The sequence below is a fragment of the Trifolium pratense genome, linkage group LG7, assembly GCF_020283565.1.
Source record: "Trifolium pratense cultivar HEN17-A07 linkage group LG7, ARS_RC_1.1, whole genome shotgun sequence".
NCBI classification, from domain to species: domain Eukaryota; kingdom Viridiplantae; phylum Streptophyta; class Magnoliopsida; order Fabales; family Fabaceae; genus Trifolium; species Trifolium pratense.
The window spans coordinates 38874349-39018527 of record NC_060065.1 but is presented as its reverse complement, the minus strand read 5'-3'; the positions used below and the strand labels follow the sequence as shown (position 1 = coordinate 39018527).

General features: G+C 31.9%; 9 protein-coding genes and 6 long non-coding RNA genes across 24 annotated transcripts in view; 10 read left to right on the top strand and 5 right to left on the bottom strand.

Moving 5' to 3' along the window:
- LOC123893914 overlaps positions 1–9487 on the bottom strand; it is a 12502-nt gene extending 3015 nt beyond the window's left edge. For 2 of the 6 annotated variants that reach the window (XR_006803581.1, XR_006803582.1), the window contains exons 1-6: positions 9013–9479; positions 6677–6754; positions 6523–6582; positions 6111–6359; positions 5923–5999; positions 2206–2282 (exon numbers count right to left, since the gene is read on the bottom strand). Coding sequence is in view for 2 of the 6 variants with exons in the window: in XM_045943743.1 (XP_045799699.1) it covers positions 1924–1936; positions 2206–2282; positions 5923–5999; positions 6111–6359; positions 6523–6582; positions 6677–6754; positions 9013–9439 (981 nt within the window). In the remaining 4 variants the exon portion in view is untranslated. Of the gene's footprint in view, positions 1–1790; positions 1937–2205; positions 2283–5922; positions 6000–6110; positions 6360–6522; positions 6583–6676; positions 6755–9012 lie in introns of those variants that run through there. The other 4 variants (XM_045943743.1, XM_045943742.1, XR_006803583.1 and 1 more) reach the window with 4 other exon arrangements.
- A 5103-nt stretch (positions 9488–14590) lies between these two features.
- On the top strand, positions 14591–18926 carry LOC123893913 (phosphoglycerate kinase 3, cytosolic-like). The gene is made up of 6 exons (XM_045943741.1): positions 14591–15273; positions 16326–16403; positions 16543–16803; positions 17360–17677; positions 17785–17943; positions 18497–18926. The coding sequence occupies exons 1-6, from the start codon at positions 14860–14862 to the stop codon at positions 18704–18706; spliced, it is 1440 nt and encodes a 479-aa protein (XP_045799697.1). The 5' UTR covers positions 14591–14859; the 3' UTR covers positions 18707–18926.
- A 4108-nt stretch (positions 18927–23034) lies between these two features.
- On the top strand, positions 23035–27059 carry LOC123893912 (phosphoglycerate kinase, cytosolic). The gene is made up of 7 exons (XM_045943740.1): positions 23035–23290; positions 23381–23597; positions 24215–24292; positions 24397–24657; positions 24873–25190; positions 25562–25720; positions 26526–27059. Exons 2-7 carry the CDS (start codon positions 23403–23405, stop codon positions 26718–26720), a joined length of 1206 nt encoding a protein of 401 aa, XP_045799696.1. The 5' UTR covers positions 23035–23290; positions 23381–23402; the 3' UTR covers positions 26721–27059.
- Positions 27060–39082: 12023 nt separating this feature from the next.
- LOC123896395 (SKP1-like protein 1A) lies at positions 39083–39484 on the bottom strand. The gene has a single exon (XM_045946787.1). The coding sequence runs from the start codon at positions 39482–39484 to the stop codon at positions 39083–39085; it is 402 nt and encodes a 133-aa protein (XP_045802743.1).
- A 3392-nt stretch (positions 39485–42876) lies between these two features.
- On the bottom strand, positions 42877–50842 carry LOC123893911 (pentatricopeptide repeat-containing protein At4g32450, mitochondrial-like). Of its 2 annotated transcripts, XM_045943739.1 has the most exons (4): positions 50737–50842; positions 46840–47558; positions 45505–46797; positions 42877–43272 (listed from the first exon to the last, which is right to left on the bottom strand). In XM_045943739.1, the coding sequence occupies exons 2-3, from the start codon at positions 47539–47541 to the stop codon at positions 45520–45522; spliced, it is 1980 nt and encodes a 659-aa protein (XP_045799695.1). In that variant the 5' UTR covers positions 47542–47558; positions 50737–50842; the 3' UTR covers positions 42877–43272; positions 45505–45519. The 2 variants fall into 2 exon arrangements, with proteins under 2 accessions (XP_045799695.1, XP_045799694.1); XM_045943738.1 differs by having other exon boundaries at positions 45505–47558.
- An 11203-nt stretch (positions 50843–62045) lies between these two features.
- Positions 62046–62719, top strand: LOC123893910. The gene is made up of 2 exons (XR_006803580.1): positions 62046–62229; positions 62456–62719. It is a non-coding gene; the product is annotated as an uncharacterized LOC123893910 (long non-coding RNA).
- Positions 62720–80381: 17662 nt separating this feature from the next.
- LOC123893909 lies at positions 80382–80867 on the top strand. Its single transcript, XR_006803579.1, has 2 exons — positions 80382–80466; positions 80598–80867. It is a non-coding gene; the product is annotated as an uncharacterized LOC123893909 (long non-coding RNA).
- A 4168-nt stretch (positions 80868–85035) lies between these two features.
- Positions 85036–86594, bottom strand: LOC123893908. The gene is made up of 2 exons (XR_006803578.1): positions 85336–86594; positions 85036–85225 (listed from the first exon to the last, which is right to left on the bottom strand). It is a non-coding gene; the product is annotated as an uncharacterized LOC123893908 (long non-coding RNA).
- Positions 86595–86881: 287 nt separating this feature from the next.
- On the top strand, positions 86882–87546 carry LOC123893907. The gene is made up of 2 exons (XR_006803577.1): positions 86882–87035; positions 87137–87546. It is a non-coding gene; the product is annotated as an uncharacterized LOC123893907 (long non-coding RNA).
- Positions 87547–93443: 5897 nt separating this feature from the next.
- LOC123893906 lies at positions 93444–94032 on the top strand. The gene is made up of 2 exons (XR_006803576.1): positions 93444–93562; positions 93731–94032. It is a non-coding gene; the product is annotated as an uncharacterized LOC123893906 (long non-coding RNA).
- A 5347-nt stretch (positions 94033–99379) lies between these two features.
- Positions 99380–100021, top strand: LOC123893905. The gene is made up of 2 exons (XR_006803575.1): positions 99380–99538; positions 99660–100021. It is a non-coding gene; the product is annotated as an uncharacterized LOC123893905 (long non-coding RNA).
- A 2688-nt stretch (positions 100022–102709) lies between these two features.
- Positions 102710–109141, bottom strand: LOC123893904. The gene is given in 13 exon segments (XM_045943737.1): positions 102710–103329; positions 103512–103640; positions 103962–104075; positions 104710–104819; positions 105065–105118; positions 105329–105501; positions 106291–106517; positions 106644–106701; positions 106704–106759; positions 107219–107349; positions 107690–107740; positions 107846–108026; positions 108986–109141. Coding segments are annotated over 12 exon segments (1311 nt in total). The 5' UTR covers position 108026; positions 108986–109141; the 3' UTR covers positions 102710–103301.
- A 4317-nt stretch (positions 109142–113458) lies between these two features.
- Positions 113459–116597, top strand: LOC123893903 (signal transducer and activator of transcription C-like). Its single transcript, XM_045943736.1, has 2 exons — positions 113459–114547; positions 114708–116597. Exon 1 carries the CDS (start codon positions 113735–113737, stop codon positions 114488–114490), a length of 756 nt encoding a protein of 251 aa, XP_045799692.1. The 5' UTR covers positions 113459–113734; the 3' UTR covers positions 114491–114547; positions 114708–116597.
- Positions 116598–128073: 11476 nt separating this feature from the next.
- On the top strand, positions 128074–130769 carry LOC123893902. Of its 4 annotated transcripts, none has more exons than XM_045943732.1 (6): positions 128076–128776; positions 128856–128948; positions 129035–129136; positions 129419–129724; positions 129975–130024; positions 130468–130769. In XM_045943732.1, the coding sequence occupies exons 1-5, from the start codon at positions 128741–128743 to the stop codon at positions 129981–129983; spliced, it is 546 nt and encodes a 181-aa protein (XP_045799688.1). In that variant the 5' UTR covers positions 128076–128740; the 3' UTR covers positions 129984–130024; positions 130468–130769. The 4 variants fall into 4 exon arrangements, with proteins under 4 accessions (XP_045799689.1, XP_045799688.1, XP_045799691.1 ...); XM_045943735.1 differs by having other exon boundaries at positions 128596–128776; positions 130525–130769; XM_045943734.1 differs by having other exon boundaries at positions 128596–128776; positions 130480–130769.
- A 6995-nt stretch (positions 130770–137764) lies between these two features.
- LOC123893901 (glyceraldehyde-3-phosphate dehydrogenase GAPCP1, chloroplastic-like) lies at positions 137765–143869 on the top strand. Its single transcript, XM_045943731.1, has 14 exons — positions 137765–138035; positions 139133–139227; positions 139347–139414; positions 139503–139541; positions 140281–140381; positions 140966–141078; positions 141218–141317; positions 141406–141552; positions 142368–142428; positions 142541–142638; positions 142727–142869; positions 142974–143057; positions 143403–143492; positions 143590–143869. The coding sequence occupies exons 1-14, from the start codon at positions 137970–137972 to the stop codon at positions 143642–143644; spliced, it is 1260 nt and encodes a 419-aa protein (XP_045799687.1). The 5' UTR covers positions 137765–137969; the 3' UTR covers positions 143645–143869.
- Positions 143870–144179: the final 310 nt, after the last annotated feature.

The following is a 144179-nucleotide window of genomic DNA, read 5'->3' as shown; positions in this document are numbered from 1 at the left end:
TGCTACTCTTCTCTCTCCACTCAGCATTCTTATAACAGAATTTCCCTTACACAACTCATTTTCCCGTTTATCTCCTGATGTAGGAGGATTTCTTGTGTATATTATTATTTTAGTTAGATTTAGTTTTATTATATTTTAGGTAGATTTCTTATTTTTATTTAGTTAGGTTTGTTATTTTCTTTTACAATTGATTTGTTATTTTTATTTCTCACTCCTATTTAAACTAAATTATTGTAGCCTTGAAGACAAATTTTTGATTGAATAAAAATTCGGAGATTTTTCTCAAATTTGGTGGACTCCAAATTACTCTTTCGGTGGACTCCGAAACCCTATTTTGACAAGTTTGTGTTTGCGGCTTGTCTTTATCCATTAGGTTTAGCGTTTTGCTAACCTAGCGCTTCCGTTCTGCGTCAGTTGGTATCAGAGCAGGTTTCTCCTGTTCTTTTTCTAACGTGATCAGATGGGAGATCACCCGGTGACAAAAGCAGAGTTTTACGGTGCCATGACGGCTTTAACCGCGGCCATCACAGCTCTGACAACACAGGTGACAAAGTTATCCAACAACACCACCACTCAAAAAAACTCAATTCAATTCCTCCGCCACCGCCTCTCTCACCATGGCCGCCGCCAACGATCCAAACAACCAAACTCAGATGGCGTTAATTCTCGGCCAAGATTCCACTCACTTCGAATCCCTAATTACAAATCTCATGTCAACCTCCAACGACCATCGTTCCCAAGCCGAAAATCTCTTCAATTTATGCAAACAAACTTACCCTGATTCCTTGCTGGATATTGAAGATGATCCTGCTTGGCATGCTGCACTGACCGAGGATGAGGATGCTGGTGAGACTACTAACTATGGATTTGGACAGGAATGTTTGGACAGACTTTCAATTTCTTTGGGTGGGAACACGATTGTGCCGGTTGCGTCTGAGTTGTTGCCGACTTACTTGGTTTCCCCTGAATGGCAAAAGCACAATGCTGCGCTCGTTGCCATCGCACAAATTGCAGAGGGTTGTTCAAAAGTGATGACAAAGAATCTGGAGCATGTATTGTCAATGGTTTTGAATTCATTTTCTCACCCACACCCTAGGGTGCGATGGACAGCTATAAACGCAATTGGGCAGTTGTCCACAGATTTAGGGCCAAACTTGCAAGTTAAATATCACCACTTAGTGCTTTCGGCATTAGCTGGTGCCATGGATGATTTTGAAAATGCTCGAGTACAGGCTCATGCTGCTTCTGCAGTGCTAAACTTCACTGAGAATTGCACCCCAGATATTCTAATACCTCGTTTGGATGTGTTGACACGAGACAGGTCCTCTCACTTCATTCAATGGGATCCAGGAGGGTGGTCTCTTGTTTATTGGAGGAGTCAACCTGCAAAGGAAGCTCTTTATCAAGACGAGAACTCGGGGACGAGTTCTTTTGAGGTAGAGGAGACTGATGTAGGAGGATTTCTTGTGTATATTATTATTTTAGTTAGATTTAGTTTTATTATATTTTAGGTAGATTTCTTATTTTTATTTAGTTAGGTTTGTTATTTTCTTTTACAATTGATTTGTTATTTTTATTTCTCACTCCTATTTAAACTAAATTATTGTAGCCTTGAAGACAAATTTTTGATTGAATAAAAATTCGGAGATTTTTCTCAAATTTGGTGGACTCCAAATTACTCTTTCGGTGGACTCCGAAACCCTATTTTGACAAGTTTGTGTTTGCGGCTTGTCTTTATCCATTAGGTTTAGCGTTTTGCTAACCTAGCGCTTCCGTACTGCGTCATCTCCTCTTACTCTCAGCCATGCGGATATTCCCATTTTGTCCTTCTCTATTTCTCTAAACATAAGCTCCCCACACTACAGGCCTAGCCACTGCTGTGCTAACTGTCCTTTTGAGCCAGCCATCTCATCCCAGGTCCTATCAATTTGTTTTCCTATTTAATAGGATTTGTCATCTTGTGTTAGAATACAGTGTTTAGTCTTTTGCATTGTATCGAATTCTGAAACCCTATACCTTTAACAAGGCTAAAGAAAATATCAAACTTTGAGAGCAATGATGAAATGGAATGTTTGCGTTCCAAATTTTAAGGGAAAACAAACAGCACTAATGAAGTGTCAGGCACATTCAATCACACAACATGTAACTCTTAAATTAGTTCTTGATTCAAAATATATCTTCACTCATTACTATACTCATACTCACCTGTCAAAAGCTGAACCATCAAGTCGGCCTTCAGCAAGGTCGCTGGCAACTTTTTCATCCCAAAACTGAGTTCCTGCCTAAAAAACAAAGAATTACTGCAACTGAAATGACGTTAAATAATGGAAAAACTTTTCAAAAATTCGTATACATTTTCTGCATATAAAAAAACTAATGAACAGGAAATGAATCTATACTTGCTGGCTTGGAAGCATGTAATTATAAAAAAAAATAATAAAAAATCAGGCATTATCCATTATTGATGACATTGTTGCTTGATCACTGAATAATACTAACAGCACTAGTATTAATGAATGGAAAGAGAATTTCGGTCATATTCAGCAAATAAACAAGTCAATGCAGAGAAGGATTAGAATAAAAACGAGGAAAGAAACACACATAAAGAGAGGCTTTCTTCCCCTTATTTCTCTCCTAACTTTGGTTAAACCCCTAATTAGTTAGCCATCATTTAACTTACAGATGAAGTGTTCGACATAGAGTATGTCAGAAAATAAATTACATGGAAATCTTCAAATATTTGTACCATGAAAGAACATACAAACATCATTACCACCAATTATGCATGGTATAGCATTTAAAAAGAGAGCTAGCAGTCAAGCAGTAAACAGGCTTTTGTCAAAAGTAGTTTTTTTGCATCACCAAAAGTGTTTCATTAGGTGCACGGTGTGCCAAAAGTAGTTTTTGCATCACCAAAAGTAGTTTTCTCAAAATTCATTTAACTATTTAAGGTAGTTGAGATATTTGTGATTGATCTAATGAAGGATGAACAGAACAGTTGTACAAGGAAGAGAAAAAGAAGGGAAGAGACAAAGAGGAAAGTAGGGAGAGTAAGAAGAACAGAGATAACTAAATAATAATATGAAGTGTGTTGGAAAATACCCTCCATTTCAAATTACTTGTCGTTTTAGAAAGAAAAAAAAATTGTTTCAAATTACTTGTCGTTTGATAATTTAAGGATATATTTGTCTATTAATTTTTTATTTTTTTTGGTACATAATATATTAAATTTATTGGAAAGAGAAAGTGTGTGCAAAAAAAAATTATTGGTGAATTAAAACAATGGTATAATAGGAAGATACGGTGCAAAAATACACTTTCTTAAATTCTTGTTTTTTTTTCTAAAACGACAAGTAATTTGAAACGGAGGTTTAGTTTCCTAGTTTGTTATTTCTAGGAGATTCTTTTATTTCTCATTATAACTAGTTTCTCCTTAATTCAAGGAGAGAATTAATTGTACTCTTTCTATTTAAACCAGCCTTCGGCGGAGGAATAATACACAACAGTATTTTCTACATGGTATCAAGGGCTCCCGATTTTGGGGGTCTCGCTTCCGCAAAAACCTAGCTGCCGTCGTGTTTACATTCCGATCACGACAACGGTACTGTTCATTCCGTGATACTGTTCATGCGCAACTGTTCTCTGATCTTACCGTTCACACGTGCACTGTTCATTAAAATTACAGTTTACGCATGCTGTTCACCAAATTGCTGATCGCACACATTGTTCACCATCTGTGGTACTGTTCATTTAAAGGCAAAAAAAACAAAGTTTTTGCTGCTTCCGGTACTATTTGGCTGAGGTTAGACGACGATCATCCACCTTCAAATTCTATCATGAATTCGAATATTGTCATAGTTTGGGACATACTATTTTCCAATGTTGGAAATTACATGGTCTTCCACGACCTTCAAATCGGAAGAACAAAGGTGGAGGTGAGGGTCATGCATTTCAAGCTAGTAATTCTGGCAAAGGACAATCATCCTCTTCGGCTTTCTTTCACAACCGAACAACTAGACAGACAGTACAAAATTCTTGAATCTGACGCTCTTTCTTGCTCTATTGCCTCAAAAGGTAATTCTTCCCTTCTTAGTGTCAGTCCCAGTCGTGCTTGGATAGTAGATTCAGGTGCAAGTGATCATATGACAAGTGATTCTACTCCGTTTTCTTCGTATAGTCCATGTGCAGGTAATCATAAAATAAAAGTTGATATGGCTCTTTTTTTAGCCATTGGAGACAACACAATTGAACCTTTACCTGCAATGCCTGAAAAAGAGCCATCTGCGACTTTATTTTATGATTATCTGCACATGGACTATACGAAGAAAACAGCGTAGAATCACTGTCATGTGATCACTTGCACCTGAATCTACTATCCAAACACGACGAGGACTGACACTAAGAAGGGAAGAACTACCTTTTGGGGCAACAAAGCAAGAAAGATTGTCAGATTCAAGAATTTTGTACAGTTTGTCTAGTTGTTCCGTTGCGAAAGAAAGCTAAATTGAAGAGGATGATTGTCCATTGCCAGAATTACTAGCTTGAAATGCATGACCCTCACCTCCGCCTTTGTTCTTCCGATTTAAAGGTTGTGGAAGACCAAGTAATTTCAAACTGGAAAATAGTATGTCCCAAACGATATTTGCATTCACGACGGAATTTGAAGGTGGATGATCATCGTCGAGAATAAAAAAAGAGGAATGCTAGCATCACACTCTCAAACACACTCTTCTGACACACTCCAATGATATTAAACCATGTCACCCTTATTTTTTATTATGTTACCTGCTGACCAGTTCTAAAGGTTTAGTGCGCACACTCTCTCTCTCTGTTTTTTTTTTTTTTATAGAATTTATTTACCTCTTCATCTTCTCCAAGATTCTATGGTCTCAGCCGATCTGCCATAGGCTCCAACCGCAAGACTCCATTATCATTGTTGTGTGCTTTCTTGAAGCTTCTCTCTATGCTATCTGTTCTTTAAAAAAACTATATGTTCTTCTTTAAAACAAAATGAAGTTACCCCAAATTTCATTTTGTTTCCCCACCTCTCTGGTCAGTTCCATTCCATACGTGAAGATCCAAAAGAAAACTATCTTTTTTGTCTTGTAGTAACTTCTTCCTGAACAAATTTATAGGATCTTGCATATCATAACAAAAAAGAAGTTTTGTGAAATCAATTCTCTCACTGACTCACTTCCTTGGCGGAGTCTAGTGCTTTGTTCCTTCTCTTGTGCTGTGCGATGTTATCAATCATTCAAAATCTATGGTAGACTTGCTGGATTGGAGTTCTAATTTGTTGTGGGTGTCACCCAAGGTTATTATTTTGCATAAATCTTTAATTTTTATCGATGTTGTAAGTCGGTGGATAAAATTTTCTTTTGATCTGGGTTGTGAATGGAGGTGGGTGGATGGGTGAGTGTGAGGATGGGGGACATGGATGTTGGCCATGGTGGTTTCAAGGTTTGAGATTTGAAAGAGAAAGTTTTTTTTTTTTTTTTTGAAATTAAAGACAGAGAGAGAAAATTGATTGAAGGCTTGAAGGTGCGGAGAGCCGGTTGCCTGTTTTACTGATTGACAAGTAGTGTGACGTGGCACCATATATTGGGCGTGCGTTTGTTAGCGTGTGTAAAAGCGTTTGACGGTAGCATTCCTCATAAAAAAAATGTCATAATTAATAATCTCAGCCAAATAGTACTGGAAGCAACAAAAAAAAATTTGTTTTTTTTTTCCTTATGAACAGTACCACGCACAAAATCAGTTGGCGTGATCGGAATGTAAACACGACGGCGGCTAGGGTTTTGTCGTATGAAATGACAAAATGCATCAAAATTGTCCCGTCAAATGGATAAATTATACTAGGAACTAAGTAATCATCTGAACCAATAAGTTGCCATATCATAAACAAAAAGAGTAAAAATATACCTGTCCTTGGATACCCATTTGCATTGCAACTATTGGGTCTAAAATCACCCCCCGAATTGGGCAACCCATCAGGTAAGCTGAAATTTCATTAGGATGGTTCATGTAAGATGTTACGTGGGACAGCATATAATGAAGGGGTATCAAATATGATGTGACCTCTGAAGTTCTTAAGAAACAAATGAATATACCTATTAGGAGATGTCCTGCTTCATGAATGAGGATTCGACGCCTATATGGTGGCCAGTAACTTGATATTTGAGCTAAGCAGGTACCTCCCAGGAATATCGAATCTGCAAAGGCTAGACCTAATATCACTGCAAGGTTGGGCCTGAGGTCTATTCCTTGTGAAATAAGAAAGGAGACACCGCCCAAGAAAGCAACCAAAGCAGTGCTTGAACCATCTGAGAGACCCCATTTCTTTGGAGCAAGTTTAGTCACTGGACAAAAGAAGGAAAGAAAAGTAAAGTTGAAAAACTATTTTTTTGGTGGTATATAATTGTATAAAATGCTACTAATTCCAAGTGCAAGATGACTAAAAAAAGGGGACTTTTAGCAATTTATAGCTAGGGAGAAAGTATTGTCAGAAACTCAAGTATTCACCTTCCAAACCAGTTGAGGAGCTCAGGACATCCGGTGTTACATTCCTTGTACCCTCCAAAACTATACACAATGGGAAAATGCAAGTTATTGCAACAAAAAGCTGTACCAAGTTTACACCACAACAAATAATGACTATCGAAAATAGTTAACACACCAGAAAAAGGCCACATGAAAAACAGCCAACGCCAAAGGGAAAAGCCAGACCAGACCAGGCTAAACAAGCACCACCCTTCTGATAGTCATTAGGACACAACCATTCAAATTCTATTGTATGTCAAGAAATTTCCTAGTTAAATGTTTATTGTATGCGAATGTGACTAAAGGAAGGTCACACTAACTGGTTAGTCAGATACTATATATTACAACTTTCCTATTTAACTTGCCTTATATTAATTGATAGACTTGCTCTCTAGAACATGTCATATCTTCAACTAATGATGTTGTTTCCTATAAGGCCAGAATTTAAGTCAGATCATAAGCGTCAGCTGTAAGTCTAATGGCCTCTACCAACTCTCCAACCATCCTCGTATTTGAAGGCCATAAATTCTCCCTTTTGATATAACTAGGACGTCTAGGATGATAGTATTACTGAGTTAACTTTTGGGTTCAAATTCTTTCTTGCATATACTGATAATCAATCATGCTTTACTTGGTTATTTTCTATGAAAATTTGGTCTGGATTGTTCTCATATTTAGCAATTTTAGCATCAGATAAAAATACAATTTATTGTTGACATTCGTACTTTGGAAAGTGGTAATGTTTGTCAATACTTAGAATCATAAACAAACCATACCAATTAGCATTTATTGCATTTATTCTAAATGCGATTATAAGTAGAGGTGAGTATGGTTTGATTTAGACATACAACAAATTAGAGTGACAATCAAGTTATATTGCTTACCACCTCAAATCCAATATTAGATGAGAGGACTAAGCATATTCTGATAGAATGTCACATCGTTACGTTAGAGAGAATATTTGAACTAGAAACTAGTAGGTGTGAAAAAATTATTCTTTATTCATTCACTATCAGCTCAAGCCATGACTTTATATAGGCTTATGTACAACATACTTGTATCTAGCTCCTAACAGAAACATCGCAACTAGCTTTTGTTAGTGTAAAACTTCAACAGATCAATTAATAGATGCTTTCACCAAGTCTTTGAGGGTGTGCTCCTATAAGCTATATATTTAACAAGTTTGATACATACAGTGTTGTCAATGGCGCATCGTGGAAAATAGCGGTTTTTTCAAATGTTTAATTGAAAAAAATTATTCTAGATGGCAACCTCACAAAATTATTTACTATATTAAACTTTTAAGTGATTCTACTTTATCATCTAAAAACAATCAATTCTTCTAAACTCTCTTTTAGAATATCATTGTTAGTGCTTGTGGTGCCAACCTAGACGGGAATCGGGATCACTCTCACTATTGTGATGCCTCATGCCCTTGCACCCGTTGTGCTTATAAAAACGCGTTTACAATATCATTCCCAAGTAAAACACAACTTCTTGATACTGATTCTTTCAAAATCAATTTTCATAACATCAATTCTACCAAAATCTAAAACAAATTGAGCCTTCATCCTTTGAATGTAATCAGTTAGTTACTATGAAAAAAATGGCTAACATTTGAGAAGTTTAGAGACCTGGCTGAAATTTTTACTTTCTAAGGAACTCATCTCAGTCATCATTCTGTTACCAAATTTTTCACGACTTGGGGATTTACTCAAGTTTTAATATATGACAAAAATTGTGAAAAATCATGGGATGATAGGGCCATATATCTCATAAGAGAGAAAGAGGGCACATGAATACTCATCAGGTAAAATCTAATAAGAAATCATATTAAGGGCCCATTTGGATTGACTTATTTTTAAGCTTATGTAAAATAGTTTATGCAAGTAAATAAGCTTTTGCGTATTATTCGTAAGCTTGTCAAGGTAGTTTATAAAAAAACACCTTATGAAGATGCAATTTTCACAATTTTCGTTAGTGAGAACTTATAAATTAACATAAAAGCTTATTCATTTGCATATGTTAGTTTTCATAAGCTCAAAAATAACTCAATCCAAACGATCCCTAATTGATAAAAGATGATGAATTGAGTACATAACTAACTATTTATTTATGGAGCTCTCAAATAACCCAACTAATCGAGCAACTAACTCTAACTAACTAACTAACATTAACACCGGGGTTCGAATCCTGATGCACCACTTATTCACCTTAAATGGTGAAATGGGATACTTGATAAAAAAAAAAATTAACAGCTCTAGTGCTAGTACAGCAGAATTTTGATAAACCGCTATTGTTCCGTGATACACAATTAATTTAGTATAATATCATAACAGAATTTAAACAAACCACTATTTTCGGCGATTGACAGCACTAATGTCTATTCGAAACAACTCAAATGATAAAAAAAAAATCAACAAATTCTACTTTCTGCTATGAAGAGAAAAAGAAAAAAAATTCAAAACTCACCAATATTCCTGCATTTACCAAAATTTGGCAAGAAACCCCTATCCTTGAGAAACTTGTAAGCGTTTGCAACAAGTTTCATGTTATCAGCATTCATGCACGTGTCAAGAACTTCCCAATCCCTCTGCGGTCCGAACAGCTCCAACTCGCGGAACCGAGACCGAGTCAACTCAGCTACCGGAGAAGTAGTTCCCTCGCCGAACGGTTCCACCGTTACGCGTTGTTCGGTTTCAAGGGATTTCAGGAAACTGAGAGCTCCAGCGAGGTCCTTCCGTTTCACTGCTTCTTCGTAATCGCGCCATTCTTTTAAAGCACTGCGTGGTCGGAAAGGTTTCCGAGACGACGGAGGAGGGAAAGTGCGGGAAAATTGAGGGGAGGCGAGAAAATGAGGGGAAATTTGGAGGTTCGAGGGAGCGATGAATGCAGCCATCAAAAGACATCAAACAACTAAATGAAAAATAATAAACTAAAAATTATATTTCGGATTAAATAAATTTTATCTTTTTTTTTTTATAAAATCCTAAAGAGAATAAAGGCTTAAATGCAGTTTTGCCCCCCTATTTTGATTAAATCGGAATTTTACCCCCCCTGTTTTAAAACGCGGACTTTTAACCCCTGTTTTATAATTTTTTGGATTTTGCCCCCCTAAAATTCTGCTTTCGAGTCACAACTTCAAAGTTTCGCACACAACTCAATTTGGATCAATAATTCACCAAATGGATATCGAAATGACCGTAATCGAGTTATCTTTCCACAGAATCAAACCCCACTAAATTTGGAGTTACAAAGAGAGATTAATTACCGTTTTAGTGAAGGTATGTCCTCCAAATATTCAGCATAAAATCCGCTTTCGAGTCACAACTTCAAAACTTCGCACAGAATTCCGTTTTGATCCATAATTCATCAAACGGATATTGAAATGACCGTAGTCGAGTTATCTTTCCACATAATCAAACTCCACTAAATTTGGAGTTACAAAGAGAGATTAATTATCATTTTAGTGAAGGTCTGTCCAAATCAATTATTGTATGGAACTACTACTAGTATTTTTGTCATGTCTCTCACCTTGTAGCTCATTTTTCAATAGTATTTACATGTCCGGAAAGCTAACGAAATTACCCTTGTTGTCATTTAAATTTATTTAAATTTGGAGTTACGATGTGTTTGGTAGACGATGTTGAATTTGAAGGTCATAAGTAGATTTCTGCAAAATTAGTAATTGGACAGACTTTCACTAAAACAGTAATTAATCTCTCTTTGTAACTCCAAATTTAGTGGGGTTTGATTCTGTGGAAAGCTAACTCGATTATGGTCATTTCGGTATCCGTTTGGTGAATTATTGATCCAAATTGATTTGTGTGCGAAGCTTTGAAGTTGTGACTCAAAAGTAGATTTTTGCAGAATTTTGGGGGACATACCTTCACTAAAATGGTAATTAATCTCTCTTTGTAACTCCAAATTTAGTGGGGTTTGATTCTGTAGAAAGATAACTCGATTACGGTCATTTCGATATCCGTTTGGTGAATTATTGTGATAAATTGAGTTGTGTGCGAAGCTTTGAAGTTGTGACTCGAAAGCAGAATATTATGGGGGCAAAATCCAAAAAATTATAAAATAGGGGGGGTAAAAGTCCGCATTTTAAAATAGGGGGGGTAAAATTCCGATTTAATCAAAACAGGGGGGCAAAACTGCATTTAAGCCTAGAATAAATTAAAGAAGGTTGGCGAGCACCGAACTCGGATATTGATAATGGTGAATGAACCTGATCGCCAACGCGGAGACAGGTCCATACACCAACAACCCACAATATCGAAATAGCAAGCAATGAAGTCAATTATTATTACAATATAAGAAAGTCTTAGTACCCGGAAAAATAAAGTTTGTCCATGTTTGCTATGCTACCAAGTGTCCCAAATAAGGGCATTTGATGTCCAAAAATTAACTAACTGAACTAATAGCAAGTTTAACCGAACTGTATTTCACAATTCACTTTAACTAAGCCGACTACTTCATTTTGTGAGACAAAACACACTTTTTAGGGAGCCACAGTTTGAATACAACTAAGGTGGTTGGATATCAAAAGAAAATTTTATGTCAAATCACCGTTTTTCTCTCTTGAATACAAAAGTGACATATTTCCCTCTGTATTCATTTGTCCTCCAAACACAAAAAACACATTTCAAAGAACTCTGCAGAGGTACAAATTTTCTTTTCATTTTCTTAATTTTCATATTTCATCTTCTTTGATCTTCTTCATTTAACGCAAATCAACGCTTGCAATGATTTCTTTGATCTTCAGTCATGTTTTTTCAAATTTCATCTTCTTTGTTTAACTTGAATCAACGCTTGCAATGATTTCTTTGATCTTCAGTCATATTTTTTCAAACTTCATCTCCATTTAACTCGAATCAACGTTTGAAATGATTTCTTTTATATTGTTCTGAAAATATGATACAAGTTCGTAGTTTTGGTTTGTAGGGCGTATACAAGAATAAATATTTGATCAATCTCCATCAACGATACTATAGCACAATCAAACATAAGTTGTATAATATTAGGAAAAAAATTGCATATTTAATTCATAAGTTCAAAGATAACATTGGAGAATTCATATTCCCTATTCATAATACATCATAATTATTATTGATTCAATTATCATATTCTTCGACTCCAATAAAAGTCCAAGCAAGATCTTCACGGAGCTTAGTCTCTTCCTCGTGAAATCATTTTCAATCCCAAAGTACTTACGTACATAATCTACACTCTTATTCTCAATACGACCTGCAATGACCTGACATAAAAATTTGTAAAGCCTCTTTACGTTCAACTGGTATGTTGCAACGCCGAGGACCTTGACCTCATCGTCGCTCGGATCTTTTACATACTCCACTTCAAAACTCTTAGTGATCTCTCCAATGACGCACTTCTCGCACTACTCAATTATCTTAGAGAGCTCCTTGTTGAAGACAAAAAGAGAATGCAAGAGAGGCAAAAAGAGAAAAACAATGGAAGAGATGAACAAAAATTTGAGTTTAATGGCGAATAAGTGTTGCTTTTATAAATAGAGAGCGACACGACTAAACGGCTACACATTTTGGTATTGATCTTCCCATAAATGAATAATTAATTCAATTATATATATTTGGGTAAACCAAATGACTAATTACCCGATGAATTCTAAAATTAGGCAAATGCTAAATAGTACTCCGGGCACTCTTTAAGCCCTTAAATAATAAGTTTTTTATAGAATTTTTATAAGAATGCGTAAAGTTGAAATTGAAGTGTTTAAATTTTTGAATAAAAAATTTCTTTTAATGGAATGCTTAAAGAGTACCTCGAGGACACTCGTTAGCAAGACCCCTAAAAATATTATATTTTCAACACTCACTCTACTATCATTTGATGTAATAAACAACATGATTTACAACAAAACAGTTTTGAGCTAATCTCGGGATTGAAATTTAAGTTCTTCAAAAATATGGCATTAATTTGGATAAGAATGTTCTGCCTGCAGCTAGCATCAACTTTTTTGCATTGTGCTTTGGACACAAGGCGTCTCCGAGTTTTAGGAGGCTCTGTGCAAAATATAAAAGTGGCCCCTTAATAAAAAAAAATTAAAAAATTATCGATTTAAATTGCATATAATATAAAAAAAAACATTCTTGTAAACATATAAATTATCAATATTAAACCTTACATTAAATTAAATGAACAAGAAATACAAAATAATTATCTTTGAATATAACGTCAAAAAGGAACATCATAATCTAAGATTAAATTTTATGCAAAGATTAAAATGGACTAGAACTATATTTACGAGTATAGATAACTAATATATTGATACTCATGATATTTATGAACATTAACAATATATAACTATTATTTTAGGGCCTAAAAATTAATCTATTAATATACATCTGATATTTTATAGGTATAAATAATATTATAGGATCTCAAAATTTTGAGTTGAGACCCTCAAAATTTTGAGGCCCTATGCCGTCGCACACCTCGCACATGCATGCGAGCCTTATCTGTGGACAATATTTCTTTTCGATTTTTAGGAATCTCGGTGGGTGCTCATATGAGAAGAAAAGTTACATGGACTCCTATTATGGAATCTATGCGGTAAAGACTTGGTAGTTGGAAGGGTATCAATTTATTCATAGGCGGCCGAGTCACTCTAATCAATTGGGTACTTTCTAGCCTGCCTCTAAATTTTTTCTCTTTCTTTAAGGCACCGGTGTGCATTTTGAAAGAGCTTGTGAGTTTTTATGTGGGGGTGGGGATTAGATAGCAACAAGATATATTGAGTGGCATGAGATTTTATTTGTATTCCAAAAGATTGTGGTAGGGTTGGCATTAAAAATCTCTAATTTAGCACTGCTCAATAAATGAAAGTGGAGAGGGTTGGTTGAAGCTAATATTTCTTGGCAAAAAAAAATTGGCTTTTCGGCATGGCTCCTTGGCTGCCAACTTCTTGCATAATGGTGTCAATCTGAGTAGCTACAATACATCATTATGGTGGCACGATATTATGAAAGTAGAAGGACCGTCGAATTCTTGTTGGTTCAGCTTAGATATTATTAACTTGTTGGCAGATGGAAATATGATAGCATTTTGGAAGGAAAAGTGGCTTGACATAACACCCTTGATGGATTTTATTTCCATCTTTATATGTTAAAGCGGCAAACCAAGAAGCCTCAATCAAGAATATGGGCTGGTGAGATAACGATAGATGAAAATTGGAATGGATAACACCGTTGATGACTGATACCTTACTAGCCGAACCGGGATAGAGCATACCGATGAAAATGGATATCGGACCCTTCAGGCATGTTCTCAGTTAGTTCATTTTACTCTTACTTCCAAAACATGTTGTCACAAATGTTACTGGGATCCTTAAAAAAAGAAACAAATGTTATTGAGACAAATGTTATGATTGTTTTACAAAGGCTTTGGTCGAATGATGTACCATCCAAAGTTAGTGTTTCAGGTGGTGACCGTTATTAGCTAAATTGTCAACACGTGCATCATTGGCTAAAAGGGGTGTCATTACAAATCCGCACGAGTTATGTTTCGATTTTTGCTTTAGAGAGGTTGAAGATCTAAACCATGTGTTATTCAACTTCCAGTTTTCACAACAAGTGTGGAAGAAAATATTTCGTTGGATGCAGGTAGATGATATTATTTTTTAAGAAAGGTGGAGTCATTCCATTTTGTTTGGCTCTCTAGTGAAAAGTAATAAAGGACCAAAGGTTCGCCATTTAATTTGGCTAGCTACTTCGTGGTGTCTCTGGTGTCTCCGCAACAATATCGTGTTTAGAGAAGATATGCCGAATTTGTCTTCTATTATGGATCAAATTACTCTTTTTTCTTATTTATTATGTTTAGAAGCGGGAGTCATACTCCTTATACTTTTGTTGATAGATGTAATAATCTTTTAGCTTGCCTTCATAACATTTGATCGATCTTTAAATTGTAAGGGTTAAGTACCTTGAACGTTTTATAATTCAATTTTTACTTATCGAAAATTCACGATTTCATCTAATAATATTAGACGAGTAAACTATCCATATTCCATATAACAAAAAGGTAAAGAACATGAGATGGGTGTGGAATGGAACATATATGAGGAAAAAAAGCAAGGAAGATCTAGAACCTCACCTCAACGATAAGAGAAATCCAAAATCCCCAAACCACACCCAATCATTCTTCCTTTGTACTTCACGTCCACATCTTTCTTCTATTCCCCTACCTTCATTTCCACCTCATATCATAAAATAACCTCCAAAACTTAATTCACTTCTTCACTCTCTCACTCCAAAAAATCACACACACTCTCTCTCCACAATGGCTTCAGCTACAGCACCTACAACTCTCTCTCTCCTCCCCACCACAAAATCATCATCAGGCCAATCTGTGGCCCCATCCCCCTCCCGTGTCCAACTATCCTCATTCCTCGGCGCCCGTCCACTCCGCCGACTGGGGTTCGCTTCTGCTGACCCCTTGTTGGCAGTGCAGGTGGCGTCGAAGGTGAGGTCAGTGAGCGGGAGAGGAATGAGAGTGGTGTCCATGGCGAAGAAGAGTGTTGGAGATTTGAGTGCGGCAGAATTGAAAGGAAAGAAGGTTTTCGTGAGGGCTGATTTGAATGTTCCTCTTGATGATAATCAGAATATTACTGATGATACTAGAATTCGTGCTGCTATTCCAACTATCAAACATCTTATTCAAAATGGTGCTAAAGTCATCCTTTCTAGTCATTTGGTATATCTCATTTCTTTCATTAATCCCTATTTACATTTTAGTTATAGTGTATGTAACACTCATATTTTGGATCGAATGCGTGTATACATGTGGCTACATTCAATTATTCAATTACTTCAGTTTACTCAGATTATGATTGGTGTTAACCAAGTAATTGATCTCAACTGGTTAATGAGCTCCCTTAGAATGTACGAACGAATTGTTCGGGAGAATCTGAGTTTGATTTCTACTAGGACAATTCTTGGCCAGATTCTTGGCCAGATTTTATTTATCTCGCTGCCGAACTCTGATTACTGGGCTACTTCCTTGGGAATCAGATGGTTAATACTAAAAATAAATAAAATTATGATTGGTGTTTGTGTCAATGTTTCATAGATCACAATGTAATTTTTTTGTATGATGCATGTAGGAGTAACCTGATTTGGCCGTTGAGTTAGTAGTAAAGCAAGAAACTGAAGGATTGTTATTTTAACCATCCATGATTTTGTGCTTATAGTATCAAATGTTAATTTATTCATCAATTGTTGATGTTGCTTGCTTTGAAGGCGCTCAATCTGAGTAACTGACATATGTATCAAAATCTTTTACTTTTTTGTCTGTATATGTTAATGCCTTGATGAAATCAGAATGTTAGTGGAAATTGAAATGAAAAAGATATATATTTTGTGGCTGTTGAATTAAAAATGTTTTGAATTTGAGTAGGTGAATGAAAATTTGAAGAAAATCAGAATAGGTGTGTTTAATAGATCTTAACAAATCTCTCTCGAATTGAGAGATAGATGTTGAATAAGATTAAGAGAGTGGTAGAATTCAAATTCTTACTAATGAAGCATTTGGGGTTTAATTTGACCCGGAAGTAAGAAAGGAATGCACTTTAGAGGCTAAAGTTTGAAGTGATCATGACTGACAATTGAATAGTTATTGTAGATTTTAATAACTTCATAGTTTGTTAATACATGTAAATGCATTTTATTGCAATGTTAAGTGCTGAGTTTTCTATTAAGAGATTCAATGTTTCATCATCTAAAATCCATGCTTTGTTTTGCTTTCAGGGAAGGCCAAAGGGTGTCACTCCCAAATACAGCTTGGCACCTCTCGTTCCCCGGCTTTCCGAACTCATTGGAATCGAGGTATGTTTATAGGTTAATGATCGTTAATGATCGTTAATGAATGAATTGAAGTACAGAAGGTTAATAATATATGACTGTTTGATGTTTGGTGGATAATAACAATATCGTTGCCCTTTTCTTGCATCTGGATAATTGACAGGTTATTAAGGCTGAGGACAGTATTGGTCCAGAAGTAGAAAAGTTGGTCGCTTCCCTTCCAGATGGTGGAGTTCTACTTCTAGAAAATGTGAGGTTTTACAAGGAGGAAGAAAAGAACGATCCCGAACATGCAAAGAAGCTTGCCGCACTCGCAGATTTGTATGTGAATGATGCATTTGGAACTGCTCACAGGGCACATGCATCAACAGAAGGAGTCACTAAATACTTGAAGCCATCTGTTGCTGGTTTTCTTTTGCAAAAGGTTGGTTTTTCTCTCCTGACTTCTACTAAATAATTATCAATAGTTAATCTAAATTTTCTGCAAACCATCTAATTAAGGTTTTTGAACTTCATAACTTTTACTCTTTTTTACAGTTTGTCTTATAATAAGTTTGATTACTTGTCTTGTCATGAAGTAAAGTTTCATGTTAAATGTGAATCATTCTTCAGGGAAAATTCAGCGACCATTGAATTTCCATGTTTCATATGTTCATTTCCATTTCAACTAATAACCACACGATAATATAGATTCGATATTTTCCTCACAATTTTTGAAAACAGGGCATTTTCAGAATTTTTGAAATGCCAAAATATTGTTTCTTTCTATTGTCTTTGAAAATGCATTCATCCCAACTTCTCTCTACCACAATTGTTCACTACATCAACCTTCCATCTACTTTGTATCAATTTAAAATGAACATAGATTTTTGAAAATGCAAATTGAATTATTTTTCAGAAAGTAAATGGGGAAGTGTTAAATTTTTTAATTCAATGTATATCTAATAATAATATTTGACGTGTGTATTTTCACGTTGTAGGAACTTGACTACCTTGTCGGGGCAGTATCAACCCCAAAAAGGCCATTTGCTGCAATTGTGGGTGGTTCCAAGGTGTCATCTAAAATTGGAGTGATTGAATCACTTCTAGAAAAAGTTGACATCCTTCTTCTCGGTGGAGGAATGATCTTCACCTTTTACAAGGCACAAGGTCTTTCAGTTGGTTCATCCCTAGTGGAGGAAGATAAATTGGAGCTTGCTACAACACTAATTGCGAAAGCCAAGGCAAAGGGTGTGTCACTCTTGCTACCAAGTGATGTCGTGATTGCAGACAAATTCGCTCCTGATGCCAACAGCCAGGTTTATTTTCTATGCTACTTTTAGAGTTTAGATCAGCAACAAACATTACTCGTTCAGAATCGTAATCATTTGCTGCAACATTCTAAATTCTGCATTAACCCTTTCAGATCGTGCCAGCATCTGCCATCCCTGATGGTTGGATGGGATTGGACATTGGCCCAGATTCTATTAAAACATTCAACGACGCATTGGATACCACCAAAACCGTCATATGGAATGGACCAATGGGAGTGTTTGAGTTTGACAAGTTTGCTGTTGGAACAGAGGTATGCAATAACCCTCACATATGGAGTCTGGTTCATATTATATATATATAAACAATGTTTGCAGTCAAAATATCTCCACTCTATGATGATACATACTTCCATAAATATGCAGTAGGAGTTTTGTTGCACCGACACTTTAGATTAAAGGCGTGTCTGGTTTTTGACACTAACACGACACTAACACATGTAGAGTTACATTCAGTCACTTATATTTTCTTATTTCTTAATTCTTAAATTATTATCAATGTCTACGTGTCGGTATCTTGTGAAATGTTTGTGTCTGTGTCAGTGCTTCATAGTGTTGTAGTTAGTGTTCCTAATGTGACATGTATGTCTTGCAAATTGTATGTTTATTCATTCACATAACAAAAGTTTTGTCTTTGAATTGGGATGATTCAAATGTCATCTGCAGTTACTACAAGATATTCTATTTTTCTACTTTTGGCGACTCGCGACTGTTATTTTTTTTAAATAACAAATGTTAGCTGTTATTTTGTTAGTTTCTGCTTTCCACGTCTGTTCACATAATTTAAATGTCGGACCTTTCCTTCAGGCTATTGCAAAGAAGTTGGCTGACCTCAGTGGAAAGGGGGTGACAACTATTATTGGAGGAGGAGATTCTGTTGCGGCTGTGGAGAAAGTAGGAGTCGCCGATGTCATGAGCCACATATCCACTGGTGGTGGTGCAAGTTTGGAGCTATTGGAAGGCAAAGAGCTTCCAGGTGTCCTCGCTCTCGATGAAGCCGTACCAGTTGCCGTGTAAGACAGTTTTCAGCTTGTAATTTTTTCCAACCCTCGTGTTAAGTGTTCTCACAACCTTGTAAAAGAGCTTATGTTGTAGTACCCTTCCGAGTTTGTTAGTGTATATTTTATCATGCTTTAGTTTCTCTTCACACATAAATTGCTTGTAATTGTAAACCAACCTAGGCTGAGTGCCATAAATTCAAATAAATCTACTATAAAAAAATAAAAATTCAAACAAATCTTCCATTAGTTAGTCATTTATGTTTAAAACTGCATCAGAGGTTGTTTAACTTAATTCAAAGTTTCAAATAAGTCAATTATCATTTTCTTTCTATGTCAAGTTAGTCATTTATGTTTAAAACTGTCTACGATATTGGTCCAAGCTTCATTTTTAATATGTTTGTTACCAAAAGCCTTCACCATTCATGAGTAATTGAAGTAAATTACATTTATCAAAGTAAATTATCAGCTTGAAACTTTATACTCCTTTTTATTTTTATAAGAAACAATTTATTTTTTAAATTCATTAAATACTTGATGTATCTGGTTTATAATATGGATCAGATATATCAGTTATTCAATGAACCTAAAAAGTCAACTGTTTTTATCGGAAGTACTATTTAGCTAAAGGATTCTTGATTAACTTTGTCATTGCTTTATATATAATAAAGGTAGGATAACAAATGAATTCATGTGAATCTAGAATTAGAACTCTCTAGTCTCTACCACTTAGTTGTTGGTTGAGTATTAGTCTCATGTTGACAATTGACAAATCACATTATGTTAAGTTGAATGATTGGAAAATGGATCCCACGAGGGTCTAGAAAACTTAGCTGCATAATCTTTGGTCGGCAAAGCAAACTAAACTTACAGCCCTAAATTATGTTGTATCTGGTTTTCTCTCAATGATCCCAAGCCACAAAATCGATCAGCATCACTTCTTCTTTTTTCATAAGTCACTTTCATAATAGATATTTATCTACCCACATAAATGTGAAGACACTTTTTAGAGGTTCATGAGCAACCTAAGATGTAAATAATTAATCACATAGCTATCACGCACAATTTTAAGGTTTTTGCTGTGGAAAAAAAATCACAATTTTAAGGTTTTTGCTGTGGAAAAAAAATCACAATTTTAAGGTTTTTGCTGTGGAAGAATGACAAATACTATTTGAAAATTCACTCATACAAATGAGAGATTTTAAATTCAAACTCAAATAGCAGTAAAAGATGGTTCAACATAATAATCTTGATATTGCTATTGTTAGACCTTGCAAACTCGTTAGACCGAAATTTTATATTTGATTTTAATCAAGAGCATTGCTATTTACAGCGAATACATATATCACGAATTCATCACGACAATAGGCGCACCAATCAAAATGCACGTTTCTGCATAATATACGGAAGTTGCACAGCACAATACATAAAGGTTAAATATGGATGATTTCTTTTGTAAAAAAAAATAAATGGATGATTTCTTTAAAAAAAAAATATGGATGATTTATTAGTAAAAAAATGGATGATTTATATCGTCAAAAAAAAAAATATGGACGAATTAAATATAATTTTATTAAAAGTCAAAAGTGTTAGATAAAAGTAACGAAATGTTGATTTAACGATATAGACTAAGGGTCCATTTTGATTAGCTTAATTTTGAGCTTATGCAAACAATTTATGTAATTTTATCTATTATTATAAGTTTGTCAAACTAGTTTATGATAAAATAGTTTATAAAAATACAATTTTCACTAATGTGAATTTATAAAATAGCATAAAACCTAATTTATATTGCATAAGTTGTTTGCATAAGCTCAAAAATAAGTTAATCCAAACGGACCCTAAAATTATTCGAAACTAAAATTAAGTAGTAGAAAGTCATGTGAACTTAGCTCGGTTGATAGAACATTGCATTATATGTGCAGACAGCCGAAACGTCTCGTAAACTTAACTCAGTTTACAGGACACTAAGTTATATTTAAAGGGTCTCAATTAAGAGATAATTGCAAAAATCCAATTGATTCTTAATAAAAAAAATTAAGAGAAAATACTCAACCCATAAACTTGTCTTAATGTAGTATGCTTTGGCCCCATCTACCGCCCACTAAAGTGTAAGCACCGAATAAATATCACCTTAAATACGTGGTATCCTCTCCAAACCATTATACAAGCAAGATAAAATTACGAGTTTTAGTATATAGTTATCTCGCGCTAAAGCTCTTCGTGATTCTGTCGTGAAATGTTTTTCGCGATAACAAGCATTTTCCTTTAATCAATGTTAGTAAAATTTTATTTATTTTTATTTTTTATTTTTTTTTACAATAAGCTGGAGATCTAACTTAGGACCTACAGCTTACTACCCAAATTCCTCGCCACTAGACCAAACATAATGACTTATAAAAATATATACACGTAGTTTAAGAATACTTTTTATTTGTAGACAATAGGGCGCACATCACTCGACAAGTGGCGTGGAATCCACCAACGGCTCCGTGTTTGAAGTTGAACATAAATAGTAGCTCATTTGGAAATCCAGGCCGTATTGATTTTGGTGGTCTTATCCACAATTATATTGGCCTCAAAGGACTTCAATTAACTTAAAGCTTAGGCTACCATACAATTACCTTAAAATCTGATTCAAAAATCAGCTATTAATCTCAAAGATGACAATAATTTATCAAACAAAGTCTTTATCCACATGTCAGCTTTCTCTATTTAAAAAACCTTGCGTCAGGTGGCATGGTACATACTACATAGCACGAGCCATAACGAATTGGAAGAGGTCCCCCAACACAAAATACTAATAATGTCCATGCCAAGTTGCGTATAATTAAAGCAGTTAATCAAGGTAGTATCCGTACTCACATAAATTAATTAATTAATAATTATTACATTTAATAATTTCAAATTGAAAGAAGAATAAAATAAATGAAAGAGAAATATGCTGAATGGAATATCCCCTTGCAATTTCTCTTGTTTGTCAATTTCATTTTAGGAATTTTCTTTGTGAGAACACTGTTGAATGTTTTTACGCCTCTTTTCTTCATGAATGTTTATTTTTTAATTTTTTTATAAATAAAATAATAAATACTACTAAAATTTACACACAACTGTGAACTCATCATTCAAACTTGAATGAGAGTTTTCGACCTACAATTTATTAAAGGTATTTGTAAGTTGAACTATACTTTGTGGATTAAATGTTTTTCTTTTCTTTTAACTAAGTAATTGAATTTTCCGTAAGATGAATTAGTTCGATTCTTGGAGAAATTCACACAAACAAAGTGGAGTGATTGAGTTCGAACTTCAATCATGACATTCGACCTAACAATTTTGATATTTCTGTCTGTTAGTGATACATTCTAATTAAAATAATAAATTGGACACTAGTTACCATAATATAAATATAAAGTTTTTATGTCGTTTTACAATAAGTATCTTCCTAGAAAAACCTGTGAACTCATAGGTGAGTTATGCACTTCCAACAACTCCATAAACATAAGCAAAAGTGAAGAATTTTTAATTTTGAAAGAAAAATGAAGAAATTTATTACCATAGTAATTTTGTATGAATAAGATCATGTAATTATTTTTCAAAAAAAAAAACATGTAATTAATATATATGTTTTTTGGTTTACAATGTAGCTGGGAATCAAACCCAGAATATCCAGCATACTACCCAAACCCCTCACCTCTAAACTAAAGCTAGTGACTTTTATGTAATTAATATTGATTTACTGATATGATATCAATATTAGCATTAGCATCTAGGAATATTTAAACTCAAACAGATCCAAATTAATCTAAAAAAACCGAAAAACATACAAAACAAAATTTTATTAGATGTATTTGAATGTTATTTTGTGAAAACCGCTGAATTGGAATAAATTTTGGATGAATTTTTTGAAATTGATCCAAACCTAACCAAACTGCATTTGTATATTTAAATACTTATTTATGTTTTTAGTAGTATGATTTATTATATTAACCTATTATTTATTTGTTTTTAGTTTTATTTATCGTGTAGTCTGGTGGCTAGAAATTCACCTTTTAAGTTGAATAAGTGAGTTTTGTCAAAGAAAAACAAAGTTGAATAAGTGGTGTACTAGAGTCTGAACCTATTTTATATATTTCAAATATTTGTAATATTAATTTTTAATATATTTATATTTATTTTACATCAATCATATTATTTTATTGTATTTTTATAATATTAATGTTTAATAAACAGAATTAAAATTTGTAATTTAAATATATAAAAATTGACTCAAATTAAATCTCACTAAATATCAATTTTTTTTTTAATTTTTCATTTAAAACTGAAACAAACCACAAATATTTTATTTTTGAACCATATGGTCCATAGATTCTAGTTCCACTGCGCCCACCGTGTCACCCAAGAAAAAGCGTTTAATTCTCAAACAAGAAAAATCAAAACCAAAAATAAAACCAAAAATAAAACCCCATCTCACACGTGCGCTTCACACGAGTCTCATCCTTTCTCTATAAATCTTCCAGAACCTTCCTTCACACACTCCATATTCGAACATCGATCTCTTCCATTCCATCTCTCACACACATCGATCTCAATCATATCATCCATTGTAAGTTCCGCCACCAAAATCGCTCAATCTTCATCCTTTTCCCTTACCAAATTCTAATCCTTTTTCGTTTTTTGTTATTGATTGTTTCAGATTCGTGAAAAAGCATATCAAAATGGCGACAAAAAGAAGCGTTGGAACATTGAAAGAAGCTGATTTGAAGGGAAAAAGAGTTTTCGTTAGGGTTGATCTAAACGTTCCTTTGGATGATAACTTGAACATCACTGATGATACCAGAATCCGTGCTGCTATTCCTACTATCAAATACTTGACTGGTTATGGTGCCAAAGTTATCCTTTCAAGCCATCTGGTATAGCATCTTTCTCTCTATGTATCGATTTCGTGTGTTTTTAGTTTCTGGTTGTGTATTATTTTGATCTTTGAATTAATGAATTATTAGAGTCTAATTTTTTATTGCTTTTAAGTGTGACTGGTTTTGATCTGGTTGTGGTGAAAAGTTTTTTTGGTTTTAATTTTCTGTGATTTAATTCTGTATTTAAATGAGATCTGGTGGTATATTATATGCTTATAGGTTTGCCATTTTAGGTTTTTACTAATTTGATTTTTGAATGTATTGATGTACTTATGAATAGTTAAATAAACTTGGGTTAAATATGTTTTTAGTTTCAAATTTAGTTCCTATATGGTAACTTTTACCACCCATAATATTTGTAGTGTGTACAAATAGTCTTTATTTTCTATTTTTTATACAAAATATAGACACTTTTAATCTTGAAAATAGTCCCTATAAAATGCAAAATGGGACTGAAAGTGAATAGTTTTTGTTGAGGGACTAAACTTGAAAATTGTGATTTTATAGGACTAAAAGCATATTTAACTCAATAATAAATTATGAATGTCAGAGACGTGTGATATTAGTGAATATTGAGTGATGACAAGTTTTTTTCTTGAATCTGTTGTTTTCAGGGACGTCCAAAGGGTGTAACACCTAAATACAGTTTGAAGCCACTTGTGCCAAGGTTGTCTGAACTTCTTGGAACTGAGGTGTGTCTACTTACTAAGCTGTTATGTTTTATTTTGGGATTGCATCCAACCGTTCTTATTTGCTGGTCTGTGTTAATCTTGTTGATTTCTCTTGATTATTATAGGTTAAGATTGCTGGTGACTCTATTGGCGAGGAAGTTGAGAAGTTGGTTGCACAAACTCCAGAAGGTGGTGTTTTGCTTCTAGAGAATGTGAGGTTCTACAAGGAAGAAGAGAAGAATGATCCTGACTTTGCAAAGAAGTTGGCTTCCCTTGCTGATCTTTACGTGAATGATGCATTTGGCACTGCTCATAGGGCTCATGCTTCTACAGAAGGTGTTGCTAAATACTTGAAGCCCTCTGTTGCAGGATTCCTTATGCAGAAGGTATGTTGGGAGTAAATGCAATTCCAATGTATATTTGGCGGTGTTTTGCGATACAATATTTAGTACAAAATGTTGTCAAATGGCGGCTATTGCCCTGCTATAACAATGTTTTGTAGCAGAATTTGAACATACCGCCATTGCCTACGATGACAATACTGATATTTGGTAATTGATGTAGTTATTGATTGATCTGTTGTAATGTTCAATTGTTCCAGGAGCTTGATTATCTAGTTGGAGCCGTGGCAAACCCCAAGAAACCATTTGCTGCTATTGTTGGTGGTTCAAAGGTGTCTTCCAAGATTGGAGTTATTGAATCCTTGTTGGAGAAAGTTGACATTCTCTTGCTTGGTGGAGGGATGATTTTTACCTTCTACAAGGCTCAGGGTTATGCAGTTGGGTCCTCTCTTGTGGAGGAAGACAAGCTTGATCTTGCAACTTCACTTATTGAAAAAGCAAAGGCTAAAGGAGTTTCCCTTTTGCTTCCAACTGATGTTGTCATTGCAGACAAGTTTGCTGCTGACGCTAACGACAAGGTATTAAGTTTTTCATGAGAGTTGGGTTTTTTATTACAACAATTCCCTTCTCTTGTGAGGACTCTCTTGAAACAAATGTTGAAATGTGAATGGAGATTATACAATACTAGCATGTACAACCCTGTAAAAACAGAATTTAGGAATTCTATGGATAATTGGATGCTATTCATTGTTGTCAAATAGTGGTCCTACAGCGTAGCGGAATTTGAATAAACCACTATTTCTGTGATCCGCAGTTGACGACACTGATACTATGACAATTTTTCTAATAAGGAAATCTTACTTGCAATAACCATTTCCCTAGCTAATATGATCATATACTCATGAGTGTTTAGAATGTTAATATTAAAGCTTTATTTATTTGTGCTCAGATTGTTCCAGCATCAAGCATCCCTGATGGATGGATGGGATTGGATATTGGACCCGATTCCATCAAAACATTTAATGAAGCATTGGACAAGAGTCAGACCGTTATTTGGAATGGACCAATGGGTGTTTTTGAGTTTGATAAGTTTGCAGCAGGAACTGAGGTATGGATGATTTGGACTTTTTGAAAGTGCTCATAATAAATTATTCACCACCATGTTTTTTTTGAAAATTGCTTACTTAATTTTGGGAGACAATTTATCTGTTGTCAACTTGGATCCTTCATAATCATGATTGCTTGTACTTGATTTAAAATTGGGCATTGTCTTGCTGAACTGGGAAACTTATGAATTGGTCCTTTTGACCATTCTATATAAACCTGCAGAAATTGTTTTGATATATACAAGCCACAAACCGGTGAACCGTGTTTTTTTTTTTTTTTTTTTTAATTTATTTTTTTTTAATTTTTAAGTTGAACAATTGCACTCTTTGGTTTTCAAAATTTATAATCTAAACCCAGCCTTTCTCCTTATTTGTCCAATGTCGGATTAGTAGGGCCTTATAATGCTTTAAGAATTTGTGTTTTATATGCAATTAGAACTCCCATCTTTTGATATTTGACTTATTCAATGTGGGATTGGTATAAGATTTACCGATGTAGTATACTACTTTTGGTTTACTATTTATTTATGCGATAAATTAACTAATTTCAATATTTTGGTTGGTTTTACACTTCTTTTTACACATACAAACACCAACATACATACATATAGGGAGTGCTTTACGTAAGAACATTTGATTATTATGAGATATGATATGAGAACATAGGGAGTGACTCAGCCGAGACTTTGAAGTCAAAACTTTGAACTTTTTGTTTGCTTAGTTCAATGAGCATGCATGCACCGAAAGCTCATACAATTTGATTTGATGTAGTTTAGCTCTAGTGATCGATGATTGATTTCTGTGCAGGCCATAGCCAAGAAATTGGCAGAGATAAGTGGCAAGGGAGTAACAACCATCATCGGGGGAGGTGATTCTGTAGCTGCTGTGGAGAAGGCTGGACTAGCAGACAAGATGAGCCACATCTCTACCGGTGGAGGCGCCAGCTTAGAGCTTCTTGAGGGGAAGCCACTCCCTGGAGTCCTTGCTCTTGATGATGCATAAACGCTTGTATTTTGTGCTTTATAATGGTTGGGTTTCAACCAATGTTGGATTGATTGAGGTTGTTACAATAGAGCTGCCCTTGTAGAGGCTTAATCTAGGATAGATTCTAAATAAAAAGGTTTTTGCGGCATCCATGGTGCTTGATCAAATTGTTTCTGAACAATGTTCATTTTGTAAGGAGTTTGCTTATTTAGTTGGGTTCCTTTTGCTTTCTTGAGGGACATTTTTTCTTATTTTAGCTAGTGTGGTGTATGCTGTATTTTGATTTAATGTGATCCTAAAAGGTTAGCTGAAGAAAGAATGACCAAGATTTTTCAGCTCCAAAATTTTCATTTCTCATCACCTTCTGTTCTCACTATATCTGGTGCACCTTAGTCCTAATTGATGACTCGGTAAAATTTCGAACTATGAGATGAATTGTGTGTTTCTAAATAATTTTGCTAGGGATAAAACTGAGATAGAAATACCATATCATGGTGGAACTATTCTCATATAATATTATTACAAGTGAGCTAATCTCACAATTATGTACAGTGGGTGACTCAAACCATTCTCTCTTTAGTTTTTGCAACTTAAGGGGTATATATATCTTTCTCTTTTGTTTACAATACGCTAAACTGGGCAATTGAATAAGGAAGCTGCTGCATTCAGACCTGATCTCAAAAGTTTGAGAGAAAAACAAAGATAAATAGCATCGAGAGAGAGGGCATTGATGCCTTTCACTTTTGCTGTTTCTTGTACTGTGTTTTCTGATAGGGAAATTAGGAAAACACTATTGTCGAGAGAAGAATCAAGAAAAAAAATACATACATAGAGGAATTATGGGGTTGTCAGAAAATAGATTGAGAAGCATGGGCGGCCTTGAGCAAGTGCAAGGTGCGCTATTAGGGGCCGGACTTCCAAATAGGCAAATAGTTAGGATCGGCCGTGTTGAGAAGGTGATGTAAATATAGGGATTTTTGTGTTTTTATGCTGCATAACTTTCTGGTTTGTATACTCCTGCATAACTGCATATTCCACTGTGTTTTTGGTTGTTTTTCTGTTATGTTTTTGTGAATTTCTGCACTGCCATATTTTCTGGTTTTAGCGAAAATCTGGTTTATGCGTTTCAAGTTACTGCATAAACTGGGTTAATGTCTTAAATACTGTCTCTGGTTTAACAGTTTCTGCATCATTTTTGTGTTCCTGGCTGTTTGGTTGTTTCATATCTGTAGGGAAAATTTTAGAGGGTTTTGTAATTATTTTGTTATAACCAACAATACTTACTCAGTTCTTATCGATTACCAGGGAAAAATGTAGAGTCAGAAGTTTATAATAGCATTACATGTTGTACTAAATTCTGGATACTACTTCAACTGGATTCTTATCGGTTGGTATTTGGTAATATTCATTGAGATTGGATTTGGTAAATTTGTGGTTTCAATAATTTATCTAATAGAATTTTAGCATAGAACAAGTACTCAAAAGCATTCAAGTTCTGCTGACAATTATATAGTAATTTTTTTGTTGAATGTTGATTGTTTGGTTATATATTTAAGTAGTATAAGCAAATTTTGAAAATAAAGCAGTTAGACAGTGTACATATTTGATATTGTTATTCATGGGTTAGGATTAGGTGACTTAATGGTAGGAAAGTCGCCATGATAGAGATAGGAGCCTAGAAATGGTGTTAGTTGATCATATGCATAACTGATTTAAGTTTTAATGCTTATTCAGACATTAATACTTTTGGATACATGATACATTGATACATCTATACCTCAAGTAATAGTCAAAAAAAAGTTAAATATCATTTTGGTCCTATAAAATTTCAAAATTTTGCTTTTGGTGGCATGTTTTAGTCCCTAGAATTTTTTTTATGCACGTAGTTTTAGTTCTTATTATTTTTCAAAATTTTAAAAGTCGTTGATTATATTTAAGCTTATAATTTTTTGAATACTATTAAAAGTTCTTTTACAAAATTTAGCATTTTTTCAAAAGAGAAGAATTAAATATGAGTTTTTTAAATTTCAAAAAGATAAAGATAAAAGTAACAAAAATCTCGAATTATAAATAAAATTTCAAAAGTCCTTTTTTTAGGAACTTTTTAGAATGTTCTAAATATGTATGCAAAATAATCATTTAAAGATACATATTTGTTTAACAGCAGGAACTCAAACTACATGCATAATAATTTTGTAGGAATCAAAAATATATTTTTTTGAACAAGGGGATCAAAAATATATTTAACCCGTAAAATATCAAGATAGATCCGTCGAGAAAATATACCAAAATCCCATTTGATATTTTAATGATAACAAACTCAAAGAAGTCGTATTATGATTCTGATGTGTTATGCAATATTTTTATTAAAGTGGACATAAACTCGAATCAAAATAAAAAAAAAAGCCCTAAAGCATCCTCCAAATTATTTATTTATTTTTGAACAAGTCCTCCAAATTATTTAAATGTCCGTGATTATTAATTTATATTTATATTTTCATGTTTCATGTTGTTTTTAATTAATTTTGACTTGAGCACACATGCTTAACTAATTTTATATATGTGATTTGGTTACACTACAAGAAATTTGAAATATTAGAGGTTATTGGAATTTTATTGTCTTTATTATGTATTTGAAATTATAGTCGTATTGAATTATGTATTATTTAAATAAGAGTCATTTTATTTATTTATATTTTCATATCTCTTCGAGGTTTATTCAATATATCTTAGTATTAGAAATATCAACTATTAATTTCTAGAGCATTAATATAGAATGTTATTTCTAATACTAAATTACATTGACTAAAGTTTATAAGAGATATGAAAATCTCTTATATTCTAAGCTTTGGTCCAAAAAAAAGTTTTACCCTAATTTCATTTTCCATCTCTTTTTTCATGTGGTCCCCTCACCCCTTCTTCTAATTTCAACCATTTAAACTAAATAAATTCTGTCCATCCATTTTTAATTTATTACCTCCACCATTATTTAATTTTTACAACACATCATTATAAAACATATATAATAAAAATCTTTTATTATCTCTCTTTTTTTACAAAAATACTATCTCAAAAATATTTCTCTTATCTCTTATATTCTAAGTTTGGTCCAAAAAGCAATCTTTACCCTAATTTCATTTTCCCTCTAATTTTTCACGTGGTTCCCTCACCTCTTCTTCTAATCTCAACCATTTAAACTAAATAAATTTTGTCCATCTATTTTTAATTTATTACCTCTACCATTATTTGATTTTTACAACACATCATTATAAAACATATATAATAAAAATCTTTTATTATCTTTTTTTTTTACAACAAATACTATCTCAAAAATATATTTCTTCTCTTATATTATAAGCTTGTATACACAAGCAAACCCTAAACCTAATTTGTTTTCCCTCCACTTTTATATTGCAGTTTTTTATTAAAAAAATACAAATTTGTCTAGACTAGGATTCAAATACGCAACCCTTCATTACAATACAACACTTCAACCACTATGGCAAATAGACTAATTGTGATTAAAATTATGTTCACAAAGTGTTAAGTACCATCAATTTTCATAGGAAACATTTCATACGACAATTAAGCACCATCAATTTTCATTGCACAATTTAAACAATTAAAAACCGATAATTAGAAATATAGCAAATTATCAAATCTCTTATCTCTTATATTCTAAGCTTATTCCGATACGCTAACCCTAAACCTAATCCTTTTCCCCCTCATTTTCCCTCTCATTTTAACCCTAATTTAATTCAAATAAAATGTTAAAAAATACCTCAACAAGAATCAAACCCATGACCTTTAAGATTTACTTGGTGAATTTGCCACTAGGTTACATGAATCAATCTCATATAATTTGGTAATCCACATGTAATAAATATGAAATCAATGCTTAATTTTGTTTAAATAGAAATCAACCCCGTTTTTTTATACAACTCCAATTTTTTTTATGTAATACACATTCAATTTCTTTTTATACAATTTTTTTTTTGTTTAAATAGAATTCAATTACTTTCTTTCCTCTCATTTTTTCTCCCGGTTTTTACATTAATCAATTTTCCATTGAATTTTTTGCAATATTCAGTTCCAAATTAATTTAAATAAGATGCGTTATAGATTTGCATTTGAGTTATATCTCTTATATATTATAAGCTTGCTAACATAAGCTAACCCTAAACCTAATTTTTTTCCCTCTCATTTTTCCTATCTTTTTATTGTGGCTTTATATTTAAAAAAATAAAATTTTGTGAACAATAAAAATCGAATCTACATTAGCTTAACCAAGGTCCTGGGTTCGATATCTGGTTTGGGAATGCAGCCGTGTTAAAACTCTTAGGGAGAGTTTGTCACCCATTTGGGTCCCACAAGGCTCGAGGGATTAGTCTCTGCAATTGCACGCAGAGGATACCCAGTTTACAAAAAAAAATTGAATCTGCATTTGCTTACAATAAAGTCTTTCAACCACTAGGGTATGTGCTTCAATCGTGATAAAAGTTAGGAATTCTAATATGTTAACCCTGTTTTTCAATAAATTTGAACGGCAACATCCGTTATCTCTTATATTATAAGCTTGCTAACATAAGCTAACCGTAAACCAATTATAAAAAAAAATTGGGATATGACGAAATGTGTATATAATTTTTACTTGGACGATTACAAAAATATATTTATGCAATTTTTTTAATTTTTTTTTACAAAACATGTCTCATTTTTTTTTCTTCGTTGCCACTATTCTTTTATGCCAAAAAAATCATAATTCAATATAAGATCACAATGTGAACTTTTAATATTTAATCAAAATTTAAAATAAAGAGTAAAGACAATCTGTTAAACATATTAAGATATATCTTTCGTCGCCGGTGTTTTCACATGATCAGTTGTTTGTTGCAACTTCAAAAGTTACTTCTAGAGAATGATTAAAGATTCTGATTATCGACAAATACGGTGAAGATGTGAATACAATTTCTATTGTAGTTTGTAAGGAAATATTTTGTAATATATCATAATTTTCGTTGTATGAAAATTTATCCAAATTTATGATTAATGTTACTCCAATTTTTCATATACCATGCACGGGTCGGAAGTTCAGTATAAATAAACTAGATGTCCTTTATTCGAATAATATATAATGCACAACCACAAAATTTCAAATACACGAGAAAGATAGCAAAACTCCAATAACCCTAAGATTTAGTCTTAAACAAATCATATACTTAAGCCTATATACTCTAATTAGAATTAATTAAATAAAAACATGAAACATTACATGAAAATATAAATTAATAATTAAGGGCATTTAAGCTGGGTTTAAGCCCTCAAATAAAAATAACTCGGAGGGTGCATATATATCCTCCTAATGTTGATACAGTCATAAATAAATTGTTATCTGTCACGGGGTCCACCTCAAAACAACGACATCATGCAATTCACTGAGCTTCCTGTAACACCAACTTGCGTGAGCTCCATTCTCCGTTGATGCGATGAATAAGGCTCAACTTGAATTTTTCAAGAAGGCTGTGGAGGAGCTTAAGAAATTATTGCTCAACATATGATAAACTGTAGTTTAGGGAGATCCTACCTAAACCTTATAATTTTTTGTTGGAAATGTTCATCCTCTAACATGTTTCTCCATCATCAACCAAATCCTCAACAAGGTCAAATGTTTTCGATACAATTGTATCGAAATTGTATCGAAAACATTTGACCTTGTTGAGGATTTGGTTGATGATGGAGAAACATGTTAGAAGATGAATGGTTTCCAACAAAAAATGGTAAGGTTTGGGTAGGAACACCCTAAACTACAAGTCTATCGTATGTTGAGCAATGATTTCTCAATCTTTTGGGACTTAAACTTTTCCTTCCGTTCGACATGGCTGAAAAACAATAAGAGAAATGGGAGAACCAAAGGGTGTATGTCATTTTAGATTAAGAAATTACACATTGGAATGAGGTACAAAGGGGTAATTTTATAGTCGAAATTTGTGTGTAGATTCTCAGTCATACTGGGACGTGGCATATCGCTCGCGGTTCTCTTTTTTAGAATGTTGCACTTTTTTCTACATTAGAATATTTTCTGAATCGGGTGATTTTCTTAAAATCTTATTTTTCATAGTTTATATGGTATGTAATTCAACGTAAGAAAAATTAATGTATCCAGTCGATATTATAGATCAAATACATTAATTGTTGAATGATTCGAAAAAATAACTTTTGATTATAATAAGTATCAGATGAAGTAGTTATTTGTGTCACTAATTGATACTCCCTCTAGTCTTAAATATAAGTAAATTTCAAAACGTATTTAGTCTAAATTTGAGCCAAATACATCTTGACTTTTGCTTATATTTAAGACCCCGGGAGTACTAATTTTGATCTCTTCTTCAACTATTTAAAATATAAATTGAATATGGTTGTAACTTTTTAAAAATAGTATTATTATTATTATTATTATTATTATTATCATTTTTGTTAATTATAAAATATTATAATTTAAAAAGTAAAAACATACTTTTTTAAATAAATAAATTATTTAAAGTAACAATTATCTTTATTTTATTTATTTTAATAAAAAAGACATTTTTAATTTATTACATTACATAAAATATTATTATTATGAAATATATTAAATGAACACCTAAAATAAAATATATTTTTTGTTAATTATAAAATATTATAATTTAAAAATTAAAAACATACTTTTTTAAATAAATTAATTTGTTAAAGTAATTATATTTAATTTATTACATTACATGTATGAAAAATAGTTTATTTATTTTTGTAAATATTAAATATAATTTCCCACCTAATTTTTTTTATATATAAATATTTATGCTATATATTAATTTCCCGTTGAACATTAATATACCTAGCTTGCTTAGTCAAAAATTATACTACCTTTTTTATTTTAAGGAACAAAAAATTATACTACCTAGTTTCTACGTTGTCTAGTGCGGGTACAGTACCGATATCCGTATCGGGTACCGATACGGGGTTCGGCATTTTTAGAAAAACTAATGTATGTGTATGGACATAAATTAAGGTACGAGTATGTACCCGATACTCGTACGGGTATGTAACCGATACTGGTACTCTCCCTCAAATTGAGTATCCGTCCATCGTAGCCTAGCTTGTTAGTTTAAATCTTTCCACTTCAGAGCTAACTTGTTTTCAAAGGCAACAACCGTCAACGGTGTTGCACGTTTGGGCCAGATGATTCTACCCTATAAGTTGTGCTTGCAAAAGCTTCCACTCCTGCCATAGTCTTCTTCTGGAATGGTTATTGCAAGCCTATCCCCTTTAGCACAAGCCCGGGGTAGCTGCGACATAAGCTTGAATCCTCCTCTTGATTGTTTTTTATTTATTTATTTTATTTAAATAAGTGATATTCACATATTTATTAGGTTTTATTCGAGTTTCTCCTTGTGCGATTTTTTCATTTGATGTTGTTTTAATCCCGTCTTAATACAAAGGTTTTGTCTTGATTTCCTGTCTTAGTACGGTGTTTGTCCCGTCTTGGTACGGTGTTTGTTTTTTCAAATTTGCAGGTTTGTTTCGATCCAAATTCAATGCAGATTCAATGATTTTCGTATCATCAACGTTGCGGATCCGAATATATAATTATTCCAGACATTTAAATTTTGTCATATCAATTGTAGGCTTTGTCATAGACATTAGACCGTTTTATGCTATTAATTCGGATGTTGTGAGCCTGTTTGCAGATTCATCCTTATTAGTTTTTAACGAAATTGAATATGTAATGATTTCGATCGGTGTATTTCCTATGAATTTGAATGAATGAATATTGTTGTTTTTGAGTAAAAAAAAAAGTGGACAATAATTATAAATTTGTGAATTAGTTATAAAACGAGTCGTTTGAACTAAGTAATGAGTTACTTGGTTTACTTGTCTTCAAAAGATTCTTTAAATTTGTATTTGCATCTTATGTACTCTATCGATTATTGGAATGAACGAATATCTTTGCTTTTTAGCAACAAAAAAAAAAATTCTTTGAATTGCTCAGATACTTTCCTACACGACTACATATATGCTAATGTAAAATATATATATATTTTTTCCATTATCTCCATTTTTCGAACTTATTAGGTTAAAACTGTGAAACACTGACACTTATCGGTGTTCCGGTATCAGACACACATCAGTATTTTTTGAACTTATTAGGTCAAAACTGTGAAACACTGACACTTATCGGTGTTCCGGTATCAGACATACATCAGTATCCGACACCGACACAACATTGACTCATATAATTACATTGAAATGTATATATTTTTTTAAATTACTATCAGTGTCGGCATGTTTGTGTCGTATTCGACATCATTGTTAATTGATTAAATAGCAATAAACTGGAAATACAATAAAAGATATATTGACAAATACTTTTAATCTAGTTACAAGTGAGATGTAAACAAAATAGAAACTTTTGCTTCAGAGGTGGTGGTTTAGGTTTAGGTGATGGAAGCATAGATAGTGATGCAATCAAGCGAGCAACTGAAATTGCAAAGACGAAATTGATTTGCGCCTAGAGACAACGCGACAATAGAGGTGGGAATAGGTCAGACCGACCTACAGGGACCTATGGCCTAGTCTATAGGCTTAAGTTAGATGTGCCTATTTCTTTAAATATAGAAGGTCAAGATTTTTTTATAAGTCTATTTAGTTAAATAGGCCAGGCTGCAGGTAGGGTTGGGAACATGCCAGGCCTTGATAGGCTTGAGTCTGGCCTACGATTTTTCTTCAGGCCTGAGCCTGACCTACAACTTATCAAATGTTATTTATTTTGGCCTGACCTGAGCCTTTTTAAAGCCTGGCCTGACCTTGTAGTGTATATATTAGTCTGTGTTACATAAAAGTCTCTATATAGTCTTTTTAAATAAGCTAAACAGGCCTTAAAAGCCTATTTCACATTTAAATTTTTATAATTTCTTCAACATTAAGAAAAAACTGATAAAATGATTAGCACAATAATTAAAAGTTAATAAAATAACAAATATGATTAAATAATAATATATTTTTTCTTTGACAAAAAAAATATAAATAATAATAATTAAATATAAACAGGCCGGCCTATCAGGCTTCGTAGGCTTTTTTAGAAGCATGAGTCTGGCCTATTTATGTAAACATGCTTTTTTCAAAGCCTAAGCCTGACATTTTTAATAAACAGGACAGACCAGGCTTACACAGACCAAGCCGAAGGCGCCTGTAGGCCGCCTGACCTATTCCCAACCCTAGCTGCAGGCCATTAAAAAAGTTTTTTAGCCTACTAGGCCGACTTATTTAAGTTAAACGGTTAAAGTAAGCGGTTGTCATGTTTTCTTTCTTTGAGCATATAATTGATTTTTTTTAGCATAATTAATTTTTATTTATACTAGTAGGTGTGTACAAAAAATTGGACCCCCTAAAACAATGGCTTCAAGCCATGGCACCCATGGCCATAGCTCAGGGCAGGGCCTAATAAACATACATGTCTAATAGACAACAATCATGCTAGATTACCCATTTGGATTGACTTATTTTAGAGTTTATGTGAAACAACTTATGCAAATAAATATGCATTATTATAAGTTTTTTGTAACGACCCAAATTTATTATTCGCTATTTAAGTGTTTAGTTAATTGTCAAGGTGAATTTTAATTAAGTTAGTGGCAAATAGTTAGTTATTGAGAAACATTAGTTAATGAGCGAGTTATGAGGCGTTTGTGAGAGTTGTGAGCTTTGACTGGGCCATGTTATTGGGATTTGTCCCGTTGGGCCTAGGTCACAAAGTTTGGGAGAGATAGAAATACCTAAGTTAGAGAGAGAGAAATTCATTTCTCACAAAACATGAAGAAGGTAGAGAGAAGAGAGAGCTTGAAGAGATCTAGGGAAAGAGAGAAAGAGCTAGAGATCAAAGAGGAAAGCTCGAGAATCATTGATATAAGGTAAGAGAGTTAGATTACGCATTCTTGAGTGATTATGGAGAGGGAAGGATGTCGAATCCTCCATTCCCAAACTCTCTACACTCATTTTCTTAATACTATTTGATATTCTTATCAAATAGTATGAACGAATTTGTGGGGTTTAATGAGGGAATTTGTAGATGTTTGATCAAGAAATGCGTCTTTATGAGTTTTGAGTAAAATATGTAAATAGCATACTTTATGATATGCTTTGATGTGGATCTATGAATCAATTTGTCCTTTCATGTTTATATATGTGTTATATACGTGAAAACAACATCTTTTGGGATTTGGAACATGAAATATGGGATTTTTGGGTGATTTTATGTTCAAACCCATAGCAGAGAAACCCGTGACAAGGTGAGCTCGCTTAGCGAGCCTTGTAGTGAGAATTCATGTTCTTGGTTGCTTGCTAAGCGAGAGAGGTTTCGCTGCTTCTCGTCGTAGCGAGGAAGCCCCTGACTTCTGGTCACTGATTGGTCGCTAGCCGTTGTTGGGCGAGCATAGCAAACCAAAACCTTATTTGTTGATGTTTCTAAGTGCAATTATAGGTTTATAACGTTGATTAATTGTATTGTTGATGATTTGTTGATGATTGTTGATGATGTATGATAAATATAAATAACGAATATTAAAATTTTGTTTATCTTAATGATGACAGATGTTGGATAGCGTTCCGCATCATAAATGACGAGTGTAATGCTAATTGTGTGTGAATGAATTCATGAAAAACATACATGCATTCATGAGTTGATGTAGGATATTTGATATTCCAATAAAGAGGTATATTAGATTATATTTATCCGATAAAGAAGGATATTAGAGGTGAGATACTCTAATAAAGACGATGATACCACATGCATTAGATATGTCTAGGGTGACATAACATGAGTTGTGGCATTAGATGCATTAAGATTATGTGTACATTACGTGATAATTGGTATGTGACACATATTTGGATAATTGATGAATTCATGAAAAACATACATGCATTCATGAGTTAGATGTTTATTAACTCTATATGATACTTCTATGTGTTGATGCTTCATAATCTTATAAATTGAACTAAGATTGAGAATGTATGCTTGTGAGATATATATGCATGATAATGATTATGAATTGAAGCGTGATGAATTGTCTATTCTTGTTAGAATTGGTTGAGACTGATGATGTATATTTGTGAGTTAGAATATGCATGATGATATAATGAAGTGTTAAGTATATTTCTTACACTCAGGGTTGAGACTTATTGATTATGTTTTCTAACTCTTTGTTTTGTGTTATGTGTTGGACCTTTAGGGGTCCAGATTCACAGGATATGTGGTTATCAACGTCAAGTTGTCGGTGAAGCTCCGCTCTGATTGTGATACGGGGAAAATGGTTGTATTTAATATAGAGTCTTTCATGATTTATTTTATTTAATTTGGAAAATGTATCTTTACATTAGTATTATTTTTTGGAAGAATAATGTAATACCTTGAACCGTTACTCTTTGAGTTAAATTGTGATTTTCCGTTGCGTATTTTGAAAAAGATTTTCTAAAGGCAGATTTATTTAAATAATGGGTTTGAGTGTTACACTTTTCAAGGTTTTTTTATGAAAAAACAACTTATAAAGATACAATTTTTGTTAGTAAAAACTTATGAATTAACATAAAACTTTATTTATTTGCATAAGTTATTTTCATAAACCAAAAAATAAGCCAAATCCAAACAGGCCCCATAGTCGAACTCATAATTATTATCTTCGGACTTTTCTATAAAAAATTATTAATTTTTTAAGTTCATTGAATAAGTAATGTATTTAGTTTCTAATACATACCAGATACATCAAATATGAAATAAACCTAAAGAGTGAGTTGCTTCTTATAAAAAGGATCAGAGATAGTCATTGTTAGTACTCTTAGGTGCATGCGTCACAAAAAGTACTTTAAGGCCCTTAATTGTAATTTTGTCAGTAATTTTAGTCTCTGTCATTAATTTTTAATGTATCTGGTCCACCAATGACATCATAATTTTTTTATAATTTGAACTGTTCGATATTTTTGTCAAAATGTAACCATTGGATCTTGCATGTTTATTAGATCTAATGGTGAACCATCCATCATCCACTTCTTCTTCATCATCATCATAAACCTTCATCACATAAACCTAAAAAAAAACCAGATCTCAAAATTCAGAGTTTGCAAATCCAAATCCTTCATTATCATCTTAAAAGAAACTCAGATCCCTAAATCCAGAGTTTGTAAATACATATCTCATCATCATCATCAAAACAATAAATAACTGTTTATTTGATATGGCAAAATGAAACCCAGATTCAATAACTATTAAAGCAGAGATTAATATTTAATTTATTTGATATGATAGGACAATTTATTATTTTATTTGAGGATCCATACATTACATTATAAATAATTTAATCCTCATCATCATCACCCATGTCCTGAATTCTATCAGCCAGGACCTGAGTTAGGAAATTGAAAAGGCTGTTTATATCAAGGTAGTCTGCTGCGCGGATGAGGTGCTTCAAAGTAACATTACTCATTCCATTCACGAAATCAACTTCAAATTTCTCCTTAGCCTCCTTGGTCACTATAGCAGCTTCTTCTTGATACTTACAATATTCAATGATCATAGCAAGATGTTCGCCGAGGACATTCGGCAGAGGTATTGTCACAATGTCATCAAATCCATCGATCAAATTCATCAGCATTTGCATCTTCATTACAATGCTTGCTTCTACTTCAAAAATAAAGCCGTCACATGATTTTAGGGAGATCATCTTTGATGATGATGATGATGCTTTTTCTTTTGACATAGTTATCATAGGGAGAAGGAGTAACAAAACGAACGAGAGAAAGGGCATACTGTGATACAGAATCAATCAACTAACTTTGACTCAGCCCAAGAATAAGCGTTGCTTTTATAGACAACCAGACACGGAAAAAGGGTTGGATATATTGTTGCTAATAATTTTTTTTTTTAAAATTTTTTTTTTGGTATACTCCATCCGTCAAAAAATATAAACAAAAATGAGTCAAATTTTTTTGATGTATTTGGTTCAAAATTTAGTCCAAATACATTTATTTTTATTGACCAAATTTTGTTTATATTTTGGGACAGAGAGAGTAATTATTATTCCCCCCATTCCAAAATAAATGACATAATTTTGACTTAGTGTACTATTCATATAATCTACTTTGACCATATTTTTATACTAATATATACATGCAAATATTAGCATATGAGATGTTTGATTTGTCTCAATGAGTATTTTCAAAATATACAACTTTTATAATTTGTTTTTGGTCAAGTAGCCTAGTGGCTAGAAAATCTACCTTAAAGTTCAAGTTGAGTGTCCCGGGTTCGAACCCGGGCTCCTACACATATAGTGCGAGGTCCCTACCAACCGAGCTAAGCTCACAGGAATCAACTTTTATAATTTTTAATAATACATAACTAAATGTGCATTGGCAAACATAGATATGGTCAAACATGTAATTTATTTTGGGACGGAGGGAGTATTACTCTCTCTTCTGTCCCTAATTTTATTCCTTTTAGGCTTGAAAACAGAGGGAAAGAGGGTGAATGAATACCAAAAAAGAAAATTAAGTATTATCTCTGTTCTAAAATAAATGATCTACTTTGACCATATTTTTCTACTAATATATACTCTCCCCTCTAGTCCTTAATATAAGGAAAAATTAACTTTTTAGATACATTGAAAGATTAATGTATCTTTACAACAATATAGACTAAATACATCAACATTTTAATGAATCTAAAAAGAGATTTTTTATTTTTTTTATATTAAGGATCAGAGGGAGTATATGCCAATATTAGCAAATCAGATATTTTTTGATTTGTCTCGATAAATATTTTCAAAATATACAACTTTTATAATTTTTAATAATACATAACTAAAGATATTAACAATCAAAGATGTGCATTGGCAAACATAAATGTGGTCAAACAAATCATATATTTTGGGACAGAGGAAGTAATTAATAGTGAGGTGAAGAATACACACTACATTTATAGACAATAAGACACGACAAATGACCACAACTATCTTCGAGGTGAAAATGGTCACTTTTTAAATTAAAATATGGGAATGTGAGCAATTTTTCTTAATTAAAGTGACACTAATGACCACAACTATCTTCGAGGAAATTTTAACTCAGCAACTTGAGGCTACAAGGCTAAACTTTTACCTATGAGTTAGCACCTCAAGTGTAATTAATGGTCACTTTGGTTTTTCCTTTTCTTACTAAATAGCAGAGCTGAAGAAGAAAATAAGCACAATCACAATACAAGAATATAATGTGAAAACTCCAAAATTTGAGAAAAAATCACGACCGTTGGCTAAACTGACAAGCAGAAAATTATTACTATGTGATTTTTTTTACAACACATAGACTTCTCTCACTCTCAAACCATTACCCCAGTACAAACACCCTCTCACGAACCAAATATTTAAACTAAACCAGATATAAGTTTAAAGTTCTACCGACCGATACATCTAAAAACAAAGAATCTAGCTCTAATATATAACCAAAGGAGAATGTCTAAATAATATGACGTGGAGGAAGTCATAATATAGTCACAAGTAACACATTTATAGAGTGCATTTGATTCGTAAAATAGTAACCTACTGACTAGAACATAATTTTTATATTCGAAAATAATAAGGATATTTTTCATATTTTTTTATAGTTGTATTATGGACAAAAAATTGTCATGTCGTTTACTAAAGGACAAAATTTCTTATTTTTGTCATGTCCCTTACTACATATTTTGTCCAATCTCATAACCAGGATCTAAAACAAAATGCACTAATATGGTCCGTTGATTTACAAAATGCAAGTATCGGACAAAATAACACATGACAAAGTTTAGGGTATTGAACAAATTTTGTGTTGAACAATATTTGGTGAAAAAAATAATATTATTTTTGTATTTTAGACAAATTGTGTAGTTATCCCGTGATTCAATGTTGGTCAAGAATTTCAGTTTTTATCTAATCCCAGAAATAATTTTAAAATCAAATACAATACAGTTGAATTTGTTTTGTTCCATCCCTTATTTTTTAAGGGATAAAAACATACCCATAAACTTTGAGGGTTAAAATTAGTAAGAAGCAATAATAGAACACATTCAAAAGATAGTATGAATGAATGACTAATTACCCTTCAAGGTTAATATTACTTCTTCCTATAACACACTCCAATAAAAATTAGATACATCATCCACTTTTATAATTCATTTTACTTGCAACCGGTTAAACAAGTTTTTTTAATTTATCTTTTTCCAATAAAAAAAGGTGCTCTTTCATTAGCAGTTAGCACTGTGCACCATCTCTTTCACCCATCTCTTTCACAAGTTCATTTGGGTTCCATTTTTATTGCATGTTTTTCCAGATCTGTTTCTAAATTGAGTATCATTTTTGTTTTAATTCAGTATCATTTTTATTTCAATTTGGGTTCCATTTTTGTTGCATCTGTTTTCCAGACCTATACATAAAAGATCTCAAAATCATTTTTAAATTAGGATCGTGTGGTTTTCTATAACAATTGTTTTTAAATTAGGATCGTGCGATTTTCCAGATTTATGCATAAAAAATCTCAAAACTCAAAATCGTTTTCTATAACAATCCTATTTCAATTTTTGTTCTCAACATTTTGTATCAAAAGCAAACAATTGGTATATGGAACATGTTTGTATCAAAAAACAATTGCTGTCTGAAACTTCAAAAGACGGTCTCAACGAAGAAGATGAATGAATAGCCAAAATCCAAATATTAAGAAAATAAAAATAAAAAAATGGCTACACACTTACACTCTATAAAGATGAAACCGGTTGCAAGTAATAGGAATTAAAAAAGTGGATGATGTATCTTATTATTATTGGGGTGTGTCGAAGAAATGTGACCCTAATACTCATTTTTTTATATTATAAATATGACTTTATTCCCAACCATTATAATTATGACATTTCGTTTTTTGTTTTAATCCCATAAGTTTTTATTTGAATTTAATCTTTGTAAATTCAAAAATTGTTGCTTTTTAGTCCTGGCGCCATACTTGGCGCAGTAAACTGCTGTTTTGGACTAAAAACAACAATTTTTAAATTTGCAGTATACTGAATCCAAACAAAAACACTTATAGGGAATAAAACCATAAAACATTATAATTGTAGGTACTACGATCATATTTAATCTTTAAATCCATGTACTCTCTCAGCACCAACAAGAAGGATGTTGTTTTCCAAATGACAAGTCATTTAACACTGCTACCAACCATATATTTTAGCTCAATTTGTATAGCAGCTAGCACCTGGACACAATTATGACTATGAAACAAATAAATTAATTTGAGTTCTGTTAAATGAAGATATGCTGACACAGCCTGACAGTCATAACAGTTTTGTCTCCTTGATTTCACATTCCATTACTTGATGATTAATATTTCCACAATGCAGAAGACTTTGGTTAATCTCTTTATCTATATAGAGATTGATTTCAATAACCATGAGATGTATGTAGTGCAGGTTTGGAGGGTGATCACTAACAGCCACGTCATTCAATCCAGCACAAAGTCAGGATACCTGCATAACAAGATTTATTGTCACAGTAAAGAAAAACCTCAACGCCAAATCAGACAGTGAAAACAGCAATATAGTAGTCTACTTTAACGTCATGTTGCAAACAGAGAAGTAAATAAAGTAGTTTAGCCACAAATATTAGAAAAAAACTTTTGATGCTTAGTAGAATCCAGAAACTTTTGTTCTATAATGAATAGAGTCCAGATTTAGGGTGTAATACTTGCCATTTGTTCTATAATGAATTTACCTTGGCTTTTGCTTTACTGAGGGCTCGTTTGGCCTAACTTTTTTTAGAGCTTATGCAAACAGCTTATGCAATTTTTATATATTATTATAAGTTTATTAAGATAGTTTATGATAAAATAGCTTATAAAATTACAATTTTCACTAGTGTGAACTTATAAAATAGCATAAAACCTTTGCTAAGCTCTAAAAAAGGCCGGGCCAAACGAGCCCTAGTTTATCAAGTAGCTTAGATTCTACTTTAGGGTTAATTTTTATTTTGATTAGTTACTCTCTTGATTTGTTTTCCCATTTGGTTATAATTAATACTCCCTCTGGTCTTTATTATAAAAGTTTACTTATAGGTTCATAGAATGTTAGATGTATCTAGTCTAATATGGACTAGATTCATCAAACATTCTTTTTTTTTTGTACATAGATTCATCAAACATTCTATGAATCTAAAAAATAAACTTTTTCATATAATAAGGACAAGAGGGAGTAGTAGTTTATGAATAGAGGTCAAAATATCTTTATTTTCTTTCTCGTCCGTCATTTTTTATCTAAAAGCCTAAAATTTCAACATAGTCTCCTATCAGAGCCAACATCTAACCTATTCCATCAATGTTCCATTGATGAGTTCCCTGAAGCTTATAACTCGATTATAATCATGTCATTATATACTTATTTTCTTTTTGTCCACCGTGCACAAATTTCAGCCAGCTTTTTCAACTGTGTTTCATCTCCAGTTTTCATCTCCATCAATGATTAGTCTCCTCTAATCATTGCGCCGCCTACCATCACCGGAAGATTTTTCCAACGAATTATCTTACCAAAGCCACAATTAACACACTTGCATCATAGCTGATCTGCACATTCCTAAAACTTCATCCCGAATCGGCAAGCCACAGATTCATATGTGATGTTTCTTCAAGTGTCATATTTTCCCATGCATCTCAGTTCATAGCAGCAAAGTCCAACTACATCTCAGTTCACAACCTCGCCACCTGGTTCGCCGCTCTAGGCACTACCCAGATCTGCCCTGATTTCTTCAATAGTATTTTTTATGGGTTTTTCATTTTTGAAATCCATATCCACCCACTTTTTTGGGTTGGAGATTGGGTGGGTTTGACCGGGTCGACCGGATTTGCCCAATCCATATACACCCCTATTCAATACTTCCTCTTGTCATAATTATAAGAGATTAATTTTGTCCCATATATAAGAAAAAGTTGCAACTAAGGTATATTTATGGTCAAAGGTATTTCTTTACCCTTATTTATATGTTTGTATTTTAATATCAGTGAGTGCATTCAATGAGCTTTACTGGTTTGGATGTTTTTTTTATTTTGTCTCTTATAATTGTGACCATAGGGAGTATGATATATGGTCGGACGTTGTCCTATGGACCTGGGCTGTTTCTGCATCCCCAAGTTGCCAAAGTTCCCCTTTCTCATATTGGTCTGTCTTTGGCAATTTTGGGGCGACACACCATGTTCCTTAAACAACCCTTATTCAGTACTGTTTCTTTCTCCTCTAACCTGACATACAACTTCTGAAAACTTCTGCGACCCATTCTGCAATCTTGTCAAAAATGAAGCTTGCCCTTATGCATATCGAAGATACAGCCTGGCCTCACAACATTCAGAGAAATCAAACTAGTCCTACAGCTATCCTAGATTCAGCCTAGTCCCATGGCAATGCCAAAGAATCAGAGTGGCCCCAAAGTTGCCAAAGGATTCTTGGCCCTGAAGCAGTTAGAGAAAAATGTATCTTACCATAATCATTATAATATCAAACTATAATCATATTATAAAAGACATTATTTTCTTTGTCTTCCCTCCTCATTTATCTAAAACACTAACTGAACATATTCATTTCTATTATAATCCCAAATCTATAATTGTAACTCATGAAAGTGAAAATCAATATCCCATTACAGTCAATCCTATAAAGAAACATTAAGGCTATATTAGCCATTAATATGAGATTGATGTTCACCAAGTGGAAAGTACCTAAGGTTAATGTTCACCAATAATCCCTGCAAGAGCATAGCCCATTTTTAAAATGGTGGAACCTTTTAGCATCACGGATGATGAGTTCTCTACCCACAAGGTCAGAAATAATCTTCAGTGCAGTATGACAATCACCACAAACACGGAGATTCTTAATTATTCTAATAGAAGAACGAGCAGAACTGTTAAGGAGACCATAAGCAACGGCAAGTCTCTCACTGTGGGCAAGGAGAGCATCTTCTTTGCCCTCTTGGTCAATATCATGCAATACAAATCTCGTCTCTGGAATATAACCAGCTTCTTTCATTTGGACCCTCAAACCTCTAAGCAAAGCATATATTTTGTCATTTTCTGGATGGGAAGTATCTCCTGCTCGATATTCATGGATTCGACTCCGAACTTCTAGAAGATTCTTGCTTTTGTTCGGCTCCTTGTTTTTTATTAAGTCTGAAGTTTCTCCAAGTAAAAGGCCAGCTTTTGATTTCTCATTCAAACGAGAAGGATCCAACTTTTCAACTAGTTCAGCACAACGATCCCCCAACTCGGTGTTTCCATGAACTCTGGAACTATTCATCAAAGTCTCCCAGACCTCTACACTTGGTTCCAATGGTATCTTTTCAATGAATTCCAAGGCTTCATCAAGATGCCCAATACTGCCAATCATGTCAACTAGACTGACATAATGCGCCATAGTTGGTACAATGCCATAGTCCCTGGTCATGGATTCAAAGTGCAGCATTCCCTCATCAGTATCTCCCAACACGCTGCATGCAGTAAAAACCCCAATAAACATTTGGCCATCGGGTTTCAGTCCCGATTTTTTGAATTGAGTAAATATATCAATTGAATCTTCCGCAAACCCATTCTTAGCAAGTTGTGTTATCATAGTATACCACGTAGTCAAATCATACTCAGGCATGTTCTTGAACACATTGACTGCATCATCTACAGACCCACATTCAAAATACATCTCCAATATTCTATTGCATGTGCTGACTTTGAGAGGTGACAAATGCTGCAAAGCATGTTTGTGTACAACTTTTGCCTCATTAAGAGACTTATCCTTCCCACATTGGTGCATTAATTGTAAACAACGATTCAAATCCACATGAATATGAAGCTTTTCCAACACTTGCAAAACTTCAACTGCTTCCTTCACTTTACCTTCCACGCAAAAACCATCTAGCTCCTCAAGTGTACCTCTATATGGACTATCATTAGATGCATCAATGGACTCACCATCTGGTGGATATCGACCATTTAGATTATGTTGAGATTGTCCATAAGCAGAGTTTTGAGTATTCAAATTTGGTGCTTGCTGAAAACGACCGATGTTTTGAGTATTCAAATTTGGTGCCTGCTGAAAACGACCGATGTTTTGAGTATTCAAATTTGGTGCCTGCTGAAAACGACCGATGTTTTGAGTATTCATATTTGGTGCCTGCTGAAAATGACCGATGTTTTGATTAAGGTTCTCTTTCTGATTTCCCCGATATTCTAAAGGCCTAGGTGAACTATATGAATTGGGAAACTTCATCTTTTCTCCAGATTCTAGTGTCCAATTATGTCCCTCAAGAGAACCATTAGGATGCATCCCAAAGCCCCTTGAATTATCAACACTTAACCCAACTTTATGTTGCGTTTGGAAGTTTCTTTGACCAAATTCCCCCCCTCTGACATTTCCATTATGCTCCGCCAAATTATTTTGAAATACATTCTGGCTGATATTTACATTTCCTCCACCCACTGTTTGACCAGCTCCATAAGAAACTTGGTCTGAACTAGGATGATTATTACGAAAAGATCCACTTGCATTTTGCTGATAAAAGCCAGCTTGATTTTGCTTGTAACCTAAAGAACCATCTGATTGGTAATCACCAGAAAATTGATAATCCCACCTTTCAGCAGCAGTGGACATAGCCCTTAACGTATTGCGGCCTTTGATACAATTCGCAACATTGTGCGAACAACATCCATTGCACAACCTCAAAAGAGAACTAACAGTAGCTATTGAGGATTTCTTTAAAGACAACATTAGTGACTTAGCATAATCTGAGGAAAGACAAATTGGAAAAAAAAAAAAAGTCAGTGCACTTTGTCAATGAAAGTATCAGGTTTCAGCAAAATTCGACGACCACATAAAGGAAGAGTCGACTAAAACAAAAATCCCATTTTGATAATCACATAAAAAGTAAAAATGCTACAGCAAGATTTTCAGATTGTACCATAAAAGGACTAGTTCACACCCATTACGACTAAAAATTGGTAAAAGAAGACAGAAAACAAAATAGAAGAACATTCTGAATTTCAATTCTACGGTTTCTACTCTGCCAATTGCTTTCTTCATATAATGATGCATGCATATACTAACCAGTATAACATGCTGGTTGGCCCATGTGAAAAGCTACATCATTTGATTTTTGTCTTCTATAAATTACTTATTGTTGTAAGGTGAAATAATAATTTTAATATTAAACTTTTGAGTAACAATTAAATGAAAATATTTCCTCATATACACTCATAACGAAGAAAATAAAATGACTAATTAGAGAAAGTATTGTGGTGTATAAGCAAGAGAATGTACATACATACTCAAATAAAAATACTCCATCACTATCCAATTGCATAACAGATGGAATCAGTCGAATATGTAAAATAGGCTTCTACTTACAATGAGAGGAAAATAGCCTATGAAGCACCGACACAACACCGATACAGATAATAATTCAAAAAAGAAGGAAAAATTGAATGTGATTACATTTGTCGGTCCCGTGTTGGTGTCCAAATCTATCATGTATTGGACACCGAACACAACTTTAATATGAAATGCCGATGCCAGTCAATCACAGATAGCGTAAAATAGCATATTGTTAAAATTCCGCTACACAATAGTGCTATAGTGCCACTATTTGACACCATGTTATACCAAATAGAGTACCACCGAACAATAGTGATTTGTCCAAACTCCGCTACGTTATAGTGGTACAACGCCACTATAGCTACTACTGCATACTACTTAACAACACTGATACCAATTACCGCGTAGAACATAACCTTGTAAAATATACAGCCCTAGTGATTGAGTTCTCATGTCGTAGCAGATAATAGTTATATACATAAATTATAAATAAACAGATTTCAGCCCCGTTTACTTTGAGGAAACGTTTTCTATTTTCATTTCTTAAAATTTGTGTTAACTTTACTTACTAACAAGAAGATACTAGACCCTATATGTGAACTGTGTGCATTTTTTGAGAGCAATAAAAACACCGAAAGATTGTTTTCAGTATTTTCAAAAAATGCATAATCTCTAACTACCATTCCATGATCTATCCATCACATTTTTCATTTTAAAAGCCTCGCATCTTCTTAGTTTTTATTGTACTTTTGAAAACTCGCTCACATCTTATTAGCAAAGACATATTTTAAAAAATGAAAACAAAAAATGTTTTCACAAATCAACCAGTCATAAGCACACAACATACAACAAAACACACAAGCAAGTCTCCATTTACCTGGAATGATTCTTCAACTTACAAGTTATAACTACCAAATACAACCAAAATCAAAACAAGGTTTAAGAAATAAGTACTTATTCACATGAAAATGTCTAGGTTCAATATATAACATCCAAAAAACAAAGAAAGACGAGAGAAACAGAGTTAAATCTATGTTGTCAACGGTGCCACTTTAACGCACAATTGGGAATCGTGGAGCAGAGAGGATATCTGCCGCCACACAATTCTCTTTTGCAGGGGAGGCTATCGCGGTGGCAATCGCTTGCATAAGGACAAAATAAAAAAAGAAATAAGAAAACCTTGACGACTTAGTCGCTGTTTCTGGCGGCCAATGACGAATTAAGGCGGCATTTTCTGGCTGTTGAGTTCAGTGCTGCTATTCGAACTTGTTTCTAATACAAAGATACAAAGTTCTTTTTGGATGTGGATCCTCTCAATCTCTTTTTACCTCAATCTCTCTCAACATTAATTTATAGCCATTAGATTTATCCAATGAAGGAAAGATAAAACATCATTTACTAAAAGAAATACACCTTAACAAAATGAAACAGTTGGTGAAAACAAATCACACCTAAAATTGTGTGCTTTCTAATTTGATATGGCTCTTTCTTCTTCACTTCTTTTTCTCTACCTCGTTTCATTTTTAATAAAAGAAACTACTGTGAAGATAACTTTGAATGTGAGAAACAAAATTTGTATATCACCGATCTTTTGGAAAAACAAAGAGAAAGCATTGAAATCGAAGAGGCTACAAAATTTGTATCTCCATCTCTATACTGAATTGCACAATTATTTGCATAAAATCGGTATTTTAATTTCCATATACGAAATATTGAATTGCACAAGTTTATGTAGAGAAATTTTTTTCACTTTTGTTCGGGTGTGCTTAATTTTAATAGTTTTGTTTTTATCGGTGTTAGATTAATTAAATGGCTAGGAGTAATGATTGAGAGGGATTGAGATAAAAACTGATTGAGAGACCCAAATCCGTTCACTTTTATGGGAGTAAACAGTCAATTTAGTCCCTAAACTATCACTCTCTCACCAATCTAGTCCCTAAACTATTAAAAGCAACTAAAAGGTCCCTAAATTATATTCACATCCAACAATTTCATCCTTCAGTTAACTTTTCCCTTAAAATACTTCAATTTAGTCCTTAAACTAGCTTGAAAAACAACAAAATAGTCCTTAAACTATCGTAAAAAACAACAAAATAGCTCCTCGCTATACCTAAAAAAAGAACAAAAGCAAATCCTTGGCCAAACCACCCACCATCAATGCACTTAAGCAACAGACAAATAGCATGGATCAAACTCCACAACAAGACAGAGTCACATAGCTGGAGAAGAACCAAAGTAAACACTTAGTTGAATTTGAAAGATTGTGCTTCATAGAATTTGAAAGATTGTGCTAGCAACACACACAGAGTCACATACAATCATTATGTTCCATATCTATATAAGTCAAATTTGAAAGATAACACATTAAACATTTCTCCCAAATAAAAACAAAATCAAACCCAATTTCAAAGATAAGACATTAAACAAACAATTGGTGTGCAGAACACAGAAAAGCTTCCTAATAACACAATCCATCAAACTCAAAGTCTCTGAAATATAAAATGGGAACAAAAAGAGTGAAAGATGCAACAAAATGCGAATGAAATGCATTGAAAAAAGTGTAGTAGTGAAAGAGTAAAATTGTGATTTAACCTGGTTTTTGCGGCGGAGAAAAAGGTGGTTGACGGCGAGCAAGGTGTTTCTCTGTCGAAGCATATGTATGGAGATGCTGAGTTTAGTAGTTTTAGATTTTAATTTTAATATTTTTTTTCCCGTAATTAATTGTTTATTTATTTTTGTGAATTTGTGAAATGATGATGGGTCATGGGCCTATAAAGATGGCGGATTAGGCTTTGAATTATGCGTTCTTCTTTTAGCGCCCCCTTCTGTTTCTCAAGCTTCCCTTACAATGACCAAAATACTCCATCGCTATTTAGGTAGTGAACTAAGTTCGCTGATTATATAGCGAATGATAGTTTTTTTTTTATCCAACACCAATAGGGGTGGGCATGGTTCGGTTTTGGAAGAAAACCGAACCGAACTGAACCAAACTATTTTTAAAATTTATAGTAACTGAACCGAACTATTAAAGTGGTTCGATTTTATGGTTTTGAACCAAACCATTAAACCAAACTGATAACCATGAACCGAACCAAATTGTTTCAGTTCGGTTTTAAAACCGTTAGTTATGGTTCAGTTTTTTTTTGTTTGGTTCGGTTTAGTTTGGCGGTTTGGTTTGGTTTTTGGGTTTTTTGCCCACCCCTAAACACTAACCTCTACAACCTTCACGCCGTCAGATGAAACAACTCACTGGGTAGCAAACAATCTTCACCCAGTTCGCATTTTAAAAAGCAAATTTCTTCACTATATAACATGAGCCCCACCACCTTCCCCCTCAATTCATTAATATATGTTGTTGATATGTTGAAACTTGGTTGATAAGTTATTGATTCTATTGTTTATATATGTTATGCATGTTTGATTCTATTATTTTGGAAGAAAACCGAACCGGATTGAACCGAACTGTTAAAGTGGTTCGGTTTTATGATTTTGAACCAAACCATAACTAATTTTTCACTAAAAATAATTGAACCATTAAACCAAACTGATAACCATGAACCGAACCGAACTGTTTCAGTTCAATTTTAAAACCCTTAGTTATGGTTCAGTTTTTTTTGTTTGGTTCAGTTTAGTTTGGTTGTTCGGTTTGGTTTTTGGGTTTTTTTGCCCACCCTTAAACACTAACCTCTACAACCTTCACGCAGTCAGATGAAACAACACACTGGGTAGCAAACAATCTTCACCCGGTTCGCATTTTAAAAAGCAAACTTCTTCACTATATAACATGAGCCCCACCACCTTCCCCCTCAATTCATTAATATATGTTGTTGATATGTTGAAACTTGGTTGATATGTTATTGATTCTATTGTTTATATATGTTATGCATGTTTGTTTAATTATTGTAATTTTATATATTGTGCAGATATGGATAGTTTAACTAAATTAGTGAAGCGTGTGAGTGGGAATAGAGGACCTTCGGCCATCGCCTCTTCTAAGATATAAAGGGAGGAAAAGCGTCTGCCTAAGCCTCAACATCACTGTTGGCGCCAAATTAAGCCTTTGGAGGTTGAGGTTGAGCCTTGCAGCACTGACATTCCTCTACCAGGAGCTGACTAATGCCACCGTCCAGAAGTGCAAGCATATAGTAGGTTATGCTTCACTGCTTCAAATAACCAAGCATGCAATGTTTATAAATTAATTGTTTACTTATATTTTTACCAATCTTATTTATTTTTATTTTAATACAGGCTTGGATCTACCACCACATCAATGGAATCGACAGGACGAGGATGTTGGGTATGAAGAGCACTTGCCATGTGCGCGTAAATTTGACTCCACCAAAGGACAAACAAATGCTAATGCAGTTCGGAAGACTGTTGATCAGCTTCTTCCACACGATGTGGACTAGGCATTTTATGAGGACCACTGACATTTATGCTCTCTTTTACTTATCAACTTGTACTTCGGCTGAGTCAGGTGTGGATCGATTAGGGAGCGGTACCTAATCAACCAATCATAAGCACACATAATTTCTTAGTTTTTTCTTCATTTCGGTTTTTCTTTTCCCCTATTTTTTTGATGGGTTCGGTGCAGCCCCATCTTGAAAAAAAATGATGAACTCATAAACAAGGCCTTTTGATAAAAAGAATGATGAAATTATTATATTTTTTAAAATTTTACTTTTGAATACGTAATTATTTATTAAAATTTAACTGCTACTAATAAACAAAATAATTTTTATACTACAAAAATAAATAAATTAGAATTCACATACAATCCGATCTAAGGCCTCAAATCTTTGGTAAGGCGTTTTGCTATGTTGCCCGTGCATTTTTTAGTATTACTTGTTATGTAATTTGAAAATATTGAAACAAAAACATTTGAGAATAGTTTAAAGAAACATATGCATTCTTTTTGGACAGCTTGAAAATCTGGAGGTGGAATTCAAGCTTTGTTGGGAAAGAACTTTTTTAACATTTTTATGTTGCAAAAGATAAAGACACCTAGATGATTTTCATTATATATACAATGGAGTTCTTGGAAAAGCTTGAAATGGAACTCAAAAAACATACAGAAGAAGCTTCTACTACATTAGTGCAAATCATGTGTTATATACATAAAAGTGTCTACAAAATATTAACCAAATTTATCTCTTCTTTGTTTGTATTCTAAACTACAAAGCTTACAAATATAAAAATTGATATCAAAGCTATTTCTTTCGCATCTATTTTACAATCCAGGGCCATTTTTAACGGCCCTATCTATTCATCTCTTTTATCAAATGAATCTTTAGGCCGGATCTCTCTAATTCATAGATCTTGAAACCAAATCAATAATATCAATATATCTATTTGGATCAACAACGTTGCTCTTGACGGAAGAGTTAAAATGGAAATTGAGAATTATAAGTATTTTACTAATATTATCATAATATTATCTAATATAATTTTCAATTTCTGTTTAACGCTTCAATCAATAACAACGTTATGTATGCTGTCTAATCAAAGAAATCACAGTTGTAGCAAAATTTCAATAAAGAGCATTCCACCGAAACAAATAGTAAAAATCTTCCACCACTTCACTGAAAACAACAAAACAATCATATCACATGTTAGGAGATAATGATGCAAATACAAAATAACATAATACTAATTAGTAAAAATATAGATCCGACCCAATTCATCAAAATAAAAGGCATAGTTTGATAATAATAAGATTATATAAAAAGGACAAAACTTATATGTAGTGTCTTACATCCAGTTTTTACCGTTCTTAAATCAGAACATAACATTTGTATTATTTCATCCACCTCATCTAAAGTAGCTTAACGGCGTAAATTTTTTATGTTTCCCTTCTTTTTCACTAGCACCATCACCACTTCCCACGTTGTTTCATCCACCGTTCTGTCCACAACGCAGCCACCACCAAACAAGCAAACACCCTTTTATTCGTACAATCCATACGGCACTGTCCAAATTCATTCCTTCAAAACATGACTTGTAAACCTCTCTCCATAGCATGAGGATCTATGTGTTAATAGTCAAAATCCAAAATTGTTTTGAAAAGTTAAAGTATTTATTAAACAAAACTGTTATCCTCAATCAATCTGCTCTAATCTCAGAATTTATTTACCTCCCCTGTTTATATAATTGAATTTGTTAGTAGTGACACGTGTAATGAGATTAGGTTTTCAAAAGAAGGATCTAGGTTTTAGTCAAAAAAAGAAGAAGAAGGATCTAGATTCTAGTAATGAGATTAGGTTTTCAAAAGAAGGATCTAGATTCTAGGTTTAGCCGTCAAATTTATCCTAATTCATTTCACATTTACTAGTTCGGGTAATTAAATCTTCTCTATTTCATTAACCAAAATTTTTCATTTATATTTTACTCCCTCCAACTACAATTAAGTAAAAGTCTATATATTTTTCAAATCCATTGAACAAAAGATGTATATGACATATAATATAGACCAAATACATTAATAATTCAATAAATCTTGTTTTGACCAAGAGCATACTCTATTTCTTTCTTTGTGTTTTTACGTTTTACATACTTTTGTTGGCATCTTGTATACTTATCTCTTCTCATATCTATACATAGGATAATGTTAACTTGTGCCCTTAAGGGCACATGTTAAGAAGATAAATGTGGAAAAAATTTATTGAACTTGTGGTGTATTCAATTCTCTAAACATTAAATGTTTTCTATCATTAAATGCTATATTTCTATTTTTAGGTAGCTTAACATGTGCCCTTAGGGCACAAGTTAACATAACCCTTAATATTAAGAGGATACATTGCTTTTGGTGTGAACTTTTCATAATACTAACAATATTTTTTTTTTAGTAGCATTTTTATTAACAAACTCACCATATAACATAAGATACATCTTTTTTTTAGCAGAAAAAATCTTTTATTAACAAACTCACCATATCATAAAATATTTTTTTGGATATAAGTTAACACAGGAAGGCGCGAAACCTAGCCCGCTAGTACATATAAAATATTTTAGCTGGCCTCATTTAAAATAAAAATTCAATGAATCTGAAAAATGATATTTTTCTATAATTTTGACTAGAAGGAGTATTTTATACTACATCCGTTTTTTTAAGTGCCATTTTAGAATAGTAACACCAAATTAAGAAAGTAGATTTTTGCACCCTATCTTCCTATTATACTTTTATTTTAATATTCCTAATTTTTTTGCACACACTTTCTCTTTCCAATAATTTTAATATATTATTTATGTACAAAAAAAACTTTAGTTTTTCAAATATTTATAGCATTAATTAGTTTTATTAAAAAATATAAGAGTATTTGACAAATGATAAAATTGACGACACTTCAAAAAATGGACGTAGTAATAGATTATATCTTCTGGATCTAAATTACATATTGGATGCAAGGTCACATTTAAAGAAGATTTTATTGTTTGACTAAATCTAATTTGAAGTAAACTTTTTTCTGTATTTAAAATTTTAAATTGTTTCGAATACCAAAAAAAATATTTAAATTGTTTCAAATCTAAATTGTCCAAAGATGTCAAAAAAAAAAAAAAAAAACTAAATTATCAAATTTTAATCGGACAATCATATCTTCTTAATCATTTTATCTACTCAACCATTATTAGATAAAAATCACACTAAATCTTTTACCGTACAATTCACATGTCACACTAAACCCTCATTAATTTTTTTTTGGGTCTAGTCGTTGTGAGAATTTTTGTTGGGGAATTGCTGCAAATACTCGAACAAGAAGAAGATGAAAACGAATATGATGGTGGTGCACATAAATTTATAAGCGTGTGTGAACACATTAAACTTTAGGTTCGATTCGGCCCCACCAGTTATCGGATGCAAATGGGTTATAATCGGTGAATCCCATTCAGGATACTTTGGAAACCTTGACGTGACTTGCACATTCACATCAAGCATATCGATCAATAGTAGTTTACAGAATAAAGTTTCTTTTTATTTGGAAGTCAAAGTGCAATTTCATTACCAACTCACTAAGTTACTTCAATGCTTTTGTAATGAAGAATAACTTGAAGGGTTTAGTGCTATAAATTCAAAATTTAAAAGAATTACTCCCTTCGTTTCAAATTACTCGACGTTTCAGAAAATTTTATTTTTTTTTTAAATTACTCATCATTTTCATAATTTAAGAGTATATTTTATCTATTATACCCTCGTGTAAATTCCAAATATTTAGGAGTAGTTATTGAAACCGAAAAAGATTTAATATATAGTTGGGAAACTAAAGTTTTTTTTTTTTTATAATTTTTTTGGTACATAACATTTTTTTTTGGTACATAACATATTAAATTTGTTGGAAAGAGAAAATATGTGCAAAAAAAAGAAATTTATTGGTGAATTAAAATAAGGGTATAATAGGAAAATAAGGTGCAAAAATACATTTTCTTAATTTCTTGTTATTTTTCTAAAACGACAAGTAATTTGAAACGGATGAAGTACTCCCTCCGTCCCAAATTTTAAGGGAAAAAAAAAAACCACACTTATTAAGAAAAATTAAAACATGATAATTTAAAATATGGTTTTTTGAGTTTTCCTTGGAATAAATTGCATAGGAAGATGCAAAAATAATTTTTATTGGTTGTTGTTTATTGAGGAAAGGGAGAGAGGAAAAATTAAATGCAATGTGCATTTAATTTTATGAGAATAAGGGAAAAACATTTTTGAAATGATTTTTTCCCTTATAATTTGGGACAAAAAAATGAGTTTTTTTCTCTCATAATTTGGGACGGAGGGAGTATTTGTTATCTAGAAAACTTAAAGGACATATTTGTTACAACTGAAAAACTTAAAAGATCTCTGAAGATATTTGTCCTTTAATTAATGTTCTAAAATTTAATAAGTTATAAAGATAATGATATTACAAATAATAATATTATTAAAGTTTATATATAAAATTTTACTTGAAAACATAAAAAAATTGATTGAGAAACTAAAAGACAATTAATAAATATTGAAGTTTAGAAATGCATTGGAAAAATAACGTGTGAAGTAGTGTACAATTAAAGTTTTTGAGTTTGTCAAAGATTCCTCCGAAAAATCAGTTTGATTGGGATTTAAAAGTTGCATCGGAAATTGATGCTTAATTTAGTGTGCAATAAAACTTGCACATTTATAAATGTTGATTGAAAACATTAAATGAGTGCTATTATAGTCGATAGGAATTTATGAAGCACGAACACCTTTTTAATTATTCGTATCGCGGTGTCTGATACGTGTCGGTGTCTGACGCTCGTACGACATCTCAGTTTGGTGTCCAAAAAAACTCAATTTTTCCTTTACATTGACACTCCTTTGATCGGAGCCCGAAATCTGTAAGACACTCATATAACACGTGTCAGACTAGTGTCCAACAAATTATTATTTTTTTGCTTATACTCTCCTTAGGCACATATCAAACATATCTAAAAAATTGTTACAAATACTACTATTAATAACCTTCAAGATACCGTAGAGAGGGGGCATACAATACAGAAAAACAAAGGCTACACTTGCAACCTAGCCCCGATACACGATACGATATGACCGATACGGCGAAATTTTCAAAATTCTCGATTGGATACGGCCACGATACGTTATTTAAAAATTAAATTTAAAATTATATATATATATATATATATATAAATGCACAATATACAAACATAACTAAAATCGATAATGATAAAAAATTAACATTCAAATTACTCAAATTGAGCAAACAAGTAACAATTACATATTTAAGTTAAGTACTACCCAAAAAAGGGAGTGAAATGAGTAATTTAACTGGTTAATTAGTTGAGCTAAGAGTTAAGGAGTTGGAGATACATGGTTCAAGTCCTGATAAAGAGAAAAACTAACATAACAATATAATATACTAACAATTTGCTTATAAAAAAATACGTACTACTCAAAGACATAGTTGATAAAATTATACTCTAACATTCAATACTTAAGAGAAAACATGAATTGTATCAGTCTCATTTCCTACATTTTCATCATCAAAGAACATTAATTGTCTGATACTTTTCCGATACACGTATCAGAGAAGTATCCGACACGTATCGGTTATATTTTTTTAAAAAATAATATTAATTTCCGATACTTTTCCGATACATGTATCGGAAAATATCGGACGAGTATTAATATCGAATACGTATCGGACACAATACTTTGCCATTTTTAGAATATCGGGGCTTTAAAGCTTGCAACCGAGCAAACTAAAGTCAAAGGCCAATAGCCCCACAAGTAAAGCAAACGTTAACACCCAACCACAAACTCAGAGGACTTGAACAACAAATACACACGCAAGCATCTAACAACTTATCAGATCCCACCGTCATTCATAGAACATGCAAACTGCCTTCTTCCTACTTAAACCCCATTTCCAACCTCATAGTTTTATATCCTCCACCAGAAAAATCTCATACCAAATAGACAAGGCAAAATCACAATGTAAAAAAAAAAAAGAATTGTTGTCTCTAAATTCCCCACACAAACACCAGAGTTCTTAGATCCGCCACTTGCAAAATTGATACAATTCCATCTCCACCGTCCCTATCTCTCTTCTTTCCCAAGAATTTCAGATGCCAACATTTTATATTCCGAATTCACTGAAAAATAAAATTACCATCGTATCCGCCTCAAATAACTGACAAATAAGTTCACCTTCACATTATATGTCGAGTTCATTTAAGGTTTGTATGTAGCTTTTGAGGTATGAATTTTATAATAACATTTTTTTTTTTCTTTATAAAATTATTTCGAGATTGATTTGCTGGAGAAGTTCCATGAAAAGATACCATCTACATCTAGAGTAGACTTCTCCATATTTTTTAATCATTTCTCATTAGAAACTATTTCCAACGATTATTGAAAAAACCTGAAATTATATTACTTGTTTTTGTTGGTTGTCCAAAAAAATTTAGTGGGATATATAACTTTACTTTTGTTGCCCAAAATAAATTATTTTCTCCCTCATTCATTTTTCTTTGTTAAGGTTTTTTGCTACTCTCATTTGATATCCATGGCTAAACCAAACACTCCAAACCAAACCCTAGAGTCATACATAGTTAAACATATGACAAAAATTTCTTCCTATTTTGTCGTTCAATTTTCTATTTGCATGAATTGTGATCATTTCATTCGATTTCTTCATACCCGATTTTTCTTAACTTGTTAATTGTGTGCATATGCGTCCATCTGAACTGTCGAAACCCTCATACGTTGATAGGATCGAGGTGATCAAACATGATTCACAAGGTGCTAATGTGAAAATTCATGTCCATTGGTATTATCGGGCGGAAGAGTCATTTGGTGGTCGGAAACAGTTTTATGGCTCAAAGGAGGATCTTCTTTCTGATCATTTTGATGTTCATAGTACTGATACAATTGAAGGGAAGTATAGTTTCAAGAGCTACACAAAAGTTTGATGTTGTTGGTTATGAGGATTTCTTTTCCGGCTTTGACTACAATTCCACCACCGGTGTTTTCAATTCTAATAAAGTTCTTGTGTGAGTTGATCTCTTCCTAGATTGATTAACTCACACAACAACTCTACCAGGATTGAAAGCACCGGGTGCGGAATTTTACTCAAAGTGACAAAAGAAATCCATATTACCAACATCGTCAAGCTCTTCATGTAGCTTTTGATACTGTGAACAATACACTTCCTTTCAATTGTATCAGCGCTTTGAACATCAAAATGATTAGATAGAAAAACCTCCTTTGAGCCGTGAAACTGTCTCCAGCCACCAATTGAATCCTGTGGTCGATAATACCAACCGACATGATTTTTCACATTAGCACCTTGTGAATCAGCTTCGATCCCCTTGATTTTATCAACATATGAGTGTTTCGATGCTACAGATGGACGCACAATCACACAATAAGTAGCCTAAAAAAATTGAGTATGAAGAAATTGAATAAAATGATCACAATTCACACAAATAGAAAATTGAGCGAAAAATTGGAATAAATTTGTGTTCATATGTTTTACTGGGTATGACTCTAGGGTTCGCTTTGGAGCTTTCGGTTTAGCCATGGTTATGAAATGAGAGTAGCAAAAAAACCTTAGCGAAGAAGAATGAATGAGGGAGAAAATAAATGAATATATTATTTATTGCTGGTAAAAAAAAAAAAAGCAAAGTTATTTATGATTTTGATTAGAAAATATCCGAAGAATGTCTCGATGTTATGTTAGTGTATGTCTTGAATTATCTAACAGGATTAGTTTCTAGTTATTGGTGATTTCCATTTCCTAACAGGATTAATTTTCTAACAGGATTGATTTCCATTTTACTTGGTTACTGTCATGATTTGTTTCCCGATTCAATTAGGATTTGAAGTTGCATACATCAATAAATAGGGGTTTTTATTTTTTAGTACTTGACCTTTTATTTGCTGAGAAGCAACAATGGCCACCACTGGTTGATCATTAGTTTTCACTTGTTTCATAATGCTTCTTTATTTTACTGATAATATTTATTTTAGTGTTATGGTCAAAGAAAATTGATGTATTTAGTCCAAATTCTAAACCAAATATATCAAACTTTCTTTGACAAATTTTTTCTTATATTTTCGGACGGATACTCCATATGGTTTAAATTATAAGTCATTTTGATTTTTGAGAATAAAATGAGTTCTAATTATGAATAGTAAAATGCTTAACATTATGAAAAAATGAAGGCAAGAATGAATCATGGCAAGCTTTGATTGGTTATTCCACCCATGATTTCTGCTCCACACATACTAAATAGTTTCAAGGCATTATGGAAGAAAACTGACACGTTGCTATTTTTGCATTTCTTAGGCAAAACTCATCGTACCATTTAGCATAGCTCTTATGAATAAGTTATATAATACCAATGAAATAAATGTTATTTTTCGGACTATATCCTTAACTAATTAATTGTTTCCCAAAGCACCAATGAAACTTACTATTTTTTAACTTGGCTTCTTATACTAATAAGATGAACCCTAGCTAACTCTTCAATTCATCATGTATGCAAGGAAGAAACTTAGCGTTTTTCCATGCATGATGATGATTATAAACTCGGCCGGCCATTCAACGATGATTATAAAAAAATGTTAGTACTAGACAGAATAATACAACACAAACGTTTTGTGTAGAGGACCAAAAAATTATATTGTAGTTCAGTGAGAGCAAGAATTTCAATTTTCGCATGTTTTGTCCCTTGGCCTCCAATTTGTCCAATAATAAGAACAACTTTCAAATCAAACACAGTACAGTTGAAGTTGTCTTATTCAGTTCCTTATTTTTTAACGGATGAAACGCATTCAGTGACTATAAGTCTGATTCCTATGTTTGACAATTTATATTTTTAGTAGATTGGGTTGCCATTCATGTTTGAAATTTATAAAATTTAAAATTTTCTTTTTAGAACATTTTTTTTGTTAGAGTTTCTTTTTAGAAGATTGAGAGTGAATCTTTTCTTAGTTTCTGAGCCACTATATATCGTAATAACTAATTCTCTTTGTTTCATTTTACAAGCACCTTTTTTTCAACGTAAATGCAATTTTCATATTTGTTGTGCTTAACTTTGATCCAATGACACTTTTAATTAATAAATAAATATGTGTAATCACCTCGTCGATGCATTATTTCTACATCTAGTCTTTTTATCATTATTCAACCTTATAATTTTTCTTTTGAGATGTTTCACATTTGTGTCATGAAAGGGTAAAAGGGAAATAATAATAAAAATAAAAATAGTAATAATAATAATAATAATAATAATAATAATAATAATAATGAATTATTGGTAAAAAAAGATTGTGCTCTAATCACCATTCAAGATTTTTATATGAAATATTAGTTAAGGTCAAGTAATCAATTCAATGAGCTATATATCTATAATAACATACACAACATGTAGATATACCTAAGAGACATTTAAAAATAATAATAATTTTATGAATGAATATTTTCATACTATAAAATGATCATACAAATTTCTATTTCAACATTCAAACAAAAACAAATATGGCAGAAATTCTGAAGTTTGCATGTGTGATGATTATTTTACTTTTCATCATGTGTATCATTGTAACTAATGGTAAGTCTATATTCTTAACAAAAACAAAAAAAATAATAATAAAAAAATTTACCACCATTATCAGATCTACTGAACCGCATAATCTGATTCAGAAATCGAATCTGACATCAAATGATTTCAACATCTCCCGATTGCAGTTATCAGGAACCAAACCATAGTCTTTTTTATCAAGTTCAGCGCCTATATCATTTCATATTACTAACATCCATTTTTTCCTATTTCACAGGAATTTTTTTATGCGATCGTGATCGCGACTGTCCTAAACCCGATTGTCTGCCAGAGGAATATCCGAAGTGCGTAAGGGGTGTTTGTAAATGTATACAGTTTTAGAGATTAAGTTTAAAAAAAATAATTTTAAGAGTATAATATTTGTAACAATAATGTTGTTATTTTTATATTTCTCTCACGATTCAATCTTTGTTTGTCAGACCTTAAAATTTATTTGATCGACTAAAAAGCATATCATTTAATATATATGGAGTAGTTTTTACTTTGTTCTCTCTTAAAATTGAATTTTTTTTTTCCTGAAAACTCGACTCTTTTAAAATTGAATATTCAGCCTAACTCTATTTTACAAAATCGATTTGTATTATAAAAATTGTGTTTTACTTATAAACTATTGTACAACCAACTCAAAGTTTTTTCTTAAAAGTTATCAAAATTAATGTAACTAATGCTATCCAAAAAAAAATTAATGTAACTAAACAAATAAAATTATCCAATTTTTTATTTAGCGTAAGATTGATGCATGATATATTAATTGAATTGATGTAATCGTTGAAAAATTTTAAATTCCAATGGTTGGAAAAAAATTTAGGTAACATTGACATATACTTCAAAATTAGAGATCAATTTAGAAAATAATTATTTTTAGGACCAAACTTATATACAATTCCATATACACAGTTCTTACTGTGCTAGATACATGAGGGAAGTTATTTTTATTTAAAAACAATTTTCTTTTTCTTTTTTTAATTAAAAATATAAATAACTACCTTTTGTTAGACTTAAATCACTAAATTAGGATTAAACACATATACATGTTCAACATATTATGACATATACTTTAGTGCGGAAACAAAAGAGTCATAGAAACATGTATAAAATTATAGGATCGACAAGATGATCTTTAGGAATACCTGGATCCATGATGAAAAGTTCTTTTGCAGTGATCCTGAAATACAAAGAAATGGCGGCTAGATTGGCTCTTCCTCAACCGGTACCCTGATGCCTTGATTCTCTTCAGATGGGAAGAAGAGAGTGTTTGCTTTTGTACGGTGTATTGGGGACCATAGCCTTATATAGGGTGATGGCCCATTAGGGTTCCCATTATCCCGAAATGGGCCATCCTGACATCCACCCATTTGAGTCCATATCTAACTAATTAAATAATTAATTAATTAATTCTAAATAGAAATCTAATAGTCTTTTAACTTTATTTGATCACTTAATCAATTTAGGCTCTTAATTGATAAATAGCTAATATAATTAATATAAATATATATGCCCACATAATAATTATTGGAATATAATAATTGAATAATATAAAATATTCTAACAATCTCCCACTTGGGCAATATATGTTAATAATTATATCATAGTTCTTTAGGCGCGCATCCGAATGCAATTTATCTTTAGATTTCAACTTTACAATCTGGTCCACCTCATACATCAACAATGGGACCACCGCGGCTGTCGTCACTGACGTATAACGTGACGGAACCCCGATGACCACCACATCAATGTATTTGATGACATAGATCGATATGGATGAGTGGCATGGAAATTTCATGCAATGTGATCTCTAAATCATGCCTATTTCCAACTGGTCCAACTGAAGTCTTTATTGAGATCAAACTGAAGTTCCTTAGGTGCAATTCAAAATTAAAATATTTGCACATAACCATAAACTTAATATTGTTATAACAATAATATCTTATAATAAATTTTATTTCTGCAGAAAATCAAACATAACATAATGTTTGTACCAAAATTGAAACCAAAATATATAGAACATAATACAAATAAGGAAAAGACTCCCACTAATCTAAGGCAATCTCAAAACCAAGACCCATGCGAGTGTTGAAGTACAAAAGTAAGTATATTTTTATCGTCTCCACAGGGACTGATGCGATATCGATGCCGTTCAACAATTAATATAATTTCAAGTAAAGTGGTTGACGGAGTTTGTTTATGAGAAAGTACGAAAATATAGTGATGTTAAAGAAATGATTGGAATCACAGAGAGATAAGTTTGCTGGGATTTAGACATCGCTAACTCATTCATATGTATTCTCCAAATCAGTTATATAGATTTTAGACATCCCTCAATATTATCACGTACCGCTCGTCGTACGTTTCCGTGTCCAGATAACGCCGAGATATCTATTATACCTATTAACATCAGATGTCTCGGATCGTCAATCGATATAATAGCATTAAGCTTCGATACTCTAAGTGAATATTAAACCTAAATCTATATCTAGAATTTAGAATTTAATAGATATTATCCTAATTCTTTGGGTTCAAAAAGTATATGTCTATAACAAGTTAAACCCTATAATTAAAACATAAAAATCAAGAACAACACCAATATTAATGGATAATCTAAAATCATATATAATACCATGATCATAAAATATACATATTACTAGAGTTAGTTATATCTAATCCCAACAAAAGAGAGATTAGCTATTTATTTTTAATGATAGCTTTACAAAAGATAAAGAAGAAAAGAGATGAACAAACATATCAATGATGATGTCTCAACTATTGTTGTGTATCCGTCTTCAAATCTCCTTCAATCTGCCTCCTTCTCTCTGTTTCTCTTCTGTTCTCTGTTTCTAGTGTTGCCAAGAATGGAATGAATTATTTGGAATGGCCTTGCGTCCTTTTATAGGCTTGGAACTAACTAGGCAGTGCTTCCACAACTGGAACAAGGCGGTTCTTAGTTACTTATGATAATATATTCTTCATAGTTAAGTAACTTTAAGTCAAAAAGGTGCTGCATAATCTTGTTTTGGTCCAATAAAAACTATCTTATCTCTTAAACAATAAGGACAAAAGTTGCCTCTTGATTCAATAATAATTTCTTAGTCTTGAAGTATGTGATTCTACTTGGTTCCATTTGTCCATTAAGCTCACAAAACCTACAAAAATGAGGGAAAATAGCTACAATACTAATTTGCTAGTAGAGATTAATATTTAAAATTAATTGGGGTTTTTACCTAAAATGACTTATAAAACAAGTCAATAAGTGCTTAAAATAAATAGGTAAAATCACTGTTTTTGAGCACTTATCAACTCTCCCCAACTTAGAACTTTGTTTGTCCTCAAACAAAAGTCCAAAATAAACTCTCAAAACATGTTTCAAACATCATTGGTGCATGATTCATTCAAGCTTTGCAATCAATCAAAAACTTTGGTTTTAAATCATTTCAAGTTTGCATGATTCAATGTATTGCAAGTTCAAAATCAAACCTTCATAATCATCAAAGAATCAAGGTATGAATGTGAAATAGTTTCAAAATTCAAGTAAGATTTCAAACTTTCCAAATCAACAAGATAATCAACTAGAGTCACAATTCTCACAAGTGTTTCAACTCAAGGGTGAAGTGTTTCTCTCAATCCAAGCAATGTGTTCACAACAAATCAATTCAAACATACACCTCAACTTAATCACAAAACATGCTATCAATCATGGATCACTAAGGTCTTTCTTAAGCTTGTAATGGGGCTAGGCTACAAGAAATCTTTGTTTTTCTTTGGATTCAAAATGCCTTAAGGATAAGAGAGCATAATTCTTGAGAATTTCATCACATAAGCTATTCATCCTCTTTCACATTCCCCATTCTTTCTTTTGGTAATTCTTTTTGTATGCCACAATCTTTTTTTTTCTTTTTTTTTTCTTTTCAATTTGAATGACTTCTTTTGATTGTAACATCTTTTTCAAAATTCTTTTTCTTTTTCACAATCACCATTTTCAACTACTTCTTTCTTTTTTTCAAACAAACAAATAACCTCTTTCTCCCCAACTTGTTTTCAACCCTACTTAAATTCAATGCTCAATCATCCTAAGACAAGGGTTAAGTCATTGTTTTTCTTTATTGTGGTTCAAGGGTTCAAAATCAAACAAAATTTCAAAATTTTTGGCTCAAGGGGGGTAGCAAAGGATCACACTAACTCACAAGGTAGGTTATTTTGGCTTAAGTAGTTACCACTCAAAAAGAAACAAGGCCTTGATCATATCCATGACTTCAAACACATCAAGTAATAGCAAGATTCAGTTAAAATCAACAGAGTTAAACACAATTGTCGGCTCTCAAATATATAAACAATGGAAGGTTCACACAATCTCACCCGGCTAGGTTAAGTGATTCATCATCAATTAATCATCTCAAGAAGGAATGGATGAAATCAAATTGAATAAAGCTACTTAGTTCAAATTCATCCTATTATTCAAAGATAATCACAAAGATTCAACCTCAAACAATGCAATTTGAAAAAAATTATTCTAATCATGCATTTGAATTTGATTAATCACAAACCTAAACTTTTCAATCCATATGCACATGATATTCAAAAATAATTTTTTTTTACCATTTTTCAATCAACCATCAGCATGTTGTTTAGACCACAAGAGAAATATAAATTAAGATAAAGCATAAATTTAACCGAAAGCTATTTAAAATAAACTTCACAGAGTTTTGGAGAGCTTTCTCGGTCTATCTTTCTCTTGTCAGTTGTCTGGATCTTCTTCACTTCCTTGGTACCAACAGCAGCCTGTCTCACCTCCTCCAAGTAAAATGGCCTTTCCATAGGCCATTCCTAATCAGGCATCAAATGCCTCTTTGGTGCCATCTCTGAAACAAATGTTAATATAGCAAATAACACCACACACATGTCTCTCAAGAACACAGCAGAATAGATTCAGAAACTGGTACTTTCGCTAAGCCACAGGAATTTCGCTTAGCGAAATTTACAGACAGAATGAGTGAAAAAGAATTTGCACATACTGCATTCTATGTTTCTATAACAGTTTTTAAGAAGTCAACAAGTGGTATACAGGGCACTTTCTTTACACACTTACCTTCCACATCCCTTAAGCTTAGAAAGATTTGCAATTATGAGCTTACTGAAAGTAAAGTCATGAACTTCAACAAGCAATAATGGTAAGACAACAAGTGATGACCACTAAGTTAAGATTTAACAGTTCATGTCTTTTATGAATTGCAAACATGATGTTCAAATAAGCAACAATGAAACACAGTTGTCACATGATTCTAATGTCAGTTCAAGATTAAGAATTTTGTATCTATGCCTTTAAAATAACTCATGAAAGTCAAGACATAGCACAAAAGAAATTTGTCAAATTCAGCTTTAAAATAGCACAAGTTAAAGCAACCAAATCAACATTCCAGCTTAGTGAAAGTAACCCTGTCATAAGTGCATATTTCCACAATCAACAAAGACCAGTTGAAGCATAATACACTTTCAAAATCTGCTTAAAGGCAGCAACCTCAAATTCATAAACATGGTGTTTCCTAGATAAGCAACAAAACTTCACAATGCCTTCAATATCAATGAAATCAGAAAATGAGATAAAGAGATATGTGGTTGAAAGTTCTAAAGTGGAAGCTATGAGTGTTGCTGCTTTAAAAATTCAGAATTTGCACAATTCACTTAGCCATGGAAATTTAGCTTAGCAAATGCAACACACATGACAAAAAAAAGCAGAACTTTCACACCAGAAGTAATGGTTCCAATTTTGGATCTTTTAAAACCTTTCAAAATATGCCTAAGTGCAGTAAAATTATAAATTGCAGAATTTAAATAGTATAGATAGAAAATTGGGTTGCCTCCCAACAAGCGCTTCTTTTACGTCATTAGCTTGACGCCTTTTTGGTTAGGGTGGCCAAAATGAGACGGAAAGCACATCCTCCGTCTTTTTCCTTCGGTTATGGAGGAACTCCATGAACTTGAGATATAGATATTGCGGAGTCCATATCCTCCCCAATTGCTTCATATTGAACAAGGCACATATTTCGTCTATGACCCGGTCAATCTCCGCCTTGTTCTCCATCTCCCTCTTTTGCTCAATTGATATTTTCTTGTCAAGTAATCCCTTAATTTCTTCTGCACCCATCATCACTTCTTCATTATCAACAGTGCTAGTCTTCTCAATACATGGCAATTCTTGAGGAAGTTCTACCTCGTGTGGTGTCTCTATTTCTATCACTATTTTCTCTTCATCACATCCATCGCGCATTCTTTCTTCCTCATTGTTTTCAACACCTTTCACACTTTCTCCACTTTCCTCATTTTTCATTGGATTATTATCTTTCTCGTCAGGAGTGGTTTGTGTGTTGGTTTGAAATGTTCCTCCTTGGTTATTGTTATTGGCTAACTGTTTAGCCAACTGAACAAGCTGATTTTCCAAATTTTTGGCCCGTGCAAGACTGTTTTTCAGATATTGTTGGTGCTGGTCTTGCATCTGTTGCATTTGTTCATTCATTTGTTGCTGCATTTCCATGAATTTAATCATGGTCTCCTCCAATTTAGCCTCTGAAGTTTGCCCATAATTATAAGGAGGAAACTGTTGATATGATTCATACTCACCCGGAGTATAGAAGTTGTAATAACCACGATCAGTCATAGTTTTACTTTTAATGGGGAATCTGAAAAAGGATTCAACAAACAAGAAAAACAATTTTCTTTGTCTAGCAAAGAAGGATTAGCACAAGAAAAACTATACAATATAAACAAATATATACAAATACTTAAAAGAATACAAATTGCTGCAATATCTAAACGTCAGTCCCCGGCAACGGCGCCATTTTATGAAGTACAAAAGTAAGTATATTTTTATCGTCTCCACAGGGACTGATGCGATATCGATGCCGTTCAACAATTAATATAATTTCAAGTAAAGTGGTTGACGGAGTTTGTTTATGAGAAAGTACGAAAATATAGTGATGTTAAAGAAATGATTGGAATCACAGAGAGATAAGTTTGCTGGGATTTAGACATCGCTAACTCATTCATATGTATTCTCCAAATCAGTTATATAGATTTTAGACATCCCTCAATATTATCACGTACCGCTCGTCGTACGTTTCCGTGTCCAGATAACGCCGAGATATTTATTATACCTATTAACATCAGATGTCTCGGATCGTCAATCGATATAATAGCATTAAGCTTCGATACTCTAAGTGAATATTAAACCTAAATCTATATCTAGAATTTAGAATTTAATAGATATTATCCTAATTCTTTGGGTTCAAAAAGTATATGTCTATAACAAGTTAAACCCTATAATTAAAACATAAAAATCAAGAACAACACCAATATTAATGGATAATCTAAAATCATATATAATACCATGATCATAAAATATACATATTACTAGAGTTAGTTATATCTAATCCCAACAAAAGAGAGATTAGCTATTCATTTTCATGATAGCTTTACAAAAGATAAAGAAGAAAAGAGATGAACAAACATATCAATGATGATGTCTCAACTATTGTTGTGTATCCGTCTTCAAATCTCCTTCAATCTGCCTCCTTCTCTCTGTTTCTCTTCTGTTCTCTGTTTCTAGTGTTGCCAAGAATGGAATGAATTATTTGGAATGGCCTTGCGTCCTTTTATAGGCTTGGAACTAACTAGGCAGTGCTTCCACAACTGGAACAAGGCGGTTCTTAGTTACTTATGATAATATATTCTTCATAGTTAAGTAACTTTAAGTCAAAAAGGTGCTGCATAATCTTGTTTTGGTCCAATAAAAACTATCTTATCTCTTAAACAATAAGGACAAAAGTTGCCTCTTGATTCAATAATAATTTCTTAGTCTTGAAGTATGTGATTCTACTTGGTTCCATTTGTCCATTAAGCTCACAAAACCTACAAAAATGAGGGAAAATAGCTACAATACTAATTTGCTAGTAGAGATTAATATTTAAAATTAATTGGGGTTTTTACCTAAAATGACTTATAAAACAAGTCAATAAGTGCTTAAAATAAATAGGTAAAATCACTGTTTTTGAGCACTTATCACTCCTGACACAAAATTTTCTGGCTGCACCATATATATTGTTTCATCAATGTTTCCATTTAGAAACGCAGTCTTTACATCCATCTGATGCAGCTCTAAATCAAAATGAGCTACTAATGCCATTATAATCCTAAGAGAGTCTTTCGAAGAAACCGGAGAGAAAGTCTCTTTATAATCAATGCCTTCCTTCTGAGTAAAACCTTTGGCGACAAGACGAGCTTTATATCTCTCAATGTTACCCTTTGAATCCCTTTTGGTTTTAAATATCCATTTACAACCAATGGGTTTCTTTCCTTCGGGTAATTTAACGAGATCCCAAACATCATTGTCAGTCATCGATTTCATCTCATCCTTCATGGCATCAATCCACTTAAGAGAGTTTGAACTTCGCATAGCTTGACTAAAGTTAATGGGATCATCCTCAGTCAAACCAATGTCATCCTCATGTTCTTGAAGAAATATAACATAATCATCCGAAATTGGACACTTCCTCTCTCTAGTGGATCTTCTTAATGGCAGCCCTTGAGGTTGTTGAGTTTGAACTATAGGTGGTGCTTGAGGAAGAAACTCAGCGTTGTCTTGTTCTTGAGGGATGTTAGGAATAACATCATTGTTAATCTCTGGATCTGTTTCTGGAACAACAATAGGTACAAAGACTTGATCATTGTCAGTAACAGTTTCTTCATCAAAGACAACACTCCTTATGTTTCCTTCCCCTCCAAACTCTACATCCTCAAGGAATCTTGCATTTCCCGTTTCAAAAATTGTTCTAGTGATGGGGTTATAAAACTTATACCCGTAAGAGCGTTCGGCGTACCCTATAAAATAGCAGCTAATTGTCTTTGCGTCCAACTTACCTTCATGAGGCCTATAGGGTCTCGCTTCAGCTGGACATCCCCAAATGTGCAGGTGCCTAATGCTGGGCTTTTTCCCAGTCCACAGCTCATAAGGGGTCTTAGCTACTGCCTTACTAGGTACTCTATTAAGGATATAAACTAATGCCTCTCCCCAAAATGACTCTGGTAGAGAAGAATGACTAATCATACTCCTTACCATATCCTTAAGAGTCCGGTTTCGTCGTTCTGCAACTCCATTCATGCTGGGTTTTCCCGGCATTGTGTATTGCGGAACAATTCCACACTCATCGAGGAAAAGCGCGAAGGGCCCTGGACGTTGTTCCCCTGATCCATCATACCGACCATAGTATTCACCACCTCGGTCAGACTTGACAGCCTTTATTTTCTTTCCAAGTTGAAGTTCGACTTCAGCTTTGAATGACTTGAACACGTCCAGAGATTGAGATTTCTCATGAATCAAATAAAGGTAGCCGTACCTCGAGTAATCGTCTATGAACGTAATAAAATACCGTTGTCCATTCCAAGAACCTGAAGGGAAAGGACCACATATATCGGTATGAATTAGTTCTAAGACATCCTTAGCTCTTTCGGCATGAAAATTCCTTTTGTTTGTTTGCTTACCCTTGATACACTGAATGCAGACTTGAAAGTCCGACAAGTCAAGGGATCCAAGAATACCGTCTGACATAAGCCGCTGAATTCTCTGTTTAGAGATATGACCTAATCGCTTATGCCATAAAGTGGCAGAATTCTCATTTAATTTTCGTTTGATACTATTGTGAGGTTGCAATTTTTATGATCATGGCAGCCTTTAATTTTGGTTTATATGGTGTATATGTGTGTACATATGTATAATTTTGTTTTTCGGTTCAGTACGTGGTTTGGTATATTATATCCATCATGCTTAATTGGGATTATTCAGTATATATTACAATTCAAATTCTAGTTTAAGATTGTATATATAGTACATCCATGATTACTTTTATCTGGCTCATCATACTTTTATCAGTTTCAAATTCGACAATTTATTTTTCATGAATCAGTGTTAAAGCAATTTTGATACCAATTGTTAGACTTAAATCACTAAATTAGGATTAAACACATATACATGTTCAACATATTATGACATATACTTTAGTGCGGAAACAAAAGAGTCATAGAAACATGTATAATATTATAGGATCGACAAGATGATCTTTAGGAATACCTGGATCCATGATGAAAAGTTCTTTTGCAGTGATCCTGAAATACAAAGAAATGGCGGCTAGATTGGCTCTTCCTCAACCGGTACCCTGATGCCTTGATTCTCTTCAGATGGGAAGAAGAGAGTGTTTGCTTTTGTACGGTGTATTGGGGACCATAGCCTTATATAGGGTGATGGCCCATTAGGGTTCCCATTATCCCGAAATGGGCCATCCTGACATCCACCCATTTGAGTCCATATCTAACTAATTAAATAATTAATTAATTAATTCTAAATAGAAATCTAATAGCCTTTTAACTTTATTTGATCACTTAATCAATTTAGGCTCTTAATTGATAAATAGCTAATATAATTAATATAAATATATATGCCCACATAATAATTATTGGAATATAATAATTGAATAATATAAAATATTCTAACACCTTTTTGTGAGAGGAACAAAAAAAACTGCATTTAAAGAAATGTATATAAGTTTTGTCCTTATTTTTAAGAGTTTTTTTTTTTAACAAGCCAATTATTATTTTTAAGAGTTAGAACTCCAAGATTATTGCAAACATTGAATCCTCATCGTTATTTGTGTTCGCCTCTTAAAAGTATGAGAAACATATACAAACTATTGTTAATTTTAAAAACTAATATTATTTAGGCTTAATTAATAAAATAGTTCCTTAAAGATATTTTTGGTTTCACATAGGTCCCTTAAAGAAAAAAAAGTCTGAATAGGTCCCTTAAAGACATCTCCGTTAATCAGTTTGGTCCTTTTCGTCCATTTTTTCGAGGACCAAACTGATTAACGGAGATGTCTTTAAGGGACCAAACTGATTAACAGAGATATCTTTAAGGGACCTATTCAGACTTTTTTTTCTTTAAGGGACCTATTTGGTCTTTTTTTTCTTTAAGGGACCAATGTGAAACCAAAAATGTCTTTAAGGGACCATTTTACTAATTAAGCCTATTATTTACTATTGATGTACTACTTTGAAAGTATAATATACAGTCAATTAATTAACAATTAAAATTAAAACAATTATTCTATATATACATTAAAAAGTGTGAGAGACGATCAATTTGAAACCAATCACTTTTGCTAAAATGGCTCATTTTGAAACAAACGGAGTACAAAATAGAACTGGAACTCCAAGTTTGATTAATTTATTTGTTTTGTGATATAGTTTTTGCGCTTTTGTAATGCGAAATTTGATGGGATATATTTTTACGGTGAAAGCTATGAGAGAATTTTCAAAATATACTTGAAATGATGCAATGGTTAGTTTGAAATAATGTGTCTATTGATTTAGTTTTGGAACCTTTTGAGAACAAGAGTAAATCATAGCATTGTTTCATATAACATTGCATGATATCTTTCAAGAATTCCTTCACTTTATCAAATTATATGAGTTTCTCTATAATTAGATATACTCATGAGGCAGAAAAACACACTCAAGAAAATCATGAGTTTCATGAATCATCCAATCATGTTCACATGAGTCTAAATTCTGTCTGAAATATTTCTAAGTCATTTCTTCATTTCTCTAGTGCACAAGAGTCATTGTAGGAATTTTATTTTATAAACTATCATTGATCGATATGTTTAATATGAGTGTGCAATTCATATCGAGGATTCCAAAGTATCCTTAAGGGGATTTGCCGGTTAACCCTTTTGCATCTAGTTTGCATAAACTGATGGGGACAAATCGAACCTAAAGTTTAGTGTGTTCACACACTTTGAAATTTATGTGCAATGTTCATCATGTTGTTTATTATCTTATTCTTGTTCAAGTATTTGCAGCAAACCACCCAACACAAGTTTTCACAAAAGACTCTTCATAAATAAATATAGTATTGTATGGAGAATATTCAGCTATTCTTATTTATATTCTTCATGAATATACAGCTACAAAATACAATAATTTCCAAAAAAATTATTCTTTAAAAAGAACAAATTAATCATAAATTTTTTAAATAAATCTTTAATTATAAATTCTAATTAATATTATCTTATTTTAAAAATAAAACTAAACTATGTTTAAATCTTTAAAAAAATATTTAGGCATATTATTCTCAACATTTTATGCGTTTACCTTAAGTTTTACAACATAAAAGAAAAATCATGATGTTTGGTGAATTTCAACGAATGAGAGGTAATCATAATTGAATATCATTCGTATATTGAATGAGTATGGGTAGTTCAGATTTTTCTCAATGAGGGGTAACCTTTCTTTCCTACAGTAAAACTTCATTTCAAGCTTCTCAAAATCTAAAACAAATAACCCTATAATTCCCGACCCCTGCATATAAAATGCGATATCCCTCCATACAATTTTATACAAGAAATAATTGATTCTTGGAATGCAAGATTCTTCGGTTTAATTTCTTGCTTACTTTTCTATAGCACACTAATCAGAGAGTTCCATTTCACAATTACATAGCTCTCATATAGTTTTTTTTGGAAGAAGATAAAATTTATTGATAGAATATATCCAAGTATCAGGATATTAAGGAGCTAAAAAAAGCACAAATATACAAACACCAAAAACTAAAATGAAAACTAGACAATAACACAAAACATAAAACAGAATCCAACATCAAAAGCAACAAAACTACTGTAACAAACTGGAGATCTCCTAGTCTTAGGCCACAAGCTAGAGAAAAGCGATACAGCACAATTGGAAAATCAGCTGCCATATAGCTCTCATGTAGTAAAACTAGGGATAACTTCGTAAGGAATGTGAGGAGGATGCTTTCCCGCTCTCTGCCTCGCCCTCTAATTTATTCTCCGTCGCCAATCCCTATCACGGGGAAATATTTTTCCCCATCTCTATACCCACGGATCTCCACGGTACCCAATACCCACGGAGATCCACGAACATAAAAATTTAACAAAATTTTTATACTTTTCGACCAAAAGCATGACACTAGTATTTTGTTATTTCTTCCTTTTTATTAAATATATATATATATATATATATATATATATATATATATATATATTGCATCTTTCTAGTTTTAAAAGGAAAACTCTAATCAATGCCCATCAAACACTAATTAAGGAAACATAGCTAGTAAAATAATCTTGGAAACTTGTGCAATTAATCTTTTTAAAATATAAAAAAAAAAATACTAGGCTTAAATGCAATTTTACCCCCTATTTTGAATAAATCAAAATTTTACCCCCTTATTTCACTAAAACGGTAATTAATCTCTCTCTGTAACTCCAAATTTAGTGGAGTTTGATTTTGTGGAAAGTTAACTCGACTACGGTCATTTTGGTACAGTTTGTTGAATTATCGATCAAAATTGAGTTACCAAAATTGAGGTACTAGTTTGTTTCTGAGCCTCAACTTCAAAGACAGAACTCAATTTTGATCAATAATTCCCGAAACTGGTACCAAATGATCGTAATCGAGTTATATTTCCACATAATCAAACTCCACTAAATTTGGACATAGAGAGATTAATTACAATTTTAGTGAAATAGGGGAGTAAATTCTGATTTTTTCAAAATAGGGGGGGTAAAACTGCATTTAAGCCAAAATACCATTTTCAATACAAAACTTACTTATTTTTGTTTCCTATAAGAGCATAATTAACATGACTTTTTTTAGAAAATAAAAACACATTTTGCACCAATAAAAAAAATGCAAAAGCATGGCTTGGGCCAGCAGTGTTAAAACTCTTATGAAGAGTTTGCCACCCATTTAGGTTCTATAAGATTCGAGGAATTAATCTCTGCTGTTGCGCGCAGAGAATATCCAGTTTACACACAAAAATGCAAAAGCACTTGCAATTTACATTTGAAAAAAATGCAAAAGCAGTTGCACGTGCAAAAGCACATAGATAACCAAATATCCCACGATGCATATAGCAAAATATGCAAAATGTAGATAATAAATAGGAGACAAAGGTTTTCTTTGGTAAAAATAAGTTATAAGCTAGTTGATAGCTGAAAAGCTAGCTTATAGTTAATAGCTGAAAAGCTAGCTAATTAAAATTAAAGTGTTTGGTAAAATTAGCTTTTAAAGTGGTTGATAAATATAAAATGATATAATTGATAGTGGGTAGTTTCTTTTTTAGAGTGTGTAGTTATAAATTAAAAGGTAAAAATGGAATAAAGTGTAAAAAGCTATAAGCTATAAGCTCAAACGCTACTTGAAATAGCATCTGAAAAAAAAACTATAAGCTAATAAAAAAATGCTTGTTACCAAACACCTCTAATTTTTTGAAACAAGCTTATAAACTCATATAATAAGCTATAAGCTAGCTTATTTCCCAAACAGAATTGAAGGAACCAAAGGAGTAGAGAGTAGACACTAGACGGTACGTACTTGGATCATTTTTGTACGGTTATTTGTGTAGTGAAACAAGAAAATAAGATGATCATGCTTACGATTCTTGGTGTTCTAACATATTAACTAGTTTTTTTTATGAAAAAAATATGTAAAGTTATATAATTATATATAATAACTTTAATAATATGGTCGAGGTCAGGTAATCTGCACCGACGGAGAGTACTTCCACGATCCTCGCCCCAAAATGTTTTTAGGGAAACTTTCCCTTCCATCCTCATGGGGAAAAAGTCCCCGACTTCAGAAATCCGAACAAATAATCTTCACAAGGAACTCTATTAATAGATCCAAATTAACATCCCTAAATAAATCACAAGATAAATCTAAATATATATGTCAATTCAATCCAAATAAGATGTTACGAATATAGATAGTTAGTTAGAAGAACCTCTATAAGTTAGTTAGAATCTCCATTAGTTTGTTAGGGATGGTTATTAGTTGATTAGTTGGTTAATCTCAAAGTTGCTCTGTATAAGAGTTACTATTGTACTATTTTCACTATATTTTATCACTATGAAATCTTATGATTTTTACTATCTTTCAAGCTTTCTAAGCTCTAACCCTTCATTTTCTCCAATCCATGAAAATCTTAACATGGTATCATAGTATCATTGCCTCGGTTTCAATCTCCGGTAATACTTTCCGCTTCCTCCACCGTACCAGTACTGGAGAAATTCTCCATTGCTCATCACAACGAACTTTTCACAGTTCAGTTTGATCCTCCTTCATTTCTAATGGTTTACTCCAATGTCTTTTGTGGAAGAAATCAAAGATGAAGAAATTTTTGCCACTTCCTCCACTTCAAAAATCACAGCAAGAATAGATTGATATTCAAGAACCTTTGATTGAATCAATTACAACAAAATCACTACTGCAATTTCAATTTCGGTAATTTTCACTCTGAAATTATTCCGATCAAACCGATTAAATCTATTAAACCAAGGATCAAAGGATGCATAATCAAGATCGGAGAGATATCTTGTTTCTTGAACAAATTCACGCTAGAAGAACATCATGATTATGCATCATCATTTTTGTTTCCATCTTCAGAGATCAAAGACGAATTTAAGAAATTTTCAAATGTGAGTAACTCATCTGCAACTACCAATCTTGAATCTGAAACCACAAATCACCAATGTGAGATCTTCATCAATGCTTTAATGGAATGAGGATCCATCAAAATAGTATTATTGGTACAATACTATTGGTACTTAGTTTGGCTTAGTGATTGTGTTTCAAGGAACAGGAAGCGGTGGTGTGGTATTGTGATTTTGAATTTTGGATTTTGGATGTTGTTTGATTTCTCTATGTTAGCATAAAGCGCATTTTTTGCTTTGTCATTTGTTTGCTTGTTTAAGTTTAACTTTGTAATTGAAACTCAAATTGGTAAACTTCCCAATGTTGAGTTTGAGGGAGGTTGTTAAGCATATAGATAATTAGTTAGAACCTCTATTAATTAGTTAGAATCTCCATTAGTTAGATTAGTTGGTTAATCTCAAATTGCTCTGTATAAGAGCCCATTAATTATTGTACTCTATTCACTATCTTTTGTCAATATGAAATGTTGGGTGTGCCTTGAACTCAATAAGTTAGAAAAACTGTGTTTACTGGTTTGCGCATAGCGAATAAAACATTGCGCTTGGCGCAAGCCATTTTCTGTTCTTTTTTTCGATGATGTTTTTTGTGGGGCGGAAGAAGGAATGCTTGGGACGCAGGTCTGCTTTGCGTGGGGCGCAAGATGGTTGCGCGGGACGCAAGTTTTGCTAGTTCTAGGTTGTGAGGGGTGCAGGTTTTGCTGTGCGTATTTCTATTTAAAGTTCAACTTTTTTTTTTTCTGATTTGAAAAAGTGAGAGGGAGCTACGTACGGGATGAGTCCTAGGGTTTAGGAAATATTTAGAGAGACATTGAGAGTGAACCATTAGGGGTTGAAGACCTAATGGTTGATAGTTCTTTGGGGTTGCTCTAAGGTTGGAAAACACATGAGAAACACCTTGGAAGTGAGGTTCATTGTTCATCTTTGATCTTGAGAGAAAAGTAGAGGAAAATGGGTATTGCTCTTGGAGAGCAGTTGTGAGCATTTTCTTGGTATCTTTGTTGAATCTCTTGTTCATGGAAAGAGATTGAGAAATTGGCAGAGATTAGGATGGTTATTGGTAAATTTGTGGAATTAATTTCTTCTAACTCATTTGATTTCTTGTAAACATTGCTGATATAGTGAAGAGGAGAGTTGCTCTCTCCCCTAGAGTAGATCATTGTTGGATTGAACTAGGTAATAAATCTCTTTTGTGTTTTGTTCCTCTTTACCATTTTTTGTTCTTTGCTTGATTGGTTTATACTTAAGCTAGGTTGTTAGAATTATTATTTCTTTGATTGCATAGTGTTGGTTGCCATTGAACTTTCTTGCTTAACTCTAGTTATTGTTAGATTGAACAAGAGATTCCGAATTCACAATATGAATTTTTCAAGCTTTCTAAGCTCTGATCCTTCATTTTCTCCAAACGACATAAACAATAACTAGAGTCTAGAAAGCTTTCTAAGCTCTGATCCTTCACTTTCTAAACTCTAGTTATTGTTTATGTTTTATATATATATATATATATATAGATAGATACAAACGACATAAACAACATAAACAATAAACAATAACCTATAAAAAGCTTTTCATTCATTCTTAACTAGAAAGATTTTTAGAGTTAATTTTCTCCAAACGATGAAATGCGATGAAAAGCTTTCTAAGCTCTGATCCTTCACTTTCTAAACTCTAGTTATTGTTTATGTTATATATATATATATATAGATACAAAAACCTATAAAAATATTACATGACGTAAAACAAAATTCACCCAAATAGAAGGGAGCAAAACATTCATTAACCTTTATTAAAATATGGGTGAATGATGTTCGTTCCAAAGTGAGTATTTTCGGATGGTGGTTATTATTAGCAAGACTTCCGACGCGTATGACTTTGGTAAGAAAAAATATTATTGTCAATCCATGTGAATTTAGTTATGCGTTATGTTTCCGAGAAGAAGAAGAGATTGACCATTTATTTTATTTTTAAATTGTTCTTTTTCATTACAAGTATGGAAGAAAATTTATAGATGGTTGAATGTGGAATTCATACTCTTTGAAGAAGGATGGAAACATTTTAATACTTTTGCCAGTTTGGTGAAGTATAAGAAATACAGCAAGGCATATCATTTAGTTAGTAACCACTTGTAGTCTATCGTGCGCACGCAATATCATCAAGTTTAGAGAAGTGGTTAATTTGTCTTCCTTAATGGATCAAATTATGTTTATTTCCTGGTTTTGATTTATAGGACAAATATGAAATATCTTTTCTTTTGTATATTTTCTGATTGGTGTAATGACTTATTGGTTTGCATTCAAAGCATCTAATGATATTTTTTTGAATTGTAAGATTTGAGTACATTTAATACTCCTTATAATTGAATTTTTTCCATTAAAAAAAACCTTATTAAAATAATAATAATAATAATAATAACAACAACTATTAATAGTGATTCATAATAGAAGAATAATAGTTAAGGTCAAGCGACCAATCAATCAGCTATAAAGACCAAAACATCATATAAAAACACCTAAGAGCCATTTAAAAATAATTATATTTTGAGAGTCGGTGTTTTCCCAATTAAGTGATCATACACATTTTTTTTCTATATATGCAAACAAGAAAAAAATTATGGCAAAAATTATAAAGTTTATTTATGTTATGATTATTTTCCTTTTCATGCCTATCGTAATTGGTAGTAAGTCTATATTCTACAAAATACTATCAATTTTTATTTTATTTATTTAAATGTTTCTTCTTTATCTTATATATGCAATGTATCATTCCATATCATTATAACATTCATAATTTTTCCTATTTATGTCTTAGGAATTTGTTTTTGTGAACATCATGAAGATTGCCTTGATAGTGAGTGTCTGGAATATAATGAACATGCAATGTGCAAAAGTGGTGTTTGCCGGTGCGTGCCATGGTAGTTGTTAAGTTTAAATATACTCACTGTAATTATATGATAATTAGTATAATTGTCTTTGCAGTTATAATGTTGATACTTTTATAGTATTTCTTTCATGCATCAATATTTGTTTGTCAGAACTTCAAATTTATTCAATCCACTAAAAGTGTATATACTATTTATTATGCAATTGTTGTTACTACGTTCTCTATTAGAATTTATTGGAAATAGAATTTATTGGAAATAATGTCACAGCACAAATACAACTTCCACTTTTCAATTTTTTTTTTAAAAATTTGTTTCATATTAATTGAATTCATAGAATCATTGAAAATATTTAAATTCCAATAATTGGAAACAAATTTATGATATTTCAAAATTATAGATGAATTTAGGGAGTGATTTTTTTTAGGGATAATGATCAATACTTTAAAATGGAAAAATATTGTAAGAGGAAGAACCAAAGTTATATATCACTACAAAATAGTTTGAAAATACTGACAGAATGATGATAAGGTAACAATGGTGAATCATGGTTTGAGCAGGGATTAAGCTCCAGAAATATATACTACCTCCGTCCCTAATTATAAGACTCTATTTGATAAAAATGTACTATTCATTTACCTTGTTTTGACCGTATTTTTTTAATAATATATAAATGTAAATATTAGCATATAAAATCTTTTTTTTGACGAACATATAAGATCTTGTTCAATTTGTTTTGATGAGTATTTTCAAAATATTAATTTTTTATAATTTTTACTAATATACAATTAAAAATATTATGAATCAAAATTGTGCATTGACGTACGTGCAGTGATCAAACAAAGTCTTATAATTAGGGACGAAGGTAGTAGTAACGAATGAGAATAATTGAAAAGTGAGAATAAACTATGCATGCATTCATCATTGCTCAAATGAATACATATAGAAGGAAATTCTTCCTTGATCTAAGGACAAAGGACACTTACACAAAAGATTGTGTTAGAAATAATATAAAATCATTGATGTAGCTCTATCCTAACAGCTTAAGATTTTGGGATAATTGGTTATCTAACATGGTATCAGAGCCTCAATGACTAAGTGGTCTAGAGTTCGATCTCCTCTCCCCTCACTTTCTAATTAAAAAGTGGAATTTAAGCATATGGTAGGTGGGCCTATGCATTATCCACGCTTCAAGCCCAAGTGGGCTTTTGCACCATTGATTTTGCTCTATCCTAACAGCTTAAGCTTTTGGGATAATCGTTTATCTAACAAATTGAACTAATTTCTTTCTAGCTAGAAGGAAATCTACTAAAAGTATGAAATTGCTAATAGCTCACATGTGTCTCTCATTAGTCACTTCATCACATAATCAACACTCCACACAAGTGGCTTCCTCACCCTTGAGACCCTTCATCAGTTGCAAGCTCAACATCTTGTAAATAATCCAAATGATCGCGGCGGTTCCTTAGAAACCACCGTCGTTATGTTAATTGGATGGCTTTGCGGCTGTTCCTCCTAAGCCATCGTGATATGGTTCTAAAAAAATGCGCTATAACCCCTCTCTATTTTCCCTCTTCTTCCTTTGAACTCACAATTACTCGGATTTGTTCAACTCTGAACAAAGCAATGTCTCCTTTTTCACATAAAACCATTCAACCCTAAATCATTCTCTCATATTTCTTCTTAGATTTAGCTTCTCAAATTCCTTCTCTCATTCTCGACCCTAAATTTTCTCAGATTCAGCTTCTCACATTTGTTCTCTCATTTTTATCAGAATCTCAGCAAAGCCACGAAATCATTCTCAACTTCTCAAGTTTTGATCCAGTTTCTCAACAATTTAGAATCTCAAGCTTCGATTCGTTTCTCAGCAAAGCCATGAAATCATTCTTAAGTTTCGAATTGGGTAAACAAATATGTATGTTCTTTCTCTTGTTCTTTTTCCCCTTCGCTTGGTTATTTTCGTTTTGGATTATTATTACCTCAATTCCTCGTTTGATTTTAGTTTTTTGATTTATTTGCTCCACACATCAAATATTTTATTCGTGTGATTTTTTATTCAAATTCACAACAATTGACGCCCACACTGTGGAGCAAGGAACAAATCTAGTATCACAATTTTGAAGTGGGATATTGAGAATTTTACCGGTAGTAAAGACTTCAGGTTGTGGAAGGTAAAGATGAGGGCAGTATTAATACAAAACAAGTGTGTTTAAGTGCTGAAGGGAGAAGCACAGATGTCGGCACATCTGACACATGAAGTGAAGTATGAGATGAATGATAAGGCAATCAGCGACATTATCTTTTGCCTCCGAGACAAGGTTTTGAGAGAAGTAGCAAGGGAGACCACAATTGTGGCTATGTGTAACAAGCTTGATTCATTGTACATGACCAATTCCTTAGCACATAGGCAATGTCTGAAACAACAATTCTACTTTTATCGAATATAGTGGAGACAAAATCCATAATGGAGCAACTAACGGAATTCAACAAAATCATTGATGATTTGGTGAACATTGATGTGAACTTAGAAGATGATGACAAAGCCATACACATGTTGTGTGCATTACCCAAGTCCTTTGAAAATTTCAAGGATACTAAGCTCACTACAAGAAAACCTTCATTTACAAACGGAATTTAAATTCACTTATTGGCGGAAAAATCCACCACAAAGTTATTGGCAGAAAATTCAGCCACAAAGTAATAAAAAACCGCCAATAACTTTATCCGAAAAAAATAAAATAAATAATATATATATTGGCGGATTTATCTGCCAAAAAGTATAAAACAGAATTAAAAAAATAAAATTGGAAGAGTTATTGGCAGATTTATCCGCTAGTAAATAAGAACCAATGAATTAACAAAGTTTAAAGACTTGAAGGTGGTAGTGTGGCGCCTTGAATGTGTCTGTTGGAAAAAAAATTGGTTATGGCAAACTCTCTAATGTTTTTAAACATTTTGATTATATCAAAGTATTAAATGTACAATTGATGTTACTAAAAATTGTTCTAGTGTGTAGGACCACAAGATAAAATTTTATGATCTTTCAGCACAGTAAAATAGAGAAGTTTTATTGAAGTTCTGGAACCAAGCTCTGAAGATTATCATGAGTTGACAACCAAGCTCTGAAGACTCTCAAAAGTTGTCAAGTTTCAGAACCAAAAGGATTTTAGAGGATGATTTACTCAATATGTTGGATATGTCAGAGGATGTCAACTGCGTTTTAATGAATAAAGAATAATTACCAAGACGTGTGACAGTACATATGATTGAAGAATATATATATAGTACATCATCCTTATCCTAAACAATGGAGCGTATTGTACTATTTTACTATTTAATGGTCGAGTACTATTTCTTAAAGGACAAGGTAGTGAAATTATATTACTCCTTATAGCAAAATATTCAAAATTCTACTAAAAGGATTGTACTATTCCAACCGGAAATTCAATCTTCTCAAATGGTCATCTTCAAACGTCTCTATTTTTTCGTATAAATTGAGTACCTCATCTTGAAGAATTGACTACTTATTACCATTGCAATATACGCACAAGACTATAAGCTCTGAACCTCTAAAACATTCATTTGCTGGAACACTTGAATTATGTTTTAATTCTTAATTTTTAACTTAGAATTTAGTGTTATAATCTCGAGTGCTTTGTATTTTATGAACATTGGTCGCGTGATAAACATGTGCATGTATACACAGTCAATTTGCAGCAAGTAATAAGATAGAGTATCGAAGCCACATAGATTGTTTAAGGGAACATCTGTTATATAATGAATAAAAAAAGTCAATTGTTTCTTATATAAATGACTAGAGGTAGTAATAAATAGTGATAAGTTAAGTTATTTTTTCTCCTACTTTATTAAGAAAGAGAAAAATTCATTTGAAAAATATTATTAATTGTACTTTGATTTTTTTTTCTTCTTTTTTTGATAAGATTGTACCTTGATTTCTTAAAAGAAACAAAACTTTGGAACAAAAGTAATCTCATTCCTAAAGTTGAAAGTGCTTGTGAATGTATAAAGGGTGTTGTTAACTTGTGCCCTTAAGGCACATGATAAGGAGCAATAAATGATGGTTGACCCCACTTATTTTACTTTGAAAGAAACTACATCATAAATTGTGTCTCATAAAATTTTTAAAGACAAAATTGCCCTCAACTATATCATACACCCACTTTCATTAACATTACACACGCGCCTCAGTTTCTTTTGCATATTATATGCATTTTTTTTTTCTTTATTACGAATACAACCTGTCACTATGAGTAGCATCTTTTGCAAAATAAAACATGATAGCATCTCTCATCAATATTGCTGGAATATTTTAATTTAAGCAAATAATTAATAAAATCTAATTCAAAATAAATCAACAATTCAAATCAAATGATACCATTGCAATACAAAAAATTCCGAATCAGAGGTTCAAAAGTTTAATTAAAATGAAAATTTCATAAAAACTAAATTCAAGGCCTTCATGCATGCTTATGCCAACATCAACTTTCTTTTCTAAACTCTGAAGCATCACTCAACATGCTACATTAGCAACATATTCCTGTTAGAAACAAAAGGTAGAAACAAATGTTATAAGTTATGGCATATTCATAATTCTACAGAAATATAGAAATCTAAAGAATTTAAAAATGAAATGAAAAAAATATATACCTAAACTTTTGGAAGAAGAACTGGATTTAAATTTGCATCCTTACAAATTTGTTTCTTCTTCTTTGAATGTCCAGAAAATTGAGTTTTTCCTTTTTCACATGTCGCAACATTATGTCCTACATCTTTGCACAATCCACAAGTATTCATGTTATGTGATAGCTCTTTTCCACCTTTACAAAAATCTATGCATGTTGCAAGTGTTAAAGCATAAAAGAAACAAAAAATCAGAATACTATACAAATTCACAAGAGCTGTGGAGAAAAAGGAGAAAAAAAAAAAACTTAATAAAAGTACCTGATATGCCTTTGAGCCACGAAGAAAAGATTGTGCATTTGGACTTTGAAGAAAAGACAAATCCATGGTTAATACTTCAATCCACCAATGTGTTTTTCTTAAGAATATATGGTGGGAAGTATAACAGACCCTGAGTCTATAACAAATTAGCGGGAACCTGGGAAACTTTAGGAAGAGTAATAGTCAGCCTGCCTTTGGCCCAATCACACCCGTTAGATCAATCTCACGTACCTGATCATGCCACGTGTCATTTATTTTAATTTATTCAAAAAATCATTCATAAAAGTAAACCAGAGGATCCACTCCTTCCTTCGTTGTCGACCTATCCTCTCAATCCTCAGTGACCAACCCAAGAACCACCATAGCTGCTCATTCATCCCAAAATCTACACTTCCAACATGGAAAAAATAACAAATTGAAAAGTAAAAGAAAAAGATAACTCAAATGGATGCAAATCAACCAATTTTTTACCCGGTGAAGGAAAACGGTGGCGAAAGATGGTGGCGAAAGGGACATCCGCGACACTACTCTGAACACAGCCGACGACGATTTGGAATAGGTGTTTCAACATTTCAATTAGTTTTTGTTCTTCCGAAACTTTCTTCTGCTGTGTGATTCTATTGCTTTTTCTGTTTTGTGGTTATCCTCTAGATCTAGAATTGGCTATGGTGATTGGCTATGGTGGTTTTGGAAAAACATAAAACTAATTGGAAAAACATAACTCCCAGCGGCTATGGTGCTTTTGGAAAAGAAAAAAGAAAAAAAAACCAATCTTTTGGAAAAATCTGATCTAACCCGTCACACTAGAGGGTAATTTTGGAAAACAATAAATAAAAACAAACTTTTTTATATTATTTTGACTGAAGTTAATTTTAGGTGGGACCAACCATCATTTATTGCTTCTTATCATGTGCCTCAAGGGCACAAGTTAACATTGCCCATGTATAAAATCTACTCCCCCGGATAACGAAGCTCTCAAGTTCACTCCTTGTTTATGCATCTTGAAGTTCAGTCCAACACTCGCTAGACTCTGTGATGATGAACCACTTTGCACCTTGTAATTTAACCTTTCCTCTCACGAAATGTTATAAATAATAGAAATTTAATAAAATAATATAATGAACTATCATTATTGATATTTTTTATGTTACCTCTTTACTACGATTTGTTTAAAAGACAAACATAACACATTTAATAATGATTCTTATATTTGAAAGATTTTCTATTTAAATAATATTAAGCACTACAACTATTTAATTAATGTAAGGAGATGATAAGCTCTATAAATTATAAAGTGATAAACCATTTGTTACATTAAAAGAGAAATATGGCTAAAATTGTCAAATTGGTTTATATAAATATTATTATATTTGTTTACTTATTTCTTCTTGCCGCAAGCATTTACGGTAAGATTTTTTTTTATCATCCCTTGATAATTTCCTTCTTTACTTCATATTTTATCCCATTTTAAGTACAATCTTTGATTCTTTAATTTTTTTTATCACAGTAAATATTCGATGTGATATTGATTCTGATTGTCCACCAAATATGTGTGAATATCCCAAAAGACCGAAGTGTGTAGCCCGCCGTTGTACATGTATGTAAGGATATGGATAAACCATACATTTTGTGGAATTCACTTGTGCACCATCAATGAAACAACCTCTTCACCTTTTCATTTTAGTCAAAGCCGCATTATGTAATTTAGTGTGGGACTCAAGAAAGTACACAATATTTCATGAGACGTCATTTAGTTCTTGTGTTAGTCTCCAACAACAATATAAATATTTTATATTTCTTTGTTGATGAGAAATATTTTATATTTTTAATATAAAGAAACCTTGCAGTTAGTTTATTATATACCTTAAGATAAATTGTAATAATGAAATAAAATAAGACAGCAAACAATGTTATGTATATTATCTTCTCTCTTATTTTAGAGATATCACAATGGCCTTCAATGTAGGTATTCCAATTTTTTTAACCTTACCGTCCATCAGGATATATTTTATAGTTACGTTGCAAATAGTTTTGTATATTTGTGCCATAATATTGTAAAGTTTTGATAGTTTTCACATTTTAAAGTTTTTATATAAATTAATCATTTATGATAAGAATGACATAATATATTTGAAATAAGGGTTAAATAAGTTTTTGATCACTATAAAAAATATCTTAAATTTTATTTTTAGTCCTATAAATTTTTTTAACAACTTTTAGTCCCTCAAATATTTTCTTTGTTTTCTTTTGGTACAATCCCTCAAATATTTTCTGCAAGAGACATTACGATGTACTAAACACTACCGCGATTTTTTTCTTTCAAAAGTTCGAATGATATACATGAGTTAAATAAAAAGCAGGAACCAAAAATTGTGACATAAAATATTTTAGACACAAAAATTTAAGATATTTATAGCAACTAAAAATATATATAACCCTTAAAACAAACATATATTTGTTGTTTCAAAAAACATATATTTGTATTTTTGAAAGAAGAGTAGTAAAAACCTTTTTTTAAGCAAAGGAAAATATATTAAAAACAAGAAATTACAAATAGATGAAGGTGCCAAAAATCTAACCAAACAAGTACTACACAAACTGTTTAATCGACCATATAAAAGAAATTTCGGACTCGCTTTGTAATAAAGCACAACCAAATAAAATTGATTGACAATAATTATTCAATCTAACAAATGGGCAAATGGAATACTGTACTTTGTTAGTCGTATATGACATATCAAAATTGTTGTTAAGCTAATCTTGATCTAATTAACCCAAAAAAAAAATTGTCATTTGAGAAACTTCTTCCCATTGGATTGAATAGAAAAAGTTTGGATTTTCTATCTATTTCTGTTTGCAATAATTGAAATAATTCTTACTTCGCACAGTTTTTTTATATGATTCCAATTTCCAGTAATTCTTATTAGAGAAAGTCAGGTCCCCCATTATTGAACATTGTAGCAACCTTTCCTATTGGTATCTCTTCTTCCTTAAATTGTTCAACAAGGTTTTTTAGATGACCACTCATTTTTTTCTTAAACAGCTTCTAGAACACAGTTGAATGCATAAACTCTTTTAAAAATAATTATAATTTGAAAAATTGGTGAACAAGAAATTAGTCTCGTGATTTGGTTGCATAAACTCAACAAGAACAAAACTTGTACATCCTGCAGAAGCCACCTTGTACATCTACAAACTTTTTAAGCTCAAAACTCAACCGAAAAGAGAAACGTGCCAATTGAAAAACATTGCAGTTACGCTAAGCCAAAGATCTTTGTAATGTCATGCATGAAGACCAAAATAAATAAGAAGAAATTAACAAAAGAATGTGAGGAAATTAGGAAATCGATTAATAAATCAAGTTTCAATATATTGAGATTAAACGGGTTCAGTTTGTGGGTATTTTTTATTAATATACAAAGATACAACTCATGGATTATGCAAAAAAAAAAAAAAAAAGATACAATTCATGGCAAATCAGATATGACTAAGTATTGTCAAAAAAAAAAAAAAAAGATATGACTAAGTAAAACCTTCAAGCCGATTGTAACCGTAAATATATTCTAAACGATTCCAACATTATACTTTTTTTTTTCTTTTATAAGCAATTCCAACATTATACTTTTTTTTTTCTTTTATAAGCAATTCCAACATTATACTTTAACAGGAGAAGGCGTTAATAGAACAAATACATATGTTATATAATGAATAAAAAAGTCAATTATTTCTTATATAAATGATCAAAGGTATTAATAAATAGTGATAAATTAAGTTATTTTTTCTCCTACTTTATTCAGAAAGAGAAAAATTCATTTGGAAAACATTATTAATTGTACCTTGATTTCTTAAAAGAAACAAAACTTTGGAACAAAAGTAAATTGCTAAAAGTGTAATAGTCCAGGCCCGTTTTTTACGTACTTAGTAGGCAATCCCGGCGCTCTACCTCACGATCTTCTCTACCCCTTCTCTAGTAGTGTTTTTTGTTGTAACAAATGGTCAATCTACTTCATTATCACATGCCAATTTGAGTACATTGGGCCCAGAACAAACTCCACAACTTGGGCTTGAGCATAAGGCCCAATCCAACACTATATATAACATACTCTCCCCTAATTAAACAATTACACAACAATTAGAGAGCAAAAGAAACATATTACTAAAAACAAAAGACAGAGCACAAAACAATGCTCATGCGCGCGCCTTGTAGCCAAATTGCAGGCCTCACCCTGCCTTGAACCAGACAAGCAATGTTGCATTGCATCTTAACTTGACTTATACTCCTATCATTCCCAAACCAATTTTAAGCTTGAGAAATGATTCCAACTTCAATAGTTTAGTCAATAGATCAGCTAGTTGATCCTGAGATTTACAGTAAGTAAGCTCCATTGTTTCTTCCTTCACAAGGTTTCTCAAGAAGTGAAACCTGATGTCTATATGTTTACACCTATCATGCATGATAGGGTTCTTTGACAGCTTAATTGTGGAACTATTATCACAGTAGATTCTTGTACAGCCAATTTGATTGTGTGTCAAATGCTTCAAAACATTCCTCAACCATAAGCATTGACAAGCACATGAGGCAGCTCCTACATATTCAGCTTCTGTGGTTGATAGAATGACAATGGCCTGCTTATTTGAAGACCAAGAAATGCCACCTGAACCCAACATAAACACATAGCCAGATGTAGATTTCTTGTCATTCAAGTCTCCAGCATAGTCAAAATCTGACCAACCAACAAGCTCAAGCAATTTTCCTACTTCACTTTTGTATAAGATCCCATCAGTTAGAGTTCCTTTCAAGTATCTTAAAATTCTCTTTATGGCTGCAACATGCAATTTAGTAGGCCTATTAATATACCTAGCAACTAGGCACACAGAATAAGCCAAATCAGGTCTTGTTGCAAGCAGGTACATTAAGTTGTCAACCATTTGTTTAAATTCCTTTGCATCAGTAGCTTTACCATTTTCATCTTTTACTAGTTTGCAACCAGACAAAATGGGGCTACTCACTTTGTTGCAGTTTTCCATGCCAAATCTACTCAAAATCTCTTTACCATTTCCTTTTTTGCTTAGTGTATTCAGCCCTTTTATGCTTAGTTGCCCATATCTGTTGTGCCATAGTTGACCACTATTCTTTTGTAAGGCTTGTAAGCATCTAGGTGAGATGACAGTTTCATTCATTACATACATCCTGTTGGCTGACATATGAGTTTCAAATAATAACCCTTTCTCTTGATGATAGATTTTACAAGTATCATTTTTGAATACTATAGTCACATTCTTCTGTTGAATTTGACCTATACTCAAGAGATTGGTTTTCAAACCTGGAATGTAATACACACTGGTTATGATATGATTTCTTCCATTGATGCAAAGCTTTACATTCCCTTTGCCCATCGCATTCATTCTTGAGTCATCACCAAGTTTCACTGAGTCCCTGTAATTTCCATCAAAATCATAGAGCCAATCTCTATTTCCCACCATATGGTTGCTACATCCAGGATCAAGGAACCAATTTTCACCTTTTTCATCTTCACAATTGGTTTTTGCCATGAGTAGCATCTCCTCTTCATCATCAAATTCAGCATAATTGGCATTTTCTGCCCAAATTGGACAGTCACTTTGATAGTGTCCTAGCTTATGACACTTGTAGCATTCAACATTCTCCTTACTTTGCCTTCCTCTTCCATGACCTCTAGTGGAGCTTCTTCCTCTCCCTCTCCCTCTGCCTCCATTAGTGACCTTAAAAGCTTGCTCTTCTTGCTTGATTTGTTGACCCTTCATGTGTTGCTCATGAACAATCAAGTTGCTCTATAACTCATCTATGGAAAGAGTAGTAACATCATTGGACAATTCAATTGAACACACTACATGATTGAATCTTGCAGTCATAGACCTGGGAATCTTTTCAACTACAGTGACTTGCTCAACTCTTTCTCCACATGTTATCATCTTGTTGGCTATTGTCATGGTTCTTGCAAAGTATTCATCTACTGATTCACTCTCCCCCATTTCAAGAACCTCAAATTCCTTGCGCAAGGCTTGAAGATGTGCACGCTTCACCTTTGTTGAACCTTGATACTTTGTCCTCATTGCATTCCATATTTCTTGTGCAGTTTCACGGTTTAGAATTGTTTCAAGGATGGATCGATCTATGGATTGAAACAAGTAATTCTTTACCTCAAATCTGTGAGTTTGCTCACATCTACAGTTGTTTGTTGCTCAGCCGTTGCATTCGCCGGTGCAACCGTTATTTCATGTTCTATTAAGCCTCAATACTCCTTTGATCGGAGAAGATTCTCCATCAACATTGTCCAATGATCGTAGAAGCCATCGAATTTGGGAATGGATGATTTCAAAAAATCTGAGTTTTCTGACATGGTGAATCAAAGAAAGGAGTTGCAGGGATGAAAAGATTTCGAGGCGGATGCAAAGGAAACGAGAAAGAAAGCAAGAAAGGGGAAGAATGTGATCGGAGAAGAAGGTTGTTATGGTGGTTGCAACACCATAACAAACTAATTGTTTTGCTTTGCAAGCAAGAAACGCGCGCATAAGACCACAGGTCTTGGACCTTGGCTAACTGATACCACTTGTTGTAATAAATGGCCAATCTACTTCATTATCACATGCCAATAGGCTTATATAGTTTGAGTACATTGGGCCTAGAACAAACTACACAACTTGGGCTTGAGCATAAGGCCTAATCCAACACTATATACAACATTTTTGTCTTCCGTGAGAATCGAACCACGTACATTGGAGTTCAAGACATCCATGTTTAATCTATTCCCACTACCAATTGAGTTGTAGCTCAATTGGTAGTGGGAATGGATTAAACATATACTTGAACTTCAGGAATATATGGTTCGATTCCAACAGAAGACAAAAATTCTACTAGAGAGAGGTAAATAAAATCGCGAGGTAATTTCTTACTAAATACTCCCCCCGTCCCGAATTATAAGAGAAAATAAAAAAATCACACTTATTAAGAAAAAGTAAAACATGAGAATTTGAAATATGTTTTTGTGGGTTTTCCTTGGAATAAGTTGCATAGGAAGATGTAAAAACAATTTTTATTGGTTGTTGTTTATTGAGAAAATGGTAGAGAGAGAAAATTAAATGCAATTTGCATTTAATTTTATGAGAATAAGGGAAAAACATTCTTGAAAATGATTTTCTCCCTTATAATTTGGGACAAAAAAAATGAGCTTTTTTCCCTTATAATTTGGGACGGAGGGAGTACATAGAAAATGGGTCCAATTTGTTACACAAACAACCAAAGTTTTTTTGAGAGGGAGGAAGTAATAATATTTGATTAATCTTTTATTTTGAAGTGTTTTTTTTCAACAGTTAAAGGTACGGGTAATTGTCTCGCCCCTCTCAAAATGTTTGTTACAATTGTGAGATGCTGTTTTGGGTGAATACAGGTAGTTTGTAAATCTAATGTGTCAACCTATTTTTACACCACATTTATTTAGTAATAAAAATTATAAATAAATATATGTTTACACCTGATAGAAGCATTCTTTCTACATCTAATTTTGTCATCATCCAACCTATAATTTCTCTTTTGATATTTTTCCCATATCATGAAAGAACAAAAATGATACAACAACAAATAAAAACAACAACAATAAAATAAATTAATAGTATTAATGAATGATTCGCAAAAGAAGAGTGAGTTGTAATGACCATTGACATATTTATATGAAATATTAGTTATTGTCAAGTGATCAATGCAATCAGCTTTAAAGACAAACGGTATTTAAAAAAAATTTATAATTTTAAAAATGGGTATTTTCACATTATAAAGTGATCATGAAAAGTTTATTTCTACATGCAAACTAGATAGAAGGAAAAAATATGGCAGAAATTCTAAAGTTTATTTATGTGATGATTATTTTCCTTTTCATGTATATCATTGTAACTAATGGTAAGTCTATATCCTCAAAAAAATTAATAATCAATTTTTTCTCTAAATCTTTTTTTTATTTAAATATATTTCCTCTTTATCTTATATACAATGTATCATTCCATATTATTAACATTTTTTTTAAACAACCATATTATTAACATTTACTTTTCCTATTTGATGTCATAGGAAATTATTTATGTGATGAAGATAAAGATTGTCCTAAAAATATTTGTCTCTATAATGAATATCCACGTTGCATGAAGGGTATTTGTCGATGTGTGAAATTGTAGTTTTTCTTACAATCATAAAATTATATTATTTCATTCAATAATGTGGGAATAATGCAAGATGAGATCAAATCAAATGTTTAGAAATCAAGATGGGATCAAATCAAATTGTCGTTCTTAAGTTCAAATATAATTATTTGGTAATTATAAGATTATAAATGCCTTTGCAATTGTAATGTTGGTTTTTTTATATTTCTTCCATGTTCACTTTTTGTTTGTCAGACCTTCAAATTTATTTGATCGGCTATAAAGTATTTTTTTTATTTCATAATGCATATAAAGTATGTTATTTATTATGCAATTGTTGTTACTTCATTCTTTCTTAGAACCTATAGAAAATAATGTCACTATGCATAAGCAAGTAAAATTTTCCAATTTTTCATTTAGCGTAAGATTTGAGTGTGATATTAATTGAATTGATCATACAATTAAAGAAAATATTTAAATTCCACTGATGTGAAACAAATTTGTGATACTTCAAAATTATGGATGAATTGTATCCAAACAAATTATAGATGAATTTAGTGAATAATTTTTAGTGTTAAAGATCACTAAATCAAAATTGAAAAATATATATTGTAAGGGAAAGAACGTAAAGATTACCGCGAACAAACGTGAATAATATTTTGTGTGTTTACCTCTTAAAAGAATAAGAAACAATCATCAACAATGCCACAGACGCCAAAACGTCAAATCTAGCTCATGAGACTTTAACCATATAAATGTGTACTCTAAATACAATTAATGAACATTTTGACAAGTGTAGTAAAAATATCGTCAAGTAATAATATTTATAAAAATTCGTCTTTATAGCGATTGTGAATTTCAATAACAAAATTAAAATTAACTCAGGAAAAGCAAAATATTAGGGAGTTTTCAAATTAATTTAGTAAAAACGAAAATATTAATAATGAGAATTGAGAAGGATTGAACACAAGAACTTTTTATGATGTAAAAGGCGATTAAGAATTATTCGAATTATTTCTTTATTTCTATCTGGTACTTTAAGTTCACGCCTCAACAATACATAATAGTAATGATAATTTAACAAAAGTAGGTTACCATAGTTTAGAAAAGTAGACCGAGTTCAATTCATTGGCTCATCGATCTTATTCATCTAATATAGCACTCTAATTCCTTAGGAGAAATTCATATTATCAAAAGCATAAATGAACGTTAAATTCTAAATCATACCAACTAATTCAATATTTCTAAAGCAATTACATTGGAAAACAATTAATTTAGTTCTAGTTATAAAACTTAGGATCAGTGATAATTTATTCCTTAAAATCAATTCGAAGTGATCAATAATCGAAAAGAATAAAACACAAAATTAGCTGAATAACTATTAGATTTTATTGCTTAAACTAGAAACTCATAGTTACATGGTTCAAATAGTTTCAAATAGATTCATCGACAATATCTAAGCTGAGAAAATTAGCTACTCATAATAAAAGAAAAAAAATACAAAAAGAAAATAAAACCGAAATTTTTTTTAACACTTCCGACACCGCTCGTCAATTTCTTTCTCCTCTTTTTCCTTCTTGCTGCATATTCTTTAGGGTTTTTCTTTCTTTTTGAACATCAAAATTATAATTAATTGTCAATATGGACCACTTCATCAAGTGGTCCATGGTGGATCAGTCATGAATAATAAGATATAAATTTCAATGTAACGGAAAATTTTGTAAAATTCGTATTTGGTAGATCACTTATCCACGGTGAACCACTTGGATAGATACATAAGTACAAATGGTACCACACCCACATTTTGATTTTTGTTTTATCAGTACACACATTTTGGGATTTAGTATAAGGTTTTTTTTTTAAGAAGCTAAATTAGCCCACCTAAATTGACACCAGAGAGAATCGAACATGAGTCAATACCATCAGACCAACCCAAGTGGGTGGGATTTAGTATAAGGTAAAGCAACACAAAGATAAACTAAAGAAAAATTCAAGACGGGGTTAGAATCTCACAATAGGTCCTATCTGTTTTTTGTTTTTTTTTTAACGGCGAATATGCCCTATCTAAATATACAATCAATTGGATTAATGCTCCATTCATAATGTCCTATAAGTATAGCACAAATTGTAGCTACCAGGGACATTATTGGAGTGGTCGGGATTCGAACCCCGGATTCCACACTTCTCCGCATTTAAATGTGTGACAGTCTAGTCACTAGGCTACTTGACAACAACAAAAAATGCTCCATTCATAATAAATGCATTTCCCGCCTTTTTTTCCCACCCTATTAGAAATTTGCTATTTTCCTGCAGATTTTGCTCCGAAAAACAACAAATTTCTAATAGTGCACCAACTACTTCCAATAAGTCTTTTTGATTGTGTCGAAATATTCTTCAAATATCGGGACCTTTGATGAGAATATGAAGTCATAGCCACCGGTTGCCGTCCTTTCACCTTTGCTGCATCTCTCTACCATTCTCTCTCTGTTGGATCAAAATTAATTTTGGCCCCATCCCTTTAAAAGAAATGATAGACTATGGAAAGACAGATGGAATAACTTTTAATCTTAAGTGTATATTTTGTGTAAAAAAAATTCTTAAGCGTATATTTTAATCTAATGGTTAAGATCCATTTTAATGATTCTCGTTATTTTAACCTTTTTTTTTTTTACAGTAGGTCATCTTATACCTAACCAGCTGAATAAATGTTGATTCAATTTTATTTTCAAACAAACGGGTTATCAATTAAATCACATTAAATGACAAACTATAATGTCTTTAAGTCGATTGTATGATTCCAATATTTTTTTTTTAACCAAACAGCCTTAATTCATATCATTAACTAAAAAATATTCAATATATAAGGGAATAATCTCAAATTTATGGAAACTAGCCCAAACATTGACCGCCCTAGCAAGAGTATGAGCAACCAAATTTGCTCATCTCTTAACAAACTTAACCTCAAAGTTTACATGAGAAGACGACATAAGAAAAATAATGTCGTTAACAACTAAACTAAATTCCGAATTGCCCCGTCTTCTCGAATGGATAGCGTCAACCAACAACTTTGAGTCACTTTCAAATTGAACTCCCGCAAATCCTCGATGGATAACCTCTTTCATAGCATGTAAGAGTGTCAATGTTTCACCTTCCACTATGGAATGAAAAGGCTGCTGTCATTGAGTCAAGTCATCCACAAAATGCTCATTGGTATCACGAAAGCAAAGACTCATAGAAGTAACACCGGACCCAACTACAAACGCAGCATCAACATTACATTTTATCCATCCCACTCCTGGTTTCTCCCACCGAACCGGCCTAGGATCCTCAACAGGAACAACGTTATGACGCTGCAGTTGGTGGACACTAAACCACTCATTCCAGACGACGAATGTCATGCTTCCAACTTAGCTCGGGGACTGAATATTGTCATTCCAGATCTTGTCGTTTCGATTATGCCAAATGCACCAAAATAACGATGCAACCCGTCCTATCATTACACTGTCCTCGTTTCTGCACATTCGAAATACCTTGTCTACGACAGTCCCATGCTGGTAAGCTGCATTATGCAGCAACTATGACAGGCCTGCGACCGACCAACATTCGCGAGTTGCTACGCATCCAAAAAACACATGAATATCATCTTCGACCTCAACATTGCACACAGGACAGCTTAGTTCACATTCTACATAACATTGTCTCAAGCGAACTCGCGCCGGCAGACACCCCCTACTCAACCTCCATAGTAAGTGACGCGTTTTGTGAGGAGATTGAGTTTTCCAAATATCATTCCAATTGCCCTCTACATGGTGTCTATCGCTTCGAACAATACATCTCATGGCTAGATTGTAACCAGATTTAACTGAATAGCACTCATTTATTTCCTCCTCCCAAACCACGTTATCCTCTTTAACTGAACTAATAAGAGGGGTTGCAATAATCTCGTCCACTACCCGACTTGTAAACAAGTTACGAATCTTAGCTATATTTCATGCTTTATAATTCTCAAGTAACAAGTCTTTAACGATACACTTGTATGATTCCAAGATTATATTATATATTCACATTTATTTGGAACATGCCCGTTTGCACGTGCGTTGTGGTATAAAATCATCAATTGGTTTGGTTTAAGTTCGTGATTTATTTGGACCCTTTTGTATCGATGGAAATGTTTTGTTTGGCGGCTGGGCGGGGGAAAGGTCTAATTACCATTTGGCATGCAATGTTGTGGTTAATTCGGAGAGCAAGGAATGATTTCATTTTCTCATCCAAAGTACCGGTTCTTGAAGAGTGTTTTGAAAATATTAGAAAAAAACTTCGTGAAATTGGTTGGTTGGAAAAAAAAAATGGATTGGACATGTATCATTTATGAATGGATTAGCAATCCAATCCGATGGATTGTATTTTTAGGTAACACACCATTATTTACTACTTCTTCCGTCCTAAAACTTTAGTCTTTTTGCAGTTTTGCACGGAGATTAAGAAATGACAAGTAAAGTTATTTTTACCCTTACTTTATTAAGAAAGAGAAAATATATTTAATTAATGTTTTAACTTTTGTAAGGGTACAAATCGTAAAGTATCATTAAATGTGTATTGATTAATTTCTTAAAATAACTAAAGTTTTGGAACAAAGTTAAAAAGACTAAAGATTTGGGACGGAGGGAGTATATTCTTCCTAGACAAAATATGGGTGTAATATTATATATACAATTTTTGTATTGTTCAAAAAAGAAAATATTTTTCTGTCAAAAATAAAATAAAATATTTTAACACGAGAAGTATTAATACTTTTATTACTTCTCTTGTTGTTAGAAGTCTCATATTGGCTAGAGATATGACAAATATAGCCTTTATAAGTTAGTTCAAATCTCAACTCTCAAACTAACTTTTGTGGTTGAGTATAAGTTCCCAAATTCTAATACTTACTATCTTTTGTATTTATTGTCTAATTCAATAGTTCATTTTATCAAACACTTGAGCTACCTTATCTACTTAGTGATATTTAGTAATTAATATTTGATTAATATTTTAATTTGAGATGATTCTTTAATGTATCAAACTCATTGAGATGCCTTCTTTTTTTTTTAACAATTCATTGAGATGCCTTCTCTCCATCTTTTACACCTCATTGATTTATTAAAAAAAATTGTTATACTTATAAACTTTGATCTTTTGAATCTTTTAATTAGTAATTAAATAAATTTATATATACTTATAACTCTGTCAAAAAAAATTATATATACTTATAATTACACCTTATGGATGCATTCTTTCTACATGTAATTTTGTTATCATCCAAACTATAATGTCTCTTTTGATATTTTCCCATTTGTGTCATGAAAGAATAAAAGTGAAAGAGCTAGCAGCAACAACAACAATAAACAATAATGAAATTAATAATAGTAATAATAAATGATTCATAAAAGAAGAATGAGTTCTAATGACCATCAAAAAATTTATATGAAAATTAGTTAAGGCCAATTGATCAATTCAAATCGCTATAAAGACGAACACAACATATAAAATGCACCTAAGAGACATTTAACAATAATTATAATTTTAAGAATGGTTATTTTCATTGTCAAAAAAAAAAAAAAGAATGGGTATTTTTCACCCTATAAAGTGATCATCCAAATTTTATTTCTACATACAAACGAGAATAAAAATATGGCAGAAATTCTCAAGTTTATTTATGTTATGATTATTTTCCTTTTCATGTGTATGATTGTAACTAATGGTAAGTCTATATATATTCTAAAAAAATTCATATTTCTTCTTTATCTTATTTTACTTTTATTTAAATATACAATGTATCATTCCATATTATTAACATTCTTTTTTCATATTTGATGTCATAGGAATTTATTTATGCGAACATGATGAAGAATGTCCTGAAAATGAGTGTCTCTATCATGAACATTCACATTGCATATGGGGTGTTTGCCGATGTGTGTAATGGTAGTTGTTAAGTTCAAATATATATAATTATATGGTACTTTTAAGAATATATAAATGCCTTTGCAATAATAATGTTGGTACTTTTTTTTTCAAGTAGCTTAGTGAATAAAAATTTCACCCTTAAAATGGATAAGTGGAATGATTCGGATTCGAACCCTAACTCATGCATATATAATGCAATGTTCTTGTCATTAGAGCTATAATGTTGGTACTTTTAATTATGTGGTACTTTTATATTTCTTTCAATGCATCAATTTTTGTATGTCAGACCTTCAAATTTATTTAATGCACTAAAAAGTAGTATATTACTCCCTCCGGTCCTATATATAAGGAATACATTGAGAAAAACACACAGAATATTTATTATTCATTTACACTCCTATAGGACCGGATGGAGTATTTATTATTCATTTACACTCCTAAAAATTTGCTTATTTTCAACAGAATATATATATATATATATATATATATATATATATATATATATATATATATATATATATATATATATATATATATATATATATATGGGGTTTTCTAACTTAGACCCTAGTTAGGTCTAAGTTAGCAAGGTGCACCTTTTCAATTGGACCAAAATACCATTCTTTTAATTTTTGAAAGAATAGAGCAACAGGGGCATTTCTGTAATTTTACATAAAAAAAAAATAATGACACGCGCCGCCACCTTCTTAAAAATTAATAGACGTGGATCCAGTGTCGCGCGCGTACGGAAGGACCATGGTTACAGACCGTTGATTTCCATCAGACAGCCAATATGTGATCTCATTAAGGCTGTCTGATTGATCAGACAGCCCAGATCATCCTACCATCCTGTCTGCGCCACACTAGATTATAAGCTGGAGAGAGAAAATTTTACTTTTGAAAAAGGCAGCCACGTGTCAGCATATGACTGGGTCTGCGTGATTTTTTCCATTTTATGCTTTAAACTCGATTATTTCGTCGTAAATTAATTTTTTATTTTTTAATTTTTATACCAAAATTCATAATTTTTTTTTCTCTACAAACAGAGACTTGGTTCGTTTGATTTGGACACCGAAAAAAAAACGCGATTTTTCACTACTTTAAACTCGATTATTTCATCGTAAATTAATTTTTTATTTTTTATTTTTTATACCAAAATTCATAATTTTTTTTTCTCTACAAATAGAGACTTGGTTCGTTTGATTTGGACACCGAAAAAAAAACGCGATTTTTCACTACTTTAAACTCGATTATTTCGTCGTAAATTAATTTTTTATTTTTTATTTTTTATACCAAAATTCATAATTTTTTTTTTCCTACAAATAGAGACTTGGTTCGTTTGATTTGGACACCGAAATCCTTCTGAAACCATTTATATGGTAGAATGGTTTCAGAGAGTTGTAATCTGAAACCATTTTGCTGGTAGAATGGTTTCAGTAAGTTGATTACTAGTTATTTGCTTCTGAAACCATTTAGCTTGTAGAATGGTTGCACATAGTTGTATTCTGAAACCATTTTACTGGTAGAATGGTTTCAGTGAGTAATTTATTAATTGTGTTTGCTTCTGAAACCATTTATCTGGTACAATGGTTTCAGAGAGTTGTAATCTGAAACCATTTTGCTGGTAGAATGGTTTCAGTGAGTTGATTATTAGTTATTTGCTTCTGAAACCATTTAGCTTGTAGAATGGTTGCACATAGTTGTATTCTGAAACCATTTTACTGGTAGAATGGTTTCAGTGAGTAATTTATTAATTGTGTTTGCTTCTGAAACCATTTATCTGGTACAATGGTTTCAGAGAGTTGTAATCTGAAACCATTTTGCTGGTAGAATGGTTTCAGTAAGTTGATTATTAGTTATTTGCTTCTGAAACCATTTAGCTTGTAGAATGGTTGCACATAGTTGTACTCTGAAACCATTTTACTGGTAGAATGGTTTCAGTGAGTAATTTATTAATTGTGTTTGCTTCTGAAACCATTTATCTGGTACAATGGTTTCAGAGAGTTGTAATCTGAAACCATTTTCCTGGTAGGATGGTTTCAGTAAGTTGATTATTAGTTATTTGATGAGATTAAGGTAGTGAAAAATTGGGTTTTTTTTTTCTGTGTCCAAATCAAACGAACCAAGTCTCTATTTGTAGAGAAAAAAAAATTATGAATTTTGGTATAAAAAATAAAAAATAAAAAATTAATTTACGACGAAATAATCGAGTTTAAAGTAGTGAAAAATCGCGTTTTTTTTTCGGTGTCCAAATCAAACGAACCAAGTCTCTATTTGTAGAGAAAAAAAAATTATGAATTTTGGTATAAAAATTAAAAAATAAAAAATTAATTTACGACGAAATAATTGAGTTTAAAGTATAAAATGAAAAAAAATAAACGCAGCCAATGAAAGAGTGACACGTGGCCTTGCCTTTTCAAAAAGGCTTTCTCTCTCCGCGTCAGGCTTCAGCCACGCGCGCCTGTCGGCGCGTGTGATGCACGCGCGTGATTTTTCTCCAATAATCGCGTGACACGTGTCCTGGGGGGGGGAAAAAGAAGTGGGGGCGCGTGTACTGTTGCATAAAATTACAGAAATGCCCCTGTTGCTCTATTCTTCCAAAAAATTAAAAAATGGGTATTTTTGTCCAACTCAAAAGGTGCACCTTGCTAATTTAGACCCAACTGGGTCTAAATTAGCAGCCCCCTATATATATATATATATATATATATATATATATATATATATAATATTGGTAACAGAAAAAGTCGAATAATTAATTACTCCCTCTATTTTAAAATAAATGTCGTTTAAGAATTTTACAGATAGATTAAGAAATGTAATGATTTATCAGAATATATGACAATTTTATTAAACTAACCTTATTTATTATTGGTGTAATGTTTTGAAAGTAGTGTACACTCAATTAATTAAAGCGTACTTCCTCCGGTCTTAATTATAAACAAATTCTATTTTTTAGATTCATTGAAAAATCAATGTATTTGACCTTAAGTAAGTCTAAATACATTGGTATTCAAATGAATCTAAAAAGTATAATTTGCTTATAATTAAGGTCGAAGGAAGTATAACCGAAACTAAAACAATAATTCTACAAGTTTGATTATTTATTTACTTTGTGTGTTTACCTTAAGTTTTACAAAATAAAGAACAATCATGATGTTAAAATTAGAAGCTCATATAGTCTGACAACATGAGAGGTAAATTTCAACGAATCAAATTTCAATAAGATGTAACCTTTATTGAATATCATTTGTATTTAATTGACTATATGGTACGTTGAGATTTTTCTAAATGAGAGGTAACTTTTCTTGCTTATAGTAAAACTCCTTTTGAAGCCACTAAAAATCTAAAACAAATATAGACTATACTAATACAATCAGTTCTATACAATGAGTATTTGATTTCTTGGAATGCAAGTTTCTTCCTCTTGTTTATTTTTCTATAGCACATCAATTTGACAATTTCACTTCACAATTACAAATCTCTCAAATAGTAAAACACAAGATAACAACACAGCTCATGAGAGTTCTTCAAAATCTAAATTTGCTACGCCTGTCGGCTTACATAATGGCGCAACTATCGCCATTCCTGTAAAGAGATTGTCCATGTGATAAAGTTATTATACTTTTAATATTAAAGTAGAAAGATAAAAATCGATCGTCTTTTAAAATACTGGATCAAATTCTATGCGAGAAAGCAAGGGTTGTATCTTCAAAAATCTATACTAGTGTGTCGAATCTTGTGAAAAGGGGAGGATCAAAAATTTGTACCTTTTTCTTTCATCTTCATATTTACTGAGAGTTTCCTCATATTTTAGCCAAAGAGTACTTGCATCCTGAGGGTTCACATTTTTCGGTCCTACAAAATATGCCTGAACAAAAAATTCCGGAGTTCTATCCCTGAATAACAATCGTTGAATTGAACATGAATTAGTCAAGGCAAACAATAACATCAACAATGACTAAAATTGATATGTTTCCTATTGAATAAAGTAATAAACAGTGTTAGTTCTCTGAAGATGTGCGCAAGCACGCATAATGTAAACAACAAAAGCTTTATATCACTATGTTGTGCGCTCAGCTACATCGATTAAATTAAACATTTCCATAACGTCCTCATTTGAATCATATACATGTATTTCCATATGCAATTAACTGAATAAAAGTGAAAAACATTTGCAGAGTTAGGATAACTTCTATGCACAAAGAAGTCAAATGTACCTTCCTTCATATTCAGATAACCATGCTACATAAGCAGCACCAAAGTACATGGACACAAATGGATTGCTTAGATCATCAATTAATTCAAGTTTGTAAGCCCTGAAACCCAATTCCCTGAACAAAACACCACATATCAATTTTAGAGAAGAAACAACAGCATTTCTTGCAGTAGCAGAAAGCATCTTGAGGCTGGAAAAGCTGGAATTTTAGTGTGAAACAGAACTGATTAATTATTTTGGTTTAAATATGATTTTAATGTTGTTAGTTTTTTTTTCTGGATTCAGTCCTTGCAAATTCTAAAATTGTTACTTTAAGTCCTTAGCGTCATATCATATGTGGCCCAATATAATCATGACACATGGTGCCATGTGTCCCAATAAGGTGACTTTAAGAACTAAAAGCAACAGTTTTTGAATTTGTGCGGACTGAATCCAGATAAAAAAACTTACAGGGACTAAAACTGAAAAACACTATAATTGCTGGGTCTAATATCATATTTAAACTTATTATTTTCTTTTGGAAAGAAAATAGAGTTGAATTTTCTTTTTCTCAGATCAGTTATTATTCCTTTTTCAGGTTCATTGAATAACTGATGTATCTGGTCCATAATATGAACCAGCTGATACATCAGTTATTCAATAAACCTGAAAAATAAATTTTTTCTTGTATATGAGACCAGAGGGAGTATACTACACACAGAGAAACATATAGTTCTAAAACTATAATAATTGATGTGTCTAATACATACGAGTGAAGCCAATAAGCAGTGGAGTAGTCAATCCCCATTATTCCAGTTCTTGGTCCAAGTCCATGTACATAGCGCATGCTAATAACCTCTCCAATAGCACAAATTACTGTCTGTGCACCAAACCATATTCAGAAAAAGAAAAAAATTGAAAAAAATTCACATTTGAGGTATTTGATAAAACGGATATATATTATCGGTGTAAACTAGTTTTACATTTATTGTTCTATACCAAAAGGATTCCGAACTTTTTAAATCAGTTCAATAATCAATATGTGTTGTAGGCATGCTTGAATTTCAGTTAGCTTAATTATTTCCAATTTAAGTTAATCAAACTCGTCTAGTTTTGTATACTTACAGGTTTAACTTTCGTGCTGCTGAGGTGTTTCAATAGAATTATATCAGCAACTGCCTGTAACAAAAGATTAATATATGATCAGGACACTGCATTTTATTTCCTGACCTAAACACTATAAAGTCTCTACCATAGTAAGGTTTTCAGCGCATCAGACGCATTACAAGATACTAACAACGCCGTGTATTGGGGACTATGGCAAGAATACAAGTTTGTTAATAGAAAAAGAATGCGGAATATAAGTTACTCACAGTAATAGATTCATACCTTCATTTCTACCCGGGTAAGATATGGTCTCTTCTTTTCATCTTGAGAAAAACGCACTTTTCCGGGTTTTTCTTTCGATTTAGTCCATGCTTTTCGGACTGCGGGATGATTCCACATTGCTTCCATATCTTCTGGATATACTCTGGAATCCCAATATATGTCATCATTTGCATCTTCAATAAAAACATACCAAAGTACTTGTCAGGCAATATAAATACACAAGTAATAACAGTGTAAGTAGTAAGAAAGTCGCAAAAGTGAAACTGTTTTGATTACTGTTACATTAAAGAATCTTCCTCCTTTAGGATAACTATGATTATTGGGTAACTATATTTTGAGTAACCAATCTTTGTATTTATTGTCATTCAGTTTGTACATATAATTGAGCTTCACTATATATTGCACACAGATTCACTTATTTGTTCTGTTGTTTTCATCTTTCTCAACATGGTAGGTATCTAGAGCGTCATTTTCTTTTTAGGATTGAGTTCTTCCAATTTCCATTTTCCACTGCCAAGTTCAGCTTTTGCAGGTATCTTGTTAAGAGTCCTGCATCGGTTGCGAGATGGTACGAATATATGTTTATAAGGAGGGCAATCCTCACCTTTCAAGCCAGTTTTGTAGGGTTGAATTAGGTCTAACTCTCAATTCTAAGATAGTATCAAAGCATTCTCCACAATCCGTTGGGCCACCTGCTATCAGGTTTTTTATCAGGTCACCCACCATTTATATCCGCGCACCAAGCCCGATAGTGCTGGGCGCAAGGGTGTGTGTTAAGAGTCTCATATCGGTTGCGAGATGGTCTGAATATATTTTTATAAGTTAAGGCAATTTTCACCTTACCAGCCGCAAGCCGGTTTTGTAAGTTTGAGTTAGGCTCAACTCCCAATTCTAAGATATCTATTAAGAAATAGCATGTTCAAATGAGAGTATTAAAAGCAGAGGAGGGGGGTCGAATTTACCTTTTGAATGATCTAAAGGTATTGGAGATACAGCATGAGAATGAGCAGGAGCTACAGCTCTGATTTCTGGAGGACTATCATCAATTGAATTTCTGCCCAAGCTTTCAAAATTTGCAAAAGTTTCCTTAACTGCAAGATAGTTTTGCCAATAGCGCAATGTTGATTTGTGAGTTGCCTTTTTCGTGCCACCTTTATATGCCCTTACAATAAACTCTTCATTTCTTTGTCTGCAAGAAATGTCCCTCAATATGATAAATGTTTCCGAAAACACTCACGGTAACCACTATGCAACTGCAACAGTTATTGCAAATACATACTGTATACATAAATCACATGAAATTTACATGACTTACATGTTATCAAAGTGTGACAGCCATTTCAGATAGGCAGCAGCTAAATATACATTTATGAAGGTCTGAATAGGTATTCTATATTCTCTTCTGTAACATATGTACAATAACCTAATGCGCTTGAATCTTTATTAGCCCTGGTGAACAATAACATAAAAATGAAATACGGATTATTTACGATTAAATATCATATTTGGTCCTTGAAGTCGTAGGAATATACCAACCTATTCCTTTACATTATCAATATTTCAAAATGAACTCTGAAATTGTAAAATGTTAATCAGGTTCGTCCCTCAGTAGATATTTGCAAAGACTATAATGACACTAAGATTGTTATGTCGGGGATGAAATTGAAACTTAGTGATTAATGTCAATTGTCAAAGATGCATTTTATAACAAATTTCAACAGAGTAAGGACTTAATTAACCTTTTACAACTCCAATTATCACCTTGTAATATCGATAATGAATAGGACTAAGTTATTACAGCTTAAAATTTCAGAGCCAATTTCGGAATTTATTTAAATATTTACTATTATTTGGTGTATGAAATAAGCCATCAACATCAAGTTTTAGTACCTTATCAACCAATCAGCAGTTTTTGGTGGAAGTTGCATAAGCCCCACATTAAGCTCTTTAGTTTTAAAGCCAGGGTTCATAACAAGTAGTTGCCTGTCACTTTCAAGTTCTGCAATAGCACAAACCATGGCCTACAACAAGGATGAAATTTGCACCTCACAAACTATAATGACCACGACACGATTCTAACACATAGCTACTGGGTTAAATTGACAAAACCAATCAAGCTGAGGATACATTTGAGTTTAACAAAGGATTTGCACTCTTGCAGCAAATCACTACTTTTCGTTTTCGGATTACATATCTACAATTTTTTGTTATCCTTGCTTGGAAATAATACTAAGTGCCATCTAAAACCTCTACCACAATATTTTATTATTCTGAAAATAGTAGTATCAGTGAGTCTAATTTAGAACTTATAAAAGAAAACAGTGGCATAATATGAAAAAATAAAAAATACTAAAGACATACAGGATTTATCTCTGACAGAAAGTGTTTGCCAATAACAATGTCAGCTACAGCCTGAAAATACACAAAGTGATGCATCAGGATCGCGAGAGACGTGAATCCAAACAACTAGAAATGTCTAACTTTATGAAATTCTGAAGATAGAGTTGTTCATTTTACCCTCATTTCAGTCTGTGTCAAATATGGCTGGCCATCAGGATCGCGAGAGAGGTGAACCTTTTGATCTCTTTCCTCGCCAGCTTTTAACCATTCAGCACTGACTTCAGGTATATTCCACATTTCCTCTAAATCTTGAGGCTCCACACAATCATCCCAATAGCTGAAGTTAGCAGCAGCCATCCTGAAATGCGAAATTACAGAATGAATCAACTGCTTACGCATAAAACAAATTTGATCGAACTTTATACAGCAGACATAAAATGCAAGTAAAATTTGAAGCCAAAACAAATGTGTGACTTATGGACCTTTTTGGATAAACAGCTTAGTTGCAGCTTATAGCATAAGCGCTGATCAAGATAAGTAGTTATGTATATATAAGCTTACATAAGCTATTTTTATAACAAAATATAAAATAAAAATAAATTGTTTTTATATATGCTACAAGCTGTTTTCATAAGCTATATTGGAGTACTTCTGAATATAAGCCGAAAAATACTTATGAAAATTGACATGATTTCTTGTCATGAGTTTTCCCAAAGTGTACCAATAGATAAACCTAAATAAGTCAACCCAAAGAGGCATGTTATATTACCCAATTTCAGATAAGTAACCAAACAAGATTTGATCGAACTTTTTCATCACATCACAGAGCATGATTTTCAAAATCGGAAATTACGATTAAGAAAGAATTTAGAAAACTAAGCTGGATTTTAGGGTAATTCAACAAAATAACATTACCTTTATCAAAGAGAAAAGAAACGCAGCTCAATGAATATCAGAAATCGAAAAACAAATGAGTTCGATACACAGCTCATTATAAACCAATAAAAAATCGAAAAACAATTCTAAGCCTCTTTCAATTAAACCGTTACATTGATAAACAAGCAATGAGACAATTAATTAAAGCATGATAGATTTGGGGAACTTATAAAGGAAATAATTCATAAATGTGTATCCCTAGATCATAATAATTCAATTTTCGAAAACAAAAATTTCATAATAATTCAAAAGAAATATCTATATCATTTGAAGGTATCTAAATAATGAACATGAACATTCATTTGCAAAAAGCCTAATATGCAACATTTTCAAATTGTATTAAATATCAAAATTAATAAATAAATAAAATAATGTGATTACCTCTAAAGACAATGTTGTAATAGAGATCGACGAGAAGGATTTTAGAAAGAGGTGTAGAGATGAAGGAAATTTCCCACCAAAAGCATTAACAACAGATAATAAGGTGAATAACCGTTGCCAGGGATGAAGTGTTTGAATAAATCGTTATTAGGCCATTATTACCAATGCTATGTTTTGAGACTTTGAAAATTATATCTAATAACTTTTTATGGTAAAAGATCATTTTATATAGCAACACATTGTAATATTTACAATTTGCATACCACAGTTGGTAGGATATGGCCTCTTGGTCCCATTTTTTTATATGATATATGCTTATAATTAGAGACATATATGGAGTAGGAAACGAAATGATATCAAGAGGTCTTATATAACTAGTCTCACACCCGTGCGATGCACGGGTATTATACGGTATTTTATATTGTAATGTTGAAAAATTATTCGTATAAATTGAAACAATAAGTATTATGAAAATTATAATAATAACATCAACAACAACAAAATAATAATAATAATAATAATAATAATAATAATAAAAAAGTGATGTAAATATAAGATAGATATTAAAGATGTGTTTATACATTTCGAAAAGATTACAATGGATCCTATTGCATCTACCAAAATAAGTTGGTAATTCATAAATTGTCATGTCGCTATGAAAACGGTTTGTGGTCATACTCGTACACTGTGCATTTGATTCTTAATTGGACACTATAATTCAATATATAGTATAAAAGATTAATTAGTGCGTATAATTTAGTAAAACCTATTATTATTAGTTGAGTAGATGTATAATGAAAAGTCATAGGTATATAAATGTAGGCATATGAAAAAGTGTATAGAGATGACAATGATGTAAGTAGAAGTGATGTGACATTATTGAGTGGTTTAATTGGATATAAGTGACTGACGTGGATTAGAGTTAGATTAGTGGTTGCACAACTATCTAGGAAATATATATATATATATATATATATATATATATATATATATATATATATATATATATATATATATATATATATATATATATATATATATATATATATGTTTATACATTTAAAAAACTTATTTATACATCACATATGAAGTTACTTTGGTATCTTCTTCATTAACATTGATTAGCAATATCTTTAACTCATTCTTCAAAATAACTATGGAAATGATAACATATAATTGACCATGGAAAACAATCGATGTTGAAACATAAGTTTTTATTTATATTATAAATCTCATTGGAGGATTCTGAGTTGGATAAACTACTTCATTATCTCTTACCAAAAAACTACTGTATTATCGAATTTGACATTTATATTAATTTGAAACTTATTGGAGCAAAGATAAACCAACTTAACTCATACTCAAATATCGAATATGATAAAAATCATATAGGGCATAACAACAATTAGTAAAATTTATTTTATCTATTTTTTTTACTAATATTAGAAAGTAGTCCTGACAATCGACCAACTCCTTATATTTATAAAGATTGGACAAAAGATTATTAGCAAAAACATTAACTTTTTTGAAAAAAAGACAATAAAATACACAAAATAATAAAATGAACAAAAAAATTTAAAATGAATAATAACCCAAAATAATAATAATAATAATAATAATAATAATAATAATAATAATAATAATTACAATTATTACCCCACATTAAATGAATGTAAGTGGATGATGTGGCTAAATGAAAGGTTTTCATTGGTTTGTGGATTAGGGTTTAGATATGCAATTCCACAACTATCTAGGATTTATATATATAGATTATATGGTGGTATGTAAATTGTTATGTTTATTTTAAAATTAAGAAATCTTCAGTGATCGGCGCACTGAAGATTTCTTCAGTGCGTCGATCTTTTTTGCAACTCATTTGACTTGTTTGTGTTTGGGTTATGTGGATGGAAAGAAATCATAGATTGTTAATTTAGAGGCTCGCCAAGCACTCTTCATCAATTGTATGAACAAGATCAAGCTTTTTTTCCTTTAGGTGGTTAAAGTCGACGAGTGTTATTTTAGCTTCAAACTATCATAGCTGATGGTTTAGTCTTTTGCTTTGTTGGGTCTTATATGATTTGTTTATGATTCTCTTTCTTTGACTCTTTATAAACTTCTCTAGTCTTCCTCGGTACATCTTGTGTTGGAGAGACTGTTTTGTTAATATATCTCATTTTGGCTTGTTAAAAAAAATTAATTTAGATTTTTTATATAAATATCTAACTTTAATTTAAAATATAAATTAGAGTGGAAGTTAAATCATAAAATATTTAGGCTTAAATGCAGTTTTGGCCTCTCAAATTTTACAATTGTTTGATTTTGGCCTTTTAAATTTCAATTGCTCGATTTTAACCCTCTAAATTTTACAATTGCTCAATTTTGGCCCCCAAAGTCTTAATTGCTCAATTTTGGCCCCAAAGTTTACCCTTTTTGCAATTTGCTAGTCCCCATTGATTTTTTTGACTAAAAAAAACTCAATTATGTGTTGCGTTGTATACTCACCGAACATTGAGTCTTCATCACCGACTGTCAACATTGATGAAGACTCAATGTTCGGTGAGTATACAACGCAACAAAATAGTCAATGGGGGACTAGCTAATGCAAAAAGAGGTACACTTGAGGAGCTAAAATTGAGCATTTGAAACTTAAGGGCCAAAATCAAGTAATTGTGAAATTTAGCAGGTTAAAATCGTGCAATTAAAATTTGGGGGCCAAAATCAAAAAGTTGTGAAACTTAAAAGGCTAAAATTGCATTTAAACCAAAAACTTATGCAAAGTAATAGAGAAGAGAAGTGTAAGCCGAATCATGTTGGTACTTTTACGGTGAAGTCGGCGTATAAATTTCTTCAAAAGCGTGATGAATGCTGGGCAACAATTATGGGTGAATGATGTGCCATCTAAAGTGAACATATTTGGATGGAGGTTATTGCTTTCAAGACTCTCAACTCTGATGGCATTGGCGAGAAAAGGTATCATCGTTAACCCGCGTGAATTTTGTTGCGCTTTTTGCTATAGAGAAGAAGAAGAAGAAGAAGAAGAAGAAGAAGAAGAAGAAGAAGAAGAAGAAGAAGAAGAAGAAGAAGAAGAAGAAGAAGAAGAAGAAGAAGTCGATCATATGTTTTTCAAATGCTCTTTCTCACTACAATTATGGAAGACAGTATTTAGTTGGATGAAAGTGGAGTTCATACCCTATAACTACGGTTGGAAACATTTTATTACATATGTAAAAGCCCGACAAGTAATTTGGTTGGCAACTATGTGGAGTTTATGGCGCGATGATAAGTGCTAAATTTCAGTGATTTTACCTATACATTTTAAGCACTTATTGACTTATTTTATAAGTCATTTGATGTAAAACCTCCAACTATTTGTAAATATTAGTATTTACTAGCAAATTAGTATTTTAACTATTTTCACCTATTTTCCCTTACTTTTGTAGGTTTTAGCTATTATTATATATTAATTATATAATATACATATTATTATATTATGATTAATGTTTATTTATGTGTTAATAGATCAAGAAAGAAGTGCAAGAATACAATTACAAGTGGGCTTAAAAAGAAAAAGGAAACAAGGCGGTCCAATTGGAAAAGAGGAGCAGAGAGTTAAGTGTGCAAGTTGCAGACAACACCGTTTTGCTTTCTTAATACTAAAGGAATTGCATACTTAAGGGATAAATTAAAAAAAGCCTATAAAAGCATCCGGTGGCAATTCATTCTCAGAGACACCAGAGAACAACACGCCCAACACTAGAAGAAACATGGGAGGAGAGCTTAACGCGTAACACAGAGAGTGAAGCTCGGAACGACGGAGAACACTGCGGTGGATGCACACCAACTGTTTGAGGAATCAACTGGTGTTGTTATTTCATCTCTTTTCTTCTTATTTGTGTAAAACTATCATGGTAATGAGTAGTTAAAGACACTTTTGTTGGGATTAGATGTAATTGACTCTATTAGTGTGTATTTCTTTTGATCATGGCGTTATATATGATTTTAGTTATTTATCAATATTGATCTTATCCTTGTTTTCAATGTTTGAATCTTTGATTTGAAATGATATAGAAATATACTTTTTGAATCTAGAACTAGGATAATGGTCTGTTAGATTCTAAACTCTAGGAATAGATTTAGGTTTAACATTCACCCAAAGTATTGGAACTTAATGCTATTATATCGATTAAGCACCCGAGGGATCGGGGTTTGATAGGTTTAATAGTTTTCTCGACGTTATCTGGGGACGGAAACGCACGATGAGCAATACGTGATAATATTGGTTAATAACTAGAATCTATATAACTGATTAGGGAAATATATATGAATGAGTTAATGAAGTCTACTCCCAGCAATTTCATCTCTCTGTTAATTTAATCATCTCTTGTCATCGTTATATTTTCGCAACTTATCGCAAACAAATACCTTTCAATCACTTTACTTTTTTTTTTTTTTGACAAATTCAATCACTTTACTTAAAATTATATTAATTGTTGAACTGCATCGATATCGCATCAGTCCCTGTGGAGACGATAAAAATATACTTACTTTTGTACTTCAACAAAATGGCGCCGTTGCCGGGGACTGACGTTTAGATATTGGAGCATTGCAACAATTTATATTCTTTTAAGTATTTGTACATATTTGTTTATATTGTATAGTTGTGGTTTGCACTAATCCTTCTTTGCTAGACAAAGAATTATTTTTCTTGTTAGTTCAATCCTTTTTCAGATTCACCATCACAAAAGAACCATGACTAATCGTGGTTATAATAACTTCTATATTTCGGATGAGTACGAAACGTATCAACAGTATCCACCTGATAATTATGTGCAAACTCCAGAGGCTAGATTGGAAGAGACCATGATTAAATTCATGGAAATGCAGCAGCAACACATGCAACAACTACAACAACAGATGCATGAGCAACAACTACAGCTGCAACAAATGCAAGACCAGCACCAACAATATCTGAAAAATAGTCTTGCACGGGCCAAAAATTTGAAAAATCAGCTTAGTCAGTTGGCACAACAAATGGAGAATAAGCAAAATTTGGAAATCCAAACCAACACCCAAACAACTCCTGAAGAGAAAGATAATATTCTAAATGAGGAAAATGAAGAGAGTGTGGAAGGAGTTGAAAACTATGAGGAAGAAAGAATGTGTGATGGATGTGGTGGAGTGAAAATAGTGGAAGAAATAGAGACACCACAAGAAGTAGAACTTCCTCAAGAATTGTCATACACTGTTGATGATGAAGAAGTGATGATGGCTGCAAAAGAAATTAAAGGATTACTTGACGAGAAAATATCAATTGAGCAAAAGAGGGAGAATGAGAACAAGGCGGAGATTGATCGGGTCATAGACGAAATTTGTGCCTTGTTCAACAAGAAGCAATTGTGGAGGATATGGACTCCGCAACATCTATATCTTAAATTCATGGAGTACCTGCCAAATCAAAGGAAAAAGACGGATGATGTGCTTTCCGTCTCATTTTGGCCACCCTAACCAAAAAGGCGTCAAGCTAGTGACGTAAAAGAAGCGCTTGTTGGGAGGCAACCCAATTTTGTAAGTAATTTATGTTTTTATTATGAATTTTGTGTGTTCAAAGAAAGGAATTATTTTGGACCAGCTGTGCACAAGAAATTATGCAGGAAAATTTTGTTTTCTGCTACTCTGGCCTAGCCAGCAATTTGGTGGCCTAGCCACCACTATGAGTCTCAATTTTCTATCTTTACTATTTAAATTCTGCAATTTATAATTTTACTGCACTTAGGCATATTTTGAAAGGTTTTAAAAGATCCAAAATTGGAACCATTACTTCTGGTGTGAAAGTTCTGTTTTTTTTTTTTTTTTTGTGTCATGTGTGTTGCATTTGCTAAGCTAAATTTCCATGGCTAAGTGAATTGTGCAAATTTTGAATTTTTAAAGCAGCAACATTCATAGCTTTCACATTAGAACTTTCAACCACCTATCCCTTTATCTCATTTTCTGATTTCATTGATATTGAAGGCATTGTGAAGTTTTGTTGCTTATCTAGGAAACACCATGTTTATGAATTTGAGGTTGCTGCCTTTAAGCAGATTTTGAAAGTGTATTATGCTTCAACCGGTCTTTGTTGATTGTAGAAATATGCACTTATGACAGGGTTACTTTCACTAAGCTGGAATGTTGATTTGGTTGCTTTAACTTGTGCTATTTTAAAGTTGAATTTGACAAATTTCTTTTGTGCTATGTCTTGACTTTCATGAGTTATTTTAAAGGCATGGATACAAAACTCTTAATCTTGAACTGACATTAGAATCATGTGACAACTGTGTTTCATTGTTGCTTATTTGAACATCATGTTTGCAATTCCTAAAAGACATGAACTGTTAAATCTTAACTTAGTGGTCATCACTTGTTGTCTTACCATTATTGCTTGTTGAAGTTCATGACTTTACTTTCAGTAAGCTCATAATTGCAAATCTTTCTAAGCTTAAGGGATGTGGAAGGTAAGTGTGTAAAGAAAGTGCCCTGTATACCACTTGTTGACTTCTTAAAAACTGTTATAGAAACATAGAATGCAGTATGTGCAAATTCTTTTTCACTCATTCTGTCTGTAAATTTCGCTAAGCGAAATTCCTGTGGCTTAGCGAAAGTACGAGTTTCTGAATCTATTCTGCTGTGTTCTTGAGAGACATGTGTGTGGTGTTATTTGCTATATTAACATTTGTTTCAGAGATGGCACCAAAGAGGCATTTGATACCTGATTAGGAATGGCCTATGGAAAGGCCATTTTACTTGGAGGAGGTGAGACAGGCTGTTGTTGGTACCAAAGAAGTGGAGAAGATCAAGACAACTGACAAGAGAAAGATTGACTGAAAAGCTCTCCAAAACTCTGTGAACTTTATTTTAATAGCTTTCGGTTAAATTTATGCTTTTTTTTTTTGTGAATATCTTAATATATGTTTCTCTTGTGGTCTTGGTTGAAAAAAATGGTTCAATTTTTTTTTAAATTATTTTTGAATCTCATGTGCATATGAATTGAAAAGTTTAGGTTTGTGATTAATCAAATTCAAATGCATGATTAGAATAATTTTTTTTTTTCAAATTACATTGTTTGAGGTCAAAATTTTGTGATTATCTTTGAATGATAGGATGAATTTGAACCAAGTAGTTTTATTCAATTTGATTTCATCCATTCCTTCTTGAGATGATTAATTGATGATGAATCACTTAACCTAGCCGGGTGAGATTGTGTGAACCTTCCATTGTTTATATATTTGAGAGCCGACAATTGTGTTTAACTCTGTTGATTTTAACTGAATCTTGCTATTACTTGATGTGTTTGAAGTCATGGAAATGATCAAGGCCGTGTTTCTATTTGAGTGCAACTACTTAAGCCAAAATAACCTACTTTGTGAGTTAGTGTGATCCTTTGCTACCCCCCTTGAGCCAAAATTTTTTGAAAATTTGTTTGTTTTGAACCCTTGAACCACAATAAAGAAAAACAATGACTTAACCCTTGTCTTAGGATGATTGAGCATTGAATTTAAGTAGGGTTGAAAACAAGTTGGGGAGAAAGAGGTTATTTGTTTGTTTGAAAGAAAGAAAAAAAAAAGTAGTTGAAAAATTTGAAATGTTGAAAATGGTGATTGTGAAAAAGAAAAAGAATTTTGAAAAAGATCTTACAATCAAAAGAAATCAATGAAATTGAAAAGATAAAAGAAAGAAAAGATTGTGGCATACAAAAAGAATTACCAAAAGAAAGAAACATGGGGAAAGTGAAAGAGGGTGAATAGCTTATGTGATGAAAATTCTCAAGAATTATGCTCTCTTATCCTTAAGGCTTTTTGAATCCAAAGAAAAACAATGATTTCTTGTAGCCTAGCCCCATTACAATCTTAAGAAAGACCTTAGTGATCCATGATTGATAACATGTTTTGTGATTATGTTGAGATGTATGTTTAAATTGATTTGTTGTGAACACATTGTTTGGATTGAGAGAAACACTACACCCTTGAGTTGAACCACTTGTGAGAATTGTGATTCTAGTTGATTGTCTTGTTGATTCGGAAAGTTTGAAATCTTACTTGAATTTTGAAACTATTTCACATTCATGCTTTGATTCATTGATGATTATGAATGATTGATTTTGAACTTGCAATGCATTGAATTATGCAAACTTGAAATGATTTAAATCCAAAGTTTTTGATTGATCATAAATCTTGATTGAATCATGCACCAATGAGGTTTGAACCATATTTTGAGACTTTTGTTCGAGGACAAACAAAGTTCTAAGTTGGGGAGAGTTGATAAGTGCTAAATTTCAGTGATTTTACCTATACATTTTAAGCACTTATTGACTTATTTTATAAGTCATTTGATGTAAAACCTCCAACTATTTGTAAATATTAGTATTTACTAGCAAATTAGTATTTTAACTATTTTCACCTATTTTCCCTTACTTTTGTAGGTTTTAGCTATTATATATTAATTATATAATATACATATTATTGGTGGATTATAGGATGAGGGCTCTATTAAGTCCCTCACCGGTGTATCATTTAATTTCACTGTTCGATTAAATTAATCTGCTTGATCTAATATTTCATCACCACACTAGATCCAATTTCTAAATCTCACTCTTTCTCTCTATGCTTGAACTTTTTTTCCTCTATGTTTCCCTCTCCATTGCCTATACAGTACTCTTTTAAATCTTAATGATCTTTTTGGCCATGTGAAGTTGGAATTTAGTGCCTAGGACCAACTTGCTACGTATAAAAAAACACTTTTTACAATTGTTTTGATTGAATTAGCAGTTTATAATGTTGCTTTCCAATTTTAAGTTCGAATGATAATAAATACTAACATGTTTCTCTTTCGATGTCAATGATAATAAATACTAACATGTTTTCTCTTTCTCTTTTAAGTTATAATGTTGCTTTCCAATTTTAAGTTCTCATTGATTATAAGATGCCATTGAGAGTTTGGAAAAAACTGGTTTCTATTATAGAGCAAAATTTGGTGGACTTTGTGAAATTTCACCATTGAAGCATCATGGGACGGTTACACAATTGGAGAGAGGTATAGACATGATTGTGTGTGGGAATATGTTGATGTTCTAATGTTTATCTTTAATGAATCTCAACCATTAACCAAATCGGATGGTGTATTTTATCTACCTCACCGGTGAGGGACTTAATAGAGCCCTCACCCTAGAATCCACCCATATTATTATATTATGATTAATGTTTATTTATGTGTTAATAGATCAAGAAAGAAGTGCAAGAATACAATTACAAGTGGGCTTAAAAAGAAAAAGGAAACAAGGCGGTCCAATTGGAAAAGAGGAGCAGAGAGTTAAGTGTGCAAGTTGCAGACAACACCGTTTTGCTTTCTTAATACTAAAGGAATTGCATACTTAAGGGATAAATTAAAAAAAGCCTATAAAAGCATCCGGTGGCAATTCATTCTCAGAGACACCAGAGAACAACACGCCCAACACTAGAAGAAACATGGGAGGAGAGCTTAACGCGTAACACAGAGAGTGAAGCTCGGAACGACGGAGAACACTGCGGTGGATGCACACCAACTGTTTGAGGAATCAACTGGTGTTGTTATTTCATCTTTTTTCTTCTTATTTGTGTAAAACTATCATGGTAATGAGTAGTTAAAGACACTTTTGTTGGGATTAGATGTAATTGACTCTATTAGTGTGTATTTCTTTTGATCATGGCGTTATATATGATTTTAGTTATTTATCAATATTGATCTTATCCTTGTTTTCAATGTTTGAATCTTTGATTTGAAATGATATAGAAATATACTTTTTGAATCTAGAACTAGGATAATGGTCTGTTAGATTCTAAACTCTAGGAATAGATTTAGGTTTAACATTCACCCAAAGTATTGGAACTTAATGCTATTATATCGATTAAGCACCCGAGGGATCGGGGTTTGATAGGTTTAATAGTTTTCTCGACGTTATCTGGGGACGGAAACGCACGATGAGCAATACGTGATAATATTGGTTAATAACTAGAATCTATATAACTGATTAGGGAAATATATATGAATGAGTTAATGAAGTCTACTCCCAGCAATTTCATCTCTCTGTTAATTTAATCATCTCTTGTCATCGTTATATTTTCGCAACTTATCGCAAACAAATACCTTTCAATCACTTTACTTTTTTTTTTTTTGACAAATTCAATCACTTTACTTAAAATTATATTAATTGTTGAACTGCATCGATATCGCATCAGTCCCTGTGGAGACGATAAAAATATACTTACTTTTGTACTTCAACACGCGACCATAATAACATCATGTTCAGAGGAGATGTAGCTAATCTACATTCCTTGGTGGATCAAATAATTTATATTACCTGGTTTTGGTTTATAGGGATAATAGCAAGTATGTCTTCCTTTATTTTTTCAGATTGGTGTAAAGATCAATTATTGTGTATTCAAAGCATATAATGGTATATGTTAGAATTGTAAGGACTGGGCTGGGTATACCTTATACTCCTTATAATTTAATTAATTGCTTATAATAAAAAAAACGATAAATCAAGTGGTTCAGATGCTTAGTTATGTAAAAGGAAAGAAAAAAAAAGTCCTTAATCATGCGGATGACTAAGAGTCAAAATCAATGGAGCATCGTAGCAAAGTTGTAGTTGAAGAAACTCTAGAGGATGAAAAGGTTGCACCTCTACAAAGAAGAAAATAAAAGAGAAGTATAATGATTAAAATGTTGGAATTGATAGAGAGCACACTCTTGAATGAGCCAAATATGTAGTGAAATGAGTCAGATGTGTTGAGAAAAATCATTTACACCGTCAGTGTATATCAATTAAACTCTTTTTCTCGATACCTCGGGCTCATTTGGTTGCATATCTGGCCCAACCAAGAGTGTGCTCTCCATCAATTCCATCCTTTCATCATTCATTAGAGTTCTCTTTTATTTTCTTATTCGTAATCTACAACTTTGCTAAGATGCTCCATTAATTTTAACTTTCATCTATCCGCATGAGTAAGCATATTTTCTTTTCTTTTAGGGAACTAGCATCTAAACAACATGATTCAGAGTTTTGAGCTTACATGTATGTGTCTCTTGCTATTCTTATTTTTTTGTTGACCAAATTTCTTGTTCATCTTAACACGGACTTATTATTAGTCATAAGATGAACAAGAAGAATAGCAAGAGACACAAATTTTTGCTAAATTTGATTGGATGGTTGGTAACTTGAAGGATCAATGTTTGAGAATTTTGCATTTCCAAGCATAGATCAACATAATATTAAAGTTGACAACAAAAATCCAGACATCAAATTAAATAGGTGATATCAGGTATATGAGGTAAATGTATGACAATAAGTTTGTGTTAAGAAGAGCATGAGATATAGACGAATATATATGCTCAAAACGTTGAATCAAGTGGTTCACAAACTAGTTCTTCAGAAGGAAAAGAAAATGTCCTTAATAATGCAAATAACAGTGAGTCAAAATCATGCTCCACTGGTTTTGACTCACCGTTATTCGCGTTATTAAGGACATTTTCTTTTCCTTCTGAAGAACTAGTTTGTTAACCACTAGATTCAGCATTTTGAGCATCCTTGTTTGTATCTTATGCTCCTCTTAGCACAGACTTATTAACCTTACATTTACCGCCTACTTGATGTCCCCTATTTAATTCAATATCTGGATTTATGTAATCAACTCTACTATTATGTTGATCTATTCTTGAAAATGCAAAATTCTCATACATTCCCTCCTTCAAGTTACCAACATTCCAATCAAGTTCAGCTGATTATTTTACTCATAAAATAAATGTAAAATAAATGAGTTGATCCCTAGACTATGAGCGACCTAAACATGATTTTCCTCATAGTCAGAAAAAGTAAATAGTGTTTGCAACAGAAAAAATACTCTCATATATTGATTGTATTACGATTTTAAAATATAATCAATCTTGTCACTAAATAACTATGAAACAAACAATTCTTCAAAAGAAAAAACTATGAAACAAACAATCCAAATTACAAGCATCAATAACGACAAAATATTATTACAATTTCAATATATTAATGAACTGAAATTTGGGTATAGATAAAATTTAGACAAATGAAAATATCAAACATATATCATATGTATATGAATTTTAAAGCAAGGGAAATACTCACAACCAATCAACCATACAAACATACGCAAGTTTGGTACTTCGTTCATTCGATATGATCATTTAAAAATATCGTTATTGAAGGAGTTTTATACAAATGGAAGAATAATAGTTTTGGAGTAAGAAATATAAACCGGTAGAAAACGATTTTGATTTCAAGGAACGTATTTAATATTTATAGACTTATTGCAAATCTTAAAAGATGTCATTAATTTCGTCACACAATAATAATATCATTATAATATTAAAATTTTCAAAGATTTTCATTATTAAATTTCAATATTAAAGGAAAAATAATAAACCACAATTTTGAATGTAATAGTGTTCTTGAAACGTTGAATGTAATAGTGTTAATAATTATAATAAAATAATTTTAGATGAATTAATATAAAAAAAATTCCAAAAATAAATTTCAATATTAAAGGAAAAATAATAAACCACAATTTTGAATGTAATAGTGTTCTTGAAACGTTGAATGTAATAGTGTTAATAATTATAATAAAATAATTTTAGATGAATTAATATAAAAAAAATTCCAAAAATAAATTTCAATATTAAAGGAAAAATAATAAACCACAATTTTGAATGTAATAGTGTTCTTGAAACGTTGAATGTAATAGTGTTAATAATTATAATAAAATAATTTTAGATGAATTAATATAAAAAAAATTCCAAAAATAATATTTAAAGGATTATTTAAGTAAATTTCCAAAAAAAAAAAATTTTTTTAGATGAAACGTTGAATGTAAATTTTATATTTGAAAAATATATTTAATGTCCATTTCTAATTATAATTATATACAATGAATTGAAAAGGATTTTTTTTTTTTTTGTTACCAAAGAACAAGATTTTTTGCTTTCGCTACCACTTTAATCTGGTTCGGGGGTCAATTCTGACATCAAATGGTTTCAGCCCCTTCCAATCGCAGTTGCGGGGGATCGAACCGTGGTCCTCCCTACCAAGTTCAGCGTCAATCACCACTAAACCAACTAACGATTGGTAAGAACAAGATTTAAATACAAGAACTACACATTTGGTCTAAATTTAGTGGCTATTTGGATTTGGATTATTTTTGAACTTATAAAAATAATAGCTTATTCAAATAAATAAATTTTTATATTAATTCATAAGTTTTCAATGACAAAAATTATACTTTTATAAAAACAGCTTCTATATTTTTTTAAAAAATTATATTAATTCATATTTTTTATATTAATTCTATTAAGAAGAAATAAAAACAGCTTCTATATTTTTAAAAAAATTATAATATATTTTTAAAAAGCTCTATTAATAATGTTATAAAAAAAACTTTTAAAAGCTCTATAATAATAAAAAATAAAAAATAAAAACTTTTAACCTTATTTTAAAAAAAAAGTAAGATTTACCAAACAACTTTAATTTTATTTTTAAAGCTATTATTTCTAGTTTTATGATTAAAATAGCTTCTACACCTAAACATAATTTGGCCAAACGGTATAAAAGTTTATTTATTTACATAAGTTATTTTGCATAAGCTCAAAAATAAGCCAATTGAAACGGATCCTTATACCAAATATATAGTACTTCACTACTTTTAATAAAAACTAGAGGAAGCATATATATATATATATTGTAATTAATTTCTGTATTATTTGATTTAGTATTTCGACTTAATTTCATATTTAATAATAAAAAATATAAATTCTTAAAGGAACATGCTATTGTTACAAATAAACAAAAAAAAAAAGACATATAATTTTAATACTGAAGATATTGTTACAAATAAAAACCATTGTAGATTTATTATTTATATTTAAGGAGCATGCTATGGACTATTGTCCATGACTCAAAATGGAGTTGAACTACTCACATTTGGCCATTAGCAGCTGCAACTCAAAGAAAATAAGAAACTATGCTAGAACATAAGAAATACACTAATGATGGACATTAAAAAGGGAAATGAAAAGACAAAAACAAAAAAATTAGCACTGTTTTTTTTTTTTAATGGCAAAAATTAGCACTGTTACAGCTGCCACAACCGTGGCCAATCTCATACGGGTCGTGGAAATATTTTGCACGCAGGAAAGTGCTCCCTGGCATGTCTGGCACGACAGTGATGAGATCCCACAAGGACGTGGTAGGCTTTGCTGAAGTAAAACTTGATTTTTCACATTGTTTAGCCTTTTGTGATGGTTTTCATTGCTTTTAGCTACAACCCAACTTAAATAGCATTGAAGTTTCACTTTCTCTTCATTACTCTTCATTAAGAAAGGGCTTCCACTATCAAAATTGTAAATGCATCAAGTGCACTTATTTTTTCATTATCCAAGCTTTAAGTCCTATAATTGCAAAACAAACAAAAAAAAAATAAATGTTCTAATAAACTAATTAAAAAGTTATCAAATGTTAGTTGGTTCAGTGGTGATTGGCGTTGGACTTGGTATGGAGGACCACGGTTCGATCCTCACAACTGCATTTGGGAGGGGACTGAAACCACTTAATACCCGAACTCTGGACTATTAGGGTCCCCTTCCCCTATGAACTAGAGGGTGAAAACCAAAAAAAAAAAAAACATATTAGAAAGCTTAATTTATTTAAGTAAAATACTCCTAAATAATAGGTATATTATAGTGCTATCGACTACCTATGTAGGAGAAACACCACTAGATTAAAATCATCAAGGTCACACAATAGTCTATTGTATGTTCCTTAGAAACACCACTAAAGAGTTATAAATCCTAGACCATGACTTTGTATCACATTGATACAAACCCGTAGGTTTTGTATCCCGTCCATTAGTAACCAAATAAGGAAGTCCTCATGTGATGCAGGAAATCCTTCTTATTTATAGGGCAAGAAATCCTTGTGCGTAGCATTGGGTGGAAGTCTTCCGATTTGGGGGTAGGGTGGGCCGTAGCTCACTCGAGTCACCCCTGTCTTTACCACTACATATCATCGTTCGAGTTTAATTTGTTGAAAATCAGGAAACAAAGATTGTATTTGTTTTTAAACTAGATATGTTTAAAAATAAAGAAAGATTATACTTGTTTTTCAATTGGATATATTTAGAAACAAAAGGAGATTATGTTTTATTTTAAAGCAGATTTGTTTCTAGTATTTACGCATACATTGTTTATAAATAAGGAGTGTTTTATTCATAGAAAAATAAGAGAGCGAGCAAACATGTAGAGGCAAGGATTATGGTTTGCCACCACACAAGGGCTGGGGTTTTAGATAGGAAAAAGGGTTTCTCTTGGTACAACTCTAGGGTGAGCGAACTAGGTCAAATTGAGTTTCTTGGCCACGGGAAGAGATTTAGGACTTGGGTAGAATTAGGATTAATTCTTGTAACCCTTGTTGGGGAATTTCTTGTAAAGTGACTCTTTGATTCTAGTGGAACGGAAGGGTTGCTCTCTCCCTCATAATAGGTCATTGTTGAACCGAACTGGATATACAAATATCATATTATTTCTTCTTCTTTATCGTTTTTATCGGTTGTTATTATTATTGCTTGTTACGCTTGTTATTGGTTGTCGTTCTATTGCTCCACACATCAAGTATTTCATTGGTGTGATTTTTTGGACAAATTCACAACATAATTCATACATGATCTTGTTTGTGTTTAATTCATGGTTTTAATCTATTTCTTTAATATTAGTCTTTCAATTTCATGTTTTTTTTTTTGAATAATCAATTTCATGTTATTTAGTATGAATTATGTTGCTCTATTTGATTTTATGCATGTTAGTTTTTTCAATTTTTTGTTTGTGTCGTTGTTTCCTATGTGTTAGAATTTTTAAATTTGAATGTTACAAGATATAAACTTTAGAGAAAAATACGTCTAAATTTTGAGACCAGAATGTAATTTTAGTGTCTGTTTGGTTTGGCTTTTGATAAGCTCAAACGCAAGTCTACAACTTCCAAATTTTAGCGTCTGTTTGGTTTAAGCTTCTGAGAAGCTTAAACATGATTCTAGCAATTTCTGGATTGTTTTGGCTCAAAGGAAACATGATTCTCTTCCACACGATTTAGCAAACAGACGTGAGTAACTTTGAAGCCAGAATTCCTAGCTTTTGCGTCTGAGAAACGCGATTCAAATTTTTTTGGTGCTAGGTATTCTTTTCATTACTACCCATAAATTCTTCTCAATTTTTCAATACAAACACTTACTACGGCAAAGATTATACGCTTTTTCTTCCTTCTTCATTACTACACATCAACTCAACTTCAATTTTTTTTAGAAAGAATTTCTTTGCATCTGTTGGTGAATCTGCATATCTGCTTTTATTTATTTTTGTCATTACTCATGTTAGATTGGTTTTTGTTGGAAGAATTTATTGCATATTGTTTCTTTTATATATATATATATATATATATATATATATATATATATATATATATATATATATATATATATATATATATATATATATATATATATATATATCATGTGTATGAATTATTTGTGACATACTTCCTTTCATTGTTCATCCAAGTCTGAAGGTGAGTAGAAGTTTTATTGATTTTTTTGTTGTACATGACTCTTATTCTAGTGTGTGTAAATATTGATTTGGGTTTGAGGACTAAAATTCAAAAAATCTAAAATAGGGGATCAAAACTTTGGGTTTTTCAAAATAGGGGATCAAAAGTTCAAAATTTTCAAAATAGGGATCAAAAAGTTGGCTTTTAAAATAGGGGATCAAAAATTTAGATTTTTCAATATAGGGGGATCAAAAGTACATTAAAGTCAATAGCTTAATTTTCCACATCCTCCTCCATATATGTTCTTTTATGTTACTAGAAATGATTTGTTATATTAATAATATTCTTGCACATTCTAACAATTACTTTGTTATTTTGAATAATTACTATATTTTTTTAGGTAAGTTTTATTTGGTAGATTCTGGGTATCCAACACCAGTAGAATACATTGGTCCCTATAGATGTGAACGCTACCATATTCTCGAGTTTAGATGTTCAAGTGAATTTGAAAATCATAATGAAGTATTCAATTATTACCACTCAAGTTTAAGGTGCACAATAGAAAGAACTTTTGTGGTGTGGGAGAACAGATTTGCAATCCTACGTCGCATGCCAAATTTCAAATATGAAACGCAAGTTCAAATAGTAGTCGCAACAATGACAATACACAACTTTATCAGAAGAACTGCTGAAGTGGATAGTGATTTTAATCTTTATGAAGATGAAAAGACAGTCATTCATCATGATGAAATTCATAGATCAAATAATTTGGATCCATCACAAGTTTTCAATGTAGCTTTTTCGTCAAAAATGAATCATGCTCGAGACTTAATTCGTAATAAAATTATAGAGTCTAGGTTAAATAATTAGTTTGTTATAATGTTGAACTTTAAATTATATTTATCTATTTGTAATTTTTATTTAGATTCTTTTTATTTAATTATTATGCTAATTAACATTTTTAAGTGTATGCCTTTATTTAAATATTATATTTAATTAATGTTTAGTAATTTTTGTTTTATGTTTTATGAAAAAACACACTAAAATTCAATTTGGTAATTATAGATACAAAAGCAATTTTGTTTTAAATTATCCAAACAACGTCAAATTTTGAGAATCACTTTTACATTAATGTATCCAAGCATAAAATAATTTTGTTCAACTCAATTTTACCAAAATTAATTCTGTCAAACTCAATTTTGTCAACCCGTCGCAGAACCAAACACATACTTAGTAAATTAAATTTCACTTCATCAATATAATATATCAACTTGGACCAAAATTGCCAAACCCATTATAATATATCACCAAAAAAATAGGCTAATGCTACGGTGGATCACCTCACAAGTGGTCCGCTGTGAACAAGTGATCTACCGAATACGAATTTTATAAAATTTATCGTTGGATTGAAAGTTTATATCATATATATTATTAATTAAAAAAATTTAAAAAAATTAAAAATTATTTAATATATTATTAAGAATCATTAAAATTTGCGATATTTAATAACTTACGTAAGGAACATACATGTCTCCATCCATAGGTCAAATTCAAATTTGCATCCTCATTTTGACATCAACCAAAGTAGACAACAAAAGCCACCCACCATCCCACATAAGGACCATCATATCATATTATAATATACTCAATATTGGTTGGTGGGTTGGTAGTAACTCTTGGTGACTTGGTGGTGTTACGAAAGGCAGCATGTGTTGTACTTTATTTATTCCTATTTTGCACACGTGACTTCCCCACATGTTGAATTCTCCACTTCGAACCATCCGAACAATTTTCATATACTTTGTACATATTTCATAGTAGCTTGCAACTAGTAGGAAGTTAATTGTAAGGGTTTCCAAAATTAAGAGTATGAATTTTTTTTTGTTACAAGAGTATGAAATATTGATAATTGCTAGTTGATTATTGAATTAAAAGTAAAATTGATAGATGAGAATTCATGTAGAATTGATGTTTTTATTACAAAAGAAGCACTAAAGAAATGATAGAAGAAGAAGATTAAGTCTAAGATTTAATTATTACTCTACGAGAGAGTATTAAAGGGCTAATGAGAGATTTCATCAATTTTTCTCAACCACTAATGATCCTCATTTCACAACCTAATATTCTTTGATGTTAGGATGACCACCCATGTGTCCATTTACTTCAACCAATTATATTCATAAAATTAACTTCTTTTTTTTCCTCCAAAAGTTTGGTGTTATTGTAATTGTTAGAAAATTAGTGGGGGAAAATTAGTAATAGTAAGAGATAAAAATAGATTTATCACTCATATGAAATGAAGGAATAAAATCCTGTTAATTACGATTTCTTTTTTTATTTTTTGAAAAAATTGTTTTATATAGTTAACAATAGTCGGAATCGGCCCTGTACAAAAAAAGTTATGGATCAAACCCGTGATTATTTGTTGAAAATTTTATTGTCTCATTGTTTCAAAAGTAACACTACAAAAAAAGGTTTGATTTGCGACTGATAGATGCTAGCGGTTCCTACCAACCGTCGCCGCTAATTTTAAATTTAGGGATTACGACCCTTTCATTTAAACCGTCGTGGGTGAGTGATACCATAGCGCGGAATTGCTCGTTCAATCACACTTAGCTTCAATCATCTTCACACCTAATTCAAACTTCTTCACAACTGATTCACATATCAATTCCAGATTCAATCATCTTCACAACTCAGATTCAATCATCTTCACAACTGATTCAAGCTAGTACTCACGAGTTCAGATTCAATCTTCTTCACAACTCGTTCGTTACTTCAGATTCAATCTTCTTCACAACTCGGATCGATTCTTCCTTCAGATTCGAACTTCGTTCCAGATTCAATCTTCTTAAGATCCAAACTCGTTTGTTCAAGGTAAGATTCTCCCTTCGTTAATCTTCAAATTCATCAATTAACCTTCAAAATCACCTTCAGGTCCAGTTTCTCCCTTCGTTAATGTTGAATTTGTTAAATATTATCAAGATCATCAAAAGTATATTTATTCAAGTTTGGGGAAAAAGTGGAAGGAGTACCGGTCTTTTTTATTCAACAAATATTATGATTGGTCTCTTAGTGTTGAACAAAACATAGAGAATTTCCCGGGTGAAGTTACAAAAGATCATTGGGCAATGTATTTGGAATATAGATTGCATCCAGACACTATGGTAATGTCAATAATTTGAATTATTTTAGACTTTGTTCTTAAGTTTAGTTTTTTGATTTATTGATCGTTATCTAATATAGAGGAAAGCAGATCAAAATGCGAAGAACCGCCAAAAGCAATGTATTCCCCATACGTTAGGCCGAAAGTCATTGGCAAGAACAAGGGATGATATGGTATACAATTAAATTATTACATTGTATCATTATTAGAAAATTATTACATTGTATAGTTAATTTAATTATATGGTGCAATAATTTAGGAAAGACGAGATGGGCGGACCTACAGCAGAGGGGACATGTATGAAGTCTCTCACAAGAAGCGAAACGGGGCATATGTTAATGATGAGGCTCGAAAAAAAAATGTAAGAAATTTCCTGTTAATGATGTGAAATCTGCTAGCAGTATCTGTTATGAGAAGCAGTAAACTAATGAATAATTAGCACTTGTTGCATGAGTCACACTGTGAAAGCACTTATAATTAGTACTTGTTTTCATTTGGTAGTTTTACGATGATTAACTCATTCTCACTTGATCAAATAATTAGAGATTTTAGTGATGTTAAGATTCATATGACAGGGTTTGTTATATGAAATATAAGAGAAGAACTTTACTCTGTTTTTCCTTTGTATTAATATTATTTGCAGGAAGAGTTACAAAAAGAAATTCGTGCATCGAATTCGGTGAATCAATCTTTTGTGAAAGTGTTTGGGAAAGAGCATAATGGGTATGTTCGAGGAGTAGGACTTGGTGTAACACCATCTCAGATTTTTGGACATAGTTCTCGTCATTCAACATCAGTTGCGGATGCACAAATAGCCAAGATGCAAAGCGAAATTGATGCGCTAACTACACAAGTTGCTGAAGTTGAAGCGCTAAAAACAAAAGTTGCTGAATTTGATCAGTTGAAAGAACAATTTGCTTTTATTATGGCTAATATGAAAGGAAACCATGTAAGACAATCTCCCTATGTATTTATTATATAATATTGTTTAACTCTAAATTTGTTAGTTGAATAGATTTGAAAGCTTTTTCAAAATTACTCTGATAAGCAGTGACAAATTTGTGAGGCAGGATAATGTATATTGAATATTTTGTATATTGAATATTTTTAGGCTTTGGTTGGTTTATATGTCCTTCTTTTGTATATTGAAAGTTTTAAGTGTATTGATGGAGGGTCTGTTTGTTTGATTTAATGTACAGATTATTTGAATCTATTTCATACATATGATGAAGGGAATCTTACATGGCTGGTAAGTGATCATTCTGAAGCTTGATATATGTAGTGATTAGTACTAGAATGACAAAGTTTCTATATTCTTTCACGGACGAAATCAGTATTGGTGTTTGCTTTTGGAGATTAGGATATTTAATGTTGCTGGTAGCATCATGTTCTGTTTTGGCATCATTAATATGGTTAGTACTAGTAGAGTTCACAATGTGAACCACTTGCACACATAATGTGGATCATGGTGGTGATATCAATCTTTTCTTAAATTAGTAACATAGTTTATCAGATTATATACTAATCAGTTTATCAAGTTGTTTCATTTCTATATGGATATTGTAATTGTAATTGGTATAGTAACATTAAATCATGATTTTTCGGAGAACTTTAACTAATGAGCTAATGAGCTTTGCATATAAGAGAAGAACTTTACTCTGCTTCCTTTAGTGATGTTAATATTATTTGTAGAATCTATTGCAGGTTTTTACAGAAAAATCAAAGCACCTTTTTTCTCTCATCATATAGGGTAAAAGTCTCGGAAGGAAAAGGCAAGGGGAAGGATCAATGAGACACCGTTGATTCCACAGGAACTATGTTGTTGTAATAACAATATTGACTCATCCATTCTTTTATTTTTCAAGTTTACGCAATATTTGCAAATCAAAACATTTGATGGCTCATATACATATCCCGACCATCATGTGAATGTCTCGGATAAGTAAAATCAAGTGATAGTGAGGGAACAACTTTTCCCAACACATTTATGCTTCCATTGTTGATTATTATGTTTTGGATTTTTTATGAATTATTTAGTAGTTTTGAGTATGAAAAAAAGAAATTTTTAAAAATACAAGAAAGGCTATAAGCTAACAAAATAATAAACAAACAGAAAAAGGCAAAAAAAAAAAAAAAAAAAAAAAAAGAATAGCGACGGTTTTAGACGGACGCTAACTAAAAAAGACAATGCCGACAGTCTTAAACCGTCGGGAAAGGGTGAAACTAATTTTCTTACTTGCGACGGTTTGAAATCCTTTAACAACGGTTTCAAACCGACGCTACATCGCTTGCGACGGTTTGTGCAGCAGTTTGGAAAACTGTCGCTATTTTGTGCTGCCGACGCCAGGAACTGCGTCACTTGCTGAACCGTCGTAATATGATGTTGCGACGGTCAAAAACCGCCGCAAAACCCTTCCAAAACCGTCGCAAACTGGCAATTTTCTTGTAGTGTAACAAAATACCTTTTACATACTAGTTAGGAAAAACTTGAATATAATTAAAATTGTTAACATTTTTTTTTGAAAATTTGGGAAAGGAAAAAAAATACTCCCTCCGATCTTACATATATAAGGAATACTTTGGAAAAAAAAATTTGCCTTTTTATAAGAAACACTCTTTAAATTTATTTTTTATTAAATAGATAATCTCTTGTATACCCTTATTAAATTGTATAAAATGCAACATATTTCAATGTTGTGTATTAGTTACAAAAACACATTCCCAAGGTTAGTTTTGGAATAACATATAACTTTTTAGATTTTTAATAAAAAAAAATAAGTCTCCTTGGTATATGTGTTTTTCTCAGTGTGTTTCTTATATATAGGACCGAAAGGAGTATTAATTAGGTTTAAATGTAGTTTTCGCCCCCAAAGTTTCACAATTGCTTGATTTTGGCCCCACACGTTTCAATTGCTTGATTTTAATCCCCTAAGTTTCACAATTGCTCGATTTTAGCCCTTCAAGTTTCAATTGCTCGATTTTGACCCCCGAGTTTACCCCATTTTGCATTTGCTAGCCCCCTGTTGAATATTTTGATTAAAAATTGGTTATGTGGCATTTTAAAATGAAATAAGTATTTAAAAATAAATAAATAAATTATAATTTTTTAAAAAAAACTAAATTATAAATTATTTTTTTTATTTGTAGTTTATAAAATAATTTTGTTATATAAAAAAGTAAAAAAAAAATTATGAACTATTTTTTAAAAACTTTGTAAACTTTTTTTTAAATAAAAAATAATTATTAAACCTTTTATTAAAAAAACAATTTTTAATACATTTTTATAAAAGCAAATATTATTATTTTTAAATTATTTTTAAATTAAAACATATTTTAAATTTTTATAAAAAATGTCACATAAGCAATTTTTAGTCAACGGATGGCTAGCAAATGCAAAATGGGGTAAACTTGGGGGCCAAAATCGAGTAATTAAAACCTAGAGGGTTAAAGTCGAGCAATGGTGAAACTTAGGTGGTTAAAATCAAACAATTGAAATGTAGGGGGGTCAAAATTAAGCAATTGTAAAACTTAAGGGGTCAAAACTGCATTTAAGTCTATTAATTAAAATGATCATTTTACAACAATATAGGTATCATGAATTTTTATTTTGAAGGTTGTGTCAAAAAAATAAAATTTGATTGAAAAAGCATGACTCGAACTGCAGCCATTCTTTTAGCGGAGAGTAACTTTATCCACCGAGCCAGAGTTGTTTAATACTCCCTTCGTCCCAATTTAATTGATACAGTTGATTGTTGATTGTTGTGTTTTGACCTTATTTTTCTACTAATAAACAAAAATAAATATTAGCATATAAAATGTTGTTTGATTCGTCTCGATGAGTATTTTTAAAATATCAAATTTTTATAATTTTTATTATTATACAATTAAAAATATTAATCGTCAAAGTTATGCATCGACATGCGTAAAACAGTCAACCATGTTAATCAAATTGTGACGGAGTAAGTAGCTTGATGAAGTTATATCGTTGAACTCATACAATTGAGCTAACACATCAAATGTAATATAAAATGTTAGATAACCTTTCGTGGCAGTAACCAGTCAAGCTGGCCATTGGACAACCAAGAGCAGCTCTCATAAAAAACGTTGTATGCATTAATATATACTTATATACTTATTAAAATGTTTATTTTAGTTCCCGTGAGTTTAGCTCAATTGGTAAAATACATCGCATTTTATATGCAGAGGTTGAGGTTCGAACCTCGGAAATTTCACTTATCCATCTTGACAAATAAAATATTAATTTAGTTTAATTTGTATATATTTACGGTAAAGTTTTTTCACGCATGTATTTAATAATAACGTAATATAAATATATAAGAAATATCTTAGAAAGTATTGTAATTTGATTCCTCCCCTATATGAATGTATAGTGGCGGAGTTAGCACGAAAAATTGGAGCGGGCCGCTACAAATATAAATCGAATATGCAAAAAAAAACTAAAAAAATACATTAGAAGAGGTGATTAAAAAAACTACGCATTTTAAAACATCCGTAAATTAATAAACAATATAACATTAGAAGGGGTGCTTAAAAAAATAAGTTAAGAAGGATATTTGAATTCTGGGTCATCGAAATAGCCGGGGTTTGAAACCCCCAGAAACTGAAAACTGTTAAAGAATTCTTGATGGTTTGGTTTGAAACCCCGCAACCGAAAAGTAACAAACTGCACAAACTATTTAGCGGGGGTTTATAACCGCCGCTAAATAGTATACCTATGAAAAAAAAATTAAAAATTCTAGGACGGGCCATGGCCCTGCCCACTCCATTAATCTCATTTTAATTTTATTTTATAAAAAAGCAATAATTCATAAGATTTAATAAATAATTTAATTTATATATACAGTTGGTGTAAAATCATTTTACACATATATTTAATAATATACCGACACATTATGTAATACTTCCTGCGGTCCTATATATAAGGACCACTTTGAAGAAAAAATTGGTTTTTTTTATAAGAAACACTCCTTAAATTTATTCTTTATTAAATAGATAATCCCTTGTATACCCTTATTAAATTGTATAAAATGCAACATATTCCAATATTATGCATTAGTTACACAAACACATTCCCAATGTTAGTTTTGGAATAACACATAACTTTTTAGACTTTTAATGAAAAAAAATAAGTCTATTTGGTATATATGTTTTTCTCAATGTGTTTCTTATATGTAGGACCGGAGAGAGTATATTTTAAAATATATGAAGTGTCACATTTATTAAAGAATATGACAATACATTATTGAATAAATGTATAAAATAATTTTACACTTACAGTACACAACATCAAATGATGTCAACCAATTATAACTTCTAACAATTTGATTACTTGTTAAAATAAAATAATACTCTCTCCGATTCTATATATAAGGAACAGTTTGGAGGAAAAAAATTGGTCATTTTTATAAGAAACACTCTTTAAATTTATTCTTTATTAAATAAATAATCTCTTGTATACCATTACTCCCTCCGGTCCTTTTTATAAGGAACACTTAGGACAAAAAATTTGGTCCTTTTTATAAGAAACTTTGACCAATTTTCAAATGTTTTAAATGTTCAATTTCACTTATGCCCTTATTTATTATGAGAGAGAATTTAAAAATAAGTAAATTAATTGTATAAAGAGTAATTAAATAAGGGTATATATGGAATAAATTTAAATTTATAAAAGTATTAAATGAAAATAATTATGTTAAATGTGATTCCTTGGTCTGTGTGATTTTTTCAAATTGTTCCTTATAAAAAGGACCGGAGGGAGTATTAAATTGTATAAAATGCAACATATTTCAATGTTATGCATTAATTATACAGACATATTCTCAAGGTTAGTTTTATAATAACACATAATAACATTTTAGAATTTTTAATAAAAAAATAAGTTTCTTTAATATGTGTATTTTTCTCAATGTATTCCTTATATATAAGACTATAAGGTGTAATAATAATAACATTTTATAAAAAAAAAAGCAATAAAACAATATAAAAAAAAATAAGAAAAGGCAAAATCCCAACGTGGCATCCGAGAAAAGGTTTTACACTAGTCCTCTCCGTTCAAGCTCAGGACAAATTCACACGAGGGAGAGAATATACTCCCCTACTATCATGCCCACCGTACTTTCAGTGCTCTCAACATCAACACCCATATTTTCTTTTTGTTCTATTTAGAGTTAAATAAATATTTTTTTCTTCCACAAATTCTAGTTCAACCGGTAGAAATATCAAAATTGACAGTATTGAATGTCATTTAACATCACCAGTTGTGTTGAGTTTTTAATGACTTATCATTTCATGTATCTAAAAAAATATGTTTTTTGTTTTCATTAGTCTCTATTCTTTTTTGTAAAAGTTCAATTTTCTCGAAATAATTTTTTTAAAAAGGTATCATTATTTTTACGCAAAAAAGAAGTATCATTATTAAAGTACTACTCCTTCCGTTTTTTAAGTGTCTTTTTAAAACACTAACACCAATTTAATAAAGTGTATTTTTTTTTATCTTATCTTCCTATTAATTATATCTTCGCTATATATATATATATAGCGAAATTCCCACGAAGCTCTCTTGTGCATTTTCATAGAAATTTTTAGGTGTCACTTAATTAGAGAGCTTGTTTACTTTGTCATTCAATTGAATATTCTCAAACGTATTATTTTAAAAAATGGCTTTAATCCAATTTTGGTCCCCATATTTTAAAAAACATGAATTTTTGATCTCCTATTTTAGTTTTTCATCAATTTTAATCCCCCAACATAGTTTAGTCAAATTTTTGGAGATGCGTCAAGGTTATTAATGACATGGTAGTGTCCTTGTTGATAAATATATTTCATGTCATTATTTTTTAAAAAGTAAAATATTATATTTAAAAAATATTATTAAAACAATAAAATAACTAAATAAATTCATCAATAATAATTAGAAAAAACAATATGAGTTTGTAAAAAAAAAGTATGAAACCTCAAATTTGAAAACACAAAAACGCTACCCGTTTTCTCATCAAGCCCATGTTGCTCGGACTATATAAAGCAAGAGGTTAAACCTATTTTACTTATTGAAGTCGTTATTCATAAAAGGAGTCTTTTAGCGTTTTAGTCTTTCGTTGTTCTTTCGTTAGTCTTTTCGTAAACTGAGGTGATTGTTGGGGGTTCCAAACCAGTTCTATTATAGTGGATTTTCTTTCTGGCTTGGTAGCCCCAGAGTAGATGACATTGCATCAAACTGAGTTAAACAATATCTGTTATTTATTTTTTCTGTCGTTCATATTTATCTTGTTCATTCAATGTTCAACCTTTATCCTGATGTCTAAACATCCTGCACAACATCTGTTACTTGTGTGCCAGAGTTTCAATTACTCCCTTCGTCCCAAAATAAACGACTTAGTTGATCAACTTCACGTTTGCCAATGCACAACTTTAATCATTAATATCTTAAATTATTTATTTTTAAAAATTATAAAAATTATATATTTTAAAAATACTCATTGAGAGAAATCAAACAACATCTCATATCCTAATATATTTGCATATACATATTAGTAGAAAAATACAGTCAAATGAGATCATATGAATAGTAGAATGACTTAGTTGACCAACTTCACGTTTGCCAATGCAAAATTTTAATCATTAATAAATTAAATTATATATTTTTAAAAATTATATATTTTAAAAATATTCATCGAGATAAATCAAACATCTCATATTATAATATATTTGCATATACATATTAGTAAAAAAAAATAGTCAAATGAGATCATATGAATAATAGACAAAATAAAAAATATATCATTTATTTTTTAGGACCGATGGAGAATCAAGGGATCCCAAAGTCCACATGAGGAAAATACAACATTATATTTGTCGTTAGAAAAAAAACGTAGAGTATATGACGTTTTACATTTATAAATGCAATTAATTGTATGTGATTTTTTTATTTTTTATTTATTTTACATTCATATGTGTGACTGTATGAATGATTATTATTATCATAAGGAGAAAGCTAACATGTGTCTAGGACACATGCTAAGAAACTCAATATAGAAATACTCCCTCCGTCCCAAATTTATAAGGGAAAAAATCTCATTTTTTGTCCCAAATTATAAAGGAAAAATAATTTTCAAGAAGGTTTTTTTTTCCCTTAATCTCATAAAATTAAATACAAATTGCATTTAATTTTTTCTCTATCTCATTTTCTCAATAAACAACAATCAATAAAAATTATTTTTACATCTTTCCATGAAACTTATTCATAGGAAAACCCACAAAAACATAGTTGAAATTATCATGTTTTACTGTTTTTTAATAAGTGTGATTTTCATTTTTTTCCTTTTAATTTGGGACGGAAGGAGTAACTGCCTAAAAATCCGTGTATTCAATTTGGTAAAAGTCAAAATACTACTTTTTTCAATGTAAGTTTTCCATTTTTGAAATCTTGAACATGTGCATGGGCACATGTTAGCAAGACTCTCATAAAGGAAAATGCTAAACAGTGTCCCGAACACTAGTTAATGGAGCAAAAATAGTAATTTTGCATTGAAGTTTGTGCAGTCAACTCCTCAAAAGGTTTAAAAGTGTTATTTTCTATTCAAAATTTTCTTTTTATTGATTTTCTTAACCAGTGCTCAGGCTATCGGTTAGCATGACCCATAAAATAAGAGTAGTGATATTTGTACATCAATTTTTGGGACAACAAATTGGGACAACATTTTTTTCCTTCTACTTTTGGGGCAAAACCAATAAAGAGAAAGAAAGTAGGAGAGAGAGTAAAAATATAATGAGAGTATGAAAGAGAAAGTTGTTTAAAAGTTGTTCAAAATTTATTGTACAAATATCATTTCTCTAAAATAAATAAAAGTTAAATAATTTGAATGATCTAACAATGTTTTAGATCTACGGTGTAAAGAATGAAAGTGTATATGAAATAAACGTAGGGTCATCCATAGAGGATCCACCAACCTTCTCCACCTAAGACCAGACCAATAGAGTGATTTAGAGAGAGAAATAACATTTTGTCCTCTTCCATAAGAAGCTCCGCTAAGAAATTACAAAAATTCATAAAAACGAGTGTGCTTATATATTATTATACTCATATTTACTCTTATTCTTTTTTCGTAGTAGTTTGGTGCAAAAACCAGAGAACACATTCCTCATTTTTAGGGTTTTTGCTCCTTTCATCTTCTCCAATGGCCGCTTCTTCAATCCTCAGATCTGCCATCGTTGCCTCACCTTGCTCCTCCGATCGTTTCCAGGTCTCTTCTTCCCGCTCTCTTATTGCACCACAGATTCTCATTTTGAAACTTTTGAATTCGGTTTTGATACTATATGATTTGGTTCATTATTTATTGTTATTGTTTGTGGATCATTTGTATTTGAAATTTATGCTTGGTTTTTGATTTTGTTACTCTGAAGAACAGTGCCATTTCTGATTCTGATACGTTCTTCGTTGCATTTTTTTTAATTGGAAAATATAGGAAAATTTTGAGCTATGCTTCTGGTTGTTTTGGTTCATGCTCCATGTTGTAGTTATAGTTATTTTTTTAATTTTTTTTTTTGGTTGTTGTTTTTTCTTCTTGTTTAGGTTCTCGAAATTTAAGCTTACTTTTGGATTTGGTGAAAATTTTTGTATATATTTTTTTGTTTGAGGAAGTGAAAATCTATGTTTGGTTATACACTATGAAGCATGGACACCCGACACGGACACTGACACGTCGACACCGACGACATCGACGCGTGTCCGATACCGGGACACGCCGAATCCAAGGGGTGTCCGTGTAACGAAAACGGAGCTGGAGGAAATGTTGTAATGTTTTATTTTCCCGTTTTGGGTCCATAAAAATTGTCATAAACATAGCAAATGATTGTTTTTGGATTTCGGCTATATAGTATTAGATTCAGGTTGCAATTGGTTCATTTTTTCAAAAAAATGGTTGGAAATTGTAATTGGTTCACAGAATACGTGCTTCATGTTGCTATTGATTTTATTTGTTGGATATATCATTATATTAATGGTTTGTAGTGATAATAATCCTGAACAAATGTAGTATCGGTGGGGACACTATTTCCTATGTTTTCGGGAATAAAAACGACAAATTTTTTTGAGACTAAAACGCGAAATGTTCATGTTACACGAACTAAAAAGCTTGTTTATAAAACCATGTTTTATGGGATGGTTGTTCAGATTATGTCGGAGATACTGCGGAGATTTTTCTTCTAGTGACTCCATTATTGTTATGAAGAGTTTCCATCTAATAGTTTACTCTTATTTGGTTATCATTTAAGGGCTAGTGCATTTGTTTGTATTTTCTGGATGTTGAATCTTATTAATGTTTCTGTATGTATTATTCAGGGCCTTTGCAATGCCTCAAGTATTAATTCAAAATCTACGAGGTTGCAAAGCAGCATATTTGGAACTTCAATTCTATGTGATTCATTAGTCTTACAGTTGAGTTACACAAATTTTTTAATTAGTGCTCTTCTTTTTCTCTCCTTTGTTTGTTTTTGTTGTTTTGGTAGTATGTTGTTTTATTATTTTTGTTCCTGATGTATTGTTATTTGCTCAGAAATTGCAATGCCCGAAGCATGCAGCCTATCCGCGCTACAGCAACGGAAATCCCTCTCCCTGTACAAAGTCAGTATAATACAATTATTTTATGTGTATTTGGGTGATTTACATGCAATTTCTCAATTCTTACATGTTGTTGGTCTTGTCTATTTAGAATCAAGCAGCACTGGGAAGACAAGAGTTGGAATAAATGGTAACTTTCTTGTTATCAGAGTTCTCTTAGATGTTTCTTCATTCTCGTATAGACTTGCTGTATTGAATTTTATTATACACTCCCGATTTTGTGCCAGATACTTATAAACTATGAAAGATTACAAGCTTTGCCTTACATTCCATATTTTATCATATCCCGGTTTCATTTAGGATCTAATAGTTACTTGTAACACATATCTTGAATTGATTGAAAGTTGATTTTTTTTTTATGTCGAGTTCGCATGTACTTTTTTGCATTAACTCTGCTATTATAACGTAACTTCTTCTGTTTACTTGTTTATAATTGTGACATGCTTAAGTTTTTGGTTTATTTTCCTGGGACTGTAAAAGGGATTCTGTGATACATCCCTTTTTGAGAGTTTTCTAAATGTTTTAAAATAAAAACAGAAACAATCTTTTTAATTTTGAAGCTTCTGCCGTTTTAAAAGACTTGCATGGTGCTCATTAGTTTTTTAAATACATCTTTGAATTGTAAGCATTTTTAAGAACTATACAAATGGGCTTTAAGTTATGAATGATAAACAACTTAATATTTCATGTTATATTTCGATTAGTCTTAGGAACATGCAAATAAGTGCACGAGCATTATATAATTGTTAAAGATTACCATTAATGAATGTAGTTATGTAACAGGTATAAACTTTGTCATAAAGCCTGAAATATATCCTTAGAAATTTTCAGCTTGCGTTGAGTTAACAAATGTTTTATGCAATGTCCAGGTTTTGGTAGAATTGGAAGGTTGGTGTTACGCGTAGCTACTTCCCGTGATGATATTGATGTTGTTGCAATTAATGATCCTTTTATTGATGCCAAATATATGGTATGTATATGCAATTACAATAGTGGTTGTGCTTATATGATGCTCATAGTTTGGTTGTTGTACTGCTTAAAGAAGACTTTGTTAAATCTGTATTTACTTGCATGTGTTTATATATATATATATATATATTCATATGGTAATGATAATATATACATATATCTCATTCCTTTTGTTGTTTTTCCCTGTTGTTTCCAGTTTCCACATTCCTAAAACAGAATTCTTATGTTAATGTTTATATTTAAATTTATATTCAAATAATGTTCCTCTGTTCTTTAGACATGTTGGCAATCGTCAGGAACATGTATTATGTTGATTCAGTTGGAATCTTATGCGACCATAGTCTATGTTGTTTAATTGTTTTATGCCTGTTACCTTTTCTAGTGCAACACATGGGAATTTAGAGTATATATTTTAATTCTAGGGTGTTTGAAGTTTGGGTGATAACTGTTTTTTTGCGTTGACATTCTGACTGTTTTTTTGCCTTTTATCTTTTCAGTACAGTATGTACCATGAATATAGATGTTCTAAAATTTGAGAAATAGGCGTGTGCTTTGTTGTTCATTTTATTGTATATAATATTTCAGGCTTACATGTTCAAGTATGACTCTACTCATGGACCATTTAGAGGAACTATTAAGGTTTTGGATGACACTACTTTGGAAATTAATGGGAAGCAAGTTAAAGTTGTGAGCAAAAGGTATCATGGGTTGAGATCTGATAATTGAAATTGATGTTACAATATAAGTTTGTATTACTAGTCGACAATATTTGTGGAGGTGTTATTATAGAGCTATACAAAATTGGTTTAACATTTATCTTTTTATTTCTGTATTCAGAGATCCTGTGGAGATCCCTTGGGGTGATTTTGGTGCTGATTATGTCATAGAGTCTTCAGGGGTTTTTACAACATTAGAGAAAGCTTCATCACATTTGAAGGTTGTGCATTTAGTGTTTTCAGTATCTTCTTTGCCTTACTCTTGCCACCTTCAAATCTTAATTTGAGCTTTATCTTTTTCCACTATAGGGTGGTGCCAAGAAAATCATAATATCAGCTCCATCTGCTGATGCACCAATGTTTGTGGTAGGAGTGAACGAGAAGACATACAATCCCAGCATGGACATTGTTTCTAATGCAAGCTGTACAACAAATTGTCTTGCTCCTCTTGCCAAGGTTTGATTGATCACATTGTGGAATGCCATCTTTATTGTGTTACTTGGAAAATGAAAAGGGCTAGAAAATTCTTAGCACTTTAGGGACACCCCAAGCGGGGACATCCGACAATATCTTTTTAGGGAGTTTCCATGTCATGAAATATTCACTTTTCCTACGGTGTCAATTGTGCCGTATTGCGCAGCCGAACTGTGGCTAGCCGCCACTAGCAGACCAGGTGTGCGGCAATATATGTTGTGTGGGCCTTGCGCTGGTTTTCATGGTGGTGGGATGTGATTTTTGATTGCTAATTATGACTGTTTCACGAGTTTTAAGTTAGTTGTTTAATGTTACGTCAAATACGTGCCTATACTTTATAGTATTATTCATGTAATTTGTCCAAAAAATGATCAAATAGTGGTCATCTTGCTTCTCTGTTCAACTTATTTTGCCACAGTTTATGATCTATAATTCTTTTCGTCAAAGATATATCCATGAAGGTGTGGTAAAATATTAAAGTAAAAATTAATAGGATCATTAAATTAATAGTTCATCCTCAAGTTTTTCAGTAATATCTCTTCTAATACAACAAATCAAACTATTCATAGAACTTAATGGAATTATTGCTGATCTATCTGAAATTCTAAATCAATATAAAAGTCTTTTGCTGAAGAATTATGCAACCTACTGTTATTTGAATCAACTTGATCCCCTGGTGGTGGGCAATGGGGATCTAACTTGATGCTTCTTCCCCTTCATTTGTTCCTTATTTCCTTCCTTATCGGAATCTTGCACGCCAGAATCTAATTCTCATTCTTACATAAACTATTCACCAGGTGGTTCATGAAGAGTTTGGTATAATTGAAGGTTTGATGACAACTGTGCATGCAACAACAGGTCTCTTGCACATTTGCTTGTTAAAGCCTCTGCTTTTCTTTTTCTCTTTTGATGAAATTTACATTTTCCGTGGTGGCATTGTTAACATATAATTGTCTTTCTCTTTGCTCAGCAACACAAAAGACAGTAGATGGTCCTTCAATGAAGGATTGGCGAGGGGGAAGAGGAGCAGCTCAAAATATAATTCCAAGTTCAACCGGTGCTGCAAAGGTTAGAGATGCACAAGCACAACCGTAGAGAGGTTATGTGCTTATCATATATATTTACTAAATTGGCTTTGTATGCTATGAAATCCCAGGCTGTTGGTAAAGTTCTTCCTGAACTAAATGGAAAACTTACTGGAATGGCATTTCGCGTACCTACTCCTAATGTTTCTGTCGTGGACTTAACCTGCCGTCTTCAAAAGAATGCCTCCTATGAAGATGTTAAGGCAGCAATAAAGTATGTCTCTTGCCTTTCTGCTCTGGCTTATATTTTTTCCTGTTGAGTTGTTTTGTTCTAACCATTCGGTTGTTTCTATTACTTTGCTACTGAAAAAAATGAAGGCAAGCTTCAGAGGGACAATTGAAGGGAATTCTTGGATACACAGATGAGGATGTTGTCTCTAATGACTTCGTTGGTGATTCAAGGTAAAGTAAATGTTGCTTTATTTCAAATATAAATCACTATCAGCTTCTTGAAGAGGACAGACTCTTGTTCCTTTTATCTAGTAGTATACATGCTAATAATATGGTATTATGTGACTCTTGATTTTCATTACATAATACTAAATAATTGGATTATATTATTTTTGTTGGAAAGTGAGATCCCATAGAACACGAGGCTGTCTATTTATGTGTAAAAACCAGATTCTAATTTGCCATAAAACTGAACCTATATTTATCTTCTATGATTCTATTAGTTTTAGTTTGTTGTGTTGGGATATGTTTGTTTGCCAAATAAACAGCTTATTTTACATTATTTCTTTTGAACAGGTCGAGTATCTTTGATGCTAAGGCCGGGATTGGGCTTAGCAAGTCCTTCGTGAAGCTGGTCTCGTGGTATGACAATGAGTGGGGTTACAGGTACGTGTATTTGTAATTACATCTAAAAGCTGAACACTTGTGGCATTTTTCAAAGCTGAACTTCTTGCTCATTTTTTGAATTGTTTTTCCATTGCAGCAACCGAGTGTTGGACCTTGTAGGACACATGGCACTGGTGGGAGCACACAATTAAACACCACTAGTGTCTCTTATTGTTGGTGTTGCAATTCTGATCTTTCCTTGAGTTAGGTTAAAAATTATTAGCTGCTTAGGTTCTCAGATTTTGGTTTTGATTTTTGATATTTATAAGATTGCAGACATCTCTGAAACCCCTCCAACAGAGGAAGAAATAGATGATCACATCATATACATTTAAGAATATAATAAAAAGGACACTGTCCTGGTTACCTGTTTGGAATTCATCTGCATATAATGTATGGATTTTTCAATCTTCTAGAAGCACAAAAGCACCTCTTAGAACAATTTAGTCAAATTTCAACCAAAAAAATAATTTAAATTTAGTCAAATACCAATTAATAAAAGTAATTACAGAATTAGTGTATACACATAGTTATCTGAAATGGATCCAGGGCAGTCAAATTGCACGCAGTCAATGCATATGGACCGTCTAATCTTGCATTGAACGGCTCAGATGTAGTTGAATGTAGTGCAGTCAGAAAGCACTGACCGAACACAAACCTGATCCATTGTTATCAGCTTTGAGCTGT

What these genes read in the sequence shown, in the direction of transcription:
- LOC123896395 (XM_045946787.1), bottom strand. Translation starts at nt 39,484, where the DNA reads ATGTCAAAAGAAAAAGCATCATCATCATCATCAAAGATGATCTCCCTA.
- LOC123893901 (XM_045943731.1), top strand. Translation starts at nt 137,970, where the DNA reads ATGGCCGCTTCTTCAATCCTCAGATCTGCCATCGTTGCCTCACCTTGC. An exon ending in GACAAGAGTTGGAATAAATG is followed by an intron (nt 139,542 to 140,280) that starts GTAACTTTCTTG and finishes TGCAATGTCCAG; the next exon opens with GTTTTGGTAGAATTGGAAGG. An exon ending in GACTTCGTTGGTGATTCAAG is followed by an intron (nt 143,058 to 143,402) that starts GTAAAGTAAATG and finishes TCTTTTGAACAG; the next exon opens with GTCGAGTATCTTTGATGCTA.
- LOC123893912 (XM_045943740.1), top strand. Translation starts at nt 23,403, where the DNA reads ATGGCGACAAAAAGAAGCGTTGGAACATTGAAAGAAGCTGATTTGAAG. An exon ending in CAGGATTCCTTATGCAGAAG is followed by an intron (nt 24,658 to 24,872) that starts GTATGTTGGGAG and finishes CAATTGTTCCAG; the next exon opens with GAGCTTGATTATCTAGTTGG. An exon ending in CTGCTGACGCTAACGACAAG is followed by an intron (nt 25,191 to 25,561) that starts GTATTAAGTTTT and finishes ATTTGTGCTCAG; the next exon opens with ATTGTTCCAGCATCAAGCAT.
- LOC123893903 (XM_045943736.1), top strand. Translation starts at nt 113,735, where the DNA reads ATGACTAATCGTGGTTATAATAACTTCTATATTTCGGATGAGTACGAA.
- LOC123893902 (XM_045943733.1), top strand. Translation starts at nt 128,741, where the DNA reads ATGTATTTGGAATATAGATTGCATCCAGACACTATG. An exon ending in CAAGAACAAGGGATGATATG is followed by an intron (nt 128,949 to 129,034) that starts GTATACAATTAA and finishes GCAATAATTTAG; the next exon opens with GAAAGACGAGATGGGCGGAC. An exon ending in ATGAGGCTCGAAAAAAAAAT is followed by an intron (nt 129,137 to 129,418) that starts GTAAGAAATTTC and finishes TATTATTTGCAG; the next exon opens with GAAGAGTTACAAAAAGAAAT.
- LOC123893913 (XM_045943741.1), top strand. Translation starts at nt 14,860, where the DNA reads ATGGCTTCAGCTACAGCACCTACAACTCTCTCTCTCCTCCCCACCACA. An exon ending in CTGGTTTTCTTTTGCAAAAG is followed by an intron (nt 16,804 to 17,359) that starts GTTGGTTTTTCT and finishes TTCACGTTGTAG; the next exon opens with GAACTTGACTACCTTGTCGG. An exon ending in AGTTTGCTGTTGGAACAGAG is followed by an intron (nt 17,944 to 18,496) that starts GTATGCAATAAC and finishes CCTTTCCTTCAG; the next exon opens with GCTATTGCAAAGAAGTTGGC.
- LOC123893911 (XM_045943738.1), bottom strand. Translation starts at nt 47,541, where the DNA reads ATGTTGTCTTTAAAGAAATCCTCAATAGCTACTGTTAGTTCTCTTTTG.